General features: G+C 35.8%; 18 protein-coding genes across 25 annotated transcripts; 7 read left to right on the forward strand and 11 right to left on the reverse strand.

Moving 5' to 3' along the window:
* Nucleotides 1–1702: 1702 nt before the first annotated feature.
* On the reverse strand, nucleotides 1703–8124 carry LOC125059029 (hydroxylysine kinase). Of its 2 annotated transcripts, none has more exons than XM_047663183.1 (7): nucleotides 7930–8124; nucleotides 6511–6800; nucleotides 5745–5944; nucleotides 5511–5630; nucleotides 5091–5206; nucleotides 2389–2578; nucleotides 1703–2059 (listed from the first exon to the last, which is right to left on the reverse strand). In XM_047663183.1, the coding sequence occupies exons 2-7, from the start codon at nucleotides 6794–6796 to the stop codon at nucleotides 1856–1858; spliced, it is 1116 nt and encodes a 371-aa protein (XP_047519139.1). In that variant the 5' UTR covers nucleotides 6797–6800; nucleotides 7930–8124; the 3' UTR covers nucleotides 1703–1855. The 2 variants fall into 2 exon arrangements, with proteins under 2 accessions (XP_047519139.1, XP_047519138.1); XM_047663182.1 differs by lacking the exon at nucleotides 7930–8124 and adding an exon at nucleotides 7555–7632.
* A 22804-nt stretch (nucleotides 8125–30928) lies between these two features.
* LOC125059030 (doublesex- and mab-3-related transcription factor A2-like) lies at nucleotides 30929–48310 on the reverse strand. The gene is made up of 6 exons (XM_047663184.1): nucleotides 47969–48310; nucleotides 45420–45560; nucleotides 45010–45124; nucleotides 33524–33732; nucleotides 33169–33324; nucleotides 30929–32761 (listed from the first exon to the last, which is right to left on the reverse strand). The coding sequence occupies exons 1-6, from the start codon at nucleotides 48065–48067 to the stop codon at nucleotides 32405–32407; spliced, it is 1077 nt and encodes a 358-aa protein (XP_047519140.1). The 5' UTR covers nucleotides 48068–48310; the 3' UTR covers nucleotides 30929–32404.
* A 7667-nt stretch (nucleotides 48311–55977) lies between these two features.
* LOC125059032 lies at nucleotides 55978–58133 on the forward strand. The gene is made up of 3 exons (XM_047663186.1): nucleotides 55978–56658; nucleotides 57559–57768; nucleotides 57982–58133. The coding sequence occupies exons 1-3, from the start codon at nucleotides 55978–55980 to the stop codon at nucleotides 58066–58068; spliced, it is 978 nt and encodes a 325-aa protein (XP_047519142.1). The 3' UTR covers nucleotides 58069–58133.
* Nucleotides 58134–58271: 138 nt separating this feature from the next.
* Nucleotides 58272–62267, reverse strand: LOC125059026 (RNA-binding protein 5-A-like). Of its 3 annotated transcripts, XM_047663176.1 has the most exons (4): nucleotides 62055–62267; nucleotides 59773–61923; nucleotides 59394–59442; nucleotides 58272–59143 (listed from the first exon to the last, which is right to left on the reverse strand). In XM_047663176.1, the coding sequence occupies exon 2, from the start codon at nucleotides 61918–61920 to the stop codon at nucleotides 59773–59775; it is 2148 nt and encodes a 715-aa protein (XP_047519132.1). In that variant the 5' UTR covers nucleotides 61921–61923; nucleotides 62055–62267; the 3' UTR covers nucleotides 58272–59143; nucleotides 59394–59442. The 3 variants fall into 3 exon arrangements, with proteins under 3 accessions (XP_047519132.1, XP_047519135.1, XP_047519134.1); XM_047663179.1 differs by lacking the exon at nucleotides 59394–59442; XM_047663178.1 differs by having other exon boundaries at nucleotides 58272–59442.
* A 1092-nt stretch (nucleotides 62268–63359) lies between these two features.
* Nucleotides 63360–67790, forward strand: LOC125059112. Of its 2 annotated transcripts, none has more exons than XM_047663330.1 (6): nucleotides 63360–63495; nucleotides 63578–63737; nucleotides 64060–66036; nucleotides 66179–66273; nucleotides 66342–66477; nucleotides 67011–67790. In XM_047663330.1, the coding sequence occupies exons 3-6, from the start codon at nucleotides 65767–65769 to the stop codon at nucleotides 67146–67148; spliced, it is 639 nt and encodes a 212-aa protein (XP_047519286.1). In that variant the 5' UTR covers nucleotides 63360–63495; nucleotides 63578–63737; nucleotides 64060–65766; the 3' UTR covers nucleotides 67149–67790. The 2 variants fall into 2 exon arrangements, with proteins under 2 accessions (XP_047519286.1, XP_047519285.1); XM_047663329.1 differs by having other exon boundaries at nucleotides 63578–63653; nucleotides 65738–66036.
* An 80-nt stretch (nucleotides 67791–67870) lies between these two features.
* Nucleotides 67871–71477, reverse strand: LOC125059110 (esterase E4-like). Its single transcript, XM_047663325.1, has 11 exons — nucleotides 71293–71477; nucleotides 70959–71092; nucleotides 70485–70627; nucleotides 70138–70280; nucleotides 69701–69886; nucleotides 69262–69452; nucleotides 68987–69155; nucleotides 68694–68910; nucleotides 68462–68571; nucleotides 68241–68373; nucleotides 67871–68167 (listed from the first exon to the last, which is right to left on the reverse strand). Exons 1-11 carry the CDS (start codon nucleotides 71435–71437, stop codon nucleotides 67999–68001), a joined length of 1740 nt encoding a protein of 579 aa, XP_047519281.1. The 5' UTR covers nucleotides 71438–71477; the 3' UTR covers nucleotides 67871–67998.
* Nucleotides 71478–75219: 3742 nt separating this feature from the next.
* LOC125059111 (juvenile hormone esterase-like) lies at nucleotides 75220–80258 on the reverse strand. Of its 3 annotated transcripts, none has more exons than XM_047663328.1 (11): nucleotides 80154–80258; nucleotides 79649–79791; nucleotides 79239–79375; nucleotides 78933–79081; nucleotides 78382–78567; nucleotides 78036–78226; nucleotides 77379–77547; nucleotides 76950–77163; nucleotides 76565–76671; nucleotides 76242–76377; nucleotides 75220–75573 (listed from the first exon to the last, which is right to left on the reverse strand). In XM_047663328.1, exons 1-11 carry the CDS (start codon nucleotides 80212–80214, stop codon nucleotides 75399–75401), a joined length of 1668 nt encoding a protein of 555 aa, XP_047519284.1. In that variant the 5' UTR covers nucleotides 80215–80258; the 3' UTR covers nucleotides 75220–75398. The 3 variants fall into 3 exon arrangements, with proteins under 3 accessions (XP_047519284.1, XP_047519282.1, XP_047519283.1); XM_047663326.1 differs by having other exon boundaries at nucleotides 79649–79797; XM_047663327.1 differs by having other exon boundaries at nucleotides 79649–79794; nucleotides 80154–80250.
* Nucleotides 80259–81144: 886 nt separating this feature from the next.
* On the forward strand, nucleotides 81145–96750 carry LOC125059157. Its single transcript, XM_047663442.1, has 10 exons — nucleotides 81145–81302; nucleotides 86323–86477; nucleotides 86852–87010; nucleotides 87199–87378; nucleotides 87474–87602; nucleotides 92416–92521; nucleotides 92596–92729; nucleotides 92849–92957; nucleotides 95829–95918; nucleotides 96003–96750. The coding sequence occupies exons 1-10, from the start codon at nucleotides 81279–81281 to the stop codon at nucleotides 96102–96104; spliced, it is 1188 nt and encodes a 395-aa protein (XP_047519398.1). The 5' UTR covers nucleotides 81145–81278; the 3' UTR covers nucleotides 96105–96750.
* LOC125059159 (nicotinamide riboside kinase 1) lies at nucleotides 88240–89686 on the reverse strand. The gene is made up of 4 exons (XM_047663444.1): nucleotides 89544–89686; nucleotides 88742–89413; nucleotides 88536–88662; nucleotides 88240–88394 (listed from the first exon to the last, which is right to left on the reverse strand). The coding sequence occupies exons 2-4, from the start codon at nucleotides 89113–89115 to the stop codon at nucleotides 88293–88295; spliced, it is 603 nt and encodes a 200-aa protein (XP_047519400.1). The 5' UTR covers nucleotides 89116–89413; nucleotides 89544–89686; the 3' UTR covers nucleotides 88240–88292.
* LOC125059158 lies at nucleotides 96609–100093 on the reverse strand. Its single transcript, XM_047663443.1, has 6 exons — nucleotides 99929–100093; nucleotides 98783–98985; nucleotides 98611–98695; nucleotides 98127–98271; nucleotides 97936–97989; nucleotides 96609–97854 (listed from the first exon to the last, which is right to left on the reverse strand). Exons 1-6 carry the CDS (start codon nucleotides 99929–99931, stop codon nucleotides 97520–97522), a joined length of 825 nt encoding a protein of 274 aa, XP_047519399.1. The 5' UTR covers nucleotides 99932–100093; the 3' UTR covers nucleotides 96609–97519.
* A 2208-nt stretch (nucleotides 100094–102301) lies between these two features.
* On the forward strand, nucleotides 102302–106028 carry LOC125059271. Its single transcript, XM_047663636.1, has 6 exons — nucleotides 102302–102419; nucleotides 102499–102543; nucleotides 102740–102826; nucleotides 102983–103690; nucleotides 103794–103967; nucleotides 105023–106028. Exons 1-6 carry the CDS (start codon nucleotides 102320–102322, stop codon nucleotides 105118–105120), a joined length of 1212 nt encoding a protein of 403 aa, XP_047519592.1. The 5' UTR covers nucleotides 102302–102319; the 3' UTR covers nucleotides 105121–106028.
* Nucleotides 106029–106994: 966 nt separating this feature from the next.
* On the reverse strand, nucleotides 106995–109131 carry LOC125059444. Its single transcript, XM_047663873.1, has 4 exons — nucleotides 108863–109131; nucleotides 108631–108714; nucleotides 107972–108079; nucleotides 106995–107664 (listed from the first exon to the last, which is right to left on the reverse strand). Exons 1-4 carry the CDS (start codon nucleotides 108993–108995, stop codon nucleotides 107291–107293), a joined length of 699 nt encoding a protein of 232 aa, XP_047519829.1. The 5' UTR covers nucleotides 108996–109131; the 3' UTR covers nucleotides 106995–107290.
* A 4011-nt stretch (nucleotides 109132–113142) lies between these two features.
* On the reverse strand, nucleotides 113143–117148 carry LOC125059448 (nematocyst expressed protein 4-like). 2 transcript variants are annotated; one of them, XM_047663879.1, is made up of 5 exons: nucleotides 116706–117146; nucleotides 116105–116237; nucleotides 115861–115935; nucleotides 115457–115729; nucleotides 113143–114544 (listed from the first exon to the last, which is right to left on the reverse strand). In XM_047663879.1, exons 1-5 carry the CDS (start codon nucleotides 116751–116753, stop codon nucleotides 114483–114485), a joined length of 591 nt encoding a protein of 196 aa, XP_047519835.1. In that variant the 5' UTR covers nucleotides 116754–117146; the 3' UTR covers nucleotides 113143–114482. The 2 variants fall into 2 exon arrangements, with proteins under 2 accessions (XP_047519835.1, XP_047519834.1); XM_047663878.1 differs by lacking the exon at nucleotides 113143–114544 and adding an exon at nucleotides 114562–114990 and having other exon boundaries at nucleotides 116706–117148.
* A 1532-nt stretch (nucleotides 117149–118680) lies between these two features.
* LOC125059449 (39S ribosomal protein L54, mitochondrial) lies at nucleotides 118681–120268 on the forward strand. The gene is made up of 3 exons (XM_047663880.1): nucleotides 118681–118972; nucleotides 119162–119307; nucleotides 119990–120268. The coding sequence occupies exons 1-3, from the start codon at nucleotides 118834–118836 to the stop codon at nucleotides 120149–120151; spliced, it is 447 nt and encodes a 148-aa protein (XP_047519836.1). The 5' UTR covers nucleotides 118681–118833; the 3' UTR covers nucleotides 120152–120268.
* A 115-nt stretch (nucleotides 120269–120383) lies between these two features.
* LOC125059447 (outer dense fiber protein 3-like protein 2) lies at nucleotides 120384–121858 on the forward strand. The gene is made up of 3 exons (XM_047663876.1): nucleotides 120384–120689; nucleotides 120769–121352; nucleotides 121426–121858. Exons 1-3 carry the CDS (start codon nucleotides 120668–120670, stop codon nucleotides 121510–121512), a joined length of 693 nt encoding a protein of 230 aa, XP_047519832.1. The 5' UTR covers nucleotides 120384–120667; the 3' UTR covers nucleotides 121513–121858.
* Nucleotides 121855–124582, reverse strand: LOC125059445 (chromaffin granule amine transporter-like). Its single transcript, XM_047663874.1, has 7 exons — nucleotides 124409–124582; nucleotides 123901–124332; nucleotides 123726–123824; nucleotides 123613–123653; nucleotides 123361–123531; nucleotides 122511–122960; nucleotides 121855–122015 (listed from the first exon to the last, which is right to left on the reverse strand). Exons 1-7 carry the CDS (start codon nucleotides 124509–124511, stop codon nucleotides 121941–121943), a joined length of 1371 nt encoding a protein of 456 aa, XP_047519830.1. The 5' UTR covers nucleotides 124512–124582; the 3' UTR covers nucleotides 121855–121940.
* A 2731-nt stretch (nucleotides 124583–127313) lies between these two features.
* Nucleotides 127314–133393, reverse strand: LOC125059446 (beta-1,3-galactosyltransferase 5-like). The gene is made up of 2 exons (XM_047663875.1): nucleotides 133061–133393; nucleotides 127314–129201 (listed from the first exon to the last, which is right to left on the reverse strand). The coding sequence occupies exon 2, from the start codon at nucleotides 129171–129173 to the stop codon at nucleotides 128094–128096; it is 1080 nt and encodes a 359-aa protein (XP_047519831.1). The 5' UTR covers nucleotides 129174–129201; nucleotides 133061–133393; the 3' UTR covers nucleotides 127314–128093.
* Nucleotides 133394–134913: 1520 nt separating this feature from the next.
* On the forward strand, nucleotides 134914–137157 carry LOC125059317 (pyridine nucleotide-disulfide oxidoreductase domain-containing protein 1). The gene is made up of 2 exons (XM_047663690.1): nucleotides 134914–135010; nucleotides 135440–137157. Exon 2 carries the CDS (start codon nucleotides 135464–135466, stop codon nucleotides 136439–136441), a length of 978 nt encoding a protein of 325 aa, XP_047519646.1. The 5' UTR covers nucleotides 134914–135010; nucleotides 135440–135463; the 3' UTR covers nucleotides 136442–137157.
* Nucleotides 137158–138580: the final 1423 nt, after the last annotated feature.

Below are 138580 nucleotides of genomic sequence, written 5' to 3' on the forward strand. Positions count from 1 at the left end.
AAAATGTGTGAAGCGTGAATCCGATTTATTTATTTGGGAATACTTCAAAGTAGAAATCATGTTGGTATGATAAATATAGGATGAATTTTGTAATCCCTTGAGGGGGAATACTTCATATAATTTTTACAGTAGATAGCAAATTTTAGTCAAAGGTAACTTTATTACAGCGAGCCCTTGATTTGAGAATTGGCAGTAAATGTAAAATTAGAAGAATTTCATTTTTTTTGACGTTCATAAGTGTACATTGTGACCTATATGCATAAATGAGTTTGACTTGATTTGAAGTAAATCCACCTACCTTAAACACACGCCGCCCCTTTTTGGGTTTAAATCCACACAGACGAATGATGACCCACTTGCCTATTGCCGGTAAAATTGTCACGAAAATGATCAGAAATCTGAGGCCAAGACCAAGGATGGTTACCACTGTTTTTTAACAATTTTACAGACCGACATACTAACTATACAGCAATATAAATAATGTATGACTTAAATAATGCATTACAATGTTAAATAGCTCAGTAGGTACTGGTTTCGTCACCCATTCAACAAAAAAGGTCTCGACACATAAGTTTGATGCAAGCTGATCGCGTAATCAAAGTTAATACATAGTTTTGAACCCAAACTGAAATGTGCTTTCTTCATCTCTGGCATTTTATAACAGGTGTCTTAAAAGAAAGTTTACATTTATTTAACGTTGTGTGAAAATGTTAGACGAATTCTTGGTGCCTGAACTTCAAAATTTTCCTGGCTATAACCAAAGAACATGGTTCCAACACGACGGAGCAACGTCACACATATCCAATACGTCTCTGCCACGAGTTCGTGAAATTTTCTCAGGCAAATTGATCTCCGGGAGAGGTGACATAAATTGGCCTCCACGCAGACCTGATTTAACCCCTATGGATTTTTTCTTATGGGGTTATCTTAAAACTAAAGTCTCCGCCAATAAGCCGATAATTCTCTGGCGCAATTTAAAGAAAATGTCACGAAATGACAGCCATCACTGAGTCCACCTGCCGAGGTGTCATAAGTAATTTAATTGTTCTATTAAATGAGTGCCGCGGCCGCGAGGGTCTACATTTGGACGGTATTATTTTTTGGAAATAAATTCCCAAAATGTGTACTTTAATAATAAATAAACACTTTTTTGATAGTGTAACCCAGTGTTAAATTTTGCATGTATGAAACATGATTTTTGAAATTAAAGCGGGTTCTGAGAAGGCAACAGGCAAGTTTTGAGACATAACTAACTAATATTTGCCCGCGGGTGCACACGCTACTCAACAAGTTTCACAACATTTGGCAACTCAGTGGAGTGTACGTAAGATAATTACATTTTAATTTGTTGAATTTATTTGAACATTCATGTCATTGCCATTTCCTCTCGAAATATTGATTAATGAACTCGTTTTGAATATTGTAGGTGACAAGTTAACAACTAGGATTAAATTAATTACAATGAAAAGTAGATTCGGATAAGTTTTGTAAATCAACAAACAACAGCCTACTTTTAAATTAGTCAGTCTCAGTAGGCTTAAGGGGGCCTTGAAGCAAAATAACTTTTTTTTATAACTTGGGTCTCTGTTAAAAAAAAACTAGTTTATACTGCTAAGAACAGATTTATACAGATTAGTTGATATAGTTAATAAAGCTGACATTAGCAATTTAAATGCTCAAACAATAAAATAAAACGTTTAAATATGTATATCTATATATCAACGAATAAATATATCTTCGAAGAAACTTCGTATAATAATTTAAGCGATTTCTCAAAATTGAACTATACATATATTTATCATTCTACTCAAGCTTATTTTCACATAATTTAAATATTTTTAGATGAACCTATAAATTAACTTCGAGTTAAGTAATCAGTAGCAATGGCTTTCCAGTCGGTTGAGTCATCTTCTGGGTTTGGTTTTGATTTTCGTAATTTCTTAAGCAAACCCCAACCGTCTGCCTTCTCGGTCGAGGTAACGTAGTGGTTGTTGGGGTCTTGGACAATGGAGTAAGCCCCCAGCGTAAGGCTCTGCACTAGACGGGCTGAAATCAGGGTCTGAAAATCGAAAAGACTATAACTACACGAACAATACTTTTGCCTACATGTATCATTAATCCTAATATCAAAAACTTTAGACACAAAAACTCACGAAATTCTGAGTTAATATCAGCTCTTTTGAATACGGATATCAGACAGTATTCATTCAATAATACATAACGTACATAAACGCATCGGATAACATGTTTATTGATTTTCTTGCTATTGAAAATATTGTTAAATATAGATTAGTTAATTATTTTAAAACAAGATGGCGTCTCAGTTTGTATCTTTAAAGCTTATTCAGGTAAAAACTAGATGTCTCTGTAATAAAGACTTTGCCTTACTTTCAGAAGACGGTATTCATCATCAGGTAATCTCCGGTTGACTGTGTATCCCGCAAGCACTAGGCCGCCCGAGCGAGGGTCTCCAGATAGCAGCATCACGTAGGTCATCGTGATGGCCAGCTCGAAGACATAGTAGCTGTACTGAATGTCACCAAAGTCCAGAACACCGGAAATGCGATAGTCGGATTTGCTGGACAGTAAACAAATTAAGTTATATTATCAGATTATTTAACTGCGCTTTTGAATGCAACAATAATGAAATTGATAAGTATACTTTTATTAGAATACCTTCAGCGACATGAAATACCCAGTTTTAGTTTCAGAAATATGATTCCAACAGGCAGATTTTGGGTTATTTCATAGATTGTAGCAATTTTATTAGTAGCCACGGAACCGAAAATATTTGTTTTTCTTTATAAAGCAAAGGGAAAATAAGCAAAAAGCTCATCTATTACGTAAATAGATTTCTTTTTGATAGACCTTAAATTTTGGTTTTTATGTTATTATTACGTGGGTAGCACTGATTTTTTTTAGAATTGGCCAGTTAAAAACATTGCTTTTGAAAACTTTTTTTTAAATTTCAATTTTAGAACTCTTTGGTAACCTAATTAAGTATACTGCACTAATTTGTTTTTGCAAATTGGCGGCAAATCTAAGACACTTGTTACACGGTAAAATGAACCTAACGCGAGAAAATGTTTGGTCAAATATTTATTATGACTTTCGTTGAGGGCTTACTCAACAACAAAGCTATGATATAGGCTTCGATTAGCATTTTTTAATGAAGCCCCATCTAGTGCCATTATTTACAATTGGTTTAACGAGTTTAAGCGTGGACGTAGCAATGAATCAATGATGATCCGCGTGAGGGACGTCCTTTAACAGCGACTACTGAATCATTGCTGTGCGACGCATGATAAAAAAAAAGATAAGAGAGTGACCTATTAGCAGATACGGGCAAGCCTAGGCATTGGTATGAGTTAAGTTCCAAAAATATTGCACGAACATTAAGGCGTCACGAACTTTTGTACCAGATGGATTCCCCATACTTTAACCAACGACCAGAAACACCTCGCATGGACTGGTGTCACCAAATGTTAGATAAGTTCAACGGCGGTGACTCAAATGCTGTATTTGACATCGTCACAGGCGATGAAAGCTGGATATATTGCTACGAACCCAAAACAAAAGATAAAATTCGAGGTATTCGCTTTACGAGCCCTGCAGATGCGGTGAAAGCGAAAAAGCCATAGAAGAGATCCCTAAGGAAGAATGGGCCCACTGCTTTTCTCAGTGGTTGCATCGAATGCGACGATGTGTAGTAAAACAATAAAGTATTGGCAACATTCTACATTAAGCCGTTTTTCATATTCTAAAAATTTTCAGTGTTACCTAGGTACATAAATATAGAAACGTTTCTTGTATATAATTATCACATTATATGAGTAGGTATGACAATAAATTGTTTTATAAGTGTGTATAAAAAATTATCATAGTTATAATTATCATATCATATCACACATTTTGAAACAAGTTACCTGCTTAATTAATTTATCACGAATATTGACCGTCGTCTTAGTATTAAATATTTTCATATGTAATACCACAAGAGCTTCAAAATTATCGGGTATTTCCCGATAGGTTCGTTGCAAACAATTAATATAGTCGTCATGACGACTATATTTGTTTGCAACGAACCTTGAGGGAAATACCAGATAATTTTGAAGCTCGAGTGGTATTCGGGGGATTATTTTTCCGACCCAAATGTCGGCCAATAGAATTGCACCATGAGACGAAATGTACAGTTAACAAATAAGAATTTCATAATGAATAAAACAACTACTTAATACTTTTCTTGAAGCAACGACCAGAGAAAATTTTCACAAAAAATTTTCAGTATAATACCATGTAGGTTGTACCACGTGACGTCGAATGGTGCAATTCTATTGGCCGACATTAGGGTCGGAAAAATAATCACTTTTATTTTTAGTTTATTAATAGTCTTGTCTGTTATTTTATTAGGTTCAGCGATGGGACATGGGACAGACACATTTATGCATCTGTTTCGTTGTTATTTTTCGGACTAGATAGGGAAGCGAAAAAAGCACACTTAAAAAGAAAAATGCATTGCAAGTCCAGCTTACAACCGGGGTTCAACCCGCTATAGGTAGATATTGATAGAAATATATTGAAATTGGATACCGATTATACTTAATATTGGAAGTGATAGAGTACCAGCGCAGGTTAAGCGTGGATACGGTTCTATAATTCTTATCATTCATATCACGAACTGTTAATTAAAAGCGTATTAGTTGATTCAATAACACCAAATGTAAACTCTACATACAGCGAACAATTTTTCCATTTTTCTAAAAACCAACCCACAAAGAAGAGATATTTATATTAGCCAGGAAAGCCAAGTGGAACCTTGGCTTACCTCAGAATAATTCCATTAAGTATTTGTCTGCAAACCCTCGCAACAGTTGGTGACACTTTCCTAATACAAAAACTGTTTGATAAATTGTTGCGATAAAATGTAACAATTCACATCTCCGTCTTTTTCATAGCTTCATAACATATGTTTCGGCTTGGAAAGGATTTTTGTTGACCACCTACTATTTTGATTTAGAATTCGAGCTCATAGAGGGGTTTTAGCCCCATGAAATCTAAAGGTCGTTATTTTTAGTAAAAACCATAGTTACCTGTTTGGTACTTTGGAGGTGGCGAGGACGTTCATCTCGTTGATATCACCATGTATCACGCCCTTCTCTAGTTCATCTAGACGAGGAACTATGGCATATTTGAATTCTTCTATTACCTGATATAAAAATTGTGTCGAATTAAATATGTCGATATTAAGATTAATACGATCATCGTTTTATATTTCTAAAGAACACAAATGTACTCTATATATGACAAAAATATGTTGTGATGAGCATCTCTTCTCTTCTTCTTCGTGGTCTTCATTACTGAAGGTCTTGTGGCTGTCTTGACCCTAACCGATACGTCGACTAGCAGCTGCCTCCTCACCGCTCTATTCTTAGATTGTCCAACCAGACCAACGGGGAAATAATGTAAAAATATGAACATAAAATATGTTTTATATATCATATATAAATTACCTCTTCAACCAAATCGAGCTTTTCAGTATCCTTGATGACGTATTTGAACTTTTCCAAATCCGGGACCTTGGTTAGCATCCACATATGCTCACGGGAGACCAGACCCGAGTGGTTAAAGTTCTAAGGGAAATTCAAATATTCTTTACTTGCAAATAAAATCATAAAGAATACATTAATGTTTGATTATCTGAGGCTTGAACGACAATTCAAATATCTTGGGGACATACACAGTACCTGTAATTTATTATCCAAATTAGCAACAAATTCTCCAAGTTGGTAGAACAGTGCCTCAGACGTAGGCACATCTTTCAACAGCTCGCCTGGTACGAACTCCAGTAGACGGACTGCGTGCTGCTTGCCACCGATGTTTTCCACCGAGTGTAAATGTCCGAACACATTGCGCACGGGCTTTGGGCAAATCACTGAACGCGTCACTGAAATAGAGATTGAGATGAGCCTAATAGCATTGTATAAGGATATTATGCCTTATTTCTTTTAATTATTATTCTTATTGCAATTAAAAAAGGTAAATAAGGTAAAAAGAATTGTGACAGTTAATAGTTATAGTCTGCGAGAAGCAGAAGACCTACTCGCCACTCGGTCAAGGAAACTAGTTAAGAATAGGTAATAAAATTTGAGAAAGATGTCAAGCGCACTAAACAAATATTAACTTGTTGAGTAATAGTATTCTTAAGTCGAGGTGAATGCGCTAACTATTATTTTTTACGGTCATCTATTTTCGGTTATTTTTGAGGCATACAAAATTATGTAAATTACACTTTTATGTAAAACACAAATTCTTAGCTTATGAATTTGTGGAAATTGAAATGAGATTTCACCTAAAAGCCTCCATTGCGAAGTAGCTAGAATTCTTATTAAGTTATTTTTTGTATTTCGTAGTTATTTTCGGTTTTCATTTCTATATTAAAAACTTTATTCTTTATTTATGCTAATTTGTGTATATGTAGATAGATATATATATATTGAATGCAAAACTTACGTAAAAAGTTCATAATCTCATTCTGAGCTTCTATGAAGCTGACATTTTTAGAGTCCATAGAGTTCATGATTTTCAGAACATATCCATGAGGCGAGTGGTTCGTTATTAGAGGATTCTTTACGTTTGGGTCTTCGATAATCTTGTAATTCTTATCGTCGTAACCATTCATTTCGGTGAGCTCCAAAACCGATATGCCATACAGCCTTTCCACCAGTAATTTGACTCCTTCATGGTCGATGGTAGGTCGAATAACCGTACCCGGTTGTAGTAATGTTGCTTCAGACATTTTACTGTAAAAATATGGTTATTTTTATATGCCGTCTTTATTTCACCAAATTAATGAAATGAGAATGAGGCTGTACAACAATAAATTTATTTATAAAACCTTCAGTATCTATCAATAGCTAAATCGACTTTGGCGAATTTAGTTATTAGTCAGCAAACATTACCTAAGTAGTTTTCAATATTATGTTAGTTATTGGAAATTACACACTTAAATTACAATATAAAATTACTAATATAAGGTAATTGGTTAGTCAATATTTAAGATTTGTTTAACTGAACCAAAATAGCAATGTTATCTTTAATCGTGATAAAAGTCATGCTAGGCCCTCTAGCGGACGATTTATCAAACTTTCATCACATGATACGGAATGTTTTTACCTTTAAGTAAAATTTGTGAAAACAGTATTTTTACGAATTAACAACAAAAGATTTCAAGTTAGATATTTCAGAATTGATAATAAAAAACATTAATGTTATGTAAAACATTAATTTGAAAGGTTTTTTTTTAATTACATATTTTTCTTGAAAACTGCTCTTTCAAGAGTAATCTTTAAAAATATTATAATTAAACTACCGTTACTTTTGTTAACAGCACTTCATTAAATAATTATATATTATAATAATATAATTATTTATAATATTAGCTAAAATCTAAAAAAAAAATCTACACAAATAATGCTCACTATATTAAAATCTAAATTATATATTCCTAGTGATAAGAGTGTAACACTTATCCTAAATACAGAAAGCCACAAGTACCTCACTGCACTATCCACACAGAGAGTTAAAGTTGAACTGATGATACAAACAAGGCTCAACAACTAAACAAATTCATTACACCACTTGACTGATAAACGAGATGTGCCTGTTACGTACGTCTATACAGATCGGTGTCTATTGTTCACTTACAGACTACTCTTTCCGTTATACGACTGACGAAAACAAGAAGAAATGTTAATATTAATTTTCTATATATTTTATTCATAATTATTAGTTAGTAGAACCTGAAAAGTAGAAGTGCCCGTTCTATGAATAAGCTCAGCTTTATTACAGTTCATCAAAAATAGTTTATTTAAAGCACAAAGTCATAATTCACAAATGCTTGCAACCATCATCCTGTAAAATATTATATACTTAATATTATCAGCCAGAACTGAGAAAATTGTTTATGTGCGAAACTATGTGTTCACACAAACTTGCTGTAAAATATATCTAGATCCAGAATAAAAGTACTTGTTAGTAATTTAAGATGAGTATCTCATTATGTTTCAATAAATAGAAGTCGCCTTTGCAACAAAAGCTGAATAGACGCCAATAGCGAATTGTCACTCACAGGACACTCGTGATTGTACAATTCACACAATATACTAACATATTTATAGTTCAATACACTCTACACGTAGTTGGTCTGATATAATTTTTTGTCATCTATATATTAACCATAGCATAAAGTTAATGTTTTTTATTTAATTTAATTTAATGAGTAGATATTTTTAACGTGTAAGTTCGTTTAATAAATGAGATTGTTTAAAATGCTTAATTACTAAAAACTAATTAGGTAATACATTGATTGTTTCAAAACATATTAAAAAGTGTTATTTGACGGTGAATACCTAAATCTGCGATAGGCCAAACTGTTGGATTTTTCTCATGAAATATATAGGTACTTTCAACTTACAACTAGCATCCTATGGAAGTTTTTCCGTGTGAAAACCTACTATACAGTCAATCAGTCTCATTTTGCAAAATAACTTATAACAGGCGCTTGGCTAATTCATCAGATTTCAATTAAACAAATCTTTAATGATACTCAGAGATAAGTATCCGTTCAGTAGCTTTGGACAGTAGCTTGTAAACACTTACAGGCATGAAAATATTTTTTTAACAAAATTTCAATAACAATTGATATTCAGTAAAAGTTGAATAGTCTTTTATCGTAATCGTGGCATTTTGATTGAGTTCTTGTATGTTTCCAGTACATTGCACTGCTTCAGGTTTCCTACCGTGACCTTCAATTTCTTTAAGATAACAAGATAAAGCGAAAGTATTCAAAGTGACCGATAACGATTTACTCTAAGAAATCATATACATATTTAAAGTGAGGGAACTTAACTGTTTTATATAATTTAAGCGCCATCTATCCATTTTTCTGTAAACTGTCTCATAGACATTATGTTTTGTAATAAAACGTTGTATGTTTTTACCACAGATGGCGCTCAAATACAAATAAAGTATAGTACCTGTATTATACTCTTTTGCTATTGGATACTAGAGGGCGTCACCTACAAATTCAAACATTAAATTTAAAGTAGTAAGCCAATTTCCTATATTTCCGCCATATTCATCTTTTGGACATACTGTCACTAATATGTTGTTAACTTAAATATTATTGCCTCGGCAACTATCAATCCATTTATGTACTTTATCGTAAGGTCACTTCTTATCCTGTAAACTTCTAATGAGTGAGAGTCTTTTTTCAGAAACAATTCCTTCTGTTGTTTTGTCTGTTTCGCAAATCAAACCTCTTTTCCTAATTGGCATTATTTATTGACACAAGTATCAAACCTCAATCCATCCATATTAATTGTTTGAGAACCTGACGTGTTGCTTTTTACTTTATTCTGTTTCCGTTTAAGACTAGATAAGGTTCGTTAGGCTAGTTTCAAATTTATTGTCTTAATAATAATGATTTTAATAAAAAAACATTTTATCGTCTGCTTTACAATATTTTGTCCTGAGGTCCCGTGTGCAAAGGAATTCCCACGTTGTTTAAGCTAGTGGAGTAACTTTGCATAATATTATTAATAAATTTAAAAACAATTAGGTAAAGTGAAGAGAAGAAGAGCTTTAATAGAGTTGTGATAGTGAATATCCAGCTCGTTGTTTCATCTGATGTTTAATTATGTCGTGAACATCGCGTTCAGACAATCAGACAAATAAAAGTTACAATAGTTTTCAACTACGTTAGAACCTATACACTTGAATACCCAATTTAACATCAATTTGATTCTAATTAAATTTATCTCATTGAGATCCGGCAGTCAATTTAAAGAACAAAGTGGTTCAATTAGAGAGGCGTCGCCCGATGTGTTAATTAGTTTAGAATGGAATGCGACACTAATCTGTGGCACGCGGCCATCGCAGACTGACATTTATCGCTCTACACATTATTTGCGAAGAAACGCCGCGATTTATTTCCATTTGACTATATGTCGTATGGGCTCTGGACAGAGCCACTCAGTGAGCCTCCATCGAGTTCGTTCTTTGCCTCATCTGCAACCGTCGCCAGGTTGCGTCACCACACCTGTATGGCCTATCCACTCGCGTTGCTTGATCTGCTATGCTGCTGCTACTGCTGATAGGCTTATCGGGACTTGGAGCCTGTGCGAAATGACGTTATTCGGAATCCGATTATTTTTACCTTAAGTCGACGAGTCAACTTTCATGACTGACCTACCGACCGAAGTTGTGCGAAGGTTCTTCGAGCCTTAGCAATGCATTAAGTGATATCCACTTCTGTAACTCTAGTTTCAGATACGACGTTTCCGGTATGACAAATTTATGAACGCATTCCACATCCTCTACACTCATCCGCAATGGTTCTCAACTCCAGCACGATTTTCTTTAGTCTCCCGGTTGTTGATTTTGAGTCCAGCAGCAGACGGCAGTAGACACAGGTTAACGACATGACTTGGAGTGACCTAATATATTGGTTAATCCCTACTCTATTCCGCGACGCTTGTTCGATACATACCTAACTCGAATACCCAGGAAAATGAGTGGTGAGAGTAAACAGTCTTGTTGAACACCCACGTGCATTTGAATATCGTTTGAGATGATGGCCATCTTCGGCGGAACAACAATGTTAGAGAGTCGTGACTTTATCTCACCTTTTTCGAAGTCAAGGTACGATAAATCTCCCTTTGGTATTCTGTTGATAGGAAGAGTGTTAAATTTGCAAAATAACCTTGGAAATGACCGAGAGAAAAGTGATTGCTGCATTGGCTTAGAATTTAGATCACCTTTCTTGGGCATACCTATAGGTAACTAGAACTACAAAACCACAATATAACATTTCCGTTATAAGGTCAACCTGGTGCTTGGCTTGGCGGCGATAGCAATAATTGGGGACATGGATAAAACAATAATTTACCAATTGCCACCATTTACATCACAAACATCAAATATTCAATATAATATTAAATAGTTGTTGTATATATAAGTTTTATATAAGTTATTTTCTTTGCTTTTTCCAATTTATAGAATTAATTTAAAAATATAAAGTAATAAATTAATATTTGAAAGCTATGTTAAAACGCCTGTTATATGTTGTGGCATAAGGTGACAGAGAGGGATCAGGAGGGTGGAAAAAAGATTTTAATTTGTACTTAATGTTGAAGAGGTGTGGCGGTGACAGCACTACGCGACCCTGATATTATTTAAATTACATTTTTGTGTGTTTGTTTATTAGCCGGGTAAAGGGTTTTGTGTTTGCAAATAAACGGGAACTGCCAAGCAGTAATCAATTTTGGCGAGGGTGTATCAAGATTGACAATTAAAATAATTGATCTTAAAAATCAGTCCTTTAAGGTGGATTTATCATCTCTCGGTGATTAAAGACCGGTGGTCAAATTAACCTGTATTCACCAAAATCACAAACGTAAAATACAACTGGGCTAAAACATTTTTAATTTATTAGATTAAGCAGTATTTGGCATAGTGGCTTTAGCGTGCGACTCTCATACCTGAGGTCGTAGGTTCAATACCCGGATGTGCACCGATGAACTTCTTTTTATATGCGCATTTAATATTCGCCATTCGAGGTTAAGGAAAACGACGTGAGGAAACCGGCCTGTATAAGGCAAAAACAGTGTGTGTAGCGCAGAGGGCTGATCATCTACTTGCCAATTAGATTGACAAAGGGTAATGAAACAGAACTCAGACCCAGACCAAAAAAGGTAGCGCCACTGATTTATTTTTTTATAATTATTGTATCCTAGTAACCTATAGTTACAATATAAGTAATTTTATTTATGAAGAAATGATTTATATTTTGTCGGTGCCAGCATAGAGCACCACGCTTATATAGGAAAAACCACTACTCTTGGCGACAAAACTATTGAATCACCTGAACATTACATTTTAAGGAGACAATGCCGGATTATATAATTATAGTTTGTTGTTTATTGTATTTCGACACTTTGCATGCTAATTGGAAAATACAGGTGGTATGAGCCATGAGAAGCTTTTTTGTTAACGCTGCGCCCTGAAAGCAAACTTTAACTTCTATTTTGACTGGTATAATTAAAGAATTGTACCTGTAACTGTTGAACCTTCGTAAGAAAAAAAAGTCTTTACTCTGTAGAAGATGTAATTCTGTTGTAGAATCAGGACAAATTTTGTTCAATTCTTTACCTATTATACGATAAATTATAACGATACGATTTCCGTCTTTCATCCCTCTCCACAATAAAACACTCAAATCAAAACAACCACAATCTTGTAAAGCTTCACAAAATAATTAAAAGAACACGAAACTGTACAACCAACGGAAGAACACAAAATTGGTGTAGAAGAGAGACGACTTTATGTAAGTCAAAATGTGTTGGAAGAAGAGAGATGTATTGTCGAGTACAAAGCCAAGTAATTGTAGACAATGGTACTGAAAAAGACGTTCTTATAACAAGATCCTATCTTCGTACGTTTTGCCTGAGGACCTCAGCACCGACTTACTTACGCATCTCAAAATCTGAGAATACACTCTATAGCATTGTGATAAAGATCAGAATCCTCCAAACATCTGTTCCTTTACGCTGGTAAAATGTACGCGACTTTGTGAACGCATTTGAAGCGTAAAACTAGATTTTGTCAAAGTATTATCGTCCGACGTTACTTGAACTCTGGTTGTGTAGGTTATTCGTTTGTGGGGAGGTCAATACTCTGGTTTACTTGAGTCGCGTTTGATGTAAGTACTTCTTAATGTTTAATTTAATTGTTAGTTATGTCTTTTGATAACAGAACAAACGTTTCTAGATTTTACACTCCAAATCAAAGGTACCATGCCATATTTACTATATACATATATGGATATATTGTACCTGGTCATGGTGATTTGCATTTTATTAAGGGACACGGCCGATCGCCACATTATTTTCTTATTTCTATGTATTTCGGTTTTGTTTTGATATAGCGTTAATTTAGATTCATTTATTTATTTTTTTGCCAATTTCACTTATTTAAATAGGCCCTGAATCATATACATATTGTTTAGTACCTTAGTGTTTGTACGTATGGTGAACTATTCGTGATTTTATTTAAAGCAAAGTATTTGTTATTTATTTCGAGTCAAGGATATATTGAAGGATGTACTATTTAAGGATGTACTTTGAAGATCAATATATATTTATAGATATATGCTTGCAGTTGTCAATTGCTATGGCGGTATAAAAAAATGTCAGTGAAAACGAATCAACACCAGTTTGGTAATTAACATTGTCAAGGAATAACCAAAAACGAAATCACATTCACTATTTAGATTGTCTGAATCCTTTAATTCAGTTCGTAAGTAATAATAGCTTCCCCATCGCCTTGGAACACTTATAGCTAAGGAATTTGTATAAAAATGCGAATATAAACGATATTATTGCACATCCAGGCCCTCGTCTGTACGTGATAGATGCGTCTTGGGAATCAGGGTTGTCTCGACAAATTGAGTGTTTAAAACATTCAAAATTTGCGTAGGTATTATATTATATTTCAGTTGTTGAGTTTATACAAAGGACGGAAACCTCGGTCGATTGGGTTCAATTCTCGGCAAAACAATATTTGGTTTGGCTTCAAAATTGGTCCATGACTAAAAATTTTCATGAAGAGAAATAGAAGTATGTTTGCTCTACGTTACGAAGGTTGACAAACATAATTATTCGTATTCAAATAAATAATTAACACAACTTTACATTTTTTTTAAATAATTGTGTCAGCCCTAAATAACCGAGTGACCCCAAGCTGTTAAAAAGAGATAAAAAAGTAATAAAACGCAATGCACAATAAAAAGCATGCGGAAGGGTTCTCCACAATGATCATCACTCCATCCAATATTGTCTCCTTATTTTGTAAAATTAAGATTTCCACAAACAAACTCGGTAGAGTCTAGTTTTGATTCCTTAATACTTTACTCTGAAATGTAATAGTTCCAAAGCAATACACCTTGATGTTGTTTAAGAAAGAGAGTAGGTACCTCCTTCTTGCAGGCATTTGGGTGCCACTTAACACTAAGTGAGCTTATTGCCCGTTTTCTCTTTGTTTTATAAGCTAATCTAAAAAAAACAAAATCCTGTAATTATAACTTTTTTATGGACCTTTAGTACTGTGTAAGGAGAAACATTTCTACCAACCGAGTGCCATCGCTTTTCTGTTGTTGGGTTAGGTTAGGTTAGTGGTTAGCCCACAAAACGTATATCTTGGCGTTCGTGATTACGATTTCCAGTAAAACAAAAATTATATATGTTTCGGGATTGATAAAAAAATAAAACGTACACAGAAGTGGATCTCCGATACTATTTTTTATTATCTCTATTTGAGTCTTAGATTTATAAGTAGAAGAGAAGCAAGAGAAAACAAGCGAAGTGATCATAGTTGGTATATGCCTAATATTAAATATACATGTATAGGAATAAAAAGACTAGTTAGTCTAAAGTGAAATTGTGTGTGTGTAGAGGTCGCTGTCGGCGCATCACAGATCACAGCAAGTCAAGTGGGCAGGCGCAAGTCTCAAGTGGCACAGGAACGAATTCTAACTGACCACGACAGGTGCGTAGCTTTTAATAAGTTCTTATAGAAAATCTCAATCTGCATAAACAAAAATTAATCTAATTGCAAAATTTTCTGGAGTAGGTACCTACCTCTAGAGAACTAGATAGAATAATATAATATAAATATAGATAAAATTACTATTTAAATTCTAAAAGGCTACTTCTAAAAAAGTTTATTATTTAAAATATCCGTGACGAATTCGCTGCAAGATGTTATTGTATTGTTATAGGTATATTGATGGTATGAACTATTATTATTAATAATTTAGGTACTTGCATTCCTCCCCATATCGAAAATGTCTATTGTATGTCATTTGTTTGAGGTTATGCGCACGCGTTACTAGCGACGGATTTCTGTAAGTCCGTCTCTGTATTGCCACCATGCTAGTATTTTGTTAGTCGGCAGCTTTGTTACTCCGAGCTAGACGCTCCCTCCCTCTCGCACGTCAGCCGCTAGACAAAGAGGTCCGTCGCGGGACACTTGCTGGCACAATATTTGAGTACTTCGCTACAATGCACTCAAAAAATTAATATTTGTACACTTTCAGCTCAGAACAGTTCGCTTTTTTGAATTCTTTACTTTTTTTTAAAGACAACTGAGACTGTCAACTGGTTTTGTAGGACGAGTCTAAAAGTCGATTTAAGAACTAAATATCTTGTCTCTACGGGAAATATTGCGTAAAAAATGCATAATATTTAAGTTAAAGTAAACAATCAGACTTGTTCTCCAACGCAAGACCTTAAAAATCTTCCACACTAAATATTATACGAAATTTAATGGATGCAAATACGCGATTAGTTAAAACTATTTAAATAATGACTAGTAAATTGATGATTAATATTGATTTAATCAAGCGATTTACTGTAGTTCGTAGGAAATATCTATTAAAAGTTGACCAACCGTTTGCTCAACGCTACGCGGATAGCGGCTACTTAAGAGTACGGATAGCAAACAATTTTAGTCATTTCCACTTCGAAACACTTCTATTTATTCGTTATATATAAAAGTAAATTAGAAGAGATTCTTTTTAGTGGCCGGCTGTCATCTGTTTCCTGATCGTTTTGTAATGTAATTAAAAAAAAAAACAAAATTCAAAAATCATTTATTCACGTAGGTAACACAATGTACACTTGTGATTCGTCATTAAAGAAATAAATATTAATGCTTCTAATTTTACATTTACTGCCAGTTCTCAAATCAAGGGCGGTTGAACGGATTGAACGGTTATTAAAAAAAGGGGCCGCTTATTAAAACTTATTCTTGTTAACATCTAGTAATGTTTCCTTTAGACTCAAACTCAAACTCAAAATAACTTCATTCATAGTAAACACTATACACACACTACGAACGTCAACAGAAAAATGCTAAATTTACATTTACTACCAGTTCGCAAGTCAAGGCCGTAGAGCGGGCAAGAAGTGGCAAGAAATCCTTCGCCACTCATTTTAGAGTGTCATACAAATTGTTTAAACTGGAGCGAATCAATCCCAAGGATTAAGATTATTTAAATATTCGTCAAATTTAAACACTACACTTGATACAACTTCACGTGTGTTAAAGACGATATATTTAAACAAACAGTTTAACAATTAAGTTCATTCGAATCTTCCGACTTTGTTGGTTATCTTTGCTTAGCTTAAATTACGTTTTCTTAGAAAATTAATCTACTGTCTGTATGAAATTTGAGAAAATTTTTAATACGTTGTCAAACTGGAAAACACATTAGATGAATTAAGTGTGTACACACAAGTTCACAGACTAACGCACAAGCATTTTGTTATTCTAGCGAGTGACGCAACTAATCCCAACTTTATTTCATTAGCATTTTAAAATTTAAACAAGTACAGTCATCAGGAACTTCATTTTTCTACATAAGATTTAAAGCAGACCGCTGTGTAATGATAAACGCGTAATCTACATTTTTAATAACTACAATGATATTTTAATTAATTTTGGTCTCAATAATTCAATACCAAAGCATTTCTTATGAACATTTGGGTACATAAGTGTAAAAATAAAGGGCCTTTCTCCAGTTTTTATAAGAAACATAAATACAGAGAAAGAATTGTTGCCCGCGTCTGTCCGTTGCGAGGTAACACGATCGGTTCTCCGGTTGATCACCTAGCGGCGACTATTTGTCCTCCATATTTGTCCACTACCCATACACACAATATTTAAACTTTTAGAAACTCGCATTTCGATTTTTACTACGCACGTACATTTTACAAAATAAATATTTGGTTTAGAAAATCACTTTTGTGCCAAAGTATGTCTTGATTAAAATTTATAACGATTTTAGAATACACGGTTTCTATTTTTCGTCTTTTTATTTTTTTCTAAACTATTTATACTCTCACAACTAAAAATACCTGCCCATTACCCCAACCCCGAAGTTGCGGAAACTAACTTTCTCCACAATTAGACAATTCTCGAAATCCTTTTTATAGCTTTAAAGTGAAGTAAAAAATAGGTTTGATAGAGTTTTAATAGTAATGACAACGGGTTACTGTCATTTAATACTACACAACTTCAGCTGGTAACCGCAATATTAATTGTTCATTAAAAAAAACTAAAATCAGTCAAGGCAGTTTTATTTTTGACGGTCTCGAGTTCTGCATACAATTGTATTGTAAATTTTAGTATAGTCATGATTATCAATATTAGAAATGATAACATAAATAAAAAATATTTAAAAATTAAATATGCTTTAAGGAATCTACTACGTTGGGATATAAGAAAGAGAAACAAATTGAATCAAAGACCTATCAAATTATCAAAGAAACAAAAACAAAGTTCTTCAAACAAAATATACGCTAATTACATTAACATCGATTTAGCAATGTTTCAGTTATGTTAGAAAACCTCACATGTTCAATTATATTTCATAAGGATCTCTAGAACACTTAAATCATTCAATGAAAACTTCAACATAATAGCAGGTAAAATTTTATAGCCATTGCACGTTGAACCGCAAGAAAGCTCATAAACTTCGTTTCCTCGAGCAAAAATTACCGAGCTTAGAGATTCGGGAGTTCTAGACAAATTGGTCGCGTTCGAAACTAAAGACATATCAATTACTTATTGTTGAGAAATTATTGCAGAATCGACTGAATAAAAACTTTTTATTATAACCTTTGTGCTAGCATTTTATTTATATTTGTATTCTTTAGTATAATGGTATAAAGCCCATTTTTATTTTGTATTTATTGTGCGTGGGAGATAGCTTTAGGGTTTCTATATTGTTTGTTATTTTAATTTCTTTTTGTGGTGATTTCTATTCAAGATTGACATGTGACTGGTAATTTGGTTTTCAATACATTTGCGTACTCGGGATAAACTGGATATTACTTAAAGGGTTATCAAAAGGTTTTGTCTAGGCCGCAGTTATGTGGTATCGTATAATTCCTTTTTGTATTTAGCTTCCGTTATTTTGTAGTCCTAAGCCCTTAAGTTAACGTAAAAATACAAATTATCAATAAATAATATATAGTAAGAAACATGAAGTGCTTTACAAATTATAAAGAGACTTCACACAATTCCGGGTATCAATTAAAAAGTGAGTAGGTTTTTGCACACAGTAACCAAAGAGGATCAAACATACAAAAGGCTTCCTAAAGATGAAGTGAAGCATCAAATCCAATTGTATCGAGCTGTGCCTCTATAATTGCGGTGGCAGGTTGTTTGCACAATTTACAATTTCACGCCGCATCAATCCCAAGACCAGTGTTCGCCTTGACATCATTTGTATTGATTCCGTGAAGTCCTGGGCGGATTATTGACACCAACAAAATCGTGAAAGAGATTTTGCAACTTTTTATAATTGGCAAAGTACTACGTTCAGCTACGGTCTATTAATACTGTCTTATTTATTGTATTGTTAACCCAATAGTAATTTATTAATGCATCGATATTTCTTTAATGTAACTGTATAGTTATCTTTTATATCAATAATGGCGATGGTTTAAGAGTTCAATGAATAAACAATTGCGTTTAACAATTACCGGCTCTAAACATACTCCAAAACAAACAATTATACTATTCTTAGCAGCACAATGACTAAGGACTGTTATACGTAACACAAAAGTCACGAACAGTTAAATGTCAATTAGCGGTTTAAAGCGCCCTTAAAACTTTTAACCACGCCCCGAACAATTACACAATAAACGATCGTTAAACAATTTAAAAAGATTTGACTTTAAACTATAATTATATCGACTCTATTTCAAGGAAATAATTGTTAATATCGAGCGTAATTTTTGAGGGGAAATTGGGGGGAAATTGGTTCGTACGATAACAATAATCACTGAGGGTTTTACAAAGGAAATAATAAAACAATTACCTAAGTGCAGAGTCAATGGATATCGTGTGGCGTAGTTATTGTATTTTCTATCGATTTTTTCATTGTTCGAAGTGATTTTCAATTGGTAGGGTATTAGTTGGGCGCTTACGACGAACATTTGCCCCAGCATTTACATAACAGCTATTATATAGACATGTTTAGGGGATGAATTCATACGAATCCTTCCAAATAACATGTACAATAATTGTAAAATAATATGTAAATTTTTTATTTTGTAAATATTTAAGTTTCGAAGGTATTAAGATACCACTCAAATGAGTTAATGAAGGTATTTATTTTCTAAATAAAAAAGGGTTTTTGAATCTTACTATACTTAACCAAATGGAATTATTTAATGACTACTCACAATTTTTAACCCGTATCGTAAAAGATATCTTATTGTATCTAAGTTTAAACCACTTGTACCCACCTGCAAAGCCTTTAACGTGGGAGAGATTAAAGATAACTGTGCCTCTCTTTCAGATCATTGGAAGAGAAAGGAGACACAAAACAGATGACAATCAATTATTGTGCAATAACCCGCGAAACCTTTGTAACCGAAGATTCTTATCTGCGGTAGGATAAAGGTTATTGTTACAGATTATAGGCACTTACACTGTTATTTTGCGTTTTTTGTTGTATTGATCACTGAGTATTGCCTAAACCTTCGATTTTCTAGCGTTTGAATAAGTTTGAACGTCATACAATCAGTTAAAGGTAAATATTTTTGAATAAGTACAAAAATATGTATTACTATACTTACGTATACAATAATGTTTTGCCACATTTGTCGTATGAAGAATTATTTTCAATTACATGCTAGTTACTAATGCGTACCTGGGCCATGTGATGTGCCATAAACGCTACCACCTCCTTCAATTAAATATAATGGGTAAACAGCGTGTTTCTGGAAGGAAGGAATCATGGCTTCGTAACGTTAGGGAGTGGACGGGTATTGCGATTGCGGAAGAGTTGCTGCATCTGGCACAGGACACGACATGTTTCACGAAACTGACGGCCAACCTCCAGTGATGGAGAGGAGCCAAAAGAAGATGTCATCCATCGTAATAATGACATAACTTTTTACCAGTTTTAGCTAAAAGATTCTTGAATATCGCCTTAGTGGATGTTTTTGTCTATTACGAACAATCTAATCGCTTTATTTCAATTCAATTGTTATTTTAAGTATGTAAGAAAGAGTAAAGAACAAAGACAAGTAAGGCTGCTTCAAGAAATTGTAATATTTTGTTTGTAAATGTATAACGCCAATTCTATAGAACTTCTTACAATTGTACTTATATCGACTCCGCGATTGTCTGTATAATAATAATAGATATCATTCACTTCAATTAATTATTTATTTCCATTGTAGCTGACCCGGCGAACTTTGTTCCGCCTTAGAAGCAATAAATGTGCCGATTTTGTATTTTATTGAAAAAAAAATTATTTGGATAATAAATCTGTATAGAAAAGAAGGAACCACCGAAATGTGTCAGAAGATATTTTACATCAAATTCGTGTCAGTTCAAGAAATACCGATCTCGAGACGAATGAGGAGATACATAATCGGGATCTCTTGATCGAAGACATGTGTTACCTCATGCACGGTAGTTTATTAGCCAGGTTAGGAATGCCAGAGCCAAATCGTGAAATGAATGACGTTTCAATCGGGAATTAGAACGGGAACGTGAATATGATCACCAGGAATTAAATTTAGTAGTTCAAACGAATGGAAGTTTATGATGAATTAATGAGGGCAATTGATGATTCTGGAAATATTTATTAGTTAGTAGTACCTACTGGTGGTAAATAGCCCAGCGGACAATTATAAACTGTCATTAAATAACGTACCAGACGCTTTTTGCTTACATGAGTTAATTATAAATCAAATTCTATGCGATGCTTTAATCTGTATGTTCTCATGTTGATATTTTTCACAATAGTATTATGAATTTAAATAGATTATTCGCGGTACAGACTTGCAACCTGAATACCTTAATTTTGTCATTAAGTTTAATATATATACTGTATGTAATTGTTAATATTTGGTAAACTGAAGATTCCACAATTGTTGTTTAGTGTGTAATAACTGTATGTATTTAACCAATCTGTTTTCTGTTTCTGTGCCTTAAATGTAAAAAAAAAACAAATTCAAAGTTTAGGAATTTTACAAATTAGGCGACTATACTTAACAATTTTTTTTTATTTACTATAATATGCTTTTACACAAGACTTCTGTACTTACTGCAAATTTTTACTTTTATTATTTTTTAATTATTACATTCTTTTTCTTTTTTTGCGAGTGAGGCGGAAATTAGCTGTTGTGGTCTCTAGCAGAATTACCATATGCATTATGCAGGGCCAGTTACAACCAACAACCACAACATTTCATTATTTTTTATTATTATTATTTTTGTGTGTTTCGTTAGTAATAAGTCTTACGTCTATGTCTATTTCCCAATGGCTGTATAATGTATATAGTTATTAAATGTACACGCGGACAAACGATGTCTTATATTGGATACGTAATAGCAATTAATCAACTCCGCGATAGGTATTTCGTATTCCGCGTTATATGTAGTATAAAGCGGCAATAAACATACAACAGCTCGTATTTCCGTACATTTGCATCGACACGGATTGTGTGTCGATTAACTGGCAATACTTGTGCATATCATATTTATGTGCGACTGCTACGAAGTCATGGAAGCGGCTCCTCAAATACACCGACGTAGCAAATATCATTCAGCTGTTCACCTTTTTGTGTAACAGCAGTTGGGTTTACGCCTCAGACTACCTCAATAAAGATAAAACAGATACAGGCCCAATTCAATTATTTAAATCTACTATGTTTTAAATACTAAATTCTTGAGTAAAATAAATCTAGATAAAGCCGTGTCCACACAGAGCTACCCTACCGCTGTCAGCGACACTCACTCAGTAATTATTTTTATTATTGCCTCCCCCCCTTCAGCCGATGGCACCCCTCTCACCCCTTATGGCCACAATATTTTATTTTTACTTGATCGATGTGTGCTCGTAATTAATTTATTTTCATTGGTTGCGTATGAAAATATGTTGTTGTAAAAATATGAATTAATATGTAAGTTAATAAAATATCTTGTGTTTTTTTTGAACGAGGGGCAAACGGGCAGGTAAGTAATATCGCCGCACGTGGACACTCTCAATACTCGCTCGCGAGTGCGTTGCCTGCCTTTTAAGGATTGGTACGCTCTTTTCCTGAAGGACCGAGTGGAATTGGTTTGGAAATACTTCAGGCAGCTGGTTCCACATGGTGGAGGTGCGCGGCAAAAACTGCCTTTGAAAACGCTCAGTTGTGGAACGTCGAGGTGATAGGCACGGGTGGAATTTCGTATTCTGCCTCTAAGTCTACCTAAAGAAATAACTATTAATGCCTTTACCTACTTTACCCAACGATTGGAAACAGTCGCAAGAAGAAGTGTTATCAGAAACATAATAATAATATTGGAACGAAGTTCCTTATCGCGCGTTGTGAAAGGGGGCTAGACGGAAAAAATTCTTACGAAAAGTTGTCACGACACTTTTTTGCTATTTGCTATTGTAATACACCGGTTCTCGTCCGATCACCAAAGTTAAGCAACGCCGGGCGAGGTCAGTACTTGGATGGGTGACCGCCTGGAAACACCTCGTGATGTTGGCTTTTTTTTTCTTTTCATAGGGACAAGAAATTATAACTTAATTAGTAGTAGTAAACGTACACCAGAATCCCTGTACAATAGATGCGGGGTCCCTAGTTTCCTTGCAAAATACAATACCTTTAAAAAATATTCATTGTAATTCTGCTAATCCAAAACTTAGTGAACTAATATAACAACGAGAACACCTTATTCAAGGAGATAAACCAGATGAGACTGAATTAAAATATCTGAACCGAGAAATACGAAATATGCTTATCTATTAATTGTGCCACTTAATTTTATTTTTAGGTTATTTTACTATTTAATCCCAGCGTAGCACAAGGACATCATACTTCTTCCTCTACTAGATTCCTGGTCTCTTAAAACTTTAATAGACGATGAAATATAATATTGGTGTCGAGAAAATCTATCATACTGTTATGATACAATTTAAAATATAAATTAATCGAAAGGAACTTCGTTCCATCCGGGTGTGCCTTGACAACTCTCAAGTTTTTTATGTTTAAATATAAGTTTAATTTTTAATATATAAATATTAAAACTTAATATATAATGCGGTGTTAGACTATTAACTATGGCGGTATTTAATTCGGAAAACTTATTACTCAAAGTTTTACATAAGATCTAAAATTGTATCATGAAACAGATTAACCTCAATAAACGATTAATAGTCATTGTATATATGTATTTAAAAAAAATCATTATCGGGTTTATCTATAAACAAACTTTTCTAGTTAAAAATAAGGTTGATTCAAATGTCGCACATTCCTCGTTTTAACTGACTACTCAATATTCCAAACTTAATAATAGCACAGGCTGTCTCTATCTAACGATAGATATCTTATATTTCTATCTCATTCGAGGCATGTTATTGTAATAGTGAGAGTTCGGTAAAAAGTATTGAATTATGGCGTCGGGAGAGTTTTATGCAAAGAAGCGGTTTCAAATATAAAATAGTTCAGTGTTTTATTACAAGACTAATCATAATAGGAGGAAAGTGCTTGAGCAAGCACTTGTCACAAGATTGATACCAGGTGTACCAATAATTGTTTCGGGTCTGAAAAAAATGTTTAAATTCTTGCCTTGTCTTCAAAAGGTCGTCTCCCATAGTTTCAAAAGGAATGTTCTGATGTTTGCGATTAAGTATATTTGTTGTCCAATTCTTTGAAGTAGTAGTAATGTTGTATATTGTGTTACATAAGCATAAACTTGAATGGCTTCTCATTCAGCCATCAGCATAGTTAATTTATACTGGTGTTATTTAAAAAAAAATATCCTAATAAATGCCAGTTTGTATGCATAATATTGTTCCTACTGCAGAGTCCATAGCAGAGCGTAGCACTCCGTAGCAGTTCGTAGCGCTCGTAGTAAACCCGACAGTGTTTGAATTTGAATTATACATAAAGTTGCCCAATAACTTGCACTCCGAGCCCATTGTAGTGATAGGGCTGCCTCCAAATTTTAATTAAATTAAAGGCCAACGAGACCAAACGTTTTAGATTAATTTTAGTGTTTTATTTATTTATTCTTAATGACTATTATTATTGTTTTAGGTTTAAGGTTAAGTTAACATGATCACAGGGAAACACCATTTACGCGAGTCTTGCTCACCCTAAATATCATTGCTTGTGAGACGGATATATTTAGTTACACACTGGCTGAATTTACAAGAATTGCATTATTTATAATTAGTTACCAAAAGGTTTAGGTTTTCAGTTTTTACTTGTTTTGTTTATACCTACTACCTGTGCATAAAGTAAGTCAAGTCCGATCAGTCACCACTAGTAGCATCTTTTTACAGATGATTTAATAAATTATTCAAATAAATTTTATACTTATAATTATGTGATATAGGGGTGCGGCGGACTAGTTGAAAATGATTTTTGATTCTTGGCTATGGAAGCTTTCTTGTTCGGCACTAAGGAAATTCAGCTGTACTATTCGAATGAGCTAATATATATCAAATAAAATTTTAACAAATCTGTGACGAATGCTTAAATTAAAACTTAATAACTAACTTAACTAAACACATTTATTTTTAGCTTGTAAACATTGAAAAAAGAAGAAATAGTAAAGAATATCGTAGAATAAAAAGTGACGTATTACCTACCCCGTGATCGGGGCAACTAAGGAACAGTAGGATTTTGAAAACTAGTTTTTTATTTGTCAAAGACTTAATCAGCATATTATTGTGCATTCGGTACTTTAGATAGATGTTTTTCTTGTAGGAATTTCGCTTGTTTTCTTTTTACCACAGTGACGTTCACGTGTAAGTGATGATTGTCGAGTAATAAAAGGACAGGTATTGCTCCGCTGGTTTGACAAAGCTGATGAAATTATCCAGAAATATAATTATCAGTCTAACTGAGCCTTGGAAAACAAACTTAGGGGAGATGATAGGTCCATCTCGTTAATTTTCATGCCATGACAGAGGCAAATTTAGCCAAGTCAAAGCTATCCAAAGTAGATATTGGAGCAAGTAACTCAGATACTTAGTATTTAGCTTTGAGAAGTGCCTTCAAATTTTCTATTATAGCGCCTAATTCTAAAATAAATAAAATCTATTAAGATCAACAAAAAGTATTAAAAACAAGAATTATAAATATGCCCAACGTATTATATAACAATAATAAATACTATAAGGGCCAAATTTAACTTGTTATAACATACCCAATAGGGTGGTCCTTATTTTTCGACTTTTGAATTATCCTCGGGGCACTTTCTCATTTGATTATATACCTCTAAATATGAAATACATGTTTTTTTGTTTTTGTTTTTGTTAAGATTTAGAGGTCGCTACCAGCTGTCAAATTTTTTACAAATAAAATATTTTTTATATTATTAAGAGTCAATTAGATACCAGTCTTGATGTCTCTAAATTGAGTGACAGACAAGCAACTATGGTCGTGACATCTACTTTCAAATGTGCAGGCTATGGTCCATCAGAATTTAATGTCAATAGATCTACTATGCGTCGGTAATGGGTCAAAAATCGCAAAGCTGTGCAGATTCACTCAAAAGCGAGTTTAAACCTAATTCGTCATTAACAATCCATTGGGACGGTAAACTTCTCGAAGATATTACTGGACACAAAACTAAAGATCGGCTGCCAATTTTGACATCAGGATATGGAGTTTATCAACTACTCGCTATTCCAAAATTGGAACGTGGAACAAGCGAAGCTGGTGCGTCCAGCTGTCTATGAAGCTATAAAGTCATGGAATTTGAGCTATAAAGTAAAATGTTAGACAATGTTTTGACACTACTGCTGTAAATACCGGCTTAAGGCGTGGAGTATTCGTCCTTCTGGAGCGCAAAATGAATAAAAATAAGCTTTGGTTTGCTTGTTGTCACCACATAATGGAAATTATGTTGTCAGCTGTAGTGGATCAATCGCTTGCCCCATCTAGTGCTCCTGATATACAATTATTTAAAAGATTTAAGAACAATTGTAACACTATTGACCAAAGCGACTTCAAATCAATAACAGCTGATGACGCTGAGGCAAATATTCTTGCAGAAGTGGCCGCAGACAGGATTTCGTTTGTATAAAAGCTTCTTCAAGTACATAAACCTCGACATGACTACAGAGAACTGTTGAATCTTACTATCATTTCCTTAGGAGGTGTTCCTGACAAAAGCGTTTCATTTCAGAGACCTGCTGGTCTTCATCGAGCTAAGTGGATGGCAAGAGCCTTGTACAGTTTAAAAATGTTTTATTTAAGCATCAGTTTAAGCTAACGAAGAAGGACGAAAAGGCTGTGAGAGAAATATGTATTTTCACGGTGATGATTTATGTCAAATATTGATCAAGCAGTCTTCGAGTCAGTCAGCACTAAGAAACGACTTACAATTATTAATAGACCTTAAAGCTTCAACAGAAATATAGCTACTGATGCGCTGATAAAGATTTTAAATAATTTGTCAGAAGACATAGTTTCGCTTGCGTTTTTCAATGACGAAGTTTCAGTTCAAGAAAAGAAAAAAATGGTAGAAGTACTCAAAATTTAAGGCACAGAAGATTGCTTAAAACGAATAAACCTTGACATCGCACATATCGACAAAAAAAATAGAAAACTTCGTGAGTAGTCATTCCTTAAGATTCTTCCAGACCCTAGATCTCTCATCATGTTTTTTTTAAAAGACGTCGAAACCTGGAACGAAGACGCTGATTATATAGCTGCCAAAAATATCGTTCATTCATTGCGAGTAGTGAACGACATAGCTGAGAGGAATGGAAGAATATAAAAAATTAATTACCACAAATGAAGAACAGAAGCAATATTTGCTTTTGATGGTAAAAGAGTATAGGATAAAGTACCCTAATACTAACAATTCAACCCTTGTATCTTTAAAATAAACAAATCAGATATCTATATAATATCTTAATTAATAACGATAACAATAATTTCGTAACATTTTTAAGACCTGGGTATAAAAATAAAGAATTCTAACAAATACAGATTTTCAATTTTTATTTAAAATTCAAACCTTGGTAGCGACCTCTAAATATCATTTAAAAATTTCAAAAAAAATACTGAAACACTTTTTTATGGTATATATCCAAATTACGTGGTGCCCCGCGAAATTAAAGAAAAAAAATTTTTTTCTTAGGAATAAGGACCACCCTAATACCCAATATGCCATTTTTTTAAATAACTGCTATAAATAAATATATACATACCTTATTTGGAGTCAACTTATCAGGGTAAAAAATGCTTGTTACAACTAGCATCCCGCTTTCCACAACAGAGGTTACGTATAACGTGTAATGTTAAAATATTGTGGGTTTAGTTTTCCTTTAGTTTTCAATTGTCTACATTGCATTTTTAAATATCTGTAAATTAAAATTAATTGTAAACGATTTTTTTTATAAAATCTAAAAGCAATTGCAACTAGTTAATCCTGGTTTACGAATCAAAAATCAAAGAAACTGCAAATGACATGAGCGTGTAACTCATAAGTGCCCAACCAGAGATTAGTTTAACTAAATAATTTAAACCCCTAAAAGTCCCGAAGCATTTATCATATTAAAGTACAATTTATCTCAACTTATTACAGTCTAAAATAGCGTAACATTTAAAACTATATTGAACTATTTTCAAACAATTAACAAACCTAAACTAAAATAGCCCATATGTGTTCGACTTAGGACACACATTTATTTTTAAGCTGTGGTTGGATTTGTATTCATGAGTTTTGAATTTTGATCGTCACGGGTCAGCCACGTGACGGCGAAACACCGGAAGGGGTGGTGAAATGGGTTAGTGTGTTTGTGGGAATATAAATAATCAGATTATACGTTCCATTTCAATTGTATTTGTGGGAAATGAATTACATTTTAATTAATTTTAAAAGAGAAAATTAGTTATATACATAAAAAAGAATATTCTTTCTACCACAAAGAACGGTTTGGCGCCTATTGATCTTTAAACAATAAATAAGCCCTCGTACAGTACAACTAGGTCGCCTGTTAGGGCAAGAATGTTTTTTGAATTAATAAATTTTCTTAATCACATAATATTCTTGTGAAATATTTCGGTCTTAAATAGCTGTATCATCCTTGATAACTTTTTACAGGCAAGTAAGTAAAAATTACATTGATAATCCTTCTGTGCCTGAAAAACCTTCGTCCATTGGTGATGTGGTCTTTTCCTCGGGACGTTTACCTTCACCACACGAGCAACATCTTAATTAAACAGGAGAACTTTTTCAGGGGCACACCCATTAGTTTTTGCAGTTTTGGTTCCCGGGGAAATATGTTGTCGTTTGTAAGTCATAGAACCTGCTTCTGTAAGTAATTATATATGTTTTTATTATTCAACCCGCATGATAATTCCTACTATGGTTTTAAATATGTATTCTGAATATTATATTTTAAACTATTAAATGAATATCATGTAAATAATCATGATTAATTTCTTTATCGTATACGAAAATAAAGATAGATACGTAGATAGAAAAATATATAGATAAAATAGATACAATCGTAATTAAGCTTGTGATAATTAAATTGAAAAATACTTGAATATTAAGTCTAACCTAACTTAACTTATGTACCTACATAACTAACTTACTCTAATTTTTCTCGCTAAGTGAATGTAATTATTTGAGAAATAAAGTATCTTTCCCAATAAACATATCATTTATTTGTTTATTTATTTTACTTATTTCCTATTTTTACAGTAACTTAATAATACAATAGAAAGCTATTAATCTAAAAATTCAACTAAACACAATAGTAATATTAATTATTTCTACCTTGATTTCATCTTGGTACTACGAAAAGTGTTTCACAATGTCTATTGCTCATAGATATAAACATTTGTTTTTCCTATTAAAGCATTACAAACAATTTTTAAAACAACAAACCTTGGCCATTTAAAAGTGACGCAGAGCCAGTTCTTCTCGTCAGTTCTGTTGACTTGAGAACAGGCCGTAATATAAATTAAGAAACATTAATTATTTTTATAAACATTCATATGTACACTACATAGCTTAACCTACATGATCAAATGATATTTTAATTAGATTTGCTAAATACTTCTTCCAATATGTCTGTGTTCGCATTCAAGAGTTCTCAAAATCAATTATCGATAGCGAATCAGTTGTCTCTTGTTACCCCTATGTCTGTGTTCAACTATTAAACAAAGGGCCGATTCTGGACCATCATTTGCAAGCACTATCGGCTACTATAGTGCTTACAAATAGTAAGTACTAAGTGCTTATAAATTTCGTTACAATTTTCTGAGAATAATATAGCTATCGTACTGATATAATACGTGTTGCATTTATTCATTCCACTGTATGCTCGCAGCCATTCCCGCCTAAAGTGAACATATTTGCTCCTTTGAGCTTTAAGGGCCTATTAAGGAATCCTTTTAATCGAGTGTAAAACACTGTTCATGTTACCATCGTTTGTCCGTGTTTGTTTGTTGTGTCCATTGTTAAATTTAAATTTTGCTCACTAACTTGCCGTCAACTTAACGTCAGTATCGGCAATCGGTGCTCAATGTCGGGCAGAGTATGTCGGCGAGTGTAGGCCTGTCACCGGATAGCCTTTGAGAAGGCTATATCTAGATTTGAACTATCGGACGCCTATTTATTCTCGAGCCGCTCTTGGTTATGAGGGCGGACGACGTGTAGATTGTAGGTACAAATTAAATAGTAAAATGAAATCGCGGGTTTAATTAAAATAACAATATATTTATGTTTATTATAGTTACATAATGAAACAAAATGAACAATAGAGATGTTTTTAATACTAATAATATTACTATAAAAAAACATATATGTTAGATATATTTTAACATGACATGTAACAATATATCTAACATGTTGTCTCGGAGCCAATTAGTAGATGTGGTTAGCAATAAGTAGCTTGTAAATCGCTAAGTGCCCGGTTTCAATGTACTTATTTTATTTTAGAATTACGAATAGTACCGTACAATTATACTTATATAAAAAGTGTATTTTAGAGTGTCTATGAAATAATCTTCCAGGCATAGTTATTATCTACCACTATTCTGATACAGATAAATTAGTATATAAATAATTATTAAAGTTGTAATGTAACCATTCACTCACTAGTGTAACGTGTAATAATGAGTTTTCAGTTTTTTTTTCTTGTATATGAACAACTGTAGTACATAATAATTACTGTCGAGCTCGATATTTTTGTAAATACGATTTTGCATAAACTATAATCTAAAATAGTGCGCTGACCTGGAGGTGCATTGGCGTCCCTTGAGCATAACACGAGCCTACCAAGGCTTCTTTTCATGATAACTCGTCTCAGTTTGGAAACATGTATAGCCTATATGGGTAGTTCCACAAAATGATAGTAATGCCTTGTAAACGCCTTAATACCGTCAAAAAAAAGTTGAATAAAATGCTACGATTGAACAATTACTGTTGCAATAAAACAAATATTGACATAATGATCTATTTATTGAGCGAATGTTTATACAATTACCAACTATTTATAAGGTACTTATTAAAATTACTACGAGATTACATTTGCACTATTTACTAGTGTATAACACTACTGAACACTAATCATATGAGTATTTCTTATTATATTACTCTAATAGTTATATAGTTCTTGTATTTTATAATTAATTGCTAACAAGTGCGAAGTCCAATTGGTATATAATCTTTTGTAAAAATGTTTAAGAACTAAATGAAGTAATAATATATGTGTTTTAAAGTCGTTTAAAATAGCAGATAGAAGAATTATATTATTTTTAACATTGTTTTAGTATTATAATTACTATTTCTAAATAATTATCTAACTAAATTATGTAAGGTGAATTACATCAAAATATGAATATTGTTTCGTATTTGTACAATATTTACATATTCATTTATCATGCGTGTGCCGGAAGTGAATCTAACGTTTCGTAATAGTTAAATGGAAGGAAGAAGTGTTCTAAAAGAAATTATTTAGGAAAATACATCGACATTTTTAGTAATTCATTACATCGGTTCCATGTTAATTTTTATATCTTGTATTTAAATTAGATAGAAAGTTATTTTTAACTTACTAAACATTTATTAAACTTGTTCATTGGTTTTATGAAAAAAGTAAACTAAATATTTAGTCCGAGAATTTCATTTTTATTGAAATTCAATAAAACCCCCTTGCGCCAGTATTTCACTTATTTGAAAAGTCACAATTTTATTAAAAGCGTATCTAATATTTCTTGCCTCCTATAGTTGAGTGTGGGCCAAAACTATTAACATAGGTTTTATACGGGTGACTTCAATGTTTGTAATATCACGAAACCTATAATAATTACGTATACATAAGGTATTTATTTTTACATAACCAATACGTTTGACGCAGTTGATATTGTGACGTAACATTAAATATGAATAATTAAACACATTAGGCAAACACATAACATAAATATTGTGTAAATTTTAATTTGTGGAAAAAAACACTGTCCTATTTAGTATGAGACTTATTTTGGATAAGTCAATTGAACTCTACAAATAAACACGTTTTTTTTTTTCATATATCTCTGCTAGGGTATTTTTTTTATATTTATCAAATTACATGAAATACAATTTTATGACAAACTCTATACAAAAGACTTATTTGGTTAATAAACGTGTGTCGTGTTATGTGGATTTTATTTCCACGTATGAAAGCACGATTTGCTATTAAAAGATTCTTAGAATACTCGTCTATGAAACTTTAGAATTAATGGAATTTTCAGAGTAAAGAGATGGTTGTGGCGGTTTACTGCAGAATAACAATTGCAAACACGTTATAATTTGTAAGTATCGCTTTGTAAACTATTAAGTCCAACCAAAATACAGAAATGACAATTATTAATTTAATAATAACGTATACTTAGTTAAATCTTAATCAATAAATTCTACTATAATTATTTTAATTCAGTAGTCATATTTACAATTGGTAATTTAATACCTATATCACTTAAGTTTTTATTTATTATCTTAATAACTTTATTTATACAATGTAAGAACGAAATCTTACATAACTACTGTTGTAGCAAAAAAAAATATCAGTAATTATAATCGTCAAAAGCATCTTTTTTACTTTCAAAATAATTCAATATGAAGTAATATTATTTCCTTAAAAGGATATTAAAGATACTATTGATATATTACAACTTTAATGAACGTGTCTCCTAAGCTATTTATTATTTTGCTAGAAGAACGAATTACCTCATTTCAAAGTGACCATTTCTTAGTATTTACAGTGAATATCATAAGACAGCTACAGCACTGTCCAATTTTGCAAACCCTAATCGGAGAAGCCTTCATTATTCGTATTATCAGAGGTAGGAGAAGTACCAGGAGATGGCACCTGCAGCTGCCTGCCATACATCAGCTCAGAAGGTGGTAGAAACGAAGACATATATTCTGGAGGTGGTCTTATCACCGTAGGTAAATATCCTGTTCCGCTGTAGGGAGGAGTAAGGAATCTTCTAGAAGGCGAGAACTTAAAGCTGTGATTAGAGAGCGGAGAGAACGCAGACTTGGACTGGTAGTTCATGTAGGGTGAATCTGGAGTCATGTAGGAGGATTCTGGGCCGTTAACCATAGTTTCCATAGCGGCCACAACGTCCCCTTTACATCTGGCGAGGATGACTTCTATTTCCTGACACAAAGAAAATACAGAATAAACTTAAGTAATAACAAAAACGGCTGTGCACCAATGGACTTTTTTTCTATGAGCGCTTTTAACATTTGCTCGAACGTTGAAGGAAAACATCGTGAGGAAACCGACATGTCAGGCACTGGAGGCTGATCACCTACTTGCCTATTAGATTTAAAAGTGATCATGAAACAGACTCGGAAATCTGAGGCCTAAGAGGTTGTAGCGCCACTGATTTATTTTTTATTTTAGTAACTCAAATGTCATTGCTGATTGACAAAAGGTTACACACAAACATATATGACTCAAATATTCCTCACGCAATAATAACTGAATTTTTAATTCGAATAAAATTATATAATACTTGTTTTTATGATTAGTTATTATTTTACACCGCCTTATGTCCTCACCTGTCTGCTCCGCCTGGGAAATACTTTAATGAGGACATCAACGGGTGATTTTTGGAAGGGTGTGGTGTCTTCCAGAGACTCTGGCGTGTGACCCTCCTGTTTACCACGTCTGTACTTGAAGTTATTGTCCCATTTATCGTCGTCCTCTTTCTTTACCTGTGCACATTTAAATAATAAGCTTATTTTTAATTCGATCGCATTTTAATTCGTTGACACATGACCCATTAAGATCGTCAAGTAATCATCATTTAACGTATTCAAAAATGAAAAATAATTAATGAAATAGTTTCAGAAATATATCATTCTAACAAATTACATAACTAATAATAAAAAAAAATTCATTATAAAGACCAACCTCATCCTGCCTTTCTTTGAGCGACAGATTTTCTGGCGTCAATGAAGGTTCCGAATGCTCCAATTCTTCCTCCACGTTCAATTCATGGTCTGACGGAGATCGTGGAGGGGGCGAGTCTAGAGGGGAAGTCCTCATCGGGGTCTTGGAATCCTGGGTCTCGGGTGGTGATGGACTGGAGGATACCTCGGTGATTCGGGCGCGTTTTTGAACTAAGGACAAGGACACATTTTGTTTATTTATAATGGTTTCTTCTTTTTGCAGATTTTGAGAATTAATTCGCATTTCAGTCAAGTTATTTGTATTTTGATGGAGTCGTATGGTTTTGTTTGTTGATATGAGTTTAAAATAAATATCACACTACATCGCTTTAAAAAGACCCAAATAATATAAAATCAACAGTCGCGTGAACAAACCACTTTGAAACACTTTCCGTGTATCGTTAAAAAGGTACATTGCGTTAAAAATACAGTCGTGGACAAATTATGTGCCGAGGTACGAAGGTTCAAATATTTGCGCTTTAAGTTTCTGTTATTTATTTTTAAGTGTTTCTTTTGAATTTTTCATTTTGTATTTCTCTCTTTATACCTTAGCAGATACGCTACTATAAGAATTTATCATGATTTTAGGGCAAGTAAAAACCACGAATGACAATGACACTAAAGAAAAACGTTGAGAATTTTCAAATACTTAGCTTACATAAAAACGTAAATGAAAAACACTACGCGTGTATCGCGATAACAATGCGTGCCCACTTTGAGCTCGTGGGAGTAATGCAGCAATATTAAATTACAATTATCAAAAGCAAAGCGGTTGTTTTTCAGCAGGTATATTTATAATGTCAAGTACAATAGAAACATTTGACGTTGTGCATTGTGTTTCGAGCAATTAGACGCGGGCTCGTTTTCAGTGACGTGTGCGAATTTAATGGTCGAACTTATTGTTTTTTTGAGACTCGAGTGCTGAGGGAACTCGACTCGGGGGAAACACGATTCGATTACATTTATCGTGCGACTAGTTCAATACAATATGTGCGATTCGATGTCGAGTGAAAAGCGGATTTTTTGTTTCTTATTTTTAACGAAAATGTTTTCGATACGGCTTTTGGGGTTTTATTTGTTTTGAGTGTTCCGTTCGGTTTCGAGTGTTTAACGTTGGGAATAGAAAATGCAGGCGAATATTCTTTTTTTTTTCTGTTAGTTTTTAGTGAGATTTTACATACAACAGAGCTGATCACATATGATAGATAATTTATTTATTTAACTTTGAATCGTTGTAACTAATGTAGGTGTGTGTCATTTATTAATAGGGTAAGTATCATTTCATAAATGAGCATAAACCGTTTATTTTGTTTCGTGTTGTCAATTTAGATAGTCAGAGACAGAATACACAAATAAATCAATTATAAATATAGATTAAATCAACTTACAAAACCAAAATGTACAAAGTAAAGGACGTACGGACAAAGGAGCCAAACAAAAAATAATAAAACCCTCCCTCGAGCACATACTGAATTTCATTAAAATAATACACTATTATGAATCCAATACAAACACTTATACTCTGGCCTTTTCGGTCCTCATTACACGTGTGAGCGGGATAGAACTATCGAATCGTATGTGTGTAAGTGAATAAGAACATTTGTATAGATGAATTGTATTTGATAGGACATCTGCTTGTATTATGTACATTTGTTATTCATATAATTGTGTATATTAAATATGTGGGTGTTTTTGTTTGAACACAAAGTAAGCCATAGTATTTTTAATGCTTTTCATACTTATGATTAAATGTTTTTTTTATTCCAAGAGAACCTAGACACACCCTTCTTTCAATTAGATTGTGATTTAAATACAATATTGATGCTTTTTATGAGCCTCAAAACGATTCGTCAAACATTAGACAAACAAGAAAAGCATTAGGTATTTACAACCATATGTATTGCACGTTGACTTGTCTTCTGTCGCCTTTCCGGGCTAGCATTATTGCGTGTAGCTTTTTATTGCTTCCATGCAATAAAAAGCTACACGCAATAACCATACCTCAAGGCAGAGCGAGCACAGAGAGAGAGAGAGTGGTTGTTTGCATTGCGCGACACAGTAATGCGTCGGCGATAAATCAAGCGCACAATGCTCTGGCGGCCGGCCACGGTACTGTCGCGGTGTATTGTGCTCGGATTTACTGACGTCTGCGAGCGACGGCCGACGTGTCGCTTCAATACAATTGTACAGACGCTTGCGGCCGACTGTACATGCATATTCAATGTTCCCACTTCCCGACAATCCTTTACCGAGCCAAAACGACATCGCCGAGGATTGGCTACTATTTGTGTGTTTAATAATTCTTTGATATCCAAATAGCCTTTCGTCCACAAAGCGTTGAACAAAAATAAAAAAGCTACGGTAATTAGCCAGTCCACGGAGAAATAATAACGTAATTAACTTTTATTTATTATTGAGGGGAGCGGCTCGACGGCCACCGCTCAAAGCTTTATCTGTTGACGCTAATTGTGGCTGAAGGGATAACTTTGCATTTTACAATTTATATATTTATTTTCCTTATTTCCTATTTTTAATGTAACTTAATACTAATACCATTTTATAACTAATTATAAATAATGCAATTCTTGTGAATTCAGCCAGTGTGCAACTAAATATATCCGTCTCACAAGCAATAGTGTTTAGGGTGCGCAAGACACGCGTAAATGGTGCTTCTCTGAGTAAGTTCGTACGCGCTCGAGGCACTGCCAGCAATTGCGACCGCTTACCCCGCCGAGTGTGGTTATTTGGCACACGCAGCCACAGTCTCTCCAACATTTCCGCATTATATATATTTCCTCTACGGACCTTAAAAAATATAATGTGATAGTAAGGTCCCTCCTTACCTCCAACTTGTTGTATCCTACCCAAGACAAACAAAGTTGGATACATTACTGGGTAAAATGGGTATATAGTTTTTATTATTAATAAAGCGGCATTCACTTAACCGTTGACTTATGTGTTCCATATTTTTTTTAATTCATCTAGTTTTTTGTTTTATATGTAAATGTTCAAACGTAGTAATTATATTATAAGCATCATAATTGCTACGACGAGCTACGATACACATCAGCTACGCCGGATGAGCTACGGTTGAGATAGGCGTAGCAATAACAATTCAATATTCTATTCATACTTTTTTATTTACCTATCTCTTGTTGAGATTTACTTTTCAACACAATTATAATTCCATTACTAGGCATCAAACCACAAATCCCAAAGATAAATATTTGTATACAAGTCCAAGTGGCACTCATAATCTAATGATTGATACACCGTACACACTCATAAAAACTCAAGTGGAGAAAAACTCTATAGAATTACGAAGGGCAAATTCAACAAGTTATAAAACCTCCATTGTACTGACCGACGATTATTGAAACCGAGGAAATTAAAAATAACCCCGTGTCTTGTTAGAGCAAAAAATCGTTTATCGAAGAAATTTTAACTTTATTATGAGAGTGATAGGATGGCTAATGTTATGTTAAAACTGTAATTTTATAAAAAAACTGTTTTTCGAATGTATGTCGTATTGAAAAGGAATATGTTTGAGTTTTTACTGTGCTCGATTTAAGTGCTCTTCGGCATCGGGTTAGGGTAGTGCGTGGGCCATTAAATTTTCACTTTTACACTAAACTGTTGTTAGTTATCTCGCCTCAATTATTCTGTATCGATTACCATTACTTTAATTTTTAAAAAAATCAGTGGTGCTACAACTTCTCTTTCATGAACATTTTTAAATCTAAGAGGCAAGTAGGTGATCGGCCTCCAGTGCCTAACACACGCCGGCGACTTTTTGGGTCTAAGACATGTCGGTTTCCTCACAATTGTTTCCTTCACCGTTCGAGCAAATGTTAAATGTGCACATAGAAAGAAAGTCCGTGCACAGCCGGGGATCAAACCTACGACCTCAGGTATGAGAGTCGCACGCTGAAGCCACTAGGCCAACACTGCTCTACTATTTCTACCATTACTTACATATTTTACCAAAAACTAGTAACTACTCTCTCAGTTTCTTGTTCTTGTGATTAACTTAGAATGTTTCCATTGAGGTCGACATAAGACTGGCATTTCTTTTCATTAGCATGTTATTCGTCCCGGTTATCCCTGTTCGCCCTCAAGGTAATTCGGCGCTCAGTGCGTTTGATGTGTGACGTGTGATGGCCCCTACACGCGATACTAAACTATTGTGTCTCTGATCAATTAGACATCTCTCCATAGATTCGAATAATCACCAGTATTAGTGTATTGTCACTGTTTAATTGAGTCTGATTTCGTCCTCATCTAACAATATCATATAGAATTAATTATAGTAGGTACCTATTACAATTTACAACTATGTATTCTTAATGTTAATCTATATATTTAAAAATCAATTGCTGTTCGTTAGTCTCGCTAAAACTCGAGAAAGGCTGGACCGATTTGGCTAATTTTGGTCTTAAATTATTTGTGGCCAGAGAAGGTTTACAGGATAAAAAAAAATATATAAAAATGCTCGAAATTGAATGCTCGATTTTGCTTTTCCTTTGATGTGTCCTGTCGTTCAGAAATCAAATTAAAATAATAGTTTAAAATGAAATCTAATTAGAACTTTTATATATCTCTAAGTTTATTTTATACAAAAGTTTAGGTCTTATATTTATCGATTGAGGCAGTACAAAGTCTGACGGGTTAGCTAGTTAAAGATATAATTTTCGACGTTTGCGCATTATTTAATAGGTACTAAAATGCTGAGATGACTAAATAACAATTTTTGTCAAAGAAAACAAAACATTTAATCAAACCTTGTAAGTATTCGTGCGTTTGTAACATGGCGTCAGGTAACATTTAATGAAAAAATAAAACGAAGAAAAGCAAATAAAAACAGCGGAAGCCGCGAGATCGTGTTACAGCTAAATCAATTTTTCTGCCTGTATCGTTTACACTAAAGGGCGGGGACGTTAGACTAACTGGGACCCCCTGCTGCACACATTTCCTCTACATTTTTTAAATTCATAAATGAGATAAATCGCGGTTTTATTCCTAATTGCATTCCCTTTTCCCGTAAGACAATGGCTCCAGTACAATTAAATTACAAAGATAGATGATGTCATAATTCAAAAGTGGAGAAGGGCGTCGCCAGAAAGTAATAAAATGTTAATAAAGTGTGATTACAAAAGAACTCGACATACGATCGGAATTTACTGTCTCTAATACTCGGCTCTTATTGAAAGCCAGTAATCCCATCAGCCTATATTAAATATAACTCCGACCCCAGGGTTGGCGCAATGTGTTTAATATTTGTTGAAAATTATAACTGAACTATCGATCGAACTCTCTATTATATCACTCGTGTCGTCATATTAATTTATCAATGAAATTTATTTATCCATATATCTACGAATATTTATTCATACTTAAGTATATTTGTATACACAAAATATAAAATTATAAGGAATAATTCAATACCGATTGCTTCCAACATAAATTTTACAGCACGCCAACCCTAAACCACTATGATTATAGACTACTAATTCCTCAATCGAATGAATTTTAGCGTACAAAATCCCCAGGCGAACTTCTACTGTATTACATTATACACAAGGGTTAATTTCGTGTGAGCACGTAAATAATAGACGCACCCAACAATTGGTTTTATTGTTACCACCCGCCGATTTAGAGTTACTCAATCCAATATCAAAGTTTAAATTTTAAACACAAGCAACTTTCGACCCTAAACTATTTCAATACAGGCGCTTCTATAATTAAATCGAACCACCAGACTGTGCAATCAAATCAAATCTCTAACTGCCTGTTAATAAAGTTAACTTTCAAATAACAAAGGTAAATGTATCGAACAATTTTAAACTTTAACAGTGATTAAAATTTGAACTTTGAGGCACGGCGATTAAGATGAGTTTTGAGTAAAAAGTGGTCGCTCGTAAATAATAGGTGTCGCGAACAAGCCGCGGACGAAGCGGGGTCGCATTGTTAGTATCGCTAATCACTCCACTCAGGGGTCGAGGGTTAAGTTCTGTATTAATAGAGTTTCACAAATACACTGCTATTAATTTCGCGAGGGACATCTGCTATTTTTCATTTAAATCTATTTAAATTCTGATCGCGCTCCCGTTGTGTGCATCTACATATAATCGTCATATAACAAGTAGGCACTTGTATAATTACCAAAGTTAAACGAATGCTCGCAAAATGGAGCAAAATATATTATTCGTTAAGCGAAAGCCCGACATTTAGCCACAAAGAGCATTAATTAAAGAATCCCAAACTCAAACCGGCATTAAATTAAACTTTACTTTTGCAATAAACTGTAAAAATAAAATACTGAGTACCCTTCCCTTTCAAACGGGTTCATTATAAGTTATACAATAAAAACCCAGGTTGCATCCGACTGACCTAAGTGGACGTGCGATAGGGATAGACTATACAAATACTCTCGAGTTGGAGTGGGATGGATATACGGCGAGTGCCACTCGAAATATAAATGGTATCGAAATCGTGTGTGTCTGAGAAGGATATATGGGATGTAATAAGTGTGAGGGGAAGGGATAGTTTGATATCTTTGAGGGAAAAGATCAAAATGATAACGAACCGTTTGAAAAATGATTCGAACGGAAAATTGTGGAAAAGGGTTTTCTTGGAGTGGCGGTTAATGATACAGGTCTAGTTTCAAAACGGTGTCCTACAATAACCGAGAGGAGATAAATCAAATAGACAAATTTTGATTAATGATCCATATTAATAAACGTTTTATAAGACATCTCAGTAGGTACCTACTGAAAACATCTTTGTTTCAGATAATTATTATTTTAAATCTCGTTCACAAAGTGATTATTTAATAAATATATGAAACCAATATACAAGCGAAACCGCGAGCCGGCGCTGTATAGGTACATATAACCAATTAAGTCGTAAAGTGCAATTGAACGCAGTGCTATTGATCCTGTTTCAGTGCACTAATGATTTAATATGCTTTACATATTATAACGAACAACCATATATTTTATCAATTCACACGCACACTTCGCTATGTATTTCCATGTTATTATGAATTAATATGTTCTTTAGAAATAACATTTTTTTATCAAGACACATTACGCATTATTGGGTTCCCGTATTTGTTTTCTCGGTTTATAAAGTCCCGTGTAGCCGGAATAACTTACATTACCCATGGGCATACATATTTCCTCGGATTTCCATAGATGTAGTATCTTCTATGGAATATGGAAGTATTGGAAAACCCAGACCTTGATTGCCATGGTTACACCGTATAACATGGAAAACACATTTTAACCATGGTAAAGAATTTGTAAGATATACGGTGAATGCACCTAACAGTAGCAAGCAAGTTAAAGCATAATGATCGCTTCCCTAGGCTTGGGTAAAACTAAATGGATTAATGGATTCCCGTCTTGTAATGTTAATTATCTCAATTTAAGTTTAGATTACACCTTGATTAAACGGCATTCATTTCGGCACTTTAATAAAATTTTAGAACAAAAATCATTTTACCACAGATTTTTATACTTTGCAAGAAAATATAGTGTTGAAATATAATTTATTCAGGCTCCGTATAATTTCAGTACATTTATTTTACTGATTTTAATCGACTTAAATGTTAGATATTATAGTTAGATTAAAGATATATATAAGTATGTGATAATGTTGGAATTGGTTAATATTTGTGTATCTGTTAATCGAGTTGATTCATTTTAATGAAGCGGTTTTTTTAGTTTTGATATTTCATCTACGAACAGCAAAATTTGCGTATCTACCGACATGACACGTTTAATAAAGGTACCTAGATTAATATTGCTAAGTATTAGAAGGCAGATATTTATTTCTCTATAATTTGTTACATTAAAATGATAAAAGAATATCAAAGTAAACTAAAAACTATGTCTCAGGGACTCATGAATTACAATGCAATACAAAATAAGAAATACAAGTAAGTGGTTCTGTTGGTAGGAAATCGCATGGAGTCGGGCAGCGTAATCCACAACTTAATGGCAAAGATCCTAAACCAGTTGCCTAAGAAGGATGAGCCGTGTGATGGAATTTCCAAACAGCATCTATTAGAGGAGCGTAATATATTGGTAGTTGCAAGGACCTGATAATTTGAATTAATATTTAAGATTAGAGGGTGTTTTGGGTTTGAAAAGAATTTATAGAATATAGAAGTTGAAGGAGATGTGCGTCACGTCTGAGTCGAATAGGTCGTATTTCTTAAAACCAAATATAAAGCGTATGCAGAAATTGTAGTAATAATAATATGCATTAGAAGTTTGCGGCTGATTTCCATTACGTGATGACCCCAGGATCACGTTTGGATTGGACGAAGAAAACACCAAGATTTTTAGCAGTCTTATTAAGAAGCCACGCTGTCAAGGTAAATGCCAGGGAGCTGAGCCCAGTTGACCCTTATATAAAGAAAGGGCTTCCGATGATGATGGCTCGTGGCAGGATTAATTTCAAGAACTCCAATTGGCTATATTATCATTCAATGCCTGAATCGTCAGACGAAGTTAATCCAGTGTAGACTGAACATCAATTTGAAGTAAAGGTGATAAATACCGATAGACCTGTCAGAGAGTTGATGAAGATACCAAATAGATTTTACATTATTCCACTGAGAGTGGGTATCATTTATTTTAATTCCCTTATGACCACCGTAAATATAGCTCTGAAACCAGTCAATAACGAGTCAAAGCAACCAAAGCACAATTTCAAAATCCACAGAATTGAAAGCATTGCAAAAGTCAAGTAGAAGTATTATATATCTATGTCCTGTCAATTGCTATGTGGAAAAGTAGACGAGGCAAATTGAGAATTGGTATCGTAGAAACGATATTACTTAAGATGTCATGTGGAACATGGTGTAATATTTGCAGCTCCTTACAAACGTTGTGTCAAACAAAAAAACTTGGCGATTAAAAAGAGTGGCGGAGAGTTTATTGCCAGTTCTTCTCTTCTCTCTTACGCCCTTCATTTGAGAACTGGCAGTAAATGGAAAATTAGAAGCCTTTCATATAAAATTTTGACGTTCATAAGTGTTCATTGCTTTACTTATATGAATAAATGATTTTGACTTTTGACTTTTGACTTTTGTAAGACAAAATAAGAATAATTATAGATAAATTTTAAATTAGTAACTTTATCTTGTGCTTGTGAGTGTAAACTTTTAGAAGAGTCGTATCGTACGTCGTAACACTTGTTTATGAACGTTTCATGGAAACTATTTCTTTAGTTTTTAATACTACCTAAATGATAAATTGTCAACCAGTCATATAAAGTATGCCTAAATAAGACTCGACTTATAACTTGTACCATACGAGTCACGTATTAACAGCTACAGTGTAGGGTACTGAAGGCATTCCACGCCAGAAAGTCTCACTTTATTAAGGCTTTATTGAACTGCCTTATGGCCATCGTGCGTAGTATTCGTTATTTAAGAATTGTTATCATTCCTTGCAATATTGCTTATCATTATTTACAACTTAGTCTAAGGAATTAAAAAGCTTTCATTAGAGAACTGCTATTACCTTTCCATCAGTGCCTATCTATTTTTAGGAGTATCAGTGTGATTATGGCTGATAAGCAATTACCATCATACAATGTATAAATCATTCGTAATTATAATATCGTTCTTATATTTAACTTCTTTACTTGTCGAAGTAACGGCGAGAAATTCATAAAAATAATAAATCATTAGGAAGGCGGCCAACCATTGTGTTATACTATTCGCCTTTCATATAAACACATTAATTAAAAGAAAAACAGGCACTTAGTATACGGAAAACAGGAAAAGTTATAGTAGCGAGGGTGGGTCATGTAGGGGAATGGGAGCTTTACCGCATTTGTAATTAAAGCTATGTTTCCGTGAAGTGAAAAGAACTCTTTTGATGTTTCAGCAAATTATAAAGATTTGTTAGTAAGGCGCAATTAAATAAATGCTGAAATTCGTTTGAAACTGTTTAAAAAAAACATCACACGTTTCCGTCGCGGGGGAAAGTGCTGTTGGACTTCGCGAATTTAGGTTTTAGCAGAACGACTAGACTTTTCCTTTCTGAATCATGTTTTACAATGAGATACAGTGTACGAGTTTGTTAAGCTGTTAAGGGACGGTCTGTATTAATTTAAATTACCTTTATTTATTTATTTGGAATCAAAACAGATACATCTCTATACAATAAAAAAGCTAATAAATAAAACATAAAATAAACTCATTGGACGTATCCACAAAAAGTTAAACAAAGACATTAATAGTTGTTTTGAATTATTTTTAAATGAAGCAGTAGGTAGAGGAGTGCGAAAAAGGGTCAATGTTGTTAGCAGAATTTTGGCAAAACATTGCCATGAATAAAGAAAGTCTGTTTTGATAATTTTAACTATCAATCACTATTTGGTTTAAAAACCATATGAAACCTATACAATAATAATTTAAGCATTCCACAAGCAAAATTAAGACTGTTCCAGAAAGGGCAAATATATTAAAATGACACTCGATTCCCTTTTTCAGCGGTAACATGAGTATGTTGTGACGACAAATACATGTGTGTTTGTATGTATATGTCTTAGATCAACACCCACCGAGTGAGCTTTAGAAAAGAAAATTGTTTTCATTTCTCGACAGCACCCTGTTTTAAACTCCCGCTATAAAAGGTGTTTTATTTCACTCTATTATAATATTCTCTTTAATTTAATACATAATAAGAATATTTCGCTATTCAGTGGATTTTTACGACAAAAAGCTTGCGGAAACATTTACTACTTTGTTTTGAAAAAGTAATTTCCGTCGGTAACGACATTTTAAGATCTTTTTGTGACGCAATTCAGACATTAAGTAACTCTAATGACCGCACTTTCGTTTACGTGTAGTTAGAATTAGGTACTAGATAAGAAGACGGCTCAACAACTTAACTAGACCTTTTAACACATAATTTCTTGCGACATGATTATCACGTTAAAACCACTTGAGGTCAATATGCCATCAATCGCACAGACGGACGAAACACTAAAAAATTGTATTGGATCTGTTATTTTCGTAAAAACATTTATATTTTTTATTTAAATGTTTTAAATATTTAGCAACTCGTCGCTGTATGTTCTATTTCCAAAATCGATTTAGTGCACAACACCGCTTACGGGCGTCCATATAAAAATTAATAGTAAGTAGTATAGCATCAAGCATTCACTTGTATATCGTAAACAAAAGTTAAACTCGTTGTACGAGTAGTTACCACTACTGTTTGATATGTAGAAATTAGAGAAATCTTAATGAAAGATAAGATACGTCGCAGTCTTATATAATGTGTACCCTATTTATAATAAACAAATAAATATATTTATTACTATTATTAGTAGTCTACCAGTATATTGTCATTGGGCAATCGATGGTACCTAAATCATATATATTCTTGAAAGTCGTTTGCCTAGTGATGTTAAAAAACTTACCTGGTTCGTCATTTAATTCTGGAAAGTGCGGTCCAGCAGACGGCTGACCTCCGTACAACAGGTTCAGCTCTCGAGCTTCGTTCTCTTCTTGAGCCTGCTGACGTCTCAACGCCACCTGCACGATATACTGATTATATTACGATTTCTGATTTTGTAACGTTGATAAATCTCGGAGAAACTAAAACCTTTATAAAGGTCATGTCTTTGTGAGCTCACTCCCATTATTTAAAGTCTGGTGAAGTGATAAATAGAAAGATCTCAGGCATAGGTCACGGATTGTCAGTGTTGTGTTAATAACTAATACTAAAGCTTTTTGTAGAAATTATTTACTAAACGAATTTAGGAACGCCAGCCAACAACAATGCACGTTCAAAAGATGCGATTTAAGTAAATCAGTATATAAATAATACCTGTGCAGCCATGACCCGCTGCCTCTCAGCGATGAGTGTGCATTTTGCGCAGACGCAGTCTCGCCAGCGACAGTATCGCTTGTGGCCCTTCAACGCAGATACCACGCCGTGGTTGCGGCACCTCGCGCACTTCGGGGTCCGCTGGAATACAAAAGATATCTTTCAAAACTTATTGCTGAACTTGAATGACTTAAGTATCACTTAATAAAAGACTGGCCCAATCTATAAATTTAGTTTATTGCCAGTTCTTCTCTTCCGCTCTCCGCCCTTGATTTGAGAACTGGCAGTAAATGTAAATTAGAACCATTTAATGTACATATTTCTTTTTTGACGTTCATAAGTGTACATTGTGTTACCTATATGATTTTTGACTTTTGACTTTGAAATAAATTTAAGTAAATCTGTTTTTTACTTAAACACGTTGAGTTTACACTATAATTTTAATTTTTTTTATTCTATAAGTTTGCACTAAGGCTTCTATAGGTTTTTCTTAAATAAATAAATTATTCATATAATTAACAATATAAATTGTATCTAAAGGATAAAATGGCATATCAAACGTCGGGATTATCTATTATGTATATATTTCTTGTCATTGGTAATTTAATTTATTTTCCAGTCGTGATAAAAGAATGTTGGACTATGGTTTTTGTTGTACCTTCAAAACCTCCTCTAAAGTAATCACATCTACACATCCGACATCAGAAGAAACCAAAGATACCTACTTATTTCGATAAACAACTCCCAATTTTTTTTAATCTCTCTAAAAAAAAGGAACAGCAATGGGATTGTCTGAATGTTTTAAAATTGTGATCTCTTTCATACATTTAACAGAATAACAACTTATTTTTAAACTGCAATAGGTAAATTCTCAAAAAGCACTCTCGACTTATTTATTTTTTAACTGAGTAGAAGAGAATAAATATTGTAAGATTAGAACCAAAATAATCAATTCATTAATTGACCAATTTAATACAATTTACATATAAATTTAGGGCAATTGTTAAATTTACAAAATAATTATTTTTATCTGGAGTATACTGCAAATATATTTTTACTTTTATTATATTAACTACATATTCTTGAATATATGTGTTAATTAATTTTTGTTTCGATCTAAACCTAATCCTTTTTTATTATATTGGCCGATGTATAAGGAAACTGTCACTCGCTCTATAACCAAAACTGAATTAAAGTAAAGAATAGTTGCGTTATCACCAATATACAAAACGCATTGCTCGAAATAGATTAATTTTCTAGAATAAGATCATACAATTACCTACAGGCCTACTTTTGTAACCTATGTAAATCTGTGACGATTAATTACCAAAGTATTTTAATCAACCTGGCTTATGATAAATGGTATATATACCTATGTGTAATAATATTAGGTATACTTAACAAAAATGAAAGATAAGTAGCTACCAAACAAAAGACAAGCGGAATCTCTATCTGACAAATTCTATTTACGTTGTAATGTAAGGATAACGAAAAGAAATTCAACAAGTATTTAGTCTTTCCAGCTGAATTATTAAAATTAAATTACTTTCAGTGTAATGTAGACAAATATACCTTAACATATATTTATTATCTACAAATTAGAGGCCTACAACTATTACGGCTACGGTAACAAACTAACAAAATAACAGTTAAATGTTATTAAAAACCTATAGAACTATTGTCTACCTATGTAGGTACCTACTTATAGTACGTATTTAAGCTACACGACTCAGTTACTCCCGGCGGAAACTAATATTTGAAAATTTATAATTTTCAAAATGGGTCTATTTACAATATAACGGTAACATCTTTCACGATCTTTAAACTGATGGGCTGGACAATGCGTACATCAAATACAAAATGTTGTAGAATATTTTATACATTATTTAAATTACAGTTTTTAAAAGAACTATATATTTATTTTCCATATAATACAAAATGAATGAACAAGAAATACATTAAGTTAGCTACGAAATGCAAACCAACTTCCTAAGCCAACCTAGCAGCACCACCAAAAACAAAAGAAAATAATCTTTTAATCCAATAGGCTTGAATTAATCCAAAAAATCGTCTAGTCTCTGTTTTCACACATTTTAAAAATGTTGTACGCCCTTGCTACTACTGACCTACAAACCGGAAATTACGAAAATATCAAGTTACAACAAAACACGCGAATGAATGTAACGATAATAAAATTAAAGGTCTCACTAACCCTTAATAAATAGTTCATTTACAATGAAGATGTAATATTATAATTTAATTATGTTGTAACATTTATATCCGTAACGGTGGAGCGGCGGAAGTGTTACGAGAGACCGCTCTTTAATCTATTGTAATTTTATTTTAAAATTGTTGGGTATTTTACAAGTTTTGTGTTACTAATAACATTTCCTATACGGCAATTTTTGTGTGGATAGTAGTTTTGAATTCGGAATGGGTCCTCAATTTTTGAAGTTAGATTACTAATGAAAATCTTGGTCTAGATTATTTTATGTAACTAGTTTTTTTCAATAAAAGAATATATTGTCATTTTATCAGCGTTCACTAACCTGATATCTCTCGGAGGCTCGCAGGAAGAAAGGCGGCAGAGCAGCTAAGACTGGATGCTGCACCAGCTGAGATACATCAACACCGTTCGGCAGAGACATTTTCGCTTTCGAATCCGGTCGAAAGTATAATTAAAGTTATAAACACACGAAACACATCTCCTCACTGAATAAATATTTATCTTTGGGAATTGTTATTATTTAACAATATTAGGACGAACACAAGCGCGAACCGAAAACGGAACGAAGCACACCGTTCCTTGGCAAGTTGTAACGAACACTGTTGCTTCATTTTTGGTGGAACGCCGACAGTTGCGGGGCCGGGCGCGAGCGGGACGAAGCGACACACTGTATACAAACCGCGTAGCGCCATCCCGCTCTCGCTGGAGTGTTAACTGTATATGTTGTATCATCCGGTTATATAAAATGTTATGAGAAGAGTGGATCTGAAGCACCAATGGGGAGGCCGCTAACCCCGCCCTCGCGCCGCGATTGGCTCGCCGACGATGAAACTTAATTTATAAAGGTGACTTTTTTGAGTTCACGAACAAAGCTCTATTGAATGGAGCACAAAAAAACACAATTATATTTGTTATTCGAGTCGTGGATACGTTTTTTATTAATATATTCGCGGTTTTGTGAGCTGTTTCCAGTGTTAGCGCATGTTTTATTTGGCTTTAATGAGATTTATATTGATAACATTGTTGAAGTAGCTCTCTCTGTATTAAGTCCTTCATTTCACTTCGCATCAAATGATAGCATCAATATTGTCAATGAGATAACATTTTTATTCACTGGATATCTTAAGAATTCCAAATACATACACAGTGATCAACTATTAAAGCGGTAACTCACAAAAAAGTTAATGCAAAGTAACACACTTGTTACATAGAATAAAAAGGTTATTGGTATTCTTAGTCTTCGTTAGTCTTAGAGTTTTTCTTATTATTATTACGTTCTCCGTTGTAATTAAAAATGTAAAACGCAATCTGATGAAAACGGTTATTAAATTGGATATCAATTTTATCTGAGTGAGGAAGGTGAGACCGAATTGAAATATTTCAATTTAGTTGTCGCCTGTGCCACAGTTTACACAATTCATTCAGTTGGATATTTTTTCAGTTGTGGGTACAGGCAAATCTGCCGAGGACGGGACACGTTTTTATTAACAAACTAATCGAGCAATTAGTTTTTCTGGAACCGTCACTATGAATAGTAGAGTAGAGTAGGCTGATATATGTAAATGAAAAATATTATCTGACAATTGGAGTCTTTCCTTACAACGAAATGAATAGAAGACAATTTTGTGATAGCAAGATACACCTTGCGACAAAAACCTAATTAATTACGTTACATTGCTCACACATTTACTGTTGATATACCTTCCGCGGCAATTACTGTTTAGACATCGACACTTAATCTGTGCCAGAATCCATTTAAATTACAATGAGAGGGGGGTGGTGGGGGCGGAAGGGGGTGCGACAATTATTAATGTATAACTGAATATCTGCGTAGCGCTGACGGAATTCCACTGTTCCAGTCGGAATTTATTAAAAGTCGTTGTAATTATAAAGTCTGCTTTCTATGTAATTATTGTTTATGGTATTTTCACGTAATTCCGTCAATTATCAAGTCTGTATGTGTAAACAAGAATTATTTGCCTTAAATTGACATATTCATTCCAATGGAATTAATTTCTATTTTGTATGAGAATTATGAGATTAGTAAATGGTTTATTTAATGCATTTAAGTGATCCAGAGGTGCTGGGTTTAACGTTTTGGGAAACACATTTCATTTTTCATTATGAAGAAAAACGGAATAGGCCGACAGATACGTTGGTCCACTTGATTTCAGTTAATATATATTACCTACAGTAGTAGCTTTAACGGTTGATATGATAGAGTAGTATCTCAATGTTACCTGACTGATATTTTTTATTTTATTTTATTCACTGAGAATGATTTACAGCTTACAACTAACTTCGGTACTTGCTTAATATAAAGTTCTTTTTACGCCATTAAACAAATCTTTACATATAATTAAGTACCTACTAATAATTAACTAGATTGTTAATAATAACATCATTTTAATCCAACTACATAATACTATCTATATCGATCAAAGAAAGCAATAAACTAACTAAATATTCGTTGAGGGTAGTATAACTTATACTGTTATACACTCATAAAAACTTATGATACACTATTTATTCCACTGAGGTACCTACTCAGATATGAGAGCTCTCCTTGCTATTCACGTGCATATTGTTTAGAGTCCTATTATTGTTAATTTACTTTACAGAACAGGGGGCAAACGATCAGGAGGCTCATCTGATGTAAAGTGATACCGCTGCCCATGGACTCTCTCAATGCCAGCTAGGGCTCGCGAGTGCGTTGCCGGCCTTTTAAGAATCGGTACGCTCTTTTCTTGAACAAAGTCGAATTGGTGCGGAAATACTTCAGTGGGCAGCTGGTTCCACATAGTGGTGGTACGCGGCAGAAACGACTTAAGAAACGCTCAGTTGTGGAACGGCGGACGTCGAGGTGATTACACTCACGGAGACGCACCTTAATTAGTAGCTCAAGACAATCAACTTTACCTGTACCTAGTTAATTTCATTAAATATGTAGCTTCTGCTATCTCACGCCTAACTGAGTGAGGAAGAATGTGGAAATGGATACATTTTGTTAGGTATCCTAGAAAACCTTAGCTTTATACTGGAGATGTCTTATAAATTTCTTTTGTATGAGTTCTATACGATTGCTATAAACGGCTTATTGTGGGTTGCATACTTGCAAGGCATAATCTACGTTAGATCTAATATAGGCAAAGTAGAGAACTTTAAGGGGCCGTAACAATGTACGGATAAGTTCTACATAAGTTCTAAATTAGCTATTTATTACTTATTGGTAGGATAAACACTATTGTTGCGTTTCACTAATGTCAGATAGCGCTATTCGTCACATAAAGTCCATCATAAGTTACAATTTATGTTCCAAATAATTTATGTGTTGCATAGCAATTTGGTACTTTATCCAAACATTGTGAAACAGACCCTTAGTGTCTTGACTTGGGTAAAGTTTGTTGTCAAGACACTAAAAGTTCAATGACCAACCAAATTCTATTCAACTCAAATTATTCGATGAGATAAAACTAATTTGATAAACACTAATGGAGAGTCCATATCAGAGATATGTCGTGTGAGCCGCGCGAGGGAGGGGTGGGGGGAGGGCGAAGGGGAAGGGATCGACTAAATGAGAATTCCGCAGACGATCAATTCGCGAAATGTTCACATTTCGTAAACGTCTCAACTTCGGATAGAGACGTCGCTTGCGTTGGCCTGTCGATGATTTTAATGTAAATGGAAACCGGAATACCTAGGTACATCATTAGTAATAGTTCACTTCCGAAAGTTAACACCAAATAAATAATTACAATGAAAAAAAAAAAGAGACCTGCTGGGTTTTTAATATTTATTTATTTGAATAGCCAACACTAAAAAACAGCTATAAATCTAAATGTATAATCCAAAGTACCTACTACGTACACTAGAAAAATATAACGTAAATATTGGTATGAAAGAGTAATAATTGTAACTATCTACTAAATAATTTACTTTTTACGTTTGTATTTAACATATATTTCGACTTGGGTACCACAATGCTAACAATTGCAAAACTATTTGAATAGTGATTCTTATTGTTTTCCAAAAAAAAATTCGATACCTAATGATGTTTTCTAGTTAGATTGTCAGGTACCTACTTTAGTAGCGTCTACTACAATTATGGAGAGCAATACTTTAAAGCTTCTTAAGTACTTCTCAAATAAAACAAAAAATATACTGATTATCGTACTATTTATCGACACAGTGTTAACACTAGTAGAGCGTGGGAGCGAGCGAATATCTTCGCAAAGCGTTAAAATGAAATGTTCGCAATTTGAATATCATTCCGTGCGGCTCCCCTCCGCCCTCCGCCCCTCTGCCCCGCACTTTGTTCTACTTTGGAGAGTTTTGTGGCATTAAGAGGTACATGGTCCTGGTACGGCGATGTATCTCTTATACGGCTTTCTTTCAAATCAATAGGAATAACGTTGTCTAAATTACAAATAATCTAAGAGTGGCCGTATTAGGTTAAAGTGGAGACAGCTCTTCAGTTGTGACATAGTAATAGAGCATATAGAGAGCCTAAAGATAAGTATTAGAACATTGTTATCGTAGTGGTTGAACATGCGACTCAACCCTGCGGTCGTTCGTTTAGCCCCGGCTTAGCATCAATGAATAATAGTATCCTACAATCAAAGACGTATCGCAGTTAATTATCGCAGTAGGCTGGTCTCTGCTCACGTTACATTATCAATTAAACAGTAGATTTGTGTCTGCCTGCATCACTACAACATAGATGCTAAAATTTTCCGAATTTTCTCGCAAACTATTTGTTCTATGTCTATACTTACAGACGTCTTTCAGAACCTTCCTTGATTCGTTTCGGCAGTTCAGTGAGATCTCAGCTCACAGAGGTCTCATGAGTCACAAGTAAATATCTGAATACATAAGTCAGCGGATAATGAAGTGCGGGCGTGTCCCCGCTGTTAGCTACAGTTGCGACCAATCGCGGCGCCCGCTACAGTTGCCACTCTCCCCATTGGCTTAGACCACGTTTCACCTTCAGGAAAATCTCTACAACTGTAAAAGCATACTCTACGAATATCATATAGCGCTTATCTCAGCATCTATTTCAGTACTAAAACCATTACCCATTCGATATCAACAAGGGATTCTGGAGACCTTCTCAAAGCTGTGGTACTCCAGGGTTCCATGTTCGATTTCCTATTGACTATTATTGTGTTGCGAGATTACAAGCTTCACATAATTCTTAATTGATGATTTTATCTTATCTATAATATAGCTAATATTATGGGATGCTAGATATTATCAATATAAAAATAAATTGCGGTTCATTTGCCTTGCTAAAACTTGAGAACTGGCTGGACCGATTTGGCTAATTTTGATTTTGAAATGTTTGTGGAAGTTTAGGGAAGGTTTAATCGGTGAGAACCATGTATAATAAATAATAAAAATTTAAAAAAACATAACTGTAAATAATTTAAATTTTCTATAAAATTCGTTTCTGGCTTCAAAACATTTAATGTCTTTTATTTTTTCACTAGTTTATTAAAACTTCATCAATAAATCAAATATCCAATATTAACAATTTTCTTAAACTACAACTGAATAATAAAAATAAATTAATAAAAAGATCCCTGTGGCAGTGCACCTTCAAGGCTGGTAGCATTTCGTCACATAGGTAGGTACCTACCTACTTACTTGGTTGTCAAATATTTTTGGATTCGTTCAGATTTCACGATTTACAAATCTGGCTGTTTGATAGCTATCGTAACCTATCCGATCCGATTTAAATTATATAAAACAAAGCCGAGTTACTTCTAACAATTATAAGTAGGTAACTCAAGAAGGGCTGGACCGATTTTCATGGTTATTGATTTGTTGTACCTACTTGTCATTGGAATCTAATACAAAATGTTCATGGGTTTCATAATTGTCAAACATTTAATCAGTTCATCCCGTCGATCGACTCTTCCCTCAAGGAACTTATTTAAATAAAGGTTTAGAATCGACAAGATATACTACCTATGCACAATATTCGGAACATGCCGTATTTTAAATTTTAAACAAAAGTAAAATAATGGTTGTAATGAAAAAGGATGGACATCTTATTGGTTGTGATTATTATCTAAAAAAAGTAGGGAACTTAATATTTATTCTGTTTTCATTTATTACTTTCATAAAATGATATATTAAGTTCAGTTAATCTGTAACATGACATACATTGACTCTTACGGAATGAAGTTTGCCGGGTCAACTAATTGTAGTGAACACAAGAAATGAAGAGATGGTTTTTTAATTTACCTAACTAACTTTGCAGTGAACGGTCACAGTATGTAATAAATAAATAGGTTTTAGAAATCCCCTCTAAATTGACGATGGCAAGAAAAGCAGTAAACGTCTGCAAGCAACGATTATGTAAATGGTGGCGCTGACCAACAAAAACAGAAAATATCGCTCAACCCGTCGGCAGCTCGTATTTTTCACTTTTACTGTGACGCCGAGTGCGCTTGATGGGGCAGCTCTCTGCCGGCCGCTCCTAGGGCTGCACCTCTTTATCGATATTTTAATTGTATCTTCCAATATTTAAGAACTATAGTTTTTTTTTTAATGTTGTCGGAATAAGCTTTTGTGAACTTTAGATCAAATTGTTATTTCCAAATAGTAATGCTATGCTAGTAGTTAATTAATTAGATATGTAAATATAATAAAACAAGCAGGTACCCGGTTAGTTCTACTAAGTTTTCACTACCTTAAGAATGTTAGTAACAAATTATTTTTATCATATTGAATCGATAACAAGAGCGTATCACTAACCCTAAGGTTTTTTTTCTTTAACCCGTTTGTTAGGGTTTGAGTAAGTCGTGTGCAGTTTTCGGGGCTCGAATGACCAAGCAATTTGTATGAGCCGATGTTTTTATTCGAGCCTCGATTGACGGCAAAGGTACCCTATGTTATTTCTTCTTGTTTTTGGAACCAGCCAGCGCTACGCAGAAATCTTAATCAATCAAATTATTATACATCCAAAAATCGTTGGTAATTCTAAAACCACTAAACGATAATCGTTGGTGTCTTATAAAAATAGATAGGCCATTAAAATTATTAACGTCATATAATATATATATTTTTTTAATTTGCAGCATATATGGAAACAGCAGCAGCAGAGCATGGCTCTGGGATCTGAAATACTTTTCAGGCACATATAGTCTAAGCAAATCCGGAACCAGATCCTAGTTAGTTCTACCCCTCAAAACATTTAGTGTAGAGTAGATTCGTCTATCGGTACAGAAGACTGATTATCTAGCCCATAAAAGAAGAAAAAAGCGAGGAATCAGATAAATACAGAAACCTGAGGTGAAGACCCATTAAGGGTTCTAGCGCCGGTAACATTAAACTATTTGTCCTGACTTTCCAAATAAAAATGGGATATTCCCGGAATCGACAGTTAACACAGTTTATGGTTTGCATATTTGAAATTTCACCTCCCATAATGTAACGTAAAGGATTGAAGAGTCATCCTTATATAATATCTATTGAGTTGTGTGTGTATTGTATTAGACAACTAGTGTTGAGTAGGTTAATTAATATCCAATGGCAATTATCGATTACTAACGCCATCTATGGTCAGATAGCTTTCATATGAAGCAAAGTGATGCTACACTAAGAATTCATTCAAGTTGCTTATACGTAGTTCAAAGATTATATACTAGATGTCTCTCTCATTAAAAGCATTTATGTGTTCCGTATGTCAAAATGTCTAACCGAAAGCGGGATTTTCAGCGTACGTAATTTTTTTATAGCGTATATATTTCGCGCTTACCGTGGGGGTAAGATTCTCGGAGATTCTAGGTAAAATTTATTATTATTTATAGCCCCCATCCAATCCAATATGTTTGACATAGTCCAGGACACGTACTTACTAGCACTAAATCTCAACTTTGTACCTTACCCTTAAACATTCGAGTTTCTGAAATGTTATGTTAACCAAATACAACAACACATCTATTTTATTTTATATTTCTTACGAGTATATATGTATATATGTAGATGTATATATATAAGAATAAGGCTCTTCAAAAAGGAAAACGCATAATTATCGTTATTGTTTAAAAAGTTTTTGATTGATTTCACAAACTACGTGATCGATAACCAAACAAACCTGAATGTTTACTAACAGTAACTTTGCTGTAACAAATTCACAACATCCGAATTTCATTCTAGAAACAAACTTCAACGGACAGTGGCTTAGCGCATACTTTTAAAAGAACAAGTAAAGATTCCTAGCACTACATCAGTTTAATAGACCTTTCTGGTAAGTTCATATCCACACTATAAAATAAACACAAATTCACCAACACCAATGTTGAGATCAGGTTCTTTTTCTAGATGATGCAGGCGAGCATTTACATACTAATTTCGACATTAGTAGCAGCCAACGCAAAGATATTAAGAAACAATGCACTCATGACCAAAATGGTCTCCAACTTTCATAAAGACATCGACACATCCGCCACCAATCAAGATAAATCCGAGCCCGTGTTGCAAAGAATGCAAAACTTGCTTTGCCACAATTTTCGAACCATACCTTGCGAGATGATAACTCGAGATGAAACACTACGGAAATTGATAGAAAAGTCAATACAACAAATTAACTACAAAAAGCTTCGAATGGACAAGACAACCCAATCACCGAAATACTTAACTCTCTTCCCAATGAGCAGCGGCGATATTCACGAACAAAAACCTAAAAAACAAAAACACAAGCATAGGAATAAAGAACGCCACGTGTTAAACAGAAAGAAGCTGCGTAAATTTTACCCACACAAAGTGAAATACAAAGACAAGAATGTCAACTTCCACGAGTCTGAAGAAAAACTTTCTATGTCAGTAGAACATATACCGGATGTGGCCCAGGCGAGGAAACGCGTCACTTACAAAATGGAACAGGAGGAACCCTTTTGGAGAATAGATTACATGAAACACGAGGAACCTAACGCTCATATGTTTGGATACATGGACCGACTCAAGGATAAGATCATTAAGTCCAGCCAAACTGTCATCGTCGATGACCAAGAAAAAAGAGACGTTTTGCACCCAGATGTGTATATTCAAAAGAACAAATTCCTTCGAAAGAATATTAATTTAAATGACGAAGACATTGAATAATAAAAATAAAAATTATAATTCAAATAGAGTTTTGAATTGACTTGTAAAGCAAGAGTGCGAAATATGAAAGTATGAAACCTATCCTTTATAATAAAAATAATATTTTGTGCTCAGTATAAAACACGAGAAGGACGTCTATGTAGACTGTATATTATATACAGATCCTACGGGATTCCTTTGTAGCAGCGATTTTTACATAAAATATTTTTTAATTCACACGTTGCGACCACAAACCGCACTCGGTGACATCAAAATAATCACGAATCACTAAGATAACGTTATCAACGCTATAAAGCAAGGTCTACATTTATTAATTTTTCAGCATTACCATACATAATTGTATATTTAACTTTTAACCTTTATAACATTTTTTAAAATCATATTTCTAATCCGTAGTAGCTAGCTTCTTCTCGACGATTCAAAAACGAAAGGAAAATACATTGTACGTAAGAAAAGTATTCAATTAAAATTAGGTATACAATATTATGCAATAAGTAATATAATGTACTAAGATCAAGAATTATACAATCATAAGTTATATTATCCATTTTTTTTAGTTCTTACGCATGATCCAAATAGGTATGTAAATGTTATAAAACCACAATAACTCATCTGGGTAAACAAGCTCATTATTTAATTACCAGTGTAACCTCTCCCCCACATTGTTTACGAATGATAAATATTCGAATCCAAGGAATCTTTGCCACAACATTCAATAGATATTGTAGCACATGAACGTACGTTTTTGTTTCGATCATGTCTCGTGCTGTTTTATCAACCCACGTGCTGGACACGTCAACGGGAAGACCAGCGTTTGGAGTTTTCGTTGAATTGTATAAGAAAAAGGACAATTCGTGGGCACTGTGGCACAATACGGCGACGTCGAGTGATGGCAGAGTACTTTTCCCGTTCACGAAAGAGTCAATGGCAGCAGGAACTTATAAGCTAAAATTTAATATCGAAGATTATTATAAGCAGTTGGAGAAAGAAACATTATATCCCTATGTGGAGGTAAGAATAGAAAATGTTTAAATCTCTAGATGTTATTTACCTATAGACCAGTGCAGATAGGGTAAATTATAAGAAAATATTTAAACAATATCACAACTAACCATTTTGATTATCTAAATTGGAATAAGAAGTGGTATCTTCCTATTCGAAAATGGTGCATCGACTTATATTGTGCTTTGCAGGTTGATCTAAAATTTATTAAAATATTTACAGATTGTATTCAAAACTGAAGAGGAGCAGCACTATCACATTCCCTTACTGTTAAGCCCTTACGGTTATTCCACTTACAGAGGAAGCTAAAATAAATATTATTTAAATATAGTTAGTTTTCGATCTGATTTTTAATAAAACTTGTTTGTTTACTATTCCTCGTTGCACTTTTTTCCGACAGCCAAGGTCAGGCCAAGACCTGCTATTACATATCCTCGATCTCTCGGAACCTACTCATTTTCTCTTAACTTTATTATTTATTTACTATACTAAAGAGTAATAAAACAATCATGTACATAAAAATAGTTTTATTATTATTACTACGTACAGAGAATTTCAATTAAATATTTACTATTTAGTATATACACTTTATCCAATTATTTTTCAATGTTTCGTCTAGTATTTTCAGAAAATTATCTCAGTTTAGATACACATTAATGGAGAATATATTGTAAATTATAATTATAAGTATTATTACAAGTTTAATTACAATTGGGTAAGAATACTTTTATACTAACATTTGATAAATAAAATCTCTATTTTACTATTTCAATAATGTAAGTTGTTCAACAGTTTGGCTTAGAAAAAACGATTTTCGAATTATCGATATACCTACTTTATTTATCAGAAAATAATAAAAATATTAAATGCAAACAGTGCGTAATATCAGTAAATGGTAAAAAGATTCTGTAAATAAACAATCTTATCTTTTCAACTATACTTTGTTCGTAGATTGCTAATAATGCATACGAAACTTATATGATATGGACATAACTCACAAAACCTAAAGTATATAAAACAAATAGAATAGCCCATTTCGTTAATAACAATGTTTGCAATATATTGGCATGGTGATGAAAATATACTTTTACTTGTACTAAATGGGCGTATCTTATAATATAATATGTATACAGCCTATATATATATATATCCCTAGACCAAAATAATGAGTGACCTATTATCTAAAATAAGGAGAACTCTCAGAAGCAGATTCTTTTAGTATTAGAATAATTGATGTTATTGAGGACCACATAGAGCTTGGGCACAGTAGTGCACATGATCAATGTATACCAGAGTGGTGGCCACTCAAATAACAAACTTATTGCAAGGCTATGTACATAATGCAATCATTCTGTATTGGCACGGCGCGTGGCTCCGACGGGTTCTGTAATATAAATAGTCACAACCATCAGTTAAACTCAACCAACTCGCACGTTCACCATTTCTTCACAAATATCACAGTTCTATCACAGTTGTTTATTATCCAGGTAATGTCCACATTCTTCAGTAAATTTTACCTAAATGGTTGAAACATAGTAGGGAAAATTTGGCTTTTCATCGCTTTGCAAATTTTTAACATACCTGCTACACCTGTTAGGAAAAACTGATTAACTGAAGGAAATATAAGCACTTACCAAAGATGTATTGGGCACATCTAGGGCTGCACATCTTGAAGCGCCATATCTATTTTAAGTACAGAATCAAACAATTAGACAAGGATTACAAAACGCGTTTTTGACAGCCCATTATTTTTTAGATTCCCTTGGTAAGAATCCACAGCCATAGAAAACACTATGTCAAAGTCATTCAATTTTAATGATATTAAGTTAACCTGAACATTTTAAACATAATTATTTTAATTTAAACACACTACATTGAAAACATTGTGTGTGCATTAAATAGAGCATAAATGGTTCACAGATGTAACTGGGTATAGTTTAAAAAGTAAATGACAGATCTGCATTCAACCTGTAACAATCAAAACTGAGTAGGAAGTGGTAAAACCTCACTTACCTAGTCTCCTTCTTCCTGAATCACTTCTTTGTATCGAGCAATCATCAGCTTCTTTACAGTGTCTCTATATGTGAGCCCAGGTGTGGGAGTATAGATTCCTCGTTTTTGTCCCAGTCCAGCTAAATTTGGCCTCTGTTCGGCTTCTATTGGAGCTATACGGCCTTGTTCTTCCTTACCCAACCCTCTGCCTTCTGACCAACCCATTTTCTGTAGCATTTTGCCACCAATGGTGTCTACAACCGGTTGAGGTGTATGTGCAAATATAGGTGTTTGAATATCTGATTCATATCTTTTACGAATTGGTGCCTCATCTTCACCAAACTTCATCCTACGCTCAGCTGCCCTATCTCTGTAACCATTACTTTGAGGTAACGAGCTGTTTTTCTGTTGATGTTCCAGAAAATTCTGTTTATGTAAGTCTGATAGTGTTTTGTGTTTAGTCAATACTTCAGCTGAAGGGAAGCGTCGCTTGCAGAGAAGGCAAGTCAGTTTAACCCAATCTATAATTCCTTCATCTGACTCAAACTGACTACATTCAGTTCTTTTCATTAAAAATTCGTCTTCCACGGGCGGAGGAGAGATTTCTCTTATGTGGGAATGATGTTGTAAGGATGGACCGGCTCCTAGAACAGAAAACCCAATATCTGCAGAACCCTTGCTGGTCGAATGGTCCAGGGGTTGTTCCATAATAATGTTACTCCGAGCATTATCTTTCTTTTGATTTAAGGTACGAGCCCACCTCTCCATGTCCTTTGCTATCTTCTTTGCAACCTTAACTTTGTCCTCTTTCTCTTTTTTCTTTTTTTCTTCCGGTTCTTTTGGAATTGTATTCTCTGACGTAGCTTGAGGGGGATTTTGCAATTTAGGTTGGTTTGTATTTTGTTGGCTTTGTGTGGCAGCAATATAGGTGGATCTAGCGGCATCCCAGTACATATATTGAGTTGTCTGACTGTTGTAAAAGTACTGTGTGTTACCATCATAGTAAAGACCTGTGACAGAATCATAATAATAACCTGAGGTTTCATCATAGAGGAATGTTCGTACATCAGGAGCTGAGTATTGTATTTTGCCATCACCTGTAGGAATATTGGTCACTGAGGCAGATTGAGCTGTGGAACTAACAAATGCAGGAACAGAAACAGGAGTCCATGAGACCTGGCGAGCTTGAGCAGCTGAGATAGCCGATTGAGCAACAGCAGCAGCCGCATTTACTCTATCTGCTTCAGAAAGTGTTTGATTTGAAGCAAAGTTTGATCTATTCTGCAAATAATTGTATGAGGAATACTCTGTACTTGAAGTGGTTTTAGGCACTTTCTGAGGCTCATTATAAAATGACACTAATACTTCTCTATTATCAATGTTCAATGAGGGATTGAGGCTAATTAATTCAGAATGAGCAGCTGTTGAATCAGCAATAGAATTAAAGTTGATATATGCCAAGCACTTTGAGGCTCCTGTTAGTGTCTCACGACCAATAGTGATACCAGCAATAGAATCCAACACAGACTTAGAACATCGTTCCTTTATAGAATCAAGAATTTTTTCCTCTGTGGTTAAAGCATCTAAACGTCTAAATAACAATCTTTTGGTAATACCAGCTGCCGGTTCCGAGCCATTTCTATCTTCACCACCCACGACGTTACCTTCAGAACGTTTGCCTTGACAGTTACGTCTATAACAAATCTGCCTACGTTTGAAATTATAAGAACCACATTTACATATCCAATCACCTGGCGAAGCTGACTGAGTATCTTGAGTATCATAGTCAATATCCTGTCGCTCATAACTACGAGAACGACTTCTGGACTGGGACCTACTTCTATCTCTATCCCTAGACCTATCGCGGCTGATATTCGGGGGCGATGGAGCTGTGGGGATATCCTTGTCATCAAAACGTCGCGGAGAACGACGACGATCGCGTTTATCAAAGCGGTCACGATTTTCGCGGCGATAACGGTCACCATCGCGATCCCGGTCTCGTCTCTCACGGTCATATCGGTCGTGGCGATCCCTTCGCTCCTTTTGACGATCACGTGGTGATGCTTGACGACTGCAATCGGGGCTTGTGCTTCTCCGCATCTCCCAAACCGGCGATCGGGGTTTGGCTTCGCCCCAGCGACTGGGGCGCTCATCTCGTCGCCACGACATTGCCTGCGAAAATCGACTTTAAATGAACTAAAAATGCATTGTTAAAACAGTTTGGTGGCCGTGTCTCATGTAGCTTGTGCCACTGCGATGGAGACATATCTCTCTTCTACCTTTTATTTTTTATACTTTTTTACCTGCTGACGATTAATCCAGTTAATTATAATATTTCCTTGGGTATTTTATTAGTTCTCTACTAACTAAGTTGAGAATTATAGAGAAACTTATAAATTACTACTTAACTACTAATCATTTATAATAAAAATTCAATTTTATACAAGTGACAAGTTGGGAACTTTCAAGTCATTATAATTATAAGTGGACAATCGCCATTTTGAAATTTCAGATTTGATCGTTTGACTTTTACCCAGAAATTTAATCTATGGTTTTGCTTTCTTTAACAGACAGTGTCGCAACTAATGGGGCGTTCCCACGGAGCGTTAATCACGACAGTCAACTACGCTAGTCAACTATCGTTCGTGACACTCACGAAAGTGTGAATTGATGAAACGTTCACATGGTTGGGGGATTTCGTGCCGTTCACGCTTCGTGTTTCGACTTAGTCATTATCGAAACATCGATATAAATCTCTATCACGGTATTCCTCCAAACTTGGATCATATAACACCTTTTCCATAGAATATAACTCCAAAAAACGCGTAGTTTCACTGTCGTTAAACTTAATTCCACGTTGTTGTGACGACATCTTGGCTTCACGAACGGTATATCACGACTGAAAATCAAACACGTTTGATCTATCCACGCTTGTGTCGTGCGCCGTTCCTCACGAAAGCAAGTTTAACGCCTATGCGTTCACACAGAAGTGTATTTCACGAAAGCGTGGTTGACTGTCGTGATTAACGCCTCGTGGGAACGCCGCATAAAGCTGAAAGCATAGATAACACACTACAATAACAAAGAAAGGAATATTCAATATAGTGCGTAACGCGTAAAACTTCGATAAAATAATGTTAGACATGTTTTATTCTATGTAGGTTCAAGGTTGACAGTTGTTTTCTTCCAATCTAGTATTGGCCCTTTTGCACCAATAAAATTAATAACTATTTTTTTCTCAAAAATTATTTGTCACACATATGTTTTTAACAAATGTAAAAAAGATACGTATACATTTTACAGAATAAGTATGTATATGTAAGTCGGACTTATTATGGATTAGGATTTTCTATATTGGTTTTCAGTGAAATCAAGTATGGTTTAAATTAGTTTTCATTGTCTTCTTTTTTCCTCTGTAGTAAAATTTATTCCTATTCTTTAGGAATTCTTTAGTCCTATTCTAAAGCATCTTCCCCACCTGTGTCATCTTCCTGTAGGTTTATCAGAACACAATTTATAGAACTATCTTTATGTTTATTCATCATAACACAGCTATGAGCAAATATTTTAGTCTGTGGTTCAGTGTTCACTATTTGTAAACACAATACTTTCATAATTCATTAGTGTACACTGTACAATGAGCATAGTACTATAATCTATATGAGTAAATCAATTTTAAATTCATACAAATCTTCTGTTTTCAATATTTATTTGAATTTAGAATCAACTTACAAATTTAGTATTGTAAGTAATCGTTAGACAAAAATATATTGGTAGTGTTTAATAATGTAACATCCCTCCCTAACAAACTTTTTTTTCCATCTAGTGCAGAGTGCAGACTGTGCTACGCTTTTCTTCGATACTAATGGCAAACTGGTGGACCCGTGTTGAGTTATTGAAAGGTAATCATGCCTGATGCATTTAAGTTGAAAGTTCAAACGCTTAGTACTCTAGTTGAGTTGCATTGAATTCCTGGTGGATGCCAGGTAATAAAATTTTACCGCAGACAAGATTTAAAAAAAGTTTTAAAAAAACTTGCTAATGAAATATAAAAAGCATTCAACTTAATTTATTTACTTGAATTATAATATTATTATTTTTTTGTTTTATGTTACACCCAGAGAATATCATAATTTTTCAGAAAATATTAGATAGAATATTAGATATTGGCAGTAAATAATGAGTTACAATGATTAGATAATTGATGAATAATAATAGACAATGCTTTGTGGTCATTTCAACATTCCTTGAATTTTTAGAAACATTTCCTCAATAATTCTTCAAATAAAAATATAATATATCTCCTAGGTGTCAGTTTAAGGCTTAAAAACTTTGAAGTGAAGGAATGGAAGAAGTGTACAAAATACAGATTCCAGAAATTAAATATGTATTGGGTTTTGTCTTTGGAGATTAGGTTTGTTTAGGTTTTAATATTTATTTTCTCAAACCAAAGTACAACTTTGTAAATACTTTAGATTTTAATTGTACTTGTAGTTCTTGGAAGGCATTCATTGTAACATTGGAGCAACTATCTGCTATTTATGTAATGCTTGTAATAATTTTCTCTCTTAAAAAAATAAACATAAAAAATATGGTAAGGGTCAAAATGATTTGAAGTTTAAATATTTAAAAAAAACTACACCATGACTTTAGCAGAAGCTAAAAAAGATGGTGAAAATGTCACACTCAGCTCTCATTTTCTAATTAAAAAATCACAATACAAGTTGTTTTAGTTGAAGCACATCTGCTTCTGCTAAAATTTTTCAGTAAACAACATTTCTTTATGTGATTCAGTTTAAAGAAGAATGTGATCAGTCTGTGAGCTATGAATATGAATATCTCAATTTATCTGAAGATGAGGTATAAACAAAAATATATGTTGATTCTAAGTTAGAGCTTTGCCAATCCATTGAGACAATAGAAGATTTTGGCTAAATGGAATTTTATCATCATAGACACCTGTGACCTTTTTAATGTATTAAATCTGTTTTAAGATATTTTTAATATTTACTCTTAGTTGGTCTAGTTTAACAATAATAATAAATCATTTATTTGCAACAAAGTGGTACATTTATATCGATCAATTATAAAAATCCACACAAAAATAGGCAAATGTCACATTAATTTTTATTTTATTTTTAGATACATATGTTAAACAGGTTTTAACAGTGCTAATGTATTTATTTTTATTCTGTTGAATAACGATGTTTTGTTTGGGCTCTAGAACTAATTTGAACTATAACAGCATCACTTCTAGAGTATGTCGAGAGTGCAACAGACTTCGATTTCTCCAGGGCGAACTGTACCGTTCAAGGCCTAGGTGTGCATACGCACCCTGACTGGGACTGTTGAAGCGAGTATAACCCACTCATTCAATATTGGGCTATACAGCGATTCGGTCGGTTCCGCAAAAAGGCTTAATTGATCATTTCATTTGAATTATATACAATGTCGTTTTTGACGGAAAAAACAGGTTTCAAAACGGTTCGTTCATTCCACGATCACGACCCCTCCTTCCCGACAAAAAACCCGGTATGAGGCCCCGACAAGTCTTAACGGATCGGGATGATCCAATGACGATAGCTGTCAACAAAAGGATTGCCGCCCGCGCGGCCAAGCAAATCGGCTAAGCCGAGGAGAAGACCTAGGAAATAGCCCATTCCGACATTCAAGACTGATTCGAGCTGAGCTGTCAAGGCCCTTCAGGCCAACGGCGAGTTTCCATAAAAAACAACGATCACAGAACTAGTGTCTGGTGTCATTACGTACGTGAGGTTAATTTTCGCACACTACTTTGATGTAGCATTTTCGCACTTATTAAACGTCAGTTGTGTTAACCCGTAATTTTTGCAAAAAAGATCAACCCCGTTCACCTTAAATTGTCAAAAAGCGAAAGTTGGCTACTTTGCATAATGACAAAATACACAAATTATAAGTTAAGTTTGAAGATTAGCGTCAGTCAATAAAATAACAGCGGGTCGTTTAGGCCAACACGAAGGCTGCGCGGCCTCTCGCATGTGGCGCTCGGCGTGCGCGACACTGCGCGCGACGCACGCAGACCGCGGATGGGCAGAAGTCTCGGCCGCCTCGGCGCCGGACTCCGAGTGGCACTCGCTCACCAACTGCGTGGCCTACCAGGCCGGGGTCTGGCAAGGCCTGGTGCTCAAAGGGATGGAGGACGCCACTCACCCGGCCGCCTTCCGCCTCGCAGTCGTGCTCCGGCACACGCCGCCCGAGCTGGCGCTCAGGCTGGTGGCCGAAAAGTTGAGGACGCACCCGCAGGCGGTGAGCCTCTTGTTGCTTTTCGACTAATATTAACATTACTCACTCCTTTCAATATTACGTTGAAGCCTGTGAATTAATGTTTACGGGCGATATGTATAACATTCTGGATTTGACAATCAAAAAGACGCTTTCCCTAATTCAGCAAGAGCTCACGTCGTACATCGTCTCCCTCTTGACGGACGACTCCCCCTGGTGCGAGTGCAACGCAGACGACTCTCAGTACACCGCTCCTCTCAGGTACCTATCGCGTCAGACTCGTTCTATTTCGCACGAGACGAATAGTTTAACTGTGGTTGATTCGAAAGAGACCTGCTGCTGTTCGGTGACTGCGAGACCGCGGTGCTGGCCGCGTCCCGAGAGGAGTACGACGCCCACGCCAAGAGGCAGAGGGCCGCCTACAGCACCATTGCTCCTCGTCACTACGTGGAGCTCAGAATCAAGGTATGGCGTTTAAAAAAAGCGTGTTGCTTAGGCGACGGATATACATACATATTATAGATAGACAGACATATAAATACATATTTAAACACCCGAGACGTAAGCACAACACCAAATGCTCATCACATCGATGTTTGTCTCAGCCGGGGATCGAACCCGGGACCCGTGGATTCGCAGTCAGGGGTACTAACCACTAGACCAATGAGCCGTCAAACGTTCATTCCACGTTTAAATGAACCCCTAGGTCTTTTATGGATACTCTTGGAATTAGCTGTTTCTCAAACACATAGATCTCTCAAGTTGTATAACGTTTAAAAAATTCCGAGATTAATGGCTCCATTATGAAAATCGCATTTCCGTCGTACTCACTTAAAGTCTTACCTTTTATTAGTAGATTTTAGCACAAGTTTTCTTTGCACTAATGACACAACTACAAACTAAGTAAATTAGTTGACACGATCCTTGTTAACTTATTATTATTTCTTAACAATAAAGATGGCCACTATAGGTCCTCACCGTAATCGTTTTAATGTCAGATACTGAACCAGCTGATCCAATTGCCGAAGATCTACCAGACCCCGGAGTTCGAATGCTTCGAAAGCGCCGCGAGGGAAAACGTCGACAGAGAGATATGCACTCTTCGAGAACATCTTCTCACCGGAAGACATGACTAGCAGTATTGGACTCCACAAGATTAGGAGCCACTTTCCTAATCTTGGTGTAGAAAGGACTATTATTCGGAGGTGTTGTACACTATCGAAAACAGTGAGAGTGATTAAGGCTTATTGAGTACTAAGTGTATGTGAGTGGCAAGTATTGGTATTGACAAGGCAAGATGACAGACCGTTCTTTATGATGGGTTTTCCTATCAGTTTAGATGATTTTGAAGATCTGTGAAGTTATACTTGTCTAACATTATCTATAGCTTAGCCACAGAAGACTGATCACTTAATATAGGCATATAAAGAACTTTAAAAAGGTAACTGATATAGATATATCTATCTGATAGATATCTCTATATCTATAGATATCTATCTGATACCAAAAAAATTTAAAATGCCTATTTAGCTGTAGACCCTAGAGGTCTGTAGTATACCTCATATTATTTATTTATACTCATTTAGTAAATTTACCGCAAAAAGCTTACTTATTAAGATATAAGTTATGTTTAATAAGAGAATTCTAAAGATAATTATAGAATGTGTATTAACTTTTAAATTAAAGTTATAGTTAATAATATATAAAAAAATAGGTATTAATTAAATTATAGGTAGGTGTGTAGCCCATCTTTGTAGACTAATAAATATTTGATGTTCTAGATCTCTTTATTATACGCATCAAAATCGTCAAAGTAAATGTTTTTCTATGTTTGTGGGGATCATATAAAAAAATAAAACTTTGAATATGCGTTTATTGGTTTTAAAAGGTAAATCAAATTGCCTTTAGCTGCTACGTTATTAGACCACATTAGAATAAGTTGCGCTTTACACATTCGTTTAGATGGAGAATTGACCGCTTGTGTCATTAATATTTCATAGGATACAATTCATCCCACACTCCGACTTTATCCTTAAACAGGTCCTTCCTCAGGGAGAAGTCGTTGTCGATGCGCAGATACGTCATGTCGTGTGACGTCATCTTGGGCCAGACCAATTCGCCCAACTCTGGCGTGTCACCTTGAGGATTCGGGTCTCTGCGAGCGAAACATAATAATTACTACGGAAAATAGTGAGAGGTAAAGGTGCCGGTAAAGGTCAGAAGATTACCCGTATTTGGCAAAGTTGAACCAGAGCGCAGTCATGCGGTCGACCATGATGGCGTCGCGGCCTTCGAGCCCAATGGCAGGGAAGCGGTAAGGCAGAGTGAACAGGTAGATCAGCTCATCGTGATGTGCCGCTCCTGAAACATGAAGCTTCCTTATGTGCTATAAAAACCCAAAAATTGTAACTGTCTCTGTCTCGTATCCATAATGCATCTGAGGCATTACCTCGGGGTTTCATAGTTTCGGGGTCCTCGTAATGGCTGTGGTTCCCGATGTAGCCCCACTCGTACTCGAAAACGGGTCGCGGCGAATGCAGGGTCATCATCCTCGCCAATCTAAAATGACGCCATTTCTATTATTTATGCCTACCTTATGATGCTTTTAATACCGTGTTATTAAATTCACCCTGCATTAATAGTTAAAGCGAGGCCAACCGTCGAACCGACAACTAAAATACCTGTAGACAGGAAAACTCTCAACAGAGTCGGCGTAGAGTCTTCCGAGGTCGCGTTCGCTGGTTTCATCGTTCTTTAGCGGACGGTCCTTAAGATACACCCGACGAAGGGTGCGCGTCGGAACCTCGGCGTTGTCTCGCGGGAGCAGGAAGGAGATAGGGGCCACTCTCTCCCACTCGGAGTTCATCTGCTCTCGAAGGGTGTCGTTGCGAGTCACGGCTAAAAAGTTAGTGAGTTGTGAAACATATGGTAAGTATAGAAAGTACTAGAGGTTAGTAAACGGTGTAGTACTGACTGAATGCCATCCAAAAGAACTCGTCCTGTGTCTGACTGACGAGATGAGGCACGGCATACAATTTCTTCTCTCGAATGGCCTCATCGGGCTGAGATGTGAGAAACCTTTCCTGCCCGAAGTCGGGTTCGACCACGGCTGTCCAGATACCCACTGGGTCGAATCCGAATTCCTTTAAATTATTCAGTATTTAAAACCACCGACCGTCGAGCACGCGACATTATCCATGTCTATGTCAAAAAGTATTTTATTAAATAAAAAAACTTAAAAATCCTTACATAAAATCCATAGAGCGAGTTCCCTAGGTCCCTCCAAGGCTTAGTCTTCAGACAATCGACGATAGCTTGTGAGCTATGAGTCGGGCAATTGAGCAGCTCTGCCTGACGAACCGCCAGGTGGCGCTGCTCACTAGGCAGAGGCACTTTTCCCAAAGGGGAGCCGCTCATCGATATTGCCCGGTGAAATAGACCTGTCAGGTAGTCATTATTTTGTAAACCAAACCTGAATGTTCTGAAGTTTTTAGACATAGGTCTATTCTACCCGTTTATTTAAGTTTTGATGATAATTAGTTGCTACTTTAAATTTTGTAAACAAGTAGTTAAAACAAATTTATAACAAATAACTGTTGATTTAGAAAATTGCTTGCTACCGCATTAATCTTAAGTAAGCTGTAAAGCTAGTTTTTGTATGTGTTTCAATTCTTATTATTATAAATACCTGTGGCCATGGGCGATACCATCATGAGCATGGCGCTGATGGATCCTGCACTACATCCTGCCACCGTGACGTTGTCGGGATCTCCTCCGAAGGCCCGAATGTTCCGATTGACCCATCGCAGGGCTGCCACCATGTCTTTAAAGCCGTTATTGCCCGGAGCCACTGCGTCTCCAGTACTGAGGAATCCTGTAACGCCATTTGTTCGAGCAAAGCAACCCTTGTCTTAGGCCTACGGATCAACCTTTACTCCCACGGTCATGGGTTTTTTATACATTGGTATTATAACAATCAAGTCCATATACAACTTTACTTTATTTTTTCCCGTTTACCACGCTAGACCAAACCTGCAGGTACAGTAAAAACAGTTGAAACAGATTTCCTAGATATTATTGCTAATAATGTAACCTATTTCTAAAGTAAACGTCAATAAAACACACCAAGTGAGCCGAGGCGATAGTTGATGGTGACTAGAACGACATCCCTGTCCAAGAGGTAGTGCGGTCCCGCGAGATCTGAACGACCCGTCATAACATAGAAGCCGCCCGGGTGGATGAAGAATATTACCGGCAAGGGCTTTTTTCTGAAAAAAGTAACCAACAATCCTGTCATGCGCATTTCACAGCCAACAGTTTTGTGCATTATTTTTATTAGTTATTGTGTGTTGCTGATTCTGTTCAAGATGTCAACAAAATAACATTTAGGTATCGATTAACTGCAGCTCTGCATCGTGCCGAAGGGTTTCTACTGAAACTGCGTTAATGAAATTAACAATTTCTATATTTACCTATCGGTGAAGAGAGGCGTATATACATTGACGGTGAGGCAGTCCTCATCGACGGGGTATGTGGGAGATGCCGGGAGGGGGCAAGCGGGTCCATCTGAGCGTGCGTCTACTGGTGTGGGATAGTGGGTGATCGGTCGAGGTGGCTGAAAATCAATTTCAAGCATATGAATCGAGAAATGCATTGAGACAGATGTTTTCGAGACGCGTGTAATTTTAATTTGTTGACGATATCCTAGTGTCACATGTTCAGATATTGACTATATAAGCAAAGCATATGCGACAATAAACACTAAAATATTACCTAACTGATCAAAAACATATTTATAGACTCTTTTTCAATTAGCTAAATATTTTAGTTTGAAAGGAAGATGTTTACCGACTGACTGTTCAAATAAGTAAAGTAAGATACGCAACAACTGGCCTGCATCATGCGCCACTGTGTATTGTCACCACATAAAGCAAAAATTCAGGTACCTGAAACCGAAGTTCTCCGACAGGGGGCTCGGCGTAGCGAATACCCCGGTAAGTCTCAAACTGACGTCCTTTTCTTGTTACATTATAGCCTCCGCGAAACTCACCTGACGGACTGCGCACCACCGGGCGACCATCTGATAATATTTATTAGTTATACGAACAAATTAATTCGGCGTAATTTTAAATGTTATTTCGGGGTCAGAAATCCAATTACAAAATATTAGAAATGGCTGTTCATTATTTAAACTAAATAATATAAAATGTTGAGTCTTGACTCAAATGGGGCAGTTCTATTTTTTTTACTCTTATCAAAAACACGTATCATTCGACTCACCTATAATATTATGGTCATGATGCCCATGATTGTGATGCCCGTGACCTTTGTGACCGTCTCCACCTAGTACGTGGTCGTGGTCATCTTTATGATCGTGTGCAGCTGCGCAGACGAGCACATAACACACTAGCACGATACGCCACATTTTCCTCAACTGAGTGGCGTTGTGAAAATATCGCTTATATAGCGAAGTGTAAATTGAGGTGCAATTCTGACGGCACAGTAATCGTAAAATTAGGGTACATAAATACTTCAGGACTTTACTTACTTTTGTCCACATCATAAATGCATTTATTAATTGTTATACTTACTTTGAAAAAAAAAACATTCTAAAGCCAGTTGCGGATTTACAAACAGTAGGTACGCGACATACAAATTCAGCCAGATATAATTTATCTAATGAGCTTTTTTTAAAAGTCATCGTAACAAACTAAAATACACCGCGTCAACATAAAATCTGGAATCGGGTATCCAGTAACCCTGTACCTACTGATTACCTTTCAAGTAAAACCGGTCAGAAGTAGTTTTTGTTTACAAATACGATATGTCACCGGTTCAACAGATTATCCTTATCGACTTTGAACATTTTCCTTAACATTAACCATTGTTCGTAGACTTAGGCATATACAGCGAACCCTGGTTATCTACGAACCTACATACTTGTACGTTATGAACTTATGTAAATGAATTTAGTTTAACATATAGCCATGAGTTAATTTCAAATTTAAAGAAAGTAGGGAAAATTTGCCAATTAACTATTCACCTTCATAATGGTAGGGGAGCCCAAGAGGGGATTTCGGGATTTACTAAAGCGCGGCAGATTAATATATAGGGGGATACCTTGTACCCGGTTAAGTACCTCCACAATATATGAGGCCCATATATAAGGCCGCGCGTGAAGGAGACAGGATCAGATTAGTAAAAAAAAATTGACCATCAGAAATTCCCGAGCGCGTCAGATTAAGGTAGGGTGAGTTAATTACATTCTAAAAAGTGTATATTCCACTAATCTGACAATTTGAGAGTGACGGAAAAAAAGGGGAGGGCAACAAAGTTGTAAAAAAAAAAACGTCATCTCGACATTCTCGCGCGTAGCTAATTTTTTTTTTATTTTGAAGGAAATAATTCAAGAATAATGAAAAATATATAATCTGACGATTTCCGCAAGCCGAAATAACAAAAATTCGTCGATAAAGTTAAATGCGTGCAGCTGCGTGATGCCTACATTTCCTTAAACCGATCGGAATCTACTAAACGGCGTTCTAAATATTTCCCTCAAAATTACTTTTCCTGTGAATTTGAACCGATTCGGACCGATAGATTTTGAGAAATTTTGAAAAATCTTAAAAAAATAAGAAATGTTTTTTTTTTAAAGTGGTTTCTTTATCGATCAACTTCAAAAACTAATCCGCCTTTGAGCTTGAAAAACCACGTCGATCGCCACCAAGCTGGTCAAAAGCGGTTGATTAGTTCGAGAGATATCGTGAACGAAAGAAACCCGAAAAAGTGTTTTTTCGGGATTACTCCGAAATTTGTGGTTCGATCAATTAAATTGCAAAATTACTTATGAGGATGATAAAACTGCGTCGAATGCCGCCAACCGCGTGAAAATTGCTTGATCCATTCAAAAGTTATTGCGGTTTGAAAATTCAAAAAATAGTGTTCTATGAAACTTCTATCAGACTTTCGAGCTGGGAGAGCTCAAATGCATAGAAATGTTATTTCTTTGAACTCAGCGAGCTCAAAATATAAATTTTAAGCGCCTTGGAATGGAATTAGCGGGAAATTGCAGGGATGGCCCTTTAGGTAAACCGTTTTTCTAAAAAAAAATTGTCAGATCAGGCGAATCCCTCTAGATAATCGTCAGATTATGAGACAGTACGTTTAGAACATAAAGATGAACCACATATATCTTAATCTGACGCGCTTGAGTATTTCAAAATTGCGATTTTTTTTTGCAAATTATGAAAATGGCCGTGGGTTTGCGTCCCATCGAAATCGTCAGATTAGTGAATGAGAGCTTTTTTTTGGTGCACTTAACACTCCCTTAGAAAATCTGACGCGCTCGATAATTTTTATTTTTTTTTCATTTTCAACCCTTAAATACAACCACCCGCATCATGCAAACGATCAGATTAACATACGTACATTATTAAAAATACGTAGGGCATTGATGCTATCAATATCTGACGCGCTCGAGGATGTCCATGCAACAGTTTTTTTTTACATATTTAACAATCTATAGCCGCTTCCCCCACCGATGAAAAGGTATATATCATATAACATTTTTTTCTTCTTATTATCTAAGCTTTGCATCCCAATAGGTCTCTACGACGCTCGAGTAAATCCCCATTTAGCATCGTGGGCTCCCCTACCATAACGTCGTTTGTCGGAGTTAAATTACTTGTGATCGGTAAATGAGGAAAACGCCTTCGTTTACCGTGAGGAAACCCCCACAGGTAGATATTCGCTTTCAGAATACATTATAATTGAATTAACAGGACCATTTGTCTATAAATTATTTATTTCATATACTCATGTAATTGCTTTATTATGTAATAGGAGGCTCATCTGATACCGCCGCCCATGCACACTCACTAATTGCCAGAAGGCTCGCAAGTACGTTGCCGGACTTTTAAGAATTGGTACGCTCTTTTCTTGAAATGCCCTAAGTCGAATTGGTCCGGAAATACTTCAGCGGGCAGCTGATTCCACATAGTGGTGGTGCGCGGAAAAATCTGCCTTATGAAATTATTCATGCAATTAATAACTAATATGTCGCATTTAAGTTGACTGCACCCATTGAGACAATGACTCATTTCCACAACAAAGCGGCTTATTGTTTTTCCAGTTTTCCTTAATATACTACAAGTAATACATCTTTTCCTTAAATTGCATCAGCGTGTCTATAGACAAAATTCACAACTCTTGCTACTATTAAATTTATTAATTTAATTTTAGCTTATCATTCAACTCATTTGAAAAATCTAAACAGGTATTCTTAATATTTCCGTGTGGAAATTAATTTACGTTTTAGCCAAAATCTGAGCAAATTATCACTAAGTTGAAAAAGTTACCTATTGTTTAGCTTTATTATAATACAGACAATTTAAGTGTCTACGTTATTTTTCTTAGATTATAATAATCGAATGTTGGATTCGAAAGTTATTTTAATTTATATTCCTATATGCTACACTTGTGTCGAAACCGCGTCTCTACTCTATATATTTATCTGAAGAAATAACCAATTAACAAAATAGGCGTACATAAACGAGTAATAGGACACAAATTATTTATTTATTTACTTATTTTAAAAAGACACACTAACGAAATATATAAAAGTCACTTACAGAGAAGACACGACATACGAAAACAATACATGTATGTGTAGGTATCAATGACAAATGTGCACAAAATTTTAAAGAAAATATATCAATTATAAAAGAGACAAGAATTAGGTAATTCAATAAAATTAAACGACAATAAACTAGAAATATTTATTTACACTTTGTTACCTTATACAAAAACATACATATAAAAAAAAACAGGTTACAAGCATAGGTACCTATGTTATAAGGCAACGGGCGCCCTTATCGCTAAGAAGCGATTTCTTCCAGGCAACCCTAATATGAAACAATAAAAAAGAAACACCTACAGAGGGTAAAGTACAAGAAGTGCATAAATAATTAATTAACAAACAAAAAAAAATAACAGGTACTTATTATTAGATTTACAGAAAATTTTAACGTTCTAGTACTTATATCAAGTAAAATTGAAAATACTATCATACATACACCTATAGTAAACAAAGAGGAGACGTAAGCAAAAGCCGCAAAGCATTCTTTAGCTGATATTTTATGTTGGTCAAAACGTAGGAAATCGTTTAGTTTCTTTAAAGTCTACAAATGTGATATGGCATAGATACCTAGGTACTGCTGTTTTGGACAAACGTATATTTGATATCCAGCATGCAATAAAATACTTAGTAGAATTTATTTTAATAGCTATATGAGATTAGAACGAGTCATGACATCAAATTTAAATTATCTACATAAAAAAGTCCTTTATAAATTATATACCCTTGGCGACTGATAATCCAATATTGTTTACAATGAAGCTAAACTATAATCTAAAGGGTAGAGTTGTTCCCAAATTCGATATCTCTCTTTATACCAATCTTGTCCTAATGTGTATTGTTCCGAGATAGAGAGATGAGTCCCGTTGGAGGGGGTAAAGGGTACCCATGTGGGGGGAGAAGTACCCCAGAGAGGGTTCGGGTCACTGCGAATAAATAAGAGGTTATTAACATAGACCAATTCTTAAATCTTTATACACATTTGCTGTTAAATAACTGCATTATATGTGAAATTTGATTTAAACATATATTCTCAATATATAGTTGTAGACATAGCGACGCAGAATTAATGTCTGCTTGGCTTGTTCATTAATTGAAATTGGTGAAATCATTGAAATTTTCGCGTAGGTGAATCAACTGGAAACGCAATAATTTAAATTCACACGGTATTAAATAATTTCCTACTAATATCTAATATATAAAATTCTCGTGTCACAATGTTCGTTCCTATACTCCTCCGAAACGGCTCGACCGATTCTTATTAAATTTTTTATGCATATTCAGTAAGTCTGAGAATCGGCTACTATCTATCTTTCAAACCCCTAAATGTTAAGGGTGGCCCTAAATTTTATGTTTTAGATAAAAAAAAATGTTTTTAGTTTATTATGATACAGCCTACAAATATACATACAACCCTTAATTTTCACCCCTCTACGACCCAACCTCTATTTTTTATTTGTTAATTAAAATCTTATGATTTGAACTCTGAGGTTTATATAGAGAAAAAATCACAGAAAAACTTTAAAAGTTTTCATTCCAGAAAACCGAACAGTGTCCACGGTAGCATTTTCTAAAATGTTATAGATTTACTTACCCCGTACGTGCAAAGTTGTAGACAATAGTAGTCAACTTGTCCACCATGACAGAGTCGTGAGAAGGTGATAGTGGGATGTCTTCAAATGCCACTCGGAGAGAGAACAGATAAATCAGCTCATCGTGGTGGGCCACACCTCAAACAAGAACAGCGTATAATTATAATTAATACATTAATTATCGACAGATTGATTATGATAGATACATAAGCTAAGCCCATATCATGTAGTTATTTGTAAAATAAATGTGTTTTCTAAAGCCTGGTTTTTTAATATGAATATTGAAAAAAAACCTATAACTAATTATGATTATTCTATTACACACCAACAGGTTTTCTGGTGGCAGGGTCCTCGTAGTGGCTGCGATTGCCCATGTATTCGAACACGAAGCGGTAAGTCGGCTGGGACTGATACGACAGTAAATTCACCAACCTATTGACAATTTTATATTTCAATAGACAAATTAAGAAAATGTTTCCCATATTTTTGTTCCAGGAAAAAGAATATACCTAGCAGAGTTTAAATATACATATATTAGCTTAACCATTTCCTGCGAATTTTATTGAGAAAAATACATGGAAATGTAAAATATTTATATTACTCGCTGAAATGTGGCAAAGGTTAAATAAATGTTTGTGTTGATCCAATAGTTTTGACTTTTATTTAACAAACAAATACATATCTTTGTTGTTCATAATATTGAATATTACCTGTGAACCCCAAAGCCGATGACCGCGTCTCCATACAACTTCCCCAGATTTCGGGCATCTTCCGTGTTGTTCTCGAGGGGTTGATTTCCCACATAAGCCTCTCTGAGAACGGCAGCGGCGTGGTCAGAGGGCGACGGCAGCATGAACGCAATTGGCGACACTCGGTACCAATCAGAGTTGATCAGGGACGTGTATATGAAGTTATCCAATACCACTGCGACAAGTACATTTTCACGTAATTTGTTACGAAACCGATTCTTATTTAAAAAATAAGTTTTTACCCTCCTGGAATGTCGTGTTACTCCCTTGGGTGCTATGTTTTTCTAAGTTAACTGCGTAAAATAAAATTGTAGTTGATCATAATCAATCTTAAACTAAAATTCGGTTAAAAAAATTTGGTTCTCGCACAAACAAGAAAATACAACTAACAGAAAGCCTCCCAGAAGAATTCGTCTCTTGTCTGACTGACGATGAAAGGAACCGAGCTGATCCTCCCCTCCCTGATGCTGACCATCGGATCCTCAGTCAAGAACCGCTCCTGGCCAAAATCTCTCTCGATCACTGGTCTCCAGATTATTATTGGGTCGATTGAGAAATCCTTAAATATGCCAAGAAATGTTTCAAAATCTACATATATCGCTGCTCTAGATTTTTTTACATATAATAATCGTTGTATTGGAAAAAACTGTGTACTTTATAATCATTTTGTACATGGTAATTTCTGCTAAAGCTTATTTTAAAATATGCTTGCACCTACTGGTTTACCATCCAGCACTATTATATAAAGGTTATTGATCTCGTGGTTTGCTTAAAAACTAACTGTAGATCATCTAGTCTCGGGTTCAAATGCCAGGTGGAGCCGAAATTTCAAATAAGTTACCTATTTCGATTTTTCTAAGAACAGTTTGAATAGTACCCATTCCTTCTGTAGTAACACACAGTACCTAGGTACGCAGAATCTTAGTTAAGATTCCAGTCAAAACAATAATTGCTTCTGGTTCTAAAGTATAAAATTATAACAAACAGACACGTTTGCCTTGCAATAATAAGGGACTACACTATAGTATTGGTGTAACAACAACAAACCCTAAATCCTTTAAGTGAGTCCCCAAGTTTTCTCCAAGGAACGGTTCTGAGACAGGCGACAATAGCTCTCGTGGAGGAGTGAGGACAATCGACTAGACGCGCCTGACGCACGGCCAGCGACAAGAGTTCCTGGCTGCGAGGTATTTGGGAGAAAGGGGAGCCGCTCATGGAAATTGCCCGATGAAACAAACCTGTAATAGCACGAAATTTATGTATTTACGACTGTGTTTTTATAGGTTTACTCGTGAGGGTAAGTAGGTAATCTAAACCTTTCAATATAATATGAGAGATGTTAGAATGTAGCAGCTGTGCTTAAAATACAAACTTGACTTGCCAACTTACATACCTTTAGACATAGGCGATACAGTGTGTAATGCGACACTCATTCCTCCGGCACTATAACCCGCCAGCGTCACGCAATTGGGGTCACCACCAAATGATTCAATGTTCCGCTTCACCCAACGAAGGGCCGTCACCTGGTCCTTAAAACCGTTATTGCCAGGTGCCTCTGCATCGCCTGTACTTAGAAATCCTAAAAGGAATAATTCGATGACATTAATACTTTTTACAAGGAAGACTGAATAGCCTATGAGAGAGGAGATGAGGAGACACAACAATTTAGCATCATCACAACGCTACAAAAAGATAAATGTTGTACCTAAAACTTATATACATAATCAAGTTGGAAAAAATCGGGATTCGTGTAGTATGAGCCAAAGGATCAGGATCGATCTTAAGTCATGGTACGGTTCATGGGTCATATACCTAGAGATACATTTTATAATGTGTTGCATAAAAGATAAAAAAGACACAAGGGTGGTATTTTCATGCGGATGAAGTGGGCATGAACCTATATACAAAGACAAATTATGAACATAGAACATGAAATATAGTTACCCAATGAACCCAGGCGATAGTTAATGGTAACAAGGAGCAGATCCTTGTCAAGTAAATAGTGAGGCCCAGCGACGTCTGATCTTCCGGATACTGAGTAGTACCCTCCAGCGTGGATGTACACCACAACGGGTAAAAGAGAAGTGCTATTTCTGTGTAGTTTAAATATTCTTTATGTATTCTTGACAATACACACACACATACATATATTCAATTTTTTCTTAAATCCTTACTTGTAGTGTTAATTACAATAAAAAATTTATATAATTTTTCGCAATGGCTAGAGAATCCTTTCTCGATTCTAAATACCTGTGTCCCGGTTTGTACACGTTTAGTCTCAGACAGTCTTCGTCAAGGAAGTACCCTGGGTCAGCATCTTGTGGACACGCGGGACCCTCCGCTGTCGCGTTAACTTCTTCCTTATATTTTGTTATTAATACTGGCAGCTGTCAAGTATATATAATTATCTTTTTTGTTAATCACTAGATACTAATTAGCAAGAGTATATTTTTAAGGTTCTGTTTATTTTTCTATAGCATTTGATATTCGTAAAAACAAGGAAAGATTGGTGGTCCTTGTAGAACATTTTGTTAATTTCTAAGTATGCCTGGCGGATTCGATTATTATTTACAGTTTTGATCCCTGATATTCATTTATTTTGCACTAGCAAATTTTTCAAAACTTTCTATATAAAAATAGAGACTTATGTAATTACTTACTCTGAACCGCAGTTCTCCGATGGGTGGCTCCGCATAGCGAATGCCCCGGAAGGCGTGTATGGGACGGCCACGGCGTGACGTCATTAAGGACCCCACTATAGTGCCCGATGGGGTCACTACCGTTGGTGACCCACCGGCCTCAGCTGCTACTAATCAGGTATGATATATGTATATTGACTGAGCTCTAATAATTGAAAATCTTTAAAAATGGTCAGCTAATAGACATGGGGATTAGCAGATTCTGCCTTTCGAACCGAAATAATGTATGAATCGATGGTAGGTAATTGAATCTAGGACCTTCTGAATAAATATATAGCTATTAAATAAACATAGCGTTTGTCAAACAAAACAAGTATTGATTATCTTAGTGATAAAAAATACTATAAATACTTACTAGTACTTATTATAACAATGTTTTTCCAATCTTTATTGGTATTCTGTAGAAGTAAAATTCTGTTGTCTTACAATTCTTATCTCTAATCTTACTTATATCGTTTAAATTTACCTTTGACATAGCTGAACACACAAACAAACCAATAAATAACCAAACACAACGCGTGCATCATCTTACGACACGGAAACAAAGTGTCGCCTTTATAATATCTACAAACAGGAAAATAGCTTTATAGTTATCAGTGACAGATTTTCCTTGTAGGTAATCTCACAACTTCAGGTAATTCACCTAAAATGATTTTATCTGACCTAAATAGGCAAAATACATCAATAAGTTTACCTTCATTCAAGTTTACGTATATGAATATAGTTAACATATTCAAAGTATTTAAACAAATAACAACGCTACCATCCGCAATTACTATATTATTGAAATCTTTGAGATTTTTGCGAAAAGTTGTATTAAAACCTATTTGCTTGTAAAATCGACAGGCGTTTTATTACTTTAATGTCTACATTACGTGAAATTAGTCCGAAACTTCAGAATATCCAGTTGAATAACTAATTTCCTTGAGCCATTAATGAAGTCTACTGCACACACTTAAATATGCATTGTGTTAGTGATAGGTATCATTCCGTGTGTCAGTCTGAATGGGGACTAGGATTCATGAACGGAAAGTTGCAGCTGATGCTTTCGCCTGATATAATTACGTATTCATATTTTTTTTTAATAATAATGAAATATTGTCTTTATATTAATTAATAAGAATATTAATTATCTCAATTTCAGACAGGGAATTTATCTCTATACAGACTATGTACAGGCCTTTAAAAATCTAAACACCTTCCCTTTGAAAGCATTGTAAAGTATCCACTGCAATTGCTTAAATGATCTATAAGTTCAGGAAAGTGATTAAATAGGTTTACATATACAGAACTTATTTATAATTTAACCATATTATGTCGCTTCTTTAAATTCGAACAAATAACTACCCTAATGCTGTTGTCAATGATTATTTTATCGCTAGATAATTAAAAGGAATAATGCGCTGGGTCACTATCACGGAGAGGCAGCGTCCTTTCACCGCATTCCCCGCTATTGATGCTTTTACATCTCGGCAGTCCGCAATCAGCACTCAGTAGTGAGCAGTGTTAAGCGTCAAGTGAGCGTGGTGAGATGCGGTGACGGTCAATAGAAAGTAGATAGCTATTTTGTGTTTATGAAATTCAGAACAAAATGTTGCGGTTCCTGCTTCTTTTGGTGAGTTTCCAGCTATATATATATAGCTCAACGTTTATGCGGTTTTAACTCATAAGCCCGATGGATTAAAAAGACCCACAATGTTACCCGATCGGATTTTTTCGGCTGTTTCTTCCTTTTATTAACAAATTGAACAGAATTTTCATAAGGGTAAAAAATATTTTTGGTACATCTATATTTTATTGTTTAAAATGCATAAAAAAAGTTTTTTTTAGTTAATGTTTAAGAATGTGAAGTCTAACTTCAACCGCCACGAACCACTAAACTGACTGTTTAAACCCGATAATGCGTCGCTTCTTGCAGGACTCGCGAACGTACTAATAATTTAACTTATAAGTAGTTCTGGAACTTTAGGAATTGAAAATTAGCTCGTTGCAATAAAGCACATTGGTTTCCGTGTGTAACTGTGTATTGTAAGAAGTGTAAGCGGAACGGCAATGTTATGGTCTAGTTAAGAAAGCGCTCCCAGCACGATACTATGCGATCTGTGTCAGTCACAGTTATGTGGCAATCCGACAGAAGCCCTTTTCAGACCGTTACACTCGTTTTATAAAATTTAGATTAACGCAAGCTAATTAATTATAAGTCTTCACAAAGCAGAAATAATTAAATCGGAAGCTCTTTAAAAATAATTATAAAGAACAAAGTAAGATACCACTACCTATTCCTTAAGTGACCATTTATTCTTTGACTCAAAACGGGACATTGGATTAATTTAGGTCAAATAATAATTAGTCAATGAAAAAAAAAACACTTTTTTAAAGTTATCTATTTAGAAAAAGTTAGTTGGCTTAAAAGTGACGAATCACAAACTATAGGTACCAAAAATGTTTAGTTATATTTATATTTATCAGAAGAACAAACTTGTTTTAATATGGCTAGTGCCGATTTCAAATAAGATTGAAACTTTTTTATATTCTGCTGCTTAAATTTTCGCATGGTTTCTGAAAACGGGACAATTTTGCGTCCCACAGTTCATTTTGGGGATACCGGGACTCGTAATTGGAAAAAGGGACAGTCCCGTTCAAAACGGGACGTCTGGTCACGTTAGGTATACCTAGGTAAGATCGTAGACGTCTCTGTATATCTCGTGCCGACAGCAGTCGTAATAGGAAGTCCATATCCCAATCACTAACATTAAAATGTGACGAGTAGTCAAGAAGTGATAAATTATTAATATTGTGCTATACAGTGTCACGCTTAGAAATCATCAGAGTATGTAGATTGTGTTGAAGAATGCGATGCCGTTACGCATGCGCCATGAATATTGTATCAACTGTCCTCCGAACTGATATTCGGCTCGGAAGTTGGCAATGTTTATTTTATTATGCCCCTTCTCCTAACTGAAGTATAATTCCTGATAATCTATTAATTAAAGAAGAATTGATTTTTAGGTAAAATATTATAACAATTTATTAATCGTGTTATACTGTAAATAGTTTTGTTAAATTCAACTTAACATAACTCAATTGAAAGTTTAAGATTATTTCGGTAAGTGAACTGATATTCCATAGTACGGATTCTCTACGTAAACTATCCCCTCACTACAATTCTAAAAACATATAAGTATGATCAATTGAAATCAGTACTATATACACAATTTTTGAAAATGGAGAGTTTTGAACATAAGTATAAATATTTGTGGTCTTTGCCGAATGCAGGCTTTGTGTTCCAGTTTCATCAAAAGTGACGTCACACCGCCCGTTAGTCGGCCTTCACCCAGTGGCCAGTGCCGGGGGCGGTCACTGCCCTTACACTTACTTCTACTTTTCTCATTATATAGGTTAATTAGCACTGATAGAGAGTTAGATATGGAACATGATGGAGTACACACAGGTATTAAAAGTTCTAGGTAGGTTTTCCTTTTTGGTAAAAAACAAATGCTTAAGTAATGCTGATTTAAATAAAGTGCTAATCTTACTAAGCCTATCTTAAAAAATATATATATCTATACCTATTAAACAATATGAAAATATTTTATAGAATCTATAATATTGATAGTAGTAGTTATATTTTAGGATAAATTACGGGAAATTCCGAGAATCTACGAAAACTTGACACTTATTTAAATATGTAAATTAAATTTATTAATGTACGGTGATTATTTATAAACTACGAGATCGTTGAACCACGGAATTTACTATTTGACCCACTGACACTGAAAAGTTAACTGGATGTGATTATTATCTACCTGTTGAACATTTAATTTAAGATATTTATACAAATAGGTATTAAATAAATTAGAAGAAACGTTCGTTAAACACCGACCAAATTAATAAGCAAATACTCCAATAATCTGTGCGTTTTTAATATTAATTATCTGTAAGAATATTATTAGTGCACAGCGGTCTTCAGTGCAGTTTTCTTTAGCATTTGCGTGCGATTCTTTTTTGTAGATGGTTAGATGAACCACAGATTTTAGTAGATGGTTACAATTAGTAGCAGATCTACCTAATATTAGATACCTAGACGTATAGAAGACAATTACAATTCAACCCTTATCAATTGTTACCGTATGCTACGCATTTTGATAACGAGTGGGTCGGTCGATTGGTAAGGTTTAAAAAATGAATGAATGCTTTATTATTATGTATCGTCCAAATGTTTTCCGATCGCATGAATATATTGAGACGTTATTTTCAAACACCAAAAAATTTAATTAGAAAATTTCCGCTACCACCATGAGTAGTATTGTAAATAATAGTTTTATTATACTATTGGTTGATATATTTCGTGTCGGTTGTCACTCGGGTGGTGATTCGATAATTCGTACAACAAAGCGAGGGGCTACTTCCTGAAGACGAAGAGCTCAGCCCTCTACATTTGGAGTGGAGTGCCTACAACATTTAGCCTCATCGCCTTAATAAGGTTCATATTATAGACTGAGGGTAATATTTAAAGAGGAGACATCGCTCTACTGGATTTGACTTACTTACGCAGGTCATACTTAGCTCCAAGTCTCGACTTCGAATATTAGGCATACTTAGTATATATATACATATACCTACGTGCGGTGTTCAATAATTGGTGTAATGCGATACATTCTCTTTAGACAAAAAAATCCTGTCAGGCATAGCCCAGACATTAGACATAATAATAATAAAAAAAAAACAATCAATGCAAGTAATTTGCTTGCGCCGTGTCTGACGTGTTCTTAAAATTGGAATTGAAGTTCGCGCGGTGATAAAATATCTCTGCTCGAAAAGTTTACTACGGAGCTGGTAAATCTACACTTGACAGCAAAGTTTGGGATGCATGCTTCTCCAGATCGGTTGTGCGTAGGTACGTGTGCTGAGTTCAAGCGAGAAGAACTTCCATAACCGTCGACCCCGGCACAGGGCGCCCTACATCAGTGGTAACTGAACAAAGGATTAAAGAAGCTAAAATCATTATCTTGGCGGTTCGTCGTATTACTGTTTATTTTTAGCAAAATAAATAATTTCAGCCCGATTTTAGACCCACGCACAAGTGCAGAGTTGCGATTTCTGCCGTTCAAAAAGCTGGCTTTCTTTATTGAACACCCCTAATAGTACATACTCCGAAATGATTTTAATATTCATACACGTTCTGCAATTGCCTAGCGGGAATAATGAATTGTCAGCTCTGATTACCTTCATAAAAATGTCTTATGTAAGTTTTACACAGCGATGGAGATTCAAATTTTATCATCATTAAAATTTTACAAATGCAATACATATGAAAAACATGAAACCCTAGATATACTCGTATGTATCAGTACAGATGAAATGTACCTATATACATATATAATATATATATATATATATATATATATATATGCGGTGACCTTAATTAAGGTATCTAGATTTAGGTGTAACATAGAAGTAATTATACTTAGATAGACGTAACAGTACACAATTGAGAGCAAAATTTCCCAAATTAGATAAAAAGCTCCCACGCGGCGGCGGTTGACCTCAAATCTTGAAAGACTGAGAAAGTAGACTCAAAAGGAAAACTCTTTGAGTCACGCAAACTTATAAACAACCTCTCTGGCCCCAAACTCAATAGATAATAAAAATTCGTTGAGTGTTGATAAGGAATTTCAATAATGTATAAATAAAATATATTTGTTTATTAATGAAATCGCCTGTTACGAGATATCATTCCGCCTCTATAATTTGTAAAATTGATCTAAAAAAACACAATGGAATATCAATTTCAAATCAGACATAATTTTAAAATAGATACGATGAAAGTATTATTAAGTTAATGATCCGACCTAACAACACGTATCGAATAGCGAAGAGCAGCATAAAACAATACAATTGTCGATATAAGCGTATCAAAGCACAAATTGTATTAAAATGATGACTCGTATAAGTACTCGCAAGTAGCATTTCCCTTTTCATTCGAATTACGAAATTTAGAAATTATTTCACCTAGTTTCTAGTTAACAGTTTCACTATCATTTAGTGTTTTTTGTGGTATTATTAATGCACCGGCCATTCCGGATATTCGGCAAATATTTGAGTAATTTAAGATGTCCATTGGCGATCCAAATTTAGTGGTCGCCGAAGTTTAATCACTTCAATTCGGACCTTAGGAAAATATAGAAATTCAATTTGGAAAGCCAAATGAACGTCCACATCGTCATCGACTACCTTAAGAGGTAATTTTAGCTTATATAGTAAAGATTAAAGATCTTTCTAAATATGTATAGTTAATTACAGTATTGTCAGCCACTAGGGCAGGTGAGACACGCATGTCTCTAAGATACGGTTACTCGTCCGTTACTCTGACCTGCATTCCGCTTCGACGCGTCTCACTTGTTTGTATGACTATTGTGCATCGCTTGCACGTATTTATTTTACAAACCTCTTTTTATTTATTAATCTATGGCTATAAGGAGCAGATTTAGATCACCAGTTACTGTCAGAAGCTGAATTAACTCATAATTTGGTTATTTTTAGTTTATTCTATTTATTACTCTTAGATCTTTTTACTCTTAGATTTATATAGGAATGTGAATAATGAAGAAACGCGTCCATCTCTATTTTTCCAGACATTTACAGTAATCGTCCAGGCGGATGAGCCCTCCCCTTCCCTTGCAGGGGAAACTAAGGCCCTCCCGGCTTCCGGCGACAATCACACCGACCCAGAAGAGCCGCCAGAAGGATATTACGCCTTCGTCGAGTCGCCAAACGCAACGCCACCGAGGTAAGGTTAATTATAATGTATTATATATAAAAATAAGTCAGGTTTTCCTTCCTGACGCTATAACTCCAGAACGCACGAACCGGTTTCCACGGTTTTGCATTCGTTGGAAAGGTCTCGGGCTCCGTGAGGTTTATAGCAAAGAAAATTCAGGAAACATTTCAACAGAAAAGCGGGATCACCAAACGAAATGTTACGGATTTTATTATGAAACGGAGTTCGCAGAGTTTGCTAGTGTATTATAAAAATGAGAATATTGTTTAAATACAACACAAACGTGTTTACGACTCGCGCCGGCGCCGGGTAAACTTTCACCGGTTTTGTTGAACAATAAATGAACTTTTTTTTACTGACAAATAAAACGATTGATGTTACAGGGTCCGCCCCCCACCGTACCGCCAGGTGGCATCGGAATGTCCCGAAGCGGGCGAGTCCAAGGCCCACGTTAGCGCTAACAACCTTTGCGGAGACCTCAACCGGGGAGTTATACCTCGTAACCCCATGGGCCAGAGCCCCAACGGTGAACCATATCCTTTGTGAGTCATTCGACATCTACCACTCGAAGGCACTACTACAAAGTAGATCGTTGCTTCGTTACCCATATTTACTCGTTCTATTTCTCTCGAGTTGTGTCTTAAGCATATCCAAAAAATTAGAACTTTGCTTGTCTGGAATAAAAAGTTTCACATTAACGTCTCCTGACCGTCCATACATGTTGTTCTAGTGAGCTGATTCGCAACCATACTCTGCGCTACTTGTCCCGAACGCTGCCCGTGCTGCGCGCAGACGACGCTCTGCCCCGCGTCGCTCACCTGTCCGCTGCCGCTCCCGCCCCTGCCCCCGCCGACACCGCTACTTACGGAGCGCCCTTGCCGCACGCCCTTCCCGATGTACAGCACAACAGGTATGTGCAGCAACGATGTTCTAGTGGGCGATCACTCAGTAGGCAGTTTTAACTCAGAACTCTTAGTCGTGACGGACAATATTTTATTTTTCAAGATTGGAAGAGAGAGGACGGGCGGCTCGGTCGCGGGAAGATCCTTGGGAAACGCCGGACAGCGAACTGGAAATGGAACACCGAGCGGACACTCCTCGCGAGAGCCGCAAGTTCTGCGACGGCGGTGGTGTGTGAGTACATGCTTTATTCTTTATTACGAGGTACGATGTTACACGATAACGATAAAGTTAGCTTCTCAGTTTGAGCTATTGTTTATATTAAACCCCACAAAATTAGGAAATATAAATTTCAAGTTATATCTTATCTTAATATATATAAATTACGTGTCACGTTGTTTGTCCGCTATGGACTCCTAAACTACCGAACCGATATCAATCAAATTTGCACACCGTGTGTAGTTTGATCTAACTTAAAAGATAGGATAGCTTACATCTCAATTTATACCCGTAATATTATTTTATTGCAAGTATTTGTTTATTATTTGATACAATTCTAACAAATGGCGCTGTGTTAAAAGTACCAACGTTTCACATAAGCTATCTACCTTTCACATAAGTTCTCCTTTCGTTTCCCTTGAATAGTTTACTACTATGTAATATAACAAAAACCTTAGCCACAGCAAGGCTTGGCCGAGTCTACTAGTAGTTAATAAAATAATAATTAATAATTGCTAATATATAACAAATAAAATTACGAAATGTCAAACAAAAATGAAGAATTGTAATCGACCCCGTTTTGCATAATATGTATCTTTCTAATATTACTACTATCTTTAACATTATACTACAGCTATAATAAAACGCATAGTAAAGTACAAATTGTATATACTTAAATGCGAATTAACAATAACCAACAAGGATTCATAAGCGAGAGGCTCCCGACTCCGTCAAGTCTTTCAGGACGACTTCGAAAGCGTCCGGACGCGTGCCGTCCAACATCTTAACGCGACTGTCTTTCTCGATCTTTAACAAAAATAAATTTCACTTTAATAACAGACATTTCCATTGTGACATTGTTTTTCGGTTTAATTACTTCTTTAACATAAGAATATTGTATCAAAGAGAAAGTGGCATCACTAGAAAAGGATAGATAGAGTCCCTCACCTGTGCCTTGAAGCGCAAGTGCTCCGGCCAAACGCATTGTTCGAAGTACCCGGCCGTGTCGGGCGGGTCGTACAACCGCAAAGCGCGTCTCGATGCGCATTCGCCGTACTCCAGCACGAAGTAGTACCTGAAGCGCGCATTCGTCACTATTAGAACCGTTTGAAACAAGTATAAGCCAGAATGCAGAAAGGACCGAATCGTCTCACCTTAAGTGACACAGTTCGTTCAAGGGCCTGTGGTTGAGGACGGTGAAGCCCTCGAGGATCAAGAAGCTCTTTCCGGGCACGCCCCACTTCCCCTCGGCCATCTCGAGGTCGACCGCGTGAGCCCTGGTCTCCCCTCTGAGAGTGCGCAAGACGTCGTCGTGCATCTTGTCCATGTCGAGCGCCGACAATATGTCGTAATTGTTGTGTTCCACGCCCGGACACCTCACGTGCTTAGGGCTGTCGTCCGGGAGAAAATACTTGTCTTGGTGAAACACGTAGACCGGCACCAACGCGTCCCTTAGGCGGTTGGCCAATGTCGTCTTTCCCCCGCACGTGACTCCCGATATCCCGATCACGATCCAGTCGTTCACCATTTTTGTCCCACTTCTCTGCGATTCTTTCGATATACTATAAATCTTTCCTATTAAATGGTATTTTCTTACAATTACAGACACGATTGCAGCATTTTTTCTATTTACACTAATACTATTTTCATTTGTGAGATTTGAAATGTAATTCTTAAAAAATATACTCAGGGTGTGTTTCGCTATAAATAAGGGTACAAATGGAAGAGTGTGAATGAAATGAGTCCCCCGATAAAAAAAAGTCCCCAAACTGCACAGAACAGTAGCACCCACTGTGGATTTGGTATGTACTTGTAGATGTAGAGATCTGAAAAATGGAATTGTTCATGTGAGACTTCAAAATAAAGAACATATCAATACCCAACTGAATAAGGCAGACTACCTTATTTACCCTTGTGGCAATTCACATCATATAATATAAACCAAACATAACTCACCGTTGTCAAAGAAAGTATAGGAATTAACCCAGATTACGAATAAAGTGAAAATAGTGAATGTTGATATCAAAGTTGCTTTTCCAATGACTGCATCTGGCAAATCCATCCATACATTGCTTTAACTTTTTCTTTCTCTTCCTTGTTTTAAAGATTATTTGCAAAAGTATGAGTTTTCAAAACTTTTGAAAGTTTCTTCAGGGAATAATATGGACTGTTCTATTTCAACTTTTTTCTCGACTCTTTCTAGCAATGGTTTGCCTTTCACTGCTCGTTCAAGAATCTGAAGCAAAGTATTATATAAGCACATAAATTTTGAGGCAATGTAAATATAACATAATTGCACTAACTACATATTAGATAATTTATATGGTTTTAACAATTTACTATAAATCCATAAACATTATCTTGACTATCATGACTAAGTATCTAACTAGTACAATTACTCTACATACACAATGAACCAAAAGTTTGACATTCTGAAGTGAAATTTCTGTATGTATGTACCAAAAAACTTTACTTATTACATATGGCTGCTACTTAAAAATGTTTACCAATTTATTTAGTATTTATACCATATAATATACCTTTTGAGCCACCTCCGGCTTGGACACAGGAGCGGAAAGTGCAAGCAACTTCCTTATATTGCTTTCTACTCTGTCTCCTTCAGGCGGTATATATGTCTTGTTTTTTTTATTTTCCCTTTTGTGTGAATGAGAGCTTCCTAAAAATATCACTGCATGTTTAGAATTGCAAAAATTTAGATTTTTTTTTTAGAATTAGAAGTTCGAAAAATATAAACTACTTGTTCAAATTTAAAATTTTCTATTTTTTTAGTATTAAGTTTAAACTCACAGTTGAAACGTTTTAAAATAATGATAGTACATTAACTACATTTATATTATTTAAAATAAAACACATACAATGTTTGTTTTATCCGCCGATAAGGATTTTAATAAAGCAGAGAACCATTTGCGGCTAATAAGTATTATATTAAATGATGAAATAATTGCGCGAGGTCAACTCACCTTGACCCGACTTCAAACGTTGGTTTACTCGGGCACGCTTGCGTTTCTTAGTGTCGGTTTCTAAAATCAAATACAATCTTAAGAATATAACTCGTTCATGCTATGCGCACAGCTAAAGAGCTAGTATAACCTACCTTCAGGATCAACAAATGCTAAAGCTTGTTTCACTAATGCTGTGGACATTTTAATGCATTAAATACCATTGAAAATACTTTCCGATTTTTTCAAAGTACCACTTTTATTATAATAAATGTAAACTTTAGCAGAGGGGATTTAAGTTTTAATCAAAAAAAATAATGTAACTTAAAAGCAGTGTTCACAACCTGAAGCCAGGCAGTTATCGTACCAGGGCCGTAAAATTATCGTATATGTGATACAAATACGATAAATTATCGTACAGTCAAGAAAATGGCTCAAAATACTTTAAAAAATCATATGAAACGTGAAAATAAAATGTTGCAAACGACTTATAGTTTAAATCTTGTAAACTTGTGTTTTTCAAATTGAAAAAAAAATAATAATAATTAAATCTCTTCCGTCAAAGGGGAACAAAAATACGCAATATTTTCTTGTTGAACAATATGGTGTTCGCTCTAAGTGATATACCTATTGTCCGTAAACATCGCATATTATTTTTATCACTTAAAATTCGTTAGGTATTAAAATGTTATCGAAGACTTCCAAATCTGCGTCACCATACAAATCGTGAATTTTTTGGCTGTGCAATCTGATGCGTTTTTGTGTTTGTACATTAACGCTTTGTTCATCTGCTGTAGTTGCCTCGTGACAGCATAAGTTCCTAATAGAAAAATAAGCCCATAGATGGCACTGACACTAAAAACTGTAATTGTTATTGGGCTATCTGTGTAATCATCAATTTTTTTATCAGACTGGCAATTATCGTACAATCTGCGTACGATAGTCATGTACCATCGTACATCGTACGTAGCTATGAAATTATCGCAAATGTACGATAATTATCGTACGGTTGTGAACCCTGCTTAAAAGTCATGTGCATTTGATAAAGCTAAACGTCATGTTCATATCAGTCATGGAAGTGTCAAAGTCAAACTAAATGATAGACGACAGCAGCTTTAAGTAATTTAAAAATAACCATAGATATTTAATAATTAAATAAGGAAACGATTAAACATATATTATAGCTGTTTATGTGTTTTTATTTGGTTTTAAATAGAAAATCGACAGTCTACTGAGCAGAAAACTTAAATTAATTCTTTTTCGAACATTTTGCATCAAAATCGCTTGTACAGTATAGCTTACTTATACTTACTTATAGAAGTAACTTTAATGAATGTTAAATATGTGCTATAAAAAAATCTCGAAAACAGATGCAAATATGACAAATTCAGTAACATGAATAATATAATATGTTCGTATATGCATTATGTTATAAGTTATAAGTTAAATCTATCAGCGATGATGTCTTATAAATCATAGTGTTGTTTCGTGTAATTCTTCATTTTACCATTATTGGGTTAAATTTAAAGATTTAATCTTATACTTCCATCAGGGCCATTTGTTGAGAGAAGGCATTTCGGAACAGATGGCCAGTAGTATCTTTCCAGTAAAGATTTTTTTTTTGCTGTTATGTTTATAATATTATTATAGACCGGATATATTGAGATCAATTTGAAAAAATCATACATTTAAAAATATGCTGCTATACTACCATTTCATATTGAGCTATTTTATTAGAGTTGGATTTTCTACGTCGTTTATAGGTAGTGCTATTAAGTTATGAATATCAATTACGTAATTATGATTTTTTTTCGTGATAATGGTTTGTGTAGATAGGTAGTTATAAAATAATCATTTTAAATTTTCAGGTTCTGTATGTTGTATCGGGCTATTAATGGAGACTCTGCTGGACCTGAACGTAGGGAAGACCCTGGAGTCGCGCCGCAAGCTCCGCACGGACCTCACAGATATGAGGTCGGTATTTCAATTTTTCATTATTTCATTTCTCTTTTGTATTCATTGACTAAGCTTACCGACTCAAATTACAGGGTCCCCCCACACCGTGTCCTGCGCGTGTAGAATATGCCACTCCCGTATTCGCTCGGAATTACCAGGGTGTGTGGCGGTATGTGGTACAGATACCCTATGAGGGATACTTTACACAAACCGTTGAAGTCACGCGGTAAGTTGTACTTTCAAGTTGGTCTGATTCATAATCTAATCGGAGTTCTAACGAATATCCTAAGTGGTTGTTAACGGTGTACTGCGAATGCAAATGTAAACTTAAAGTATCTTTGTCAGTTGCATGCAGTCTCGATGCCATTACTTAGAGGGCGGATGTCTGAGTTCGCCGCGCTGGGTGTCGCTGCTCGTCGCCGAAATGCATTATCCGTCGACGCCGCAACAGCCGGTAAAACAGCATTTTTATTTCGAAGCCTGATTTTCCAGACTGCTGTGTATAATATTAATAACTAAAATGTACAATCAAAATCAATCAATCAATCAAAATACGTTTATTCAATTTAGATGCTTCTTAGAGCATGCTTATGAATGTCAATAACGTTTACAAAATTCACGAAAGAGCAGGACTACGCCATCCGTTCGCAAAACTACCAGGAGGCCTTGTTCTGAGAAGAACGGGCAAGAAACTCAGCAAGTTTTGCCCTCCCTTTACATTACAATTATTCAAAGGAAAATGTCATAAACCACAACGTTATTTAAGTTACATAAGTAAAAAAAAATTAAAATCTGTTCTGTGATTTACCACATTCACCATTACACACATATTCATAACACTTCAAAGATAACAAATCAAATTATAAGAATATAATTAGAACTATTGCCAAGCGTTTTTATCTTCCAGGTAGTCATTGACTGTGTAGTAACCTTTACACATTAAGGTTTTTTTGATATGTGTTTTGAATCTGTTTAAAGGCAGTTCCAATATTTTGCTAGGAATCATTTTATAGCAGCGTATACTTAGGCCCATAAATGAAGTATTTATTTTCTGCAACCTGTAAGACGGCTGGAAAAGTTTTCCCTTATTTCTTGTATTCCTATTGTGAATGTCGCTGTTCTTTAAAAGAGAACTAATATTACTACGCACAAAAATGATACAGTTGTGAATATATTGGGAAGGTACCGTCAAAATATCGATTTTCTTGAACAAATTTCTAAGTGAAGTGCCTGGTTTCAAGCAATAAATTGACCTAATAGCACGTTTTTGCAAGATAAAAATAGATTGTATATCTGCTGCTTTGCCCCATAAAAGAATTCCATACGACATAACGCTGTGAAAGTAACTAAAATATACTATTCTGGCAGTTTCCTCGTCTGTGAGTTGCCTAATTTTCCTAATAGCGTATGCCGCAGAACTAAGCTTGTCAGAAAGTTTAGTGATATGCTGACTCCATTGAAGTTTTTGGTCTATTGTAATGCCCAGAAATACCGTAGAATCAACTAAATTTAGTTTTTCATTGTTCAATTTAAGCTCTATAGTTGTAGTTTTAACATTAGGTAAAGTAAATCTTATGCATTTTGTTTTTGTGGCATTTAATTGTAAATTATTTGCAGAAAACCAGCACACTATTTCAGAAAGTGCATTGTTCACATCGTCAAAATTTGTCTTATATCTATTTACTTTAAAAATCAAGGACGTGTCATCAGCAAACAATACAATATCACATAATGGCTTTGCATAAGAAGGCAAATCGTTAATATATAAGAAATAAAAATGGTCCCAATATTGATCCTTGCGGGACTCCCATTTTAATGTGTGATCCCGAAGATTTAGTTCCATTTATATCAACTTTATGAGTTCGACAACTTAGGTAAGAGGTTATTAAGTTAAGAGTTACATTTTTTATACCATAGTGGTCAAGTTTGCAAAGCAGAGTCTCATGATCAACACAATCAAACGCCTTGGACAAATCGCAGAAAACTCCCAGTACATTTTGAGTTTTCTCCCATGCATCAAATATATGTCGTAACAGAGCTATTCCAGCATCGGTAGTGGAGCGACCTTTAGTAAAACCGTATTGTGCGTTGTGTAGAAGACTGTTTGTATTAAAGAATGTAATTTATTGTTCTAGAATAATTTTTTCAAAACCTTTACTTAAAGTTGGCAATATTGAGATGAGTCTAAAATTAGTAGGTTCTGTCCTGCATCCAGATTTAAATAAAGGTATTATTTTACTATGCTTCATTAAATCTGGGAAACTTCCTTCATCAATACAATTGTTAAAAATATACGCAAGATCTGCGGCAATAATATCTATAATACGTACAGAAACATCCCACAAGTCTCCAGAATGTTTTAATTTTAAAGATTTAAAAGTTTTAACTACATCACTAGCGCTAACGTGCTTAAACTGAAAATTTATTTTGCATTCCGGTACATGACTTTTAAGAAAACTAATAGCCTCTTTGGGAGAGGAATTTAGAGAAGATGTAGTAATTACAGGTATGTTTGTAAAGAAATCTTCAAAAATACCAGCAATCTCTGAGCTTTCAACAATAATCTTATCATCTACCTTTAAAAAGAATGAATTATTACGGGATTTAAGGTTTCCTGTTTCTCGATTTATAACATTCCAAGTAGTTTTGATTTTATTACTTGAATTCTTAATTTTCTCACGTATATGCAATGCTTTTGTATATTTGCAAACTTTTCTAAAGGTTTTGGAATAATTTCTGACATATTCCATAAACACTGCGTTCTGATTATATTTTCTTAATGCATATAATTCATAAAGCCTATTCCTACTCTTAAAAATACCACTCGTGGCCCAGTCATCAAACTTGATTTTTTTGTTGCACTTTACAGTCTTTAATGGGTAAATACTATCAAACTCATTTTGAATAACATTAAACAATCTTTTGTATTGACTCTCCGAATTATTTAGAACAGAGTAATCTATTGCACAAACCTTAGAATTAATATTTTGCCTAAAACTTTCGATGCGACTTTTTGTAAACAGTTCTAATTCTAATTCCTTGCCAGCCAAACCTTGTAGATTTTGATACACAATATTTAATAGTGCTGGCTTGGCTTTTGTCTTAGGTGCTAGTTTAAATTTGTTAAATGTAAATTTTTCTTTAAAATAATAACTTAGCTAATAACTTAGCAATTTCTTTTTTTATTTTATATGAAAGATACAATGTATCTTTGGTCAGAGTAAATTTAGTAACAAACCTGTTACAATCAAAATATAAAAATACGTCACTATGACGACATGTCAAATGGTGAATAAATTGATTTAAAACATAAAATACGATTTAGGATTACCAGCAGTTCGGGACACAAACGGGGGAGGTGACGACCGAGAAGCCCATGCACTGTGATGGACATGACGAACTGGGATGTTATCAGGTACCTTTTCACTAGGATTTAAAACATTAAAATAAATACCGAGACAAGCAGTGACAACATGGCTCCGCGTGTGAATCTTTGCAGGTGCGGTTGTACTACGATTGGTTCTTAGTGCCGGGCTCTTGCAAATGCTGGCGTCCTGACTACTTCGCGCGGTACGTCCGGCGTAGGCACAACGAATTGTAATTTATTACTGGATAGAGACTGCAGCAATGTTTAAAGGGATACCTATTCTTCTGAAGCTATCGCCGGGATTTATTAAATGACTGATTGTGACTATAATTTAAAGGCTATATTATTTTATTAAGCGACGAAAATTGTTACATGGAGTATTAATTTAATCAAGAATTCATATTATCATTCATCATAAATACCATAACTTCTTTAACCGTGATTGTAATGTTTGCTAACTGTAGGTATCCAATGTACATACCCTATAATGTAAAGTTGTAGGTAGCTATTTGGTGCTAGGCATATACTAAGACTGTTGTAGTACTAGAATATTAACCACGTGTAATTTATATTAATATTGTTAGGATTAGCCCATAAGAACCTCAATGTTTACATATGTATAGATGTCTAAAATGGATGTTAATAGATTTATGGAGTTTTTCACACATAACTCTACAAAATGCCGTCCTATAATAAAATTAGGGTGCATTTCGATCTCTGTGAAAAAAAAAGAATTAATCGAATTCAAAGACATTTTGTTAAAAATGTAAGTAATTAACACATAGCTCAATGTGCATTTATTAATATTGTTAAGTGTTAATTAATAAGTACATACAACTAAATCTTTGATCTGAAAGCATATTAAACTTTTTTACAAACACTTGGTTTTTGTGACACATGTTAAAGACGTGCATACCTATTCCACAAAACGGAAAATTGTCACTATATCACTAATTACTTGTTCGGCGTGTATCAAAATGACGATCATATATTAAAAGTATGTTTAAAAATTGTTCCTTCCTTAAGTAGGTACAACATATTACTCGATGTAATATGTAGTATTTACAACAAATGACACAAAGCATTGTACTTTATAGAATACTTATTCTTGGTAAGTAAATTAATGTAATAGATATCGCTATAAAATTAAACAATTAAAATTTTAATTTCTGAAAAAAAAATTTGAAGCGATATTATTTTTCGACGGAAAAAGTGCAAAACTAGTTATTGGTATAAACTGTCTATTTGTGCAACAGTATCCGGCCATCGTTTAAACCAGCTACAAATTACATAATTGTAACAACTTCTAGCAAAAATACTACTTTAATACTACCTCCCGACCACTAGCACCTAATCGGTACTACTTCTTAAATCAAAAATCACATTTCCACTTTTATCACATTTTTCGAAATTGTCATCTCAAATTATACTTATCCAATAGTGTCGCCAAATTAGTTGCTTTTGATCACTGCAGGTTGTTATTAATTATCCGATCAGATTCAACTTTATTGGTACCTACTGTAAGATCGGTGGTAAAATTTATATTATCCACCTAATTAATGAAGATAAAATCACAATATACGTTTTTAAATTAACTCAATTCCTATCATAAATAATCGTTTAAAAAGTTTTTTTGTTTCTCATATTGATCAACAAGCGTCGCTGAACACTTTCGGTGATTCTGCCCTCGCTTCACTTTGTCTTTCATCACTTCTTGAAGCCTCGCGCTGACCCGTATCACTGCTAGACGTTCCCGCATCCAGGTCTCGAAAAATATTCTGCCGCCGGCTGTTGTAGAAGTGGACGGCTGGGATACCGTCCTTCGGGTTCGTAAATTCCACGTAGCATGCGGAGTAGGGTGGAGGCGGTTCCTCGTATCTGTGCTTACGGGAGCATTCAGAGTAGGGCGGAGGCAGGTCATCAGGGAAGTCGGCGTCGACGGCCTCCGAAGGAGAGTCCACCTCCACGGACGGCGTCTCCACTTCTGGAAATTTTATATCACACTCATTACCCACATTAAAAAGAATAATTCCTCAATTGTACAAATAAATAGAAAAAAACTTACGAGTCGTCGCTAATACGTTAGGAGTGGGCCACTCTTCCGACCGACTTCGGCGCCCTGCGAATTTATAAACGAAATCGATTTCCCTTTTTTTTTGTTTATATGAGACGTCTAACATACTTGTCCAAGTGGCTCTTGAATGAATTTCCGTTTCAGCAAATACAAAAAAGAAGGCCAATCTGCTCGATACTTACAACGTAGGTAATTGCGGGTGAAGAAACGGTCGGTCGCTCGCAGCAGAAACAAAGCAGCAAGCAGCAGCAGTGCGCCTGCCGCCCAGCCCCGCGTCGCGCGCCACACGCCTGCACTGTCCGCTGCCTTCACCTGGGGTGTCTTTGGCTGCAATGTTTGCGCTCATTAGGAATAAATCTCTGCCAACCAGACATGACAGGCACATTTCTATTAAAGAAATAATTATATTTAGGTACCGATATAGATGTTGTGTGAAAAAAATTAAGTATATAAAGTTGCAATACTTGGCGATTAAAAAGAGTGGCGGAAAGTTTCTTGCCAGTTCTACGCCCTTGACTTGCGAACTGGTAGTAAATGTAAATATACAATTTATTTAACTTCGTACTTGTATACGTATATGAATAAAGATATATTGAGTTTCACATTCAGAGGATAAATCTTAATTTAACAACACTGACGACTATGTTCTATCTATTAGGCACCGACCACTGTATCAAAGAGTTCCTGTAGATTGCGCGGCAACACCACGGGTCGCCACGTCGCCGGCCCCTCCTCTAGGCGATTGTAACCTCTGAAATATTTATATTTTATATATTTACGCAATACGTTCACGTACGGCATCGTAAGTTGGCAAATACTGTTATCTGTAAACGGTTACCTCAACAGATGATCTGTGTTTTGCGGCCGATACGGCTGTACATCATCCAGACGTCGGCGATAATCCCGTAATCTCCTCAGTTCAGCGAGGTGAGCGATGTGCAGCTGAGCTGCAAGTTGCGTCAGCTGCTCCACGCTGAGCGCCCTCTGCCGCATGCGGTATCCATCTAGTACGCGGTCTAGAGGTCGCGGTGACACCTGCATCTGTAGTTTACCAAATGTTTTTAATCTTCTGTGCAAAGAGTACCTTGGGTTTAAAAAAATATCTTTTATTCATTGTTCAGACGGCGCGGCGCGAGACTTAGATAATTATGATACATAGCCTGATAAGCTATAGTTAAAAAACCAGACTATAACAAATCTCTATGCGATGACTGTATTTGTAGCCTGTTTTAAACTCGGACTAATTCCCTTTATACAATATACAGAAAATAGACCCTTAAATACATAAGCGTAAGTAATATAATCGCTTGACGTATTCCGTTAATTATGCAGAAATTCAAGTGTTGCAATAATATTTAGCGCGTTCATGTTGCTTGACTTATTATGTCAGTTTACTTGGAATTGCTTAATATTTATAATTACATGGTAGATTATATTTCAGCAACGAAACAGTTACAGAAATTATTTTACACTACAAAAACGTAGTAAATTTACTGACGAATTTATACTCACACTTGTAAATGTTATTATTTGAAATTAAATGTACAGTCTAGCTGATTAAATTTCAGAACCGTACATTTCTAAAAACGCATATCGTCTGCTTCAGTTTTGCTTGGCTTTCTAAATAACATATTTGCTTATGCAAATAAGGCACTCTTTGCATATATTCTATATAATATATACATAGAATATATTCAATAACAAGAAGTTATCGCTATCTGTTACTATCTAGGTATAATACAGTGATGTAACAACTGTTTTAATTGACTATAAAAGTAGCATAAGCCTACTAGCTTATATTTAATGTAATTGCTTCTCATATCTAAAAACCTTGCCTTGTACATCAGTTATAGTTTCTGTTTTTTCATAGATTCTATATACTGACGTTAATTTTAATATTTTAATAAAAAATACATAGTTATTGTAAGTATGCAATTAGCACTGACCGAAGCAATGTCTGATCGGCTTAATTCTTTAAACTTACCATTGCAATTTTAGATCACACATAAATACCACTTTTCATTATTAATATCGCTGGTGATTTTTAATATTATTTAGAAGAGAAACAAGGTACAGTGGTGTTATTAGCAAACAGACCACGAGCATGCGCGTTCGTTCTGTGCCTTCTTTTTGGCGACTGGCGAGAGGCGAGGGAACATCGCGCTTGCGTACTTACTTTTGTCTAGGCTCACAGCCCCTATTATTGTTTTTTTTATTGAACATCAAAGATGAGGAAAATTAAAATAAAATTTTGGTACTTTATCGATTGGCAAACTTCTATGAATTACTTTTCAATTATTTTCCTTCTACCAATGAGGATTCTAACATTATCAAAGTTGCGACCTCTATCTTTAAAAAAGCTGACTAGTAGGTAGAAATATATACCCATAGGAACCGACTTCTAATAAACCGAAGGAGGAAGTTATCAAATTGGCGCTTTTTTTTTGTATTCTCAACGGAGCTCCTCCGTCCGTGTACCGAGCTGAAACATCTAAATTCGCGTCGCTGCATCGTGATTATACGTCGATGATTTATTAACCTACATCAATTATTAATGAAACGGTTTTATATAAATGAATATGACAGTGGTATAAAAATAAAATAACTATATTATATCTATATATATATATATCGTGGATTTTCTCACAAATAAATTCTTGTGTATCCTAATCGACCCAAATGGTCCATTAAACCTTATACGTCAAAGTATACACTATTATTATTACTTTATATTATATTGACATACTTCTGACGAAGTTTCATAAAGATCAAAGCTATACTATTAATCTAGGAGATGAACAAGACATTCGCGCAGGCTTTGTATTTTGTCGCCGCCTAGTCTAACGTTTTAACCGATAATAATTAAACGATAATTCGTTCAATGCATTTAATTATTAGTACAAGTGCAATCCATGCATACAGGAATTTATTATAGACCTTTAGTAATATATTTTATTCATTTGTCACGACAATAAAAATATCAAAAGTTTAATTCATACCTAAATATTATGTCGTACTATTACCGTACTTCTTGGATATTTAAATTAAAAATACTCTCTACCCGGTATTACTTTGATGAGCACTTTAAGAAAAATATAGTGCTCCATTTTTGGTTAGGTTACCAACCTGCCAACCTCGACGAACGACTCAGTGAACTTATTGCCAAATCTCGTACCTTATATTATATAACATACATTAAAAAGTAAACAATACCTTATCATGTCGGTAGTAGGTGAGGTATTATTAAATAATAAATAAATATAAATTAAAATCTACAGTTTCTTTCATGAATTAATAACAGTAATACCGTAAACTATGCAAAGCTTGTCTACATGATGATGTACCAAATGGCGTTATATAATTAAATATACTGGATATCGTGTGATAAAAAAACATTTCATGTAAGCGACACGTCCTTACTTTAAATTGAGCTATTTTTAAAGTACTTACATATTACAAAGAGTAGTCCATACAGAGTGTACACTTTTTGTTTTTATCTCTACAATAACATTTTGGCACATTTCGAAAGCGAAACATAATTGAGCCAAGGTTACGGGACTAAGGCAATATTATGGGACAGATGGGGGTCACTGAAAACCGAGGAGAGGCTGCCACAGATCGATGGACCGCGACACTCCGGCGCCGAAAGAGCTGCGTTCACACCGAGCGTATTTTACTGGCATCTTTGGTACTTTCAGATTTTTTTCTTGATGCATTAGACATCATTCCAATCAGTATTAAAAGGTTTGTAGCTACCGCTGCGGTTGGGATTAGGTGGTGTTAATATTTATAGCAGTCAAACTCAAAAGTAATTCAATCCATTGACTTTAGTAGTATCCCCGACGCGATAAACCTTATACAAGAATTTAAGTGTATCATTTTGATAGGAAATCGTGTCTACTGCGTCTTTAGTTCACGTAACATATTTTATAAATTAGAGCACTCCTCAAATGTCTGCGAGGTACTCTCGGTGTGTCGCTGCCCTGAAAAAGAAGTCTTTTGCTATTTCCACTGAGCGTTCACTTGCTCAGTTGTTCTATTGCAACCGTGGGTAACAAATATATTGGAAGTTTTCAATCCGACTTGAATTAAATATGTAATATAATAAATTTTCTTACCTCGACAGATACGTAGATAATAAATAATGTTCAATTTAAATAATTAAGGGGTGAGTTAATTCTATTGATTATATTATTTATGTTTTAATTACTGTTATTTTTCTTCTTCTTTTAAAGTTATTTCGAGATGTTTTACAAATTTAGAAAATAAGAGCTTTAATGTAACGTCAACCATATCCTTTAAGCTGCTACATTTTTCTTAAGTTAACTTTATAAAATACTGTAACGTAAGTAGTTAATTGTGTGAGGCGGTCGGAATGGGTGGGCTGGGTGGTGCGGGCGCGGTGTTGGCGGCAGAGGTCTTCGCCCCACTACTACTTCTCTGTTGGCTTTGCTGCTGGCCTGATGATGCCTCAGGTAATACTTTCTAATATTAAAACCTTCGCTTTGTAAATAAGTTTTATAATTTTACTACATAATATTTATTTTTCTTCAGATACAAGTTCTGGCAAATACCCCGCGAAACCAGCCATTACCAATGGTAAGAAATCACTGGCCAACCATTTCATAAAACTAGTGTATTAATATGTTTTAAGTTATTTAATCACTAATGTTTGGATTCACTATAATGGAGTGACCACGCAGTTTGGTGGTTACATCGTAACATGCTACTTATTAATTCATTTCACCAGGCCACAGTATTCTATAACAATAGTCGCAATATTTGAAAATTCCAGGATCATCAGGCTCTCGCCGATTAAGCGAACTGTTTAGTCGGAGGTGCGGTAGCAGTGCGATCTCTTTACATTTACCTAGCACTTCTGGTGAGAATATTTTTTTTGGCATATAATATAATGAATCCTACGTTAGATAAGAAGGGGGGGGGGGGGGACCTTTTCAAGAATAAAAAAAAATGGCAAGCATAATTGATGTTCTACTATGTACCGTGTTGGAAGAATTCGTTTTAATGAATATTTCAGGAACCACAAAGCAGTCGCTATCGGCTCATAGGAGTCATGAAGAAATCCACGGCCGTCACCGCTCACAGTTAAATATAAGCGAAGAAGACAGCCGCTACCACTCTGCCCCCAGCGTCATTCACGAAGTATTGCACCGCAGAGACTGGGAGCGCTCTACCAAGGAACTTTACATTCCTCTCAGACCAGAGAAAGTGACCTTATCCCCCAGCTCTCCTACTGGTTCATACATGTCTCTGGATAGCCTCGAGCAATGTGAAGAAACAGACCGACGAGTCTCAAAACCTTGCAAGAAACATTTTACTAATATTAAATGCTCAAAAAAAAAGGAAACCGACGACGATATCAAGGATGATGATGCGACTGAAACATCTTGCTTCTATATTGGCGACAATGGTGCCGGGCCCAGTGTTTCAAAGAGGCCAGAAAGGCTTGATAAAATGAATATCAATGAAGATAACAATGAGGCAGTCGGGCCAGCGGATAATGATACTAAACTATATAAGCATAAAGAAACTAAGCAAAGTTTAAATGAATGCATTAAAAGTAAAGATAGAATGAGATTGGTACCAGTAGAAGAGTTAATCGTGTCTAGGTTTGAGGTCGCGAGTCCTGAAAGCGCGGCTCTAGATAGGTCAGGGGCGCAGCACCACGGGGCAAATTCGGGAGCTGAACTTTTCAACGCTCGTTTAATACCACCGCCATCTGTCGGTGAGTCCTTCACCAATTCTCACGATATTTATATATATATTTCCATGCATAAGCCGGTAAATTGAATTTAAATCACTCGTCATACACAATTTAATTTATACAGAACCGTTAGGCTACGCATCTGACACGTCGTACCTGGAGGAGGAAGCATGGGGTGCCGCGCCGAGCTCGGGACTGGCTTGGTCACCTCCCGCTGAAGGCTTCATACGTGGCCGCCATGCTAGTGCCGGTGATGTGTTAGCACCCACACACCGCCCGCAGTCAGGAGCACTCTCAGGTCATACAACAAAAACTTTAGGTGCCTTACATTAACCTCGAGCTATTTTCAACTATGAGTATTTTATTACTTATAATACAATAAATCTTTTTTTTACTCAGAATATGGTATGATAGATTTCACAATTTAGAAAGCACAACACTAAGCAGCCTTAAATTTACAAAAAAAAGAAAGCCCTACAATATAGTAACTAAGCCAATAATATTGAAAATTCAAATGAATAGAATTCTTTAAAATTCGTGTCAAACTTATTAACATTATTTCAGTCTATTGACATAATAACGAAGCTTTAATAGGAAGTACAATAAACTTATATATCTAAGTTCTCTGGCGCTTAATTTTTTTAAGAGTTTTAAAAGAATTTCACGTTCATTTCACAAATTTTATAATAATGTGTAAGAGGCACGAAAAAGGTTACAAATAATTTTTTGAATGGATCGATTCCGTCTGTTGCATCTCACACACTGCTAGGAATTAGTGACAATATTTACTTAAGAACTATGTTACCATTTTTATTACTTACTTAAACCCACGTCAAGCCTCACCCAGTGCTACCAAAGGTTCCGCATATCAACAATTCCCTTTATAGTTTACAGTTTTTTCCCATTTATAACTGGATCTGATAGCGACAGAAAAATAAGTTCTTCGCTCCCGCTACATATTTGTATGAAGAAATAATTTCCATACAAGTTACAATAAATTATTACATTATTTATTATATAAAATACAATCGTTTTGAAAACCTTGAAGACGCCGTTTGAATCGTAGCCGGCGTAGACTTCAGCTTGAGACGTAGCTTTACGCGTTGCGTAGGGTATATTGTCGTAGCGTATTACTATATTATTTATCAGATAAAGTACTTCCACTTCATTGTAAGAGTGAAAAGGTGTGACATATATATTTCTTAAAAGTTAATTTGTCTTTTTGTTAAAAACCTAAAAAAAAAAAGTAACGTGTGATTAGTGAATATTGGATGTGTCGAAAGGTTTTGAGTCCTCTTTGTAAAAATCCGGAAATAGATAAAATTATTAATATTCGTAATTATCTGATTTCAGAAAGTGATATAGACTTTGAGCTGGAGGCGTGTGACGAGTTGCCGCCTCCATACCACGAGGTGCATCTGCTCAAACACAGAAATGAAACAGCAATATAATTTACATAGTTCAGTGTCCATGAATATTTGGCTTAATGTAATTTATGTATCACGAAAGCTTTGTAAAAACTTAATTACTAGTACCCTAAACAAAACTGAACTTAAAATGTCAATCAATTAAAGTATTTTTATAGTATAGCGCATTGAGTGGCCTCTATTTTAAAACTAAACGAGCAATTATTTAGGTTACATTAACAGTGTATCCAAGTTCAATTAATTAATTGTTATCGATCATGTGAATAAAGTATTTTAATTCAATCTTGTTTGTCTATTATACGACGAAGTATCGTAGTTGACGAAACTAATATATATAAGGAGATGTATTAAATAAAACAAGTGCGGTTCTAACGAGTGTTTCAATAGGTACCTACTACTCATGTGCAGTCATCAAATATTAATCTTAGGAAGGTGTCGCTTCAGTTTTCCCTGTGGGTATCCAATCAAGCGCTTGCCTGGGGTTATCATTGGAATATCTTTGGAGTGTGTGACCTATGCAGTTCCACTTGCGTCGTTTGCGCGGGCTCTAAAGTTTTCATTTGTAGTTAATTCATTTATCAGAGATTTTCGGTACGAATAAAAGATTTTTCATTAATCATTATTTACAAATGACCGCGAATGCTACAAATGATGAAATTAATATCGGCTCGTATGATCTAACGACACGTTTACAAGCGTCTGAATGTGATAAATTATTAATGTCGGTAAAACTTTTACAATGTCACAAGTAATTTTACAGTGTACTACATATAGTCCGCAACTTTACGATTTCCATGTCAATCTACAGTAATTTAAATTTGTCCTTGGTACATATATAATATCACGGAATAGGTTTTATGCTTTATTCGAAATGATAAATACTATGTTTAATATTTTATAGTATTAAAATATAACAATAAAAGTAAATTTTATATGTATTGTTTCAAGTATTAAATGGCTTACAATATGTCTGTGTTAATTTATTGAATTCGCCATATTTTTCAAACACTTGAAGTACATATATAAAATATGTATTATACATATAATCAGGCTCTCACCTCTTTCTAGTGCAGACCATAGATAGACTTTAGTCAAGAATATTTCGAATTCTTGAAATACGATCAGTTTTGACCTAGTGGTATCAACGTTCGACACTCATCCCTGAAGTCGTTGTTTCGAATCCGGCTGAGCACGAAAAGACTTTATGTCTATGTGTGCAATCCACACTCACTCATACATTGTGAGGAAACCGGCATGACAGAAGATTACTGTCCATGCCAACATATTAGAAAAATACAAATTATTACAAAACAGATACAGAAATGTAAGGCCTAAAAGTTGTAGGGCCACTTATTTTTTTTTATTTGACATATTCAGGCTATCAATTGGAGATAGTAAAAAGCACTGTTAATAGGTTAAAATAAATAAAGTAGAAAATGTTTTAGCATTTATTATATGTAGATGCAAATTTACAATTAATTCAGTTATGTAAAAATGTGCGATTATTTAATTATTGTAATGTGGTGTTTTACAACATCAATCTTCGTAGTACATAGCTTTAGCTATGTATAATAAATGTTTGTCGCGATTCTCAATTTACAAAGTGATAAGTAAGTAAAGTGATAAGGTGGGACCATCAATACAAAATATTCAATAGCTACTAAATAGTTTTAATAAGTTGTATTGTCTAACTACGTATATACAAAAAATAAGCTTATTAATAACGTAAATAAAATTAACTTATTTATTTACAATAACACGCGAATGAGATTGAACATCAAAAAATTAGTATAGTATCCACTAATAATTAATTTTAATTGAGAAAACTTAGCTACTAGTATATCCAGCTTAACTTTCGGTGCGATTAGGCTATTTCACCTATAACTGTACACCAGGGCAGCTCAATTTCATGTTGTATGGAAAATGGAGACCAGAGGTCGGAACCAATTTTCAAGTATACAGCTTTTATACATACTTGAACATTGAAAATATGCATACGAATACATTTTTAGCTCAATCGCACACACATAAATATAAATACACATAGTATATAAATGCAGTTTTGCTATGCAACTTTAATAATAAAAAAAATATACTTACTTCTGTCATTATTTCTAAATTTAAATTTTAAGATAAGAACAAAATAAGGCTATATGTATCAAAAATGTTATGAATTGGTAAACCCAACTAGCTGCTACTCCACATCTCCAACGACAATCTGAGGCGGAGCAGAGAGATGCTTCCGTTGACTCTCTTTGCTTGCAATCCCTTCTCTCCGTCTCACTGAAGCCACGTCTTTCCAAGCGGGTAGTGTTTCCTTACTTTTATGCGGCGAAAAATTCTGACTTTTGGGTGATGATAGACGCTTTTTAGGCGAGGGTGTTCCGTCACCGATAACATTGCATTCGTTCGATACGAGTTCTATTCGCGGAGGAATAACTTTAGGACCGTTTCTAATGGGTGTAGTTCTAGATGTGAGTATATTCGGAGGCGGCAGCTGGCTTCGAGTGCGCGGGTGCACTGTGTCAGTGTGTGCTGGGGTCAATGAACTTGACCGTTGCGCTGAAACTACACAAACGGTACTTATCTTACAACTATACTATACTACTTAACTTTCACTAAGTTCATTCAAATGATATCTTTAGTTTACATAAAGGTCAACCAATACTCAAGTATATTATTCGTATTGTAAACCATCCGATCCAGTCTTGGTTTACATGTAAAGTTGTTTAAATTGTATAGTTAGGTGATGATTTAATATACTATAAACAAATTAAAATGCAGATTAGCTCGTAATTGCTTTTAGGCAAATGTCTCTAGATGTAGAGTGTCCATTACCGCATATTCCAAGAAGTTAGAACTGAACGCAGCTCACCAAATCTATCCCTGGAGGGTGAGACTAAGCTTCGGGGAGAGGTAGGTGGCACTCCGCGGGAGGGGGAGTGGCAAAGGCGCGCCATCGCAGACGCACTCGCACGCACCGCTGTCACATTACAATATAAACATTACTAATACATTGAAATATTACATTGATCATCAGTCGAATCACAGAAGACCATTGACCTCACAGAAAACTAACGTTTTTAACTAAATTCAAACGCATTTTTTGTGTTTTGTGTAAACTGTTACCCAGATTGTTTAGAATCACAACGCATTTGGCATCATTTTAACAAAGACAACCAGGCGTAGTGTGTCCACGAAAAATGTTATTGCGAAGGATAAAATATGTAACAGCTGAACCCGAAGCCTGAATCAAATCAACTGAACTTCTTGGATAATAAATGTCTCTCTAAATGCTAAAAAGCAGACCCTTCACTTTCATTTTTACATAGGAGTAAAATTGTGACTTCATAACAAATATATTTTACTTTTTATCTTAGACAAATTTATCTTAATTTATACTTATTCAGGATTGCAATAAAGTAATTTAAAGTAAAATGTTTATTCCTCTTTCGTATCTCAAGGAAATCTGCACTCAGATAACTTACTATGAGATGTACTGATTACTATGAGGTATAAAACACTAGGACTAACCAGGTTGCACGGGGTAGGCGACCGTGTCCGGTGGCGGTGGCCGTACCGACTCCACTCGTTCCGGAAGACCTTGTTGGGTCAACTCTGGAATCCAATAAGAATAAAATGTAAAAAAAATCATTATAAGTATTTTATGAATGCAAAACGTAAATGCTAATGGGATGTGATACAGAAACATATTTGTTAACAGTTAACACCTAGTACAGATTAATGCATGTTTGTCTTGTCTCACTTTTAACACGTCGAATACAGAAATACACGAAGTAGCAGCACAGCAGCAACAGCAATCCAAGGATGCCGGCCAGAGCGACGTAGTACACCGTGGTAGACGGCGGCCGAGCACCGTGGATCTTCCCACTACCCATCACCACTTAGCTGCAATCACCCCATCGTAATCTAACGTAACATACCTGGTAAATTTAAATTATCCTAGGGCTTCAGTTAAAACCTATATTAATATTGTACAAATTTAACATTTCATAGACAATGGATGGCGCGAGCACGTCAGAGCACGTCACGAAACAATAAAATAGATTTAAAAATATCCGAATTTTAAGGAATAAACATTACATATAATATTTACCGATCAGTTAGGTACTTTGAATAAGAACGATTTTATAATTCGTTCATTTACACTTATTTCACTCTTCACACACCAAATGATATAATTAAATTCGTTTAAAAATATATAAAAAAATAGCCAAACATTCGCAACGTTATTTCAACTTGGCATTTTAAAATTGTGTTTATTATCAATTAATTATTTGTGGCTTTAACTTATCTCAGATTACGTTATTCAAAATTATGTAGAACTAAGATTTCCTCATTAAAAAGGCTGTGCGTTTCGTGTTTGCCGGCAGAAGTAGTGTGCAGTCTGAAGACTGTCGAGACATGGCAACAAGTGTCGCCGACACTCCGGCGTCACTCCTTACTTCTTGTAGGGATGAATAAACTGTGCGACAAGATTGAGGTCTCCCAATTAATAAATAGTTATCTATACTAATCATGGAAATACCTAAGTGTAAACTCAATATCTTAAAAACCTTATGCATTTCTCTACATCCTTTAGTCTTTGTTTTATTGATAGGTAATGTTAACGGCATTTCAATATACTGGTGTACTAGTACTGCAAAAACTATAAATTTCATGTACCTACATATTTTTTATGAATGTGTCGCATTAGTTCAGTTTATCAGTAATGAGTAAGTTCTCACTGCAAAACGATTTCAGCTTTACTAAAAAATAAGATTTAAAGTGAGCAGCCCTGGCGTGAGGACAGGATGTGGCGACGCAGAGTCGGCTCTATGTTTCACACAACGCATGCGCGGATATCTCGTCAACATCATGTCACATAAGATCCTTAACGCTGAATTAATTAGATGTAACAATGGTTTGCGGACTCAGTTTCCGCACTTAGACTCTCAATAGGTCCGTTGTGCGTAAAGTCCTGGCTAACTGAGCCAGCCCAACTCCTTCCAAAAGCAAAGAAGCCTCCTGGGCACTTCGCAGGCTTCACGGAGCGAACTCACTGTTCCGAGGATTTCTGCACGTTGTTTAGCCACAGACCCGCATTACCTCTGCACATGGGGCTGTCAGTCGCGCCTAGAACAAAAGATGTTTATTAAGGAGGCAATGGCCCGCAATTGTCCCTATCAATGTTTTGAGATTAGCTGTTCTGTTTAGGTTTAGAAGTCGCTTTGTCAATTGTGGGTTAACTGCTGGCAGCGCCATTTTGGACTCTTTGGAATCCGCGCTTAGCGACCATCGTTTACGTTGGAGTTCTGCAGACCTTGCGAATCCAGGTTCGCAGTTGCGGGAAGGGCAAGGGAAGGAGCGGATACGGGCTAGCAGGCATCATTTTCATCTCTCCTCGCAAGTTCGTCGGCAGCATCATTGCCGAGAGATCCATTGCGTCGCTTTATCCACTGTAACTCTGTTTGTAATTGGGTAACTCTGTTTGTCAGGGTTATTACCTCCAGTGAATTGTGGCACTCCAGTTTCAGTTTGCTGTTTATCTTTTTGCTTACTAAAGCCATCAGCCCAGACGCACTGTCGGATACAAACTTAATACAAAGTTATTAATTCCTAACCGCTGCACGGCTCTGGTTGCTTCGGTTATAGTGAAACATTCTCATTGAAAAATCGAGCTGTGTGTGCCTAGAGATAGGTGTATCTTGATGTTGAGATCAAGAGAGAATATGCCAACGCCGGAATCACGCCCTGTTTTTGAGCCATCGGTATATATGCGTAGCTCATTCAAGGTCGATTTACCACGTTCCTCTTCACTCATATGTATATGGTATTCTCGAGTATGTGTTGTTTAACGATCCTATCACATGGCGCGACTATTAGAGGTTGGTACTCTATCACCCTGTTGAGAATCGCTGTGTGTATTAGATGTAACATATTCAATCGTAATTTTTTAAGGTTTATTTTCACTCTATATGTAGCACAACAGTCTGTATGGCCAATTTGGCACAAGTTGGCCATTTAAATAATAAAATAAAATTTTCTGCAAACCGAGTCCAATTTATATAAAACATTGTGCATCGCTAATCGAATCCAATGCTAGACCACGCCCTCTAATATCCGATCTTGTAAACTATAAGTAGTTGATTGCAGATGATATTATTATTGTAATCGTTCTTTAAAGTTTTTATTTTTCAATAGATGGCGATACTTGTATTCTTTCTGACGAGGCTGCATTTATAAATTGTCGATTAAAATTTGGTCTAAGATCCCGATATACAACGACCTTCACCGAGATGCTTATTTAATGAAACGTATTTTATATTTAATTTATTATTCTATAAATATAATCCATATGGGTTGCCTAGCAAATTTCAGTCCAGAGAATTTTAAATTTTAATTAATATTTAAAAAAAAATATTTAACGGATTCTATAATAGATCTAAAAGCGGCCACTGACGATACGTCCATTTAGTAGACTTCCTTTTGGATGCACTCCAAATGGAAAATTATCGAGATACGGTACCATTCACGATACTTCCATTTGGATGCATGGCGTAACTTCGAACTTTGCAATCGTACGGAAAGGAAATAAATAATACTATGGATAACAATACTTTACTGGTGGCAGCAGTTGTGTGTATTTTATTAAAAAGACAAAAAAAACCTAAGAGAAGGTGGATGAAGGATCGGTTGAAACAAAGAAATACTTTTATATTTTTCTATTACTTCCAACACAAAGTCACGCGCGGACAAAGACATAATAAAAAGAAAATTATAACGCTTGACAAATACACAGCACATGCACCACCATCGACATCAAAACATAAACTGAAACAAAAACCTCAAAAAAATGGACGCCGTTTCGCCCATTCACGGATAATTCGGACTGCTTCCATATGGCGTGGCGCACGTTTCTGCCATTGACGGACGGCCATTTGGCCTGGACGCATGGATTTCAATCCTTTTGGAAATCCAGAGCTGGCTGACGTCCATCCAAATGGAATACTTTTTTACCATTCATGGGACGATTTTGGACGACGACTACTCCATTCGGATTAATGGACGTATCGTCAGTGGCCGCTTTAAGAGCAGACGAAGCAAACAAAAAAAGGCACTCCCTTGATCACTCGCTGTGGACTTCACAAATGATAGGGGGCTCAATTCCAACATCCACGCTGTCCACTACCAATCGGAGACTGCGAAGTCGGGATTGCTATTTCTTACCGAAACTGAGTTATCCTTCCCGGCAGATATTTCTTACCTCTTAACCGGGTACAAATTGGAACATTAATTTGTGCCGCAAGCGGTTGTTGTGGTAGTCTGCGATAATTATCCACGATTCTACGCGTGCATTTTTAGGTCCCACAGCGCTAATGCCGAAACTGACCGACTCCTCGAGTAGGTACATCCAACCTTTTAGTATGTCTCTTCGCATTTAACTCCACTTCCGATGACCAAGGGAAGGCAGTGGCGGTTTCACAAATTCTCAAGGTATAGGCTGTGAAGTTTATGCCGCCTTTGCTTCTAGAATTGTCACTTTTAAGATTATTTTTACAATTCAACAATTTCGTTGAAATTGTACGTAAAATGATGTTAGCTGTCCGCAGCCTCCAACACTGGTTTGAGACTGACCTACTACTGAGTAGGACTGACATATATGGGTTGATAGAAGGAATTGGGAAAGAAGCAAATACATTTTGCAATTTCGCTCTTCTCACACATAGTGTGAGCTGAGGGTGCAGAGGTCTATTACTGGTTGGTGGGCAGCGAACTAGCTATTTTACGCTATAATATGGAAGTTTGCTACACCGAATGTACAATAACAATAAATAATAGTGACCTTCTCGTTAAGTTACACATTGGCAATTGACGGAGTATCAGCCCCTTCCTCTTAACCGTAGGTATACCTACGAAGCTCCACCTGTATCGAGAGGAAAGCCTCAATCATATGTGCATGTATTAATGTACACTTGTTGTTCTAAGCGACACCGTCGATTGGCAATTTGTTCTGAGATGAATGACAGGGGAAATAAAAGCCAGTTGAAAATGGAACATTTTATTAAAATCTAAATAGCTTGGAACGTGGAAGATACTAATTCCCAATGGACAGACTTAGGCACAAAACGTCGAAGTAAATTACCAGCATTACGATACATATTTGTGTACTTACGGTAACCATAACGTTATATTTGTACAAATAAACCTTTTATCTTGTTTATCACAGAAAAAATAGACGACTTAATTCATTATTTAACATTTGTAGACAAATTGTCTGACTAAAGGTATTAAAAATAATTCGGATGTCCATAACATTTATAATGCGTAAATTAAAATGTAATCTTAGCGAAATAAAGATAAGTACGAATACATAAACCTAGCAAATTCTGCTTAAACGTATGCCCTAAAATACATTGTTCGAATTAATCTCAAAATGTAAATAAATAAAAAACATTTTCTTAATATATATTTTTAAATCTTTCAAAAACGCATCTAATACTTCCCAAATCGTGCATTAGGGTCCTCTTAATAATAAATGTGAAATATAAATGTTTATTGAATTGCTTTTTTATTTCGCAAAATACCGTTGAGCACTAGTTAAGACTCGAGCAACTCTGAATATTGAGCTCAACAGATGAGCTGCCTGCTGTGAGCGAGTTCCCTACACTTTCAGCTATTACATGAGTATGTCGGTGTTTACCGAACTATTCTAAGGCAGTTCGAAAATGCGGTAAATTTTTCTAACCTATTTATCAGTCAAAAACCCTGGCCAACATTTTTCATACAAAACATATAACACAATGGAATAATATTTCTCTATATATCTATTACAACGTTAAGAACCATTAATTATGTTCCACTTCACGTAAACAATTGGCGAGAACTGCATTTTATAATATTAATAAAAACTGGTCTACTGGTACATTATTAGAGTAGTGATTGCATTAAAATTTGAGACCACTATTTCTAAAATCCGATTGAAATGAGAGAATCTATAGTCAAATAAAACTCTTATAGTTATAATTGTTAACCATTTTCTTCACTTTGCCCGGCGGACAATCGCTCGCTATTGCAATAACTGATATTGGTCAGGTATTACTTGACTATAGAATCAAGATTTTCTAAAAAATTACAAGGGGATACGAAATGACTCGATTAATGTTTCATTCCATATACTACAGTGGGGACAGACAGTCATAATAGTGATTAAGATAAATTCATATAAACTTAATTACCCCGGAGTCCCACTTATGCAATTTATCGGGATCGATTACGTATACATAATCGGAAACATAAGGGTGGGAAGAGCCCGGTCACGGCACCTAAACGTTATCAATATTTCACGAATAACGAAACGTCCGCTGTACAGAAGCGCGGACGCGTCACTGCGCCGCGTAAATGTTCGTCTGCTTGCCCACGGCTTGGTCGTAGGACGGCGGAAGCGCTGGAACGTCGAACGTTTCAAATCAAAATAAAATATTAAAATGGAATGTTTGCGTTCGTGATAACGAGCTTATCGGCTCTACCGTGTCCTCTCGCGATATGCGAGGATGACGACATTTATTATGAAGGTGAATTGTATTTGCGGCTTTGACTCGTAATAACACGGGAAATTCCAATGGGCTTCCCGCCTTTTGCGTGAAACCGATCTCTAGTCAAACATCAAACAAATGCCATAACATTAAGCTGACATTTCTAATCTTTACTTCTAATACGGTAGATTCAATGCAAAAAGGAAATTTAAATGAACATGAAGAGACTACTATGGTATGAAGTGTTGTAACTAGAAAACGTGAACGTGACATTAAAACAACTGAGACGTGATAAATAAATGAGGGCAACGAGACGAACCTTGAGGATGCCAGCCCGGGGCCGCTAATCCGAGGAAAGCTAACAACATAATATTGTGCCCATTTATCATCTACTTTTGCAAATGTTTATTGAGAAGCAAGAAAAACCTCTCAAACGTGTCATTTTCACCAGAATTTATAAGAAAAACGCTTTTTACCGGATTAAAGTTATGTATTATTATAAATTTACAACTATCTCATCTACAACTCACACATCTACAACTAACTCGTCACCGAGTCACCGTGACCACGCACGCTGTAAAGCACGCGAAACGTCGGATAAATTTAAAATTATGTCAAATAGTTGTAAATTTATAATAATACATAACTTTAATCCGGTAAAAAGCGTTTTTCTTTAAATGTTATGAGTTATGTTAATCAAAGACAATACCAGAATTTATAAGTTTAATTTAGACTTTCTAAAAATTTATTTTAAAATCTCTTCAATCAGTGCTTTCGTATACAATGTGCGATACTTAAAGAAGAATTGTTTCAAAGTGACTTACCGCTGGCTTCAGGGGCACTAGGCTGCGCAGCCGGATATGATGAAGAGCCAGTCGAGAAGGGCGCAGCCGCCGTGGGATAAGGCGCTCCGCCCGTGGGGTAAGGCGCTCCGCCCGTGGGGTAAGGCGCCCCGGCCGACGGGTAGGGGGCTCCCGGAGCGGGATAGGTCGCGCCCCCTGACGGGTAAGGGGCCGCCACCGGATAAGGTCCGGCGGGATAAGGCGTCGCCGTGGGATACGGCATACTGGTATTTTGTTGTGGGTACTGAGACGCGACTGAAACGATTTCAATTAAATGAGTGACACTTACCTATTTCGATTCCTAGCTATGCTAACGAGAGGTGTTCGACAAACCCATTACTTATAGGTACAACTTATATTGCCAGACAATGAGGTTAATTACATACCCGGGTACTGATGAGGCGACGCGTATTGCTGCTGAGGATATGGCGCGGGTGGCACGGGCACTCGCACGGTGCTGGCTGCAAGTGCAAAGAATGATTCTTAGTATGCTTTAGTATGAGTGTGATAATAACCTTAAGGACTGTAATTTATGATCTATGTTTTTGAACTTTTGAGTGAGTTTTACTTTCAATTCAGTTATTGCATAAGGTTACAAGTTATTGATGATAGAAATCATGGGGTACTCACTCTCAACGCTGAGCACTTCACCTCTGTTCCGACGACGACGGCAACAACAAGCCAGGATCATAAGCAAGATGACAATACCCACTATTCCATATGCTATTGTTGACATATTCATTCTTGAAAACTGTTTATGGCCCTAAAAATACTTGTTGCTTAGTTTAGATGACTAGAAAACCTTTTACATATATAAATTTATATAAACCAGTAATAATTATTACATTTTTAAAGGCATATGAATATAGATGAGTAAATTTTTTAATTTACTAAAAAAAATCATTACTACACTATCAAATAAGTATATCACAACAATAAGTCACAAACATATTGTGTAATAGGTATCAAATCAAACAGAGAATTGCAATAATGAAAACTTTTGTTTGTGTGAAATTGACAATTTAAGAATCTATTACAGTAGGATATTTGAAATTGTATTCATGGAATATAAATTCATTCTAATAAGCCTTTTAAGTAAATGATATAGCAGCCTAACAGTTTAAGCAGTTATGGAAAATTTAACTCAATTACATGATAAAAATATAAAGTATAATTTTATCAAACGCCTCAAATAAAAGAATCCTAATGGAAAATAAGGAATATGACTCACCTCATAAAAATTATCGAAATCTTTGTCGAATTCTTTAGAATCAAACATATTATTATAGGACTTTATGAATAAGATGAATCACATCTTAGTCAGCATTGATATGACATACAGTACGATATGAAATTATAATTTATAATACGTCTACAAAAAATACTAGAATTTCCTGCTACGAGTAGTGATAATGGGATATTATTTCTTTTTACAACAGCTTTTTTGTTATTAAATATAAAATAAAATTTCTTATAATAATATGACACTACCACGATTCGCGGAAACAAATTAAGGAATTGTTAAACACATCGTAAGATATTTTTTGGCTCAATGAATGTTGGATTATGAATAATTCGTAAAAATAATATGTAGATATGTACAAAAAGCAATTTTATTAATCAGTAATCACTATTCACTACTCAGTAGTCACTAGTCAATAGTCAAAATAGAATCATTCTAATTTCTTAATGTTATACAGATAACCACAGATAGCAGAAGTCTTCATAGTTATAAAAATCATTACCAAACAAAAATAAAAAAATGATATTTACATATGGCAATGTCATGTGTCCTCCGTCAGATCTAGTGAATTAGTGATGTGTAGGACAAAGGAAATTACGAAATTGAAGTGTTTGTATGTCCCACCTCATTTTGTAAAATGAGTTGGTACATTGTACCACCTCATTTGAAATCCTCATTCTGTACTGTTAGTACCTTTATGTACGACACGTCATACGTGTGGTTGTGAGGTGTGGTGAAGTGAAGTGAGGTGACTGATGTTGCCACATGACAAACGAAGTAACAGATATCTTTTGATATTTTAATAAATAAAACTATATTTTCGGATTATTTCGATTATTAAAATACAAATTTAGATTGATATTAATTAAGTTAAAACATTAAGCTATATATAGAAAAAATATATTAATCCAAAGGAGTTTTATCTCGATCTACACAGAAAAAAATTCAGATCGATATTAATAATTTTAATCAAAACTTTTGAACCACCTGTTTATGAAACGAAAATAAAATAGGTATAAAAAATAGATGCCGATTTTTTTATTAAAAACGAAAAATAAGAAAAGTTACATTTAAAAAATTACGTCATATGTTACAAAATAATAGCAATTACCTCAACGAGTTTGAAGCGGTACAAAATGTGTGTTTGAGGTGATGGGACATTTTACAACTTTGAGTGTGACATTTGAGGTGCCTCATGTATGAGGTCCGCAACACTAGTCAGATCACAATACGAGACCTGTCAGCCGCTTCGATCTCAGGCGAGAATTAATATTAAAACAAACTTAATATTTGATTTTAAAGGTAGAGTTGACTGGTTGGCCTGTGTCGTTTTGATACTTTTACTTTATTTTATTTTAGTAATAAAATATACTCGCATCCCTATACTTCAGACTAGAGTTCAGACTATAGAGTATAGTCTTGCCTCTACTACTAGTGACCACTAGATAGTAGGGATGTGACATTCTGCATTAAAAAAAAAAAACGATTTTTTATTAATCGATTGTTTTCTTAGCCTGAAAAATCGATTTTTCTTAAAAAAAATATCAATTTTTTTATTAATCGATTTTTTCCAAATTTTTGAAGTCATTTCAAAATAAACACCTTAATTATTTTATTTATCATGGTTTTATTTATTAAAAATAAACAATAGAAATTATGAACACAAATTAAAGTTTTAGAATTATCAAAATCGAAATTAACCTATTCTCATTTTGAATTAAATTTGATAGATAAGATCCGATCCGATTCTTTGAAGATGTATTGATATACTCGATGCATTGATGTTTTTTTATAAAACATCGAAAGGATGATAAAACCAGTTAATTTAATAAAAACTCCAGTTTGAATTGAAAACTATGATTTAAAAGTAAAATAAATTTATTCAGCAGCACAAGGTTACATACAATAAAAAAGACGACAATAATACTGTAATGTGCTACTAAAAATAATCGATAATTTTTTCACATCCCTACAAGAATCTAGATAGTTGCCAGGAGTTTCGTAACTCGTAACTTATACGTATTTGTTATTACTAATTACTAAAGAATTAGTGGTTTTTACGTTTCAGTTTATTAATAATTCATTATTCTGAAATCTGCATCTTTTCAAATTTAAAATGTTGTGTCATTTAATTCGTATACTGCCCCTAAGTTACCGGTCAGTAGCAACTTGTTCGTTCATCACTATACCAAAATATGAAATGCATACGGATGTTACTAGACATGCTGTAAAGAAAACAACCTCGGCTGCTGGAGGTATTCTAAAAAATATCTCTAACATTTAGCCTTAAATTAAATTTAAAACAGTTCAGTCGAATTTATAAAAATATCTTTTAATTTTACATAAATAAGTTCAGTATAGCAAGGCTAAAATAAGAGTTTGTGAATGCTATGCATGTGTGTTTAGTAATTTGAAACAATGTAACCGGTATGTCATGATTGTAGGTGTGTTGGGTTTGGGTCGAGGTAAGAAGAAAGTGGGCAAAGTTAGTGCTATGGAGAAAAAGCAGCTTCCGGTTGAGTCAGATCCTGAAAAACTAGTAAATTATGTTTGTGGCTCAAATATTTATCTCACAGGTGAAGATGTCAAGGTGAGGATCCACAATTGCAAATCCTAAATGTTCCAGCTTAAAATAATGAGATAAGAGAATCTATATATTATTGCACCCCTTACCTGTTACATTATATACCTTTATATATTTTCTGATTTAGCTTTAATTCATTAGTTAATTTAGTATAGCAGCGAGCAGATCAGACACTGCGTATTTGTCAACTGCAATTAAAATGACTAACTAATCCCTGAAAAAGACATTAAATAATCTTATACAGAGACAAACACAGGTCATTTACTTGTCAAATCATATGTCTACAGGATTATTCACAACAGAGGCCTGGTATATGCTTTGAAATTATTATTGTCATGTATCTTGTTTGTTGCAATGTGCACATAGTAGCTGTAGTGTGCTTGCTGATCCATCCACGGCTGTGCAGCAAAGGCCTTTTTGTCTATGTGTGCATCAAACACTAGCTTTTATGGTGTATACGTACATTGTGAGGTACTGGCTTATTTTATCAACGCAAAAAATCAATGACATATGTCCAATAGAAGACTGTTCACCTACTTGTCAGTGAAATAAAAATGATCAAAGAAGTGGATGTAATCTGAGGCCAAGACCCAAGGGTTGAAGCGCCACTGGATTATCATTATGTATCCTGTTAAGTTATTCTCCTCCATTTAAAGGTTATTATTAATTTATGCTCTTATTTCTGTAGATAAAAGAGGACAGAGAGTACCCCGATTGGCTGTGGACTTTAAACAGAGGAGCCGCACCTCGTATAGAAGAACTGGACCCTAACACAAAAGAATACTGGAAGAGAGTTAGGGCTGCTGGAATGAGGAGAAACAATAAGCTGCGATCAATGAGAAAGTTTTAGTTTAGCAACAACATTTGTGTTAATTGCACCAATATTCAACCTGAGTGAAAGTGATGCATATGTATGCAAGGGTGCACCATTTTGAGGAATTTGTAAATATATATATATTACCTAGAATTTGTTTTTTAAATTTAAATCTAAAATAGGTTTACCAAGGCTATACAATATTTTGCTAAGGCATATCTTAAATCTTACAAAACTGCCAGATTTGTCTACATATAACTTGCAGAGAGTGCTTAAAATCTTGTAACTAGAACCTTTTTCTATGCTATGCTATTTAAAACTAAGCTCCACTAGGTTTTGTACTATAAATAATAATCATACAAATATATATATCTTAAAAAGATTACTACTGTGTAAAACCTTTTTGACAATTCAAACATTTTTTTTCCAAACTAACAATATGTCCTATCGTATTTTGACAAGACAGCGATTAAAGTCGCATCAAAATTATTATGAAATATTTTTAGTGAAATTTTAGTGTCTTACATAATAATTTAAAATTTACCGAGTGCAATGGCGTGTATAAAACCGTTAGGTGAGTAAGATTTCCATAAATCGCTTATAAAATACGAGATGATCATAATCACGATTAAAGCCGAGCGGGCAATTCACAGGCCCCGGGCCGGGCGCGTACCGACTGCCCACCACGGTGGGCTTCCCCTCCCACGACCCGTCCCGGAACCGCAGCCCCATGTTTTCGTTCGGCACCAACGGAGGAGCGCGAATTAAGCAGCTCGGACCCGGGCCCGCCTACCGCATCGACCGCATCACCCGCGACGGTGTAGTCACATCGCCCGCTTGGTCCTTCGGCGCGCGTCTGCCGGGCAGGCCCGCACAGCGCATCCCGGGACCCGGGGCGCACGCCCCCGAGCGGTGTCCGCCCACGCGCGATCCTCGCGCGCCACAGTACTCGATGGGCGCGCGGCTGGGCTACGCGGTGAAGCGGCCGGGCCCGGCGCCCAACGCTTACGCGCTGCGCCTAGGCCCCGGCAGTCCCGCCTACACGATGGGAGCGCGCGTCGGCTTTTCGCTCAAGCCGCGCTCGCCGGGTCCCGCCGTGTACTTCCAGCGGGACACGGACGTTTACCGCACGCGCGCGCCCGTATTCAGTCTCGCGGCGCGCTCGGAGGGCGCCGGCAAACCCACGAAGACGCCCGGCCCCGCCGCCTACCCTCCCCACTTGTACAACACCAAAAAGGTGAGCGTCGTCTGCCTAAAGCGCCAGCTGACCGAGGTGGCCGTACTCTTTAAAACGCTCGTATTGCTTGCAGAATCCCTACGCCTATTCCTTCGGCACGAAGCACGGGGACTACGCGTGTCCCATGATCATTAAGGAGGACACCATGGACTGCCTCTAGCCATCGAAACGTCGACTCGCATATCTTTTCGTTTTGGTAATTTCGGATATTAAAATGTGGGTTGGATTAAATATTTAATCTAAAATAACCGATACTGAATCTGAATTCGAGTCCCCGTATAGTTTCTAAAATTTAGCCAATGTGGGAGTAGAAAATATATGAATATTGTTAGCTGAGGGGTCTCGACTAGTGATGCCGCATTCTGAGGCGAAAATAAAAATTGCAAAATTAGATACGTATTTTTTTGTAAACTTCGCCTTGACGCGAAATAATCATTGAATGCATTTGTTACTGTCGCTTGTCGTTTTGAATTTTTTGAATGTGTTAATAAAAACTTTAAACTTGAGTGATATCTTTATTGTATAGATCTTTAAGCATTACATCAATCCAGTTAAATACACAATACATATCGGAAGATGAGTTGTCGTTCAGGGCGAGGGGGACGACAATGGCAACAGTTCCGACCCGGAGCCTCTTGCGTCCTTCCCGTCTTCGCTCCCGCGCTGCACATAACATTACTTGTCAGTAGGCTGACACAATGCAAAAGAAGTGAGGATTCAGACTTTCAGAGTCCAGGTTTTGCGTGACAAGAACTGTTGTTGTACTGTCGAGGTGTAGGCCCACCAACACCGACACATAAGAACCACAAAACGCCAAATAAGTACCTACCTAGTATAGGTCGTGTCGTTATAGTTTAAATTCATTGAAGCGGATTGTCATTACACACAGCCCACAGGCATAAAACCACATAACTAAATAAGTTACTTATCTTAAACTACGAAAAACAAAGAGTAATGTGAAAAACATATACATTATCCCTGATGGCCATAATTGTTAGTTATGTTTATGTAAAAAGTCAGTGGTCCGTTCGGAGTTATATCCCATGCTGTAAATAATTACTAGTAAAAATCACTATATTCCGTGAGTTTATTTGTATATAGTGTGAAAAAAATGCAATACAGTTTACGATGGAAAGTACGCAAAAAAGAAAAGAAAACCTGATCGGGAAGGGGACGTTCATGGAAGTGGCGGTAGAGCAGCGCCGCGTAGAGTAGGTTGGCGACGGCTAACGCTCGCAGAGTGGCGCCGAAGCCCGCCACCCACCACACGGCTCCAGCTGCCACGGGTCCCACGGCGTAGGCGGCGCTGGCGGCGGCCTGCAGCAGCGCGGCAGCGTGTGGCAGACTGTCGGCACGTGCCAGCAGCGCGGGTACCAGGGCCGCGTCTAACGCACCGACGCCCGCGCCTACGCCGGCTTGCGCTATGGCCAGAGCCCCCAAAGAAGACGCGCGCGCCACAAGCACGCCGCCTAGCGCCACGCTGCAAAGCCCCGTCAGCGCGACCCTCTGCGCCCGCAGCCCACGTCCGCCGCACAGCGCCGCCGCGACGCTCGTCGCTGCCAGGTACGCCACACTATCCGGCAGGAAAACCACACCTAGCTCCCAACGCTGGCGATATTAATGAAGAGTGCGGTCACTAAATTTATTACATAAACTACAGTTCAGCATTCACGTTCAGCGTCCGCTCTCATGCCTCACTCATACCCATGAACCAGACATTCAGTCACTCGACCTAAAAATCCACAATTATTTAGTTACAACACAAAGATAACCTTTATACAACATATTGAGACAGACTTTGCACTTCAATGAATAGGTTCTGCAATTCACCTTCGATACTTTAGTCTTATACAAGGTTTTTATTTATTTCTTTGAATAAAATAAAATTATAAATTATATAATTGTTTACCACTACACATTCCACATTTCACACTGGCGGTTCTCTCCATAAACTATGTGATAGTATACCGCACCGACTGACTGCCGTAATTGAGAGTTGAACGGTTACCTGGGCACCGAAGCGACGCTCCAGCCACAGCGGCAAACAGGGTTCGAGAGCCGCCATGACGGCGGTGCTCAGGAACACCGCACCCGCACCCGCTCCGCACTCGTTCCACACGCCTCGCGCGCAGTCTCTCCACGCCGCGCTCCGAGGCTCGTCGACGGCTGGCTGTTCAACCTTTAAATAAGGCGTTGTAGTGTACCTAATACCCACCTCATAGGAAACGCACGACGACAAAAATACGATACGAGTACTCACCTTATCGTATTCGGGTTTCTTCAAGTAGGCGTATTGCAATCCTAAAACAAAATAAACTCTGTATTAGTCTAATGTGCACGTAATTTAGAATCGCCAATCAGTGTGCGAGCTACCGAGGTTCGCGAGCAGCGCGCCGGCGACGAGGTGGAACGGCGCTGCCGAACTCCACAGAGCGGCCGTCGCGCCGCCTAGCGGATATCCCACGAGCACACCTGACGCGAAATCAACAAAAATATTACTTATTTTTCGATGCGTTTATGAATCTACCGGTCGCCGAAACCGACGGACCTAGAGCGACGGCACCGAGCGACGCGCCGAGAGCTTGTTGTTGTCGCGACGGTGATACCGCTCGAGACACCAACGCCATCCCGGCCACGCCGCCGAGTGCACCGCCCGACCCTTGCAGCACGCGCCCCGCTGCGCCGCACCACAAGCATGCCACTCCACCCGCCGCGCACACGCTGCTGCCGCACCAAGACAGCCACGTAGCGGCTGCGAGTAGCAGCAGCACTGCCAGACGCAACGTAGGGGCGGGCCCCACGCGCGTCGTCAGGGTGGCTGCCAAGGGTGCGCACGCCAGTTGAGCGGCAGAGCGTGCGCCTAACACGGCGCCCGCCGCCGCCGCCTCACTGCCTACTTCGCCGGCCAGCGAGAGTGTCGAGCCGTTACGCAGCACGGCGGGCGCTGCCGTCACCCCGCTCCACTCCGGCAGGATCGGCACTGCACACAGGCGCAAGCTATAATATCACGATTTTAAAACTAGCCGATACGGCACCAGGCGCGAAACACGACCGACCGAGTGCGGTGAGCAAAACGTTGTCCAAGAACAGTGTGCAGTACACGAGGAGGAAGGCGGCCGCGCCCGTTCGGCTCGTCGGCTCCAACGGAGAGTACGTCATGTCGCCGATACACCACCCGTACTGCCGCGTCCGTCGGCGGCTCGCGGAGAATCATCCCTCACCTTTGTGGCGATGTACCAACGAAATAACTGATTGATTACATACGAAAAATTCATGTTGGTGTTATATACTTACAAATTATTTAGGTTACATAATTATGTTATGATTCTTTTTAGTTGTTAAATGAACAATTTAAATAAAATAGCATTTCACGGGTTCTTAAATGCTAAATTCGTCGTGCCACGACCCTGAGGGCCGGGCTCAGCTGATAACGCGTATTCAATCAGAGCGCAGCGGGACGCGAGTATCGCTCACTCAACCGCGACCTTATTTGCCGCCTCCACGCGTCTGATAACAATTAATTAAAATAAAAAAAATTACACTCTCAATCGTTACTTCTTAATATTAATAAGATCCTTGTCATTTCGATCGCGTTTTGCTATCGAATACTTTACCTTTTTATAATTTCACAAAACAGGACCAAATTCCAATAACTTAAAAGTAAACGTCTCTCTTAAAAAACTGGACCACGTGGCGTCCAATAGTCGTGTATAAACGTGTTTTTTTTACCTGACTACCGCGAAGCCAAAAGGAGATACGTATGATTTTGGCCGTTATGTCTGTAGACTGTTAGTCTTACGATTAAACCAATATATTTTTATTGATAGAAAAAAGAAGAGTGCGCACACAACAGTTTCATTAAAAAATTATCATACGATCTATTTAGGACCAGAACATGCTTCGGTTGTGATGAAAAGATAAGTGTTCTCTCTCTCTTCGCTTCTCTAGATGGATGATTACTACCTGTAGCTAAGATGAAGTAGTTTTTCGTAATCAATTGTGTAAAGATGATGCCGTTAATATTATAACATCAAAGTTAAGGCTTTTAAGGTTTATATTTGATTTAAAAACTCGTAAATCTCGATTCAAGGATACCAAACGAATTTTCGACGAATCGCCTAGATCTTGATAACCGTAACCGTTAACAACTTTTCTCTTTGAGTTGTTATGGTAGAATGTAGATAATGGTTCCAACTAAAGGTAGGGGCCATTATATTTGTGTTTGCCATCGATAGTTCCAATACAACCTGGAAGATTCCATTTAGTGAGAAAACCATGATCTATCACTTTATAGATTTTTACCCTTTTCTTCTTCAACGCTTTGTAATTTATAGTTTCTGAAAGTTTTGACTTCTGCTTCAAATTTCAATTCTATTTCTCACAAGTTTCTTATCGCATAGATAATATATACGTTTCAAGATAGAATTATATGATAGAATTCAGGGTTTTGAGGCTGATAGAAAAAAAAACGAGTTAAGCTGAATACGTAAATGTCACCTTTTGTTCCTAAGCTCCTCAAGTAGGTACCTCAAACAAATTAAAGAAAACGTGAACAAGAAAATAAAACCTTAACTGCACTTAACTGAAATAATATTAGCAGCTATTAATAATAATACGTCCTGTATTTTAAAAGAAGACGAGTTTTATTATTTTGACCAAAGTGTTGCTGTACAGTCAAGAACATTACCATTTGGTATTCGCCAACGCAAAAGAAATATAATCTAAAATTCCTACGTCGATAACGTCTAATTTGTTGACTTCGTATTCTCAAACCGCCTACTCAATTTTTCACAAGTATTCATTCTGGAGACGCAATAGTCTTCTGCCAATTGATGAACTTAAGATATTCCGATACAGACACTGCTACTGAAAGGTCGGACATTTGGAGTGAAGCTTGGAGAAATGGTTCAGATATGAAGTATCGGAAGAATATTAAGGCAAATTTTTACAACTTAATTAAAGATAATTGTCTTTATTTTATAACAATTATTGATATAAACTCATTGTTTTACTCATCTGGATTAAAACTTGATTCACAAATATGCCGATGCTAATTGCAATACAATACATAAGGTTTGATTGTAATATAGTAAAATTCTAATTGTTAATTATGTAAGATAAATTTGCACGCCATTATATGTGGCAGAATATGCGGAGTTAAGATTGTACAACCATAAGATTTTTATACCATATTCTTGCAAATAAATGATTATTATTATTAATACTTATATTAATTCACTTTGAATGTTTTCAATTGAAAGTTCTCAACATGAACTGATAGATACTAGGGTGCAAGTGTGCCAGGCAGTCATGTTGGAAGTAAAGGCATGCAAACGAACTTGTATTCACTGTCTGCTAGAAGCTTCCTAATCCAATTAATTTGCATGCAAGGCACTGCTAAGGGCATGACGTGTAATCCAGGCTTAACATGTGTACCCAACGCTATCTATTATCACTAGAGTGTATCTTTAAGGCAGTAAATTTAATTAAACATTACAAACAATAAGACGTCTTCACTTTAATTAATACTTACAATTATTTATAGGTTCAAAAGCTTAATAGGAGTTTTAAAGTGCCTCCTGCCTTCAGCATCGCGCGAAACTATGACGAAACAAAAGGATCACGAATTTGTTTGGTGTTCTAGATGCTAGATTGTGACGCATTCCAACGCGACCTCACAAATAATTAAAATACTTATCTTGTTAGACGTTTGTTTATATAAATTGGGTAGGTTCGTCGCGTTATTTAAAGATTCCAGGAGAACGTGAGCGTGAGAACGTAAGACGAAACGATCGTACGCCACGTTCGGCCAATCACAATCGAAGGCAACGAACGTTCCACAGAAAACATAATATTTGGATTGGATGGGATTCGATTTCTATTGTGAATTAATATATTACATCTATTTAAGTATGTATTTTAACCGTACCAACGAGGATAGCACAAATGAAAATACAGAGGTTTCTTTATATAATGTATAATTATATTTACATCTGAGTCATTACAATAATTTGTTTGAGAGTATATGCTGCCCAGTACAGTAGCTGCAAGGTACATAAACGGTTTCGCTATGTACTTCTTTGATCGGGTGTACCTAACGTTGTACAGTTTGAGTGACGTGAAGAACTTGATTCCGAGGAGAAATTAAATTCTGCACACAACAAATATATCTAAAATATTATTTAATTGTAAATAAGTGAGTACTAGACGGTCGGTCGGTTACCAGCCCAACTTTAATGCGGCTCGGTCGCTCGACGCGCTCAACAGAATCGACTGTCACGAGGCCTAAGCCACGGCGCGAGAGCAAGACGCCACGCCGTTACATCTCTCTCTCTCTTTCCCTCTGTCTCGTCTCATCGTTTTTACGAAAATAATCTCAAGTTAATCAGTAGTCTCTACTCTTAGGTACTTTAAATGTGACTTTACTGTTTAATACTGTTTGTTCCGAGCGATCCCTCGATACAGGTCACAATTAACTCCTGCGTAAAAGGAACGACACCTGTAGACGAGGATTTTTGGAGGTTCCATTACCTCCCTTAAGGCTTAAACATAAAATAAGTTCAGGGGTCGACGGTCAGACCCGTCGTTTTCAAAGTGTCTAAACTCTAAGCTTATATTTTCGGAAAAGTTGAGAGAGATGCGACGACAATTAACTTAATCGAGTAATCGCTGAGCGTCGCTCAAAAATATAAAAAAATAGTGCGTGTCCGGATTTCGGTTCGAGACGGTCGCGTCGGGAGTCTAGCCGGCGCACTTGGTCTTGCCGTCGAGCAGCTTTCGCCAGAGGTCGAACTGCTCGTGGAACTGCACCATGTGCAGCGAGAGGGCGCGTTGCAGCGCACACGGGTGCGCGGGCGCTTTGCGGTTCAGGAACTCGGGCGCGTGCACGCGGCGCACGGACGCCGCCGAGGCGACCACGCCCGTCACGAACACGTCCTCGAGGCGCAGGTACGGACGCCGCGCCGCCGCCGCCCTCAGCGTGCGCACGGCGTCCGCCGTCAGCAGGTAGGCCGGGCCCGTCGCGAACTCGGGGAACACGGCGCCCGCGAACTGCGCCACCGGCACGAAGTACTTCGATTTGCTCGTGCGCTTCGGCAGCGACTTCTTTACGACCTTGCCCCAGATGGTGTTCGTCGCGTTGACGCGCGCCGCCGCGAAGCGCAGCAACCGCGGCACGTTGATGAACATGTCGTCGTCGGTCTTGAGAAGGCGCGGCGCGCGCGGGCAGTACGTGTCGGCCCACTCGAGGATCGACAGCGTCTTGAGCGTGAGGTTCGAATACGAGTCGACGGAGCGCCCGACGACGAGGTCACCGTAGAGCGTGTCCTCGGCGTCGAGAGCGGGCCGCAGCGCCGACGGAGGTCGACCGAGCGCGAACGCAAACGCAACGTCGCGCCGAGCTGCGAAGTGGCCCCACGTGAGCCGAATGGCGTCACGAGCGCGCGCATGCTCCGGCGCCGACGTCACCATGATGAGCACCTTGACGTGCGCGCCTAGCGCCGGGCACAGCTCGGGGTGGGGCCGCTCGTGTCCCGCCTCGTAGATGTCGCTCACGAGCGGCGCTCCCGGTGCCCGAGTCACTCTGTCGGCGGGTCGCGTCGCCGGCTTCACCGTGCCGTTGGCGGGCACCCGGTGCGTGACGTTGACGGGCACGGCGGGCGGGGCGACAGCGAGCGGAAGAGGACGCGGCCGCAGCGGCGCGGGCGGGGCGGGCGGCGCGCGCGCGGCCAGCAGAAGCAGCAGCAGCGCGGCGAACAGCATGAGCAGCAAGGCGGGCGAGCGCCGCAGGGCGCCCGAAGCTCCCGTCCCCCACCCGGACATGCCGCACTGATGACGTCGCTCTCTACACCTGCAAAACACGCCTCGAGCTGATTACTTCTGGTAGACGTAGACGTGGCCTTTTTAGTTATAGTCTCTGCATCTTTAAGCGTGAAATGCAAGATAACGTTTCTCTTGTTAACAAATTTTGTAGTGAATTGTGCGAGATTAAAGGAAATATATATTTTAATAACAAGTAATTGATAAAAAAACTAAGTAAATTAATTAACCGCAAATCAAAGCGACCTCCCAGAATCGCATCATCATTTCGTAATGATTGTGCAGCCGTAGCCTCGGAAGTAAGGCTGGCACGACGTATCGACTGTTTCAAATTACGAATGTACAATTATTTATTTTCTAGGTACACATTTTGGTGTACCTATATATCAATAATACGATTTATACGAACATTTAAAAGTCAAAATCCTATATAAATCGATACAAAAAAATCTGTTGGGGATTACATACAATTCGTGTTTCATGACAATAAACTAATGTTTAATCGATAATAGTAATAGAAAAATAACATTAATTTGTTAAGACTTCTGAGACTGAAGAAGGTCATGAATAATTGAAGCCGAATTGTTTGTGTATTTGTCGAGGTGCAAAATTTTAGATTTAAGCCTTTGTTCGATGTTGTAGCCCTAATTCTCTCCTAATCTAATATAAATAATATAATATATGTACGTATTTTTAATTTTTGCAAAAAATCATATTTTACAGATAATAGGAACTATCCTATATATATCCTATATATACTACTAAGTAGTGTGACATTTTCCTTTGAATAGTTGTAATGTAGAGGGAGGGTAAAACTTGCTGAGTTTCTTGCCCGTTCTTCTCAGAACAAAACCTCCTGGTAGTTTGGCGGACGGATGGCGTAGTCTTGCTCTTTCGCGAATTTTGTAAACGTTTTTGACATTCATAAACATGCCCTAAGACGCATCTAAATTGAATAAACGTATTTTGATTGATTGATTGATTGAGTAGTTTACAATCGCAAACTTTTTTTTGAGATATGTTGTGACGACTGTTTTGATGACGAGAGCAACTTCGCCATTGAAAATTTGTCTCTACTGATTTGTGGTTTTTCTACTATTCTCTAATCTTTGCGACTTATACCGACTTACCCTGCATCATTTGTACTTCAATGACTGCCGAGGTCAGTCATACGACCTTTGCATAAGAATAATGATTCATCGTGCGTCAAGTTAACAGTACTTTGATCACAACACACTCTATATAATAGTTTTAGTATGACGCAGTCAGACAGAGACGATCTTTTGGTCTCTCAATGGATCACCCATTGCATTTACAAATACATTTTGTAAAGAAGATTAAGTAATCTGCTGTGTTGGTGTCGGTTTCAAAATGCAGCCAGATGTTCCGCATCAATGTTATATCTAGTGGGTGATTGCCCCGTATTGTCGCTCGTCTTTGGTGAACGTGTTTGATCGCGCTTTGCACCGGGTCAAGGCCCTCTAAAACGCTAACGGGACCTTCACACATCGATTTGATTTCAACTAACCAATAATAATAAAAAACGTATGACATTAATTATCATTCCTAGATACCGCGATAATGCAGAGAGAGAACGTACACAACGTTTCATAAAATTTTATGCATATCTCGGAACTAGTTGCCGAGGAACCTTCACACTTGACGGCTTGGTGGTAAATAATATTGAGGAGTCATCTTACTTTAGAGTTGAGACCTTATTCTATCTGACTCATGTAAACTTCTAAGTTCTAAACTTATATTATGCAGTATGTTATTATTTGATTTAAAATCTAAAGTACAATTTAAGATAAAATCAATGAACACCCAAAACCAAGATTTTATAATTTGAAGGTTGATTGATTATAACGTATAAGCCTTTAAAATTTGTGGAATAATTAATAATAACCTACCTTCATTAAAGTTAAAACTGGTAAAACATGTAATTTTACTATGCTTATTTTTTGCTTTAATGGAAAGGAAACATGTTTTAAATTAGGTAAGAGGCCTCTTAAGTTGTGAAAAATTATTCCTGCACTAGTTTTAATGTTTGCAACAATATGCACCAAATTCTTGGTAATAGAAACAGATTAAAAAAAAATCTCTCACTCAAACTGCTTAAGAGCACATCATATTAATTTTGCATCAACCTGTGCCACAATTCTCTTTAAGGGTGCTGCCGCTATTTAAGTATGCATTTAAATATTAATTGTATAATTTGAATTTATAAAAGTACAAAAATGAATATGAAAATCTTTTTGCTTAGCCCTGCCTTTCACATCATATATAATATAACTGAAAATATGTAAGTTTATTTACAAGATAAATTATTGATAAAAATAAAAAACTTATGTTGTGATATAACAAATTATCACTTACTTTCAAGATAAATTAGTACAATCATTACTTTTGATTTTAGATTTGGATTTAATATGTGCATGCTAAAGTTATGTTAGTTAATACATTTAAATACTTAAGTTACATACAAGCCAATTAAATTCTGTGCTGAAAAACATAATTTAATTAATAATAATAATAATAATAAAATATTTATTTGTTTTCTCTCACACAAAAAAATACAGACACAAAATACAAATTTCAGCATTAACAGGCAAAATCTGTGTGAGAGACTGGCGACTGTACTAGGATACCTGTATTACAGATTGCCAGTCCCTCCGCATCCGGACCGAATGGAATTTAAGTAGGTACATCAATTTGATCGAGAGACTATTACAAATATTACAAATATACTCACATTTAAGTGGGTGTATGTGATGGTGCATGTATGGTTTAGTGTATGTAAGTGTTAATGTATGTATGTGTTAGTGAATTTATGACTTAGTGTATATATGTCTTAGTGAAGCATATATGAGCCTGGGTGATAGTGTACCTATGTACTCGTATACATAACGTGTTAGTGTTAGGTATTAGCTGAGGACTACTAACAACTTCTCAGTCCCCTCGTAGTCTAGATTTTTAAGCCATTTGACTGTAGCTTTTTTACACTCATATTTAGTAAGCGGATATATGTTGATCAACCTGTTTATCTTGTTATATAGGTGACAGCCCATAAAACCAAAAAACCTTCTTGAGAAAGCTGTGGACCAACGGGTATCTGAGGTGCAGACTTTATATTTGCATCGTTTGTTGTCATTCAAAGAAGGATCATAGCGAGTTATGGAGTGTTGTTTGAGCACAGTGTTCAGTATAAATAGTTGACGAACACTCAACACGTCAGATAAAAGATATAGATCTTTGGTAGGGTAAAAAAATGGTTTAGAATAACTTACTTTCAATAACGCACGCTGAGCCCTCTCCAGTTTTATAAGATTAGTTTTACAAGCCCCTCCCCAGACAGTAACACAATAGCTTAAAACGGATTGGCAGAGGGATTGATAAACCACTTTAATTATCGATTTTTCAGCAATATTACGGAGATTCTTAAAGGTCAGCAATATTACGGAGATTCTTAAAGGTGAAGATAAGTTTCCGAGTTCGCGATAGTAGCAGGTCAATAAATCAAAAATTAAATTTTAATATCAAGTACATATTACCTCAGATTGCAAAATCAAAAAAATCCTATGAATGAAAGTGAAATTGCAAATACTACACCAACCAAAGCTGTCCGATTGTACTCCATCATCACTTTTACTTAGTTTATTAATTGTGGCGATTATCATTGACGATCCGACATTATATCCAGTCGTCAGCACCCTCTTCAATCCGATCATAACATTCACATAGCATTTAGTTTTAAATTTAATTATTTTTCTGTACGTAAGTGAATATTAATTTTTTATAGTACTTAAATCATGCACCTAACTCAGGATCTGTAGATATACGTACTTACAACAGGAATACCTATATCGTAAGATAATAAGAATTAAACTCACCATGTTTTAACGGAGTGTTTTGTACTTTTGTACAGCAACTAGGAAGTGGTCAGAGGCTACTTGAAGCTGGCGAGTTTTGAATCTTGTATCTGGTTGCCTATTCTAATGTATTACATACATCTACATCACTTAATATCTTATTTTGTTCACTCTATACAAGTGGTTTTCATACTTTCATTAAATTTATAAATAATATATATTGCTACACACAACCACTTGCGAAAGGCCCACCCCGTTTTTAAACACAAATTATATCTACATCTACTACAACTTGTCACAGACACAGGTCATAGAGGAACTGGAATTAGAGACTAAAGATTCAAACAGCCGAATTAAAGTAAATATCTGACATTACGTCAAGTAACGATAATTCATCAGTCTACAGTTTGTAAAGTGAACTGTAACTGTCAAGTTAACGTTTGCATCTAGATTTGTAGAAGGAAGGACTGATAGTGTTCAAAAGTTTTCATACAAATTTAGGTTTTGATTTTCTACATACAATACTGTTAAGGCATCTTGACTAAGGCCCCAGGTAAAATAATACCAAAAGATGTGAGATCGGTCCAGAGAAGGCAAATTATACATATAGGTGTAATTTGCCTAGGTAGGTTAGGGGACAAACTTTATGCTTTTCTTAGTAGGAATTCGGAAGGGAGGCAGGCCTTTGGCCATCGTTTAGATGTTATGGGCCTAATAATAAGGTTAAACTAAATACAACTCATGACAGCAAAAACATTTATTTACAAAAAACGTGTGTGATGTACACGCGTTAGAAGTTTATTTCTTTAGCATACCTAGATAAAAACCTTTTCAAAAATTTTATGCTACGTCTGTAGAAAAAATGACACTAACAATAGAACTTCAGGGTGCCGGTGTTTTTTGTGCGCGCGCATCGTAAAAATTGACTCTCATCATTTTTTCCCTAACGCTCCAAAAGAAGTAAAATATTTATAACAACGGCCTACTGCCCCTTAATAAAACTAGCCTAGTGTGCAAGTTTCGAATTCTTTCATCTCGATGAGACCAGGAAGTCATATTACCTAAAATGAATTCTAACTTCCGGATATTTTAAAGTTATTTGTGGCTGGTAACAGCAATCAGCATTTACGGCGCTAGACTATGCAATACTAGACAATATTTTTAGTATGGCTGTATATTGCCAAATATTTTTTGTATATCCGATGAATGTTTAGTGCTGTAGTGATGTAGTTTAGTGTATGTCGGAACGATCGCTTTGCAATCGAAAATACCGTAATATTTCTCGGCTATATTATTGCTGTCTCGCTTTACGGCCTAAGTCCGTCCCGTCCCTGAATTGAATGTATCAACTATCACGCCTATTTAAATATTTTCGAATCAATATTTTTCTTATTTTTTTTGTTTTTTTTTTGCTTTGATTTCCCCTTTTAAAACAATATAAGCTGCTGCAACGCATATGAGTTCGTCTGCCATTGCAGCTATAGGTTCTAACCAAGCCATGTATGTAGACCGTGTAAAAACAAAATAATAAACCATATACTGTTGCAGAAATATTGCCGAGACATGATGCCATTTTTCAGCCATGTGCTGCATTAAAATGTTTTTTTTATTTTCACATATGCGACAAAGATAATAGTTATATATGTTTTTCAACCAAGATTATTTCATCCAGGTAAATTAATTTCTGATTCCTAGGGTGTAAGTATTATTTAATTAGTCTGTGGTATAATTGAGATAATTCAATCGGGAAAATGTATAATATTTATAATATTCTGTGTGAGTCTGTGGTGTCCCGTGTCAGTGTCATCACTCATCAGTACTCAGTTATCAGTAGTCTCAAGTCTCAACTCTCAACTCTCAACTCCCACATGTCACATGTGAAGCATCAAAGCATTTACTGAGTAATATGTAAACATTTAACAATAATAATAATTACATTATTTATGAAAGATTAAGGAAACTAAAAAGAAGGTGCCATACACTACAATGTCTAAATTAAATTCAAAGTATTTAATCGTTGGAGGTGGAATAGCTGGAGTAACTTGTGTAGAAACTTTAGCAATACTACATCCTGGCGCTACTCTTATAATTATAACTGCATCTTCTTTAGTCAAAAATGTTAGCAATATTACTTTTTATGCAAAAACAATAGTGAAATTTGATGTGTCTGAAACTGAAGCAAGCTCATTGAAAAAAATTCATCCTAATCTTCATATTGTGTATGATTCTCTAAGGCATTTAGATAACACACATAAAATTGCATATACTGATGGAGGTATAGAAATAACTTTTGAAGTCATATGCATATGTACTGGTGGTGTTCCTAAACTAATATCAGATTCTAAAAAGTTCAGTAGAATATTTGGCATAAGAGATACTGAATCCGTTGAAAATTTTCAGGAAAAGTTAAGAAATGGACGTAGGATGGTAGTAGTTGGAAATGGTGGAATTGCATCTGAAATCATTCATGCTACTAGAGGAATAGAAAAAATTTGGGTTGTAAGAGATGATTATATTTCAGCAGCATTTGTAGATCCAGGTGCAGCTGAATTCTTACAAGATTCTGTGAAGAACTGTAAAGAAAAACAGGAAAATACTGTCTTAAGAAGACATATTTTCAGTGAAGAGGATACATTGGTATCAGTAAATAAAAATCTTAAATCTGCTGCCTTGGGACCTGATTGGTATAGAAAGTTGGAAAATGTTATAAGTAGTGAGGGGAAACAGGAATTGGAAATAATTTACAAAACAGAAGTTGAATCAGTGATAGAAAAAGAAAACACAGCATACCCTCTTTATGTGAAACTTTCAAATGGGAAAGCAATAGAATGTGATTTTGTTATTTCAGCAACTGGGGTTGAGCCAGCTGTCAACTTTACTTGGGACAAGGAGCCAGTTTTTGGTAAAGATGGAGGCATAGCAGTAAATGAACTACAACAGACATCAATTCCACATGTGTTTGCAGCTGGAGATGTGGCAAGTGCATCATGGGAACATTCTGCTCATTGGTTTCAACTCCGACTGTGGACACAAGCTAGGCAAATGGGGGCAATGGCCGCAAAAGCAATGCATGCCAAAATTAATAAAGAAGATGTTTTGCAAGATTTTTGTTTTGAGTTGTTTACACATTGCACTACTCTTTTTGGACATAGAGTAGTGTTACTTGGTAAATATAATGGACAGGGACTTGATAAAAAATATGAGATCCTTCTCCGAGTAACTCGTGGTCACGAGTATATAAAATTTGTTTTACAGAATGGTAAACTCCAAGGTGCTATTTTAATTGGTGAAACAGACCTTGAAGAAATGTGTGAAAATTTAATACTAGATCAAATTGATTTAACCCCGTATGGTGATGATATTCTTAATCCTGATATAGACATTGATGATTATTTTGATTAAATTTTCTTAAGTCCAAATTTGCCTTTAGATAAACGTGCCAGTGCTTCTTTTTAGGACAGCGCCTAATGGAAAGATGTGGATTTAATGTTGAAATTTTAATCTGTCATTAAAACTGCATGATTAAATAACCCTTATTATTATATATAGTTGTATTGATACACAAATTAATTTTGCAAGATAATGCAGTTGTTAGCCATTGTTATTTCAAATTGGTGGTTTCGCCATGGGAATGAAATAATATTGAGATTATATTTATATTAATACCTAGTATTACATGGCATAGCATTAAAATATAAAACAGATATCTGTACCTACATTTAAACATGTGTCCAAGGACACCACTTGGAAGATCAAATCAAATATTTACTTAATAATTATTATTTATGAATGATGAATAAAAATGTTATTGGTTTATATGTGTACAATGTATATTTTATGATTATATTAATTGTTCAGATTTCATCATTTGAACATGAACGAACTGCTGACATGGATCCGGTGTGTGCTAAATATTAGCAGCTAAATAGCAATTTTAATTATATTTTATTTAAATATTGATCAGCTGCTGACACGGCTCATATGTGTTCCAAATTATAATAGCTGAGGTTGCGCGATACACCAACAGCTCACTAGAAAAATACCATGTATGTGTGAATAGGTGTAATTAGTATTTAAGATATTGTGTTTTAAATATAATAAATGAGATTTGAATATTGCTCTGTCTTGTTCATTTCTCGTTTCCTTTCAAAGTGGCGAAGACTACTTCAAGTCCTTAATTATCGTGGTGAGCCTGCCCGGTAGATTTGAGATAATCCCACCACCTCGAACCTTTGATCCTACCCGTAGGGCTCCGTCTGTTACCTTAGGTCTCTTGGTGCAGACATCCCATATCTATATATTCACTATTTATGTGTTAGGGTACATCTGTAGGGCTTAGGGATCCGTAGGGTTGTTAGGTTCTTACGTCTCACCTTCTCATATATTTAGTCATCTAGTGCAGCTTGCTCACACATACATTACATATACTATTCAGATACTCCTGACATTAAATACATATAAATTTTTAAATACACTTTTTACAGTCTACTAACTAGCAAGCTGTTCATTAATCAAATCTGAATCGTAGGTAATGCCGTTTCCTTGACAAATTGTAAGGATTCAATGACCTATAAATCTGTCCATGCGTAGGTGCCGATCAGGCGCAGATGCCCTTATGCGCCGTATTAATTCAAGTTTTATAATTAAAGAAGTGATACGTGGTAGTAGCGTACCTAGGGGTATGATGTTCTATGTATAAACTTTTTGTACAAATAAGTGTATTTACTTAATAGAGTTAATTAGAGAATCGTGCTGTAATATAACAATTTGCTCTACCTTACCTAGGTTAATATGATATAACATTTCATGGACATGGATTTGCAAACACTTTCGTTATACATATTTATCCATTTCTTTTTTATAGAACGGGGCAAACGGGCAGAAGTCTCACTTGACGTTAAGTGATACCGTCGCATATGGACACTCTCAATGCCAGAGCGTGTGAGTGCATTGTTGCCTTTTAAGAATTTGTATGCTCTTGAAAGACCCTGAGTCGAATTGGTTTGGAAATAACCGGCGTAAAAAACTCTCAGTACTCTTTTAAAATATCAAATCATCATTCAAAATGACTATGGCAAACATAGATTGAAGAAACCAGAAAAGAGGGAGATACGGTCCGATGCAAAGTACCCCACATCTCAGCGGAACATCAAGTTTGATTAGTCGTCGACGATTCGAACCGCTCTTCGTTAAATACGGTCATGTGGAAGGAGGTACTCTATGTTGGTTATTCCAGAATGTCCGCTTTATACAGTTGCAAGCGGTGGCCCGGAGTGAAGTACGTCTTGCCTTGTGGAGCACACCAAGCTTTTTTGAGGCCTTCCCCTCCGAATGACCAATTATATATATATATATATTTTTTTTTTTTTTTTTAGTAAAGGGAACAACGAACTTCCTATAAGATGGCAAAAGTGCATAGATAGTAATGGTACATACTTACTGTGTTTTATTAAATACTAGGTGACCCGGCTTACTTCGTTCCGCCTAACAAACTAATAATATCGTGTTAACTTTAGTTAAACTTAATTTAGGATTTCATTA

The sequence above is a fragment of the Pieris napi genome, chromosome 19, assembly GCF_905475465.1.
Source record: "Pieris napi chromosome 19, ilPieNapi1.2, whole genome shotgun sequence".
NCBI lineage: Eukaryota > Metazoa > Arthropoda > Insecta > Lepidoptera > Pieridae > Pieris > Pieris napi.

Coding starts and splice junctions, on each gene's coding strand:
- LOC125059110 (XM_047663325.1), bottom strand. CDS start 71,437: ATGTGGCGTATCGTGCTAGTGTGTTATGTGCTCGTCTGCGCAGCTGCA. Junction 68,911..68,986: donor GTTCTTTTGGATGGCATTCA/GTCAGTACTACA, acceptor CTAACTTTTTAG/CCGTGACTCGCAACGACACC. Junction 68,572..68,693: donor GAGAGTTTTCCTGTCTACAG/GTATTTTAGTTG, acceptor GCGTCATTTTAG/ATTGGCGAGGATGATGACCC.
- LOC125059030 (XM_047663184.1), bottom strand. CDS start 48,067: ATGTCTCTGCCGAACGGTGTTGATGTATCTCAGCTGGTGCAGCATCCA. Junction 45,561..47,968: donor GAGCCTCCGAGAGATATCAG/GTTAGTGAACGC, acceptor TTTGTATTCCAG/CGGACCCCGAAGTGCGCGAG. Junction 32,762..33,168: donor TTCCCAGGCGGAGCAGACAG/GTGAGGACATAA, acceptor TCTTTGTGTCAG/GAAATAGAAGTCATCCTCGC.
- LOC125059157 (XM_047663442.1), top strand. CDS start 81,279: ATGTTGCGGTTCCTGCTTCTTTTG. Junction 86,478..86,851: donor CCAAACGCAACGCCACCGAG/GTAAGGTTAATT, acceptor TTGATGTTACAG/GGTCCGCCCCCCACCGTACC. Junction 92,958..95,828: donor CGTCGACGCCGCAACAGCCG/GTAAAACAGCAT, acceptor AATACGATTTAG/GATTACCAGCAGTTCGGGAC.
- LOC125059449 (XM_047663880.1), top strand. CDS start 118,834: ATGTTGTGTCATTTAATTCGTATACTGCCCCTAAGTTACCGGTCAGTA. Junction 118,973..119,161: donor AACAACCTCGGCTGCTGGAG/GTATTCTAAAAA, acceptor TCATGATTGTAG/GTGTGTTGGGTTTGGGTCGA. Junction 119,308..119,989: donor TCACAGGTGAAGATGTCAAG/GTGAGGATCCAC, acceptor TTATTTCTGTAG/ATAAAAGAGGACAGAGAGTA.
- LOC125059029 (XM_047663183.1), bottom strand. CDS start 6,796: ATGTCTGAAGCAACATTACTACAACCGGGTACGGTTATTCGACCTACC. Junction 5,631..5,744: donor ATTTGGATAATAAATTACAG/GTACTGTGTATG, acceptor AATTTCCCTTAG/AACTTTAACCACTCGGGTCT. Junction 5,207..5,510: donor AGCTCGATTTGGTTGAAGAG/GTAATTTATATA, acceptor TTTTTATATCAG/GTAATAGAAGAATTCAAATA.
- LOC125059444 (XM_047663873.1), bottom strand. CDS start 108,995: ATGGGTAGTGGGAAGATCCACGGTGCTCGGCCGCCGTCTACCACGGTG. Junction 108,080..108,630: donor CGCCTACCCCGTGCAACCTG/GTTAGTCCTAGT, acceptor GTAATGTGACAG/CGGTGCGTGCGAGTGCGTCT. Junction 107,665..107,971: donor ACCCTCCAGGGATAGATTTG/GTGAGCTGCGTT, acceptor CCGTTTGTGTAG/TTTCAGCGCAACGGTCAAGT.
- LOC125059271 (XM_047663636.1), top strand. CDS start 102,320: ATGGGTGGGCTGGGTGGTGCGGGCGCGGTGTTGGCGGCAGAGGTCTTC. Junction 102,544..102,739: donor GAAACCAGCCATTACCAATG/GTAAGAAATCAC, acceptor TGAAAATTCCAG/GATCATCAGGCTCTCGCCGA. Junction 102,827..102,982: donor ACATTTACCTAGCACTTCTG/GTGAGAATATTT, acceptor TGAATATTTCAG/GAACCACAAAGCAGTCGCTA.
- LOC125059158 (XM_047663443.1), bottom strand. Junction 98,272..98,610: donor AGGAACTCTTTGATACAGTG/GTCGGTGCCTAA, acceptor CAAACATTGCAG/CCAAAGACACCCCAGGTGAA. Junction 97,990..98,126: donor CACCCGCAATTACCTACGTT/GTAAGTATCGAG, acceptor ATAAATTCGCAG/GGCGCCGAAGTCGGTCGGAA.
- LOC125059112 (XM_047663329.1), top strand. CDS start 63,412: ATGAGTAAATCAATTTTAAATTCATACAAATCTTCTGTTTTCAATATT. Junction 63,654..65,737: donor CCGTGTTGAGTTATTGAAAG/GTAATCATGCCT, acceptor CGGGTCGTTTAG/GCCAACACGAAGGCTGCGCG. Junction 66,478..67,010: donor ACGTGGAGCTCAGAATCAAG/GTATGGCGTTTA, acceptor TTTTAATGTCAG/ATACTGAACCAGCTGATCCA.
- LOC125059447 (XM_047663876.1), top strand. CDS start 120,668: ATGGCGTGTATAAAACCGTTAG. Junction 120,690..120,768: donor GGCGTGTATAAAACCGTTAG/GTGAGTAAGATT, acceptor GGCAATTCACAG/GCCCCGGGCCGGGCGCGTAC. Junction 121,353..121,425: donor ACTTGTACAACACCAAAAAG/GTGAGCGTCGTC, acceptor TATTGCTTGCAG/AATCCCTACGCCTATTCCTT.
- LOC125059111 (XM_047663326.1), bottom strand. CDS start 80,214: ATGATGCACGCGTTGTGTTTGGTTATTTATTGGTTTGTTTGTGTGTTC. Junction 79,376..79,648: donor TCGGAGAACTGCGGTTCAGA/GTAAGTAATTAC, acceptor TATACTTGACAG/CTGCCAGTATTAATAACAAA. Junction 78,568..78,932: donor CTATCGCCTGGGTTCATTGG/GTAACTATATTT, acceptor TATTCCTTTTAG/GATTTCTAAGTACAGGCGAT.
- LOC125059448 (XM_047663878.1), bottom strand. CDS start 116,753: ATGTTTGATTCTAAAGAATTCGACAAAGATTTCGATAATTTTTATGAG. Junction 116,238..116,705: donor ATTTCGATAATTTTTATGAG/GTGAGTCATATT, acceptor AAGTATTTTTAG/GGCCATAAACAGTTTTCAAG. Junction 115,730..115,860: donor GTCGCCTCATCAGTACCCGG/GTATGTAATTAA, acceptor AAATCGTTTCAG/TCGCGTCTCAGTACCCACAA.
- LOC125059159 (XM_047663444.1), bottom strand. CDS start 89,115: ATGGTGAACGACTGGATCGTGATCGGGATATCGGGAGTCACGTGCGGG. Junction 88,663..88,741: donor AACGAACTGTGTCACTTAAG/GTGAGACGATTC, acceptor TGCGCGCTTCAG/GTACTACTTCGTGCTGGAGT. Junction 88,395..88,535: donor ACTTGCGCTTCAAGGCACAG/GTGAGGGACTCT, acceptor TTTTTGTTAAAG/ATCGAGAAAGACAGTCGCGT.
- LOC125059445 (XM_047663874.1), bottom strand. CDS start 124,511: ATGACGTACTCTCCGTTGGAGCCGACGAGCCGAACGGGCGCGGCCGCC. Junction 123,654..123,725: donor CGCGCTGCTCGCGAACCTCG/GTAGCTCGCACA, acceptor ATTTTGTTTTAG/GATTGCAATACGCCTACTTG. Junction 122,961..123,360: donor AGCGTCGCTTCGGTGCCCAG/GTAACCGTTCAA, acceptor TAATATCGCCAG/CGTTGGGAGCTAGGTGTGGT.
- LOC125059317 (XM_047663690.1), top strand. CDS start 135,464: ATGGTAGTAGTTGGAAATGGTGGAATTGCATCTGAAATCATTCATGCT.
- LOC125059446 (XM_047663875.1), bottom strand. CDS start 129,173: ATGTCCGGGTGGGGGACGGGAGCTTCGGGCGCCCTGCGGCGCTCGCCC.
- LOC125059026 (XM_047663179.1), bottom strand. CDS start 61,920: ATGTCGTGGCGACGAGATGAGCGCCCCAGTCGCTGGGGCGAAGCCAAA.
- LOC125059032 (XM_047663186.1), top strand. CDS start 55,978: ATGATGCAGGCGAGCATTTACATACTAATTTCGACATTAGTAGCAGCC. Junction 56,659..57,558: donor GCCAAACTGTCATCGTCGAT/GACCAAGAAAAA, acceptor GACACGTCAACG/GGAAGACCAGCGTTTGGAGT. Junction 57,769..57,981: donor CATTATATCCCTATGTGGAG/GTAAGAATAGAA, acceptor AAATATTTACAG/ATTGTATTCAAAACTGAAGA.